Here is a 121,835-nt window from a genome sequence, read left to right on the forward strand (position 1 = left end):
TGTGTTGCAAAACTGGTCTTTGGCATGAACCGTGATATGGTGCTTTTGTCTTTGTCTGAAAATCGAACTAGTTTTTTCCTTGTCTGTACCAAGAAAGCACACTTGATCCTTTGTGTTCATACAAATCAATGTCTCTGCCAATTGAAGCAAATTCATTAAAATACTTCAGGAAAAAGAAGGCTAATGGTACATCATGAAGAAATAAAAGAGATGCAGAAGCAAGCAGTTTTGAACGAATAAACAAGAACACAGCCTGGGAAAGCAAGAACAATGCAGCCTCTGCCACTGCACAGGCAGGGCTGGTCATCAAAAATCATTGTTTCTTCAGTAACAAATTTTGCATTTATATGTGTAACTTTTTAATTTTTTTGTCACACGTTTTCATCAATATTATAAAAAATATATACTGTTAGTGTTATTGGTCTATTATAATATTACTAATTGTTATTCTATTATTACTGTAGAACACACAAGTCTTCATACATTTACATTTACATTTATTCATTTAGCAGACGCTTTTGTCCGAAGTGACATATATCTCAGCACAAGTACAATTAGTGCATTATGTTAAGAGAAAGAGACATGGCTGCAGACATGAAAGTCTCAAGCAAACCTAGTTTGTTCCCTACCACTTGCTGCACCGAGGTTCATCGTTCAAGTAGGTGCATAAAACAGACAAATCCCGACAGCGTGTGACCATATAACTCACACGCCTTTGCATTTTTACTGTAGACACTTTTAAACAAAATTACTGACGCTAATACAACAGTCTATGGCCGTTTAGACCGGCAGGTAGCGCGGCAGTTAAGGGACACGGATTTGGGACTTGACCTTGTGCACGGTTGTTGGTTCAGACTCCGCTGCTGTGGTACCTTGATCTAGAGTCTTACCTTGAAATACCACAGTAAAAACAGGCACCTGTTTAAATGGGGCAAATATTATTAGCCACTGCGGATGAGCAGCAAAATGCTAGCAAAATGATCATCTCTAAATTAAACTTGGAAGTGTGTGCTTTGCAGGGGGTGCGGTGGTGCAGTGGGTTGGACCGAGTCCTGCTCTCTAGTGGGTCTGGGGTTTGAGTCCTGCCTGGGGTGCCTTGCGACGGACTGGCGTCCCGTCCTGGGTGTGTCCCCTCCGGCCTTACGCCTTGTGTTGCCGGGTAGGCTCCGGTTCCCCGCGACCCCGTATGGGACAAGCTGTTCAGAAAGTGTGTGTGTGTGTGTGTGTGTGTGTGTGTTTGCTTGCTTTGTCACATTTTTAGGGCCCTTCTCGGGCTCGGCGTCTCCAAGGGGTTCCTGCTTTGCGCTTTTAGACCGCAGCGCTGCCGCATCCCAGCGGATCGGCGGATGCTGGAGCTCCAGAGCACAGCGGCGCCCCCCCCACCCCGCAACCCCCAACCCCCACCCCCCATCGAGGCCGAACGCGGGGCTAGAAGGCGAGCAGAAGGCGGCGATACGTCGATCACAGACAGTGCGTGAGCGCAGGTAAATGTAACAATGTAACGCAATGTTGTTGTTAATGCGGGCAGCGGTATGAATGAGCAGCAACGAGAACGCGCGCGCGAGTCTGTGTAGCTTCGACGCCGCGTGCGGCTGGAAGGCGGAGGACGGAGCGCAGAACCTCCATTGATCACCTGCGTCCCGTCCGCTGTCCGCGCTGTGCACGTCATGATTATAATGTAATAATTTAAGATGTGCTGAAGAAGGAACGGCCGGAGCGGAGGCGGTGGGTGGGGGGGGGGTGTCGGCAGTGAGTGGAGTGGCTGGCGGGCGATGATGTTATGCTGCTGGATAATTAACTGTGCGTGTTTATTTTAGGGAGTGGGGGTGCGTGTAGGCGGGGGGCGGGGGGGGGCGACTCGCCGCGCCGTCACTGCGGAGGGACACACACTCCGGGACAGGCCGCTGCAGGCCGCCGCCACGATCATCATGCAGGAGCAGCCTCCTCCTCGGGACGACATGATGATGATGGAGAGGCTGCTGGAGGAGAACGAGGAGCTCAAGGTGTGTCGTCGCTCTCGCTCTCCGCATATTCGCAGCACACAAAACAGAGCCACGCGGCCCAGTGGGACGATCGGTACCCTGGCTCATGATGATGTTGCACATTTTTAAGGCGTGTTTATTCATCGATTCTATTTATTTTTCTGTTGTGCAGCGAAAGCGACCTGCGCTTACGCGTCTAGCCGGTAGTGGGCAGCAAAACGCACTGGAACTCTCTTTGTGTGTGTGTGTATGTGGTCACACACACATTTTCAGAACCGCTTGTCCCATACGGGGTCACGGGAAACCGGAGCCTACCCGGCAACACAGGGCGTAAGGCCGGAGAGAGGGAGGGGACACACCCAGGACGGGATGCCAGTCCGTCGCAAGGCACCCCAAGCGGGACTTGAACCCCAGACCCACCGGAGAGCAGGACTGCGGTCCAACCCACTGCGCCACCGCGCCCCTCGTGTGTGTGGTCAATAACAAGATTATTATGAGCTCCTGATACAGCTGGTAGTATAGTGGTTAGAGGTGCTGGCCCCAAAGGTTATGGATTCAGATCTCACCTTTTGCTGTAGTACCCTTGAGCAAGGTACTTACCCAATCATTGCTCTCCTTAAGTTATAAAGCTGTATAAAGGAGTAAACAGTAGTAAATTGATTAACAATATTAATCAAATTGAGAAAAGCATAACCTAAATGAAAAAAAATTTAAACGGTGAGTAGTGGGTGTGGGACAATCTGGTCAAAAGTGGAGATTAAAGGGAGTTGCTGGAGGTGGTGTTTCCATTTTAATGTTGCTCAGTCAACCTCAATAAAATATAATGAAAACTCTCACACTGATTTTATTTGCTGGAGCTGTGAAGATTTTTATTTGTCTGTATCAGAGACTTTCATAGAGCCTAACCCATACAGAATCATCTCTGTTCCAACACTTCTACAAATTGTGACCTGGAGGTTAAAGTGACCTCATTTTTGAACAACTCAGGTTACAAACAGACTGCTGTCATCAAATGCGACTTAGTGTGTAAACCGTTGTTTCTCTGACACCTTTGTCCAAATCCATGTTAAAGGTTATCAGAGCAAGAGTGGGACTGAAACCAACAGTCTCTGTATTGTAAAGTAACACCCCTAACCAGGACACTCCCTACTGCTTCATACATACCACTGAACTGGCAGATATTCATCTGTGAATTTCTTTCTTCAGCCCAGATTAAATGCTTTGACATAAAGGGAATTGTACTATTATATACTCACCCGTGACACGTACATAATAAAAATTCAAGAGGAACTAAGGGACTTTCAGAAGGAAATGGGACAGCTGTAACCAGTATACACCACTTACCGCCACAGATATGTTTATTCATTCAGCTGATGCTTTTCTCAAAAGCAACTTACAATATTCAGGTTGCAGTTACTATAAGTTGACAATTATTTGCCCATGTATACCACTGGGTAGTTTTTTTTTACTGGAGTAATTTTGGGTAAGTATCTCACTCACAGATACTACAGCCACAGGTGGGGATTGAACCTGCCATCTTTTGGATGCAGAAGCAGTAGCTCTAACCACTATTCTACCAGCTGTCCCTCTCAATAGTATGTTCATGAGTAACATGCAAAACTATCATTGTGTTACAAGGTCACAAAAAATTGTTTGCTTTGCTGTTGCTGTGTCTCCCATGAAATTTGAAAGTTTTCTAGTAATCGTAGACCTAGCCTGTCCTTGGCAGTCATAGATAAGGTAGCGTTCATAATTAAATTATCCCCATAATTCACATTGTATCAGTACCTTCTACCAGTCACAGTAATTGTGAAATATTTGTACAAACATAAACTATCACTAAGGGGTGTGGTGTGGTGTGGTGTGGTGTGGTGTGGTGTGGTGTGGTGTGGTGGGTTTGACCAGGTCCTGCTTTCCAGTGGGTCTGGGGTTCAAGCCCTGCTTGGGGTGCCTTGCAATGGACTGGCATCCCATCCTGGGTGTGTCCCTTCCCCCTCCAGCCTTACAACCTGTGTTGCTGGGTTGGGCTCTGGTTCACCGCGACCCTGCTTGGGACAAGCGGTTCCAGACTGTGTGTGTGTGTAAACTATCACTGTTTTGTTTAAAAATATAACTTTTGCATAAACTAATTCTGATGTACTGTACACCAGCCATCAGTTTATTGTCAATAATTGTTTATTTAATACAACTTGCAGTTCCGCTCCGGAGTAGACTGTTGCACGGCAGCCTCCTGCTGCACGTTGACTTCGCCTGCTACGCTTTCTCGTTTTTTAAATTGCTCAGGAGGAACTTGAAGAGATGCGGATGGAAATGGACGAAATGCGGGACATGTTCTTCGAGGAGGACACCTGCCAACTGCAGAAACTGCGCCGTGAACTGGAGCGGGCCGGCAAAAACTGCCGCATCCTGCAGTACCGCCTGCGCAAGGCGGAGAGGAAGAGGCTGCCCTCCCCCCGCACCGCTGAAGCTGATGAGGAGCTGCTGCGAAGCCTGGAGCAGGACCTGAAGGTACACTGGCTCATTCTCACGTTCTCTGCTGACAAGGCCCGGGCATCATGGGCGCAGCGAGTGCTGTCTGGCTAATGTTCATTCATGCTGGCAGATTCATTCGTGTGGCATCATTGCTCACTTTTTTTTTTGTACGTGCATTGGAATTTTCGTATCGGTTTGGAGAACTTTTTCTCGCATCGCACTGTGTGGAATTCTAAGTAGAAGTGGTGCGTGAGATTGATTATCGTTCCAGCCTATTGATCTTGCGCAGTGCTTTGCTGTGTGGATCAAATTACTGCCTGTTACAGTGCACCTGAGTACTGCAGTGTATGATGAGCGCTGTATGGTGTGTAACTGCTGTTTGATCACCTGGTCCTAACCTCTGCGTGGGACTCCCAGGTGACCAAAGACGTGTCGGCGAGGTTGCACAACGAGCTGGAAAATGTGGAGGAGAAACAGACCAAGTCAGAGGAGGAGAACGAGGAACTACGGCAAAAGCTGATCGAGCTGGAGGTGACAAAGCAGGCTCTGCAGAACGAGATAGAAAAAGCCAAGGAGGTAAGAGCGTGTGCACATACACAAACTGTAGCGCCCGGTTATAGATACGCTGGAGTCATCGGGAAGCGAGGTGCACGTTTCAACCTGTACTCAGTTGCGGAGTCCTCTCCTTAGCCATGTTTGTTCTGTGGCTTAATTCAGATGAAGGTACGTCACTGCTAGCGTGAAAGAGCGAGGATGAGAAAGACAAAGAAAGAAATGTGGCCCATTATGCAGTGAAAAAAAACAAGGTAAAAATTAAAGTTATGTCTTTTCTTGGATTATGCCTCCAGTATTATCTCACTTTCAGTGATCAATCTATAACAGAACATGGTATGGTAAGTGCTGAGTCGAAGCCAACCCATAGTGACCACTTGCGTGGTTTTCAAGGCAAGCCAAGGGAGGAAACAGAGGTGGTGTAATTATGACATATTATGGAATCCACATGAGGATCTGGGCTAACTTATTAGCCAGATCGTTACAGTGGGTTGCCAGGTCCTTCTTCTGCATGGCAGGGGAGGCAAACACAGGGCCACCACACCCCAAGCAGGACTTGAACCCCAGACCTACCACACAGCAAGGCACCAGCCAAACACACTGTGCCACCGCGCACCCCCATAACTGAATGTAAGGGCCATGTTTATGGAGAAACTAACACATAGGAAACAGAAACGTACGTTTCTGCTGACGCCCAGAACTGACATACAAAACACACGTGCCAACACATACAGTGTAAGGGACGCTGTCGGTCATTAGGGAAGAACATCAGTGTGAAATAGTCCGTTGCTTAAATTCATATGTTTGTGAAGAGAAGCTGTTTTTCAACATGCATTGCTTTATGGCACAGCGGCACAGTGAGTAGCGCTGAGGATGTGGGTTTGATACCTGCTCAGTCTGTGTGGAGTTGGCATGTTGTCTGTGTGGGTTTCCTCTGGGTGCTCTGGTTTCTTCCCACAGTCCAAAGACATGCTGTTCAGGTCCCCCCATAGTGTGTGAGTGACAGAGAGAGTGTGTTCCACTGATGAATGGATGAGTGACCCATTGTAAGTAATGTATCTAGCAGTGTAAGTCACCACGGTGAATAAGGTGTGTGTGCTGGTAACACTGCAGAAAGTTCATTGGAAGTTGCTTTGGAGAAAAGCATCTACTAAGTGAATAAATGTAAATGTACTGATGTGTTGGGATGGTACGGTGCTGCAATAGACAGCCCTCCTGAGCTGGATGGGGTCTGGGCTCCTGAGATGGGGTTTGGGCATGGGTTTGAATCCGGCCATGTCTTCGCAGTGTTTGTACGACCTCCCGCAGTCCGGAGACGTGTGTTTCAGTTGATCACTTCAAAATGCCTTTAGTGCGTGTAGGTGTAAGTCAATGTATGTGCTTCTCCTCTTACCCTGTGCTTCCAGCATAATCTCTGGGCCACAACTAGATGAGCAGTTATTAGTAATGGATTTCTCACTTGTTACTCTGAAGGTTTGAATGAAAGTTTTCTTGTTTATTGATGAGTTTAAAATATCTTCACTTTCATGGTGCTCAGAAAGGTGAACAATATTTCCTTCATGTGAATGTTTTCCAGCTGTCGCTGAAACGCAGAGGAAGCAAAGACTTACAGAGGCCTGACAAAAAGGCCACGAAGACCCCAACAGAGGTTAGCATGGATTCGCAAAAGGTGGTAAATAACACATGAAGTGAACGCAGTGCTTTTAGGAGCGGCTGAAATAATTAATATAAGAGAATCGAAGAGGTTGTTTGGCGTCCACATTCCGTGTGACTTTTTAGTTCTCTTTTAAGCTAATTGCAAAACAAAAAATGTAAAATTTATGTCTCCGCAGGAAGATAATGAGGACCTAAAATGTCAGTTGTCATTTATTAAAGAAGAGGTAGCTTTGATGAGCAAGAAGATGGCAAAGACTGACAAGGATAAAGACCGACTGGGGGCTGAGCTGCAGAAATATCACTCTCTCTATGGTGCTCTAGACTGCCCCTTGTCCAAGGGCAGGGCAAGGGGGCCTCCTAGCACCCGCGAGGCGGAGCTGAAACTGAGACTGCGCATGGTAGATGAGGAGGCCAACATCCTGGGCCGGAGGATCGTGGAGCTGGAGGTGGAGAACCGCGGTTTGAAGGCGGAGCTGGATGACGTGCGGGGCGAGGACCTGGCGGGTGCGTCCGACTTGGGCGGCCGTCACGAGCGCACCGAGCTCATCTCGGAGCTCCAGCAGCAGCTACAGCTGGCAGAAGATGAGACGGAGACTCTGCGCAGGAGCCTGGCTGACACGGAGGAGCGGAATGAAAGGGTCTCCGGGGAGCTCGGCAAGTTGAAGCTCCGGACGATGTGTCACGAGGGACCTCGGCACGCAGTTGGCGGAGTCGGCGAAAAGGCCGATGCGCTCCGGGAGGAGCTGAGGGCGGCGCGGCTCCACATCGATGAGCTCGGCGCGAAGGTGGCGCGCCTCCAGTACGAGAACCGCGCCCTCGCCTCCAACATGCAGCGTTACGACCTGGCCGCCCGCATTGGGCTCCGGTCCAGCCCCCGTGACAGCGACACCGAGAGCAACAGCGGGCGAAGGGAAAGCGAAGAGGAAGCACATACCCCACATCGCATGCGCGAGGGCCCGGTTGGGGGCGAGAGCGACTCCGAGGAGGTGCGTAGTGTCTGCTGCCTGACCCCGGCATGCCCTCTCTACTCCCCCGATGGGCGCTTCCTGTCCAGAAGCCTTAAAGATCGACAGCAGATGATCGACATCCGCACGGAGGCCGAGCGACTGCGCCGAACAATAGATCGGGTGATCGCCGACACTAGTACCATTATTGCCGAGGCTCGAATTTTCATGGCCAGCGGGGACCTGTTTGGGATGGATGAGCTGGAGGACGGTTCCCGCATCCGGGAGCATGAGCTACTTTTCCGGATCAACGCCCAGATGAAGGCCTTCAGGATGGAGCTGCAGACCTTCATTGACCGCCTGGAGATCCCCGCATCAGAAGACAAGAACAAAGATGAGCCTCTGTCTGTAAGTCAGGTGTGTGTACGTTTCTGTGTCTGTAACCGTGCTCTGATGTGTGTGTTTCTTGCTGGGATCCAAAATGTGTCAATTAAGGTTAATCTTCTCCAAGACATTATTTCTGCAATGACCACCAAGGGGCTGCTGTTGCTTTTGGATCTGAACATTGCTGGTTCAAATCTCACCTCCAGTTGTTGTGCCCTTGAGCAAGGTACTTGCCCTAAATCATTCATTTACATTGCATCTATTCATTTCATTGATGCTTTTCTCCAAAGTGACACTTACAGTGTTAATCTACCAACAGTTATTTACCCATTTCTAGAGCTGGGTAATTTTATAGGAGCAATTTAAGGTAAGAACCTTGCTTAAGAGTACTACAGCTGAAGGTGGGATTTGAACCTGCAACTTTTAGGTCCAAAAGGCAGCAGCGCTAAGCACCACACTACCAGCTGTACCACGGTAATCCCCCTGCATTTAAGTAAGGAACTACCCAGCTATATAAATGACAGAATAATGCTAAGTATCTTACCATTGTATGTCACTTTGGAGAAAGTCATCAGCTTAATGTAAAATAAATAGCCCATTTCACACACCTCTCAGAACCTGTGTGAACAACATTTTCTGAATCATTTGAGCTCTCGCCAAAGTGCCTGCACCAAGTGTTGAAATCGCTCGTGTCTTCGTCGCAAATGAAAAACAAACACAAGTAGATTGACGGAGTGCGCAAGGAACCGCACGTAGGAACGCCGAATGGTAATGAACGACGAGCGCCGGCCTTACTGCTGTGTGCTGTAACACAACGCAAAAAAGGAAAGTGCACATAGCTTGAAACCAGATCTTATAGCAGTTTCATACCACCTCTCATGTTTCTCCATTATTCAGCATCGGGTTTAGATTGAACTTGTTCCCTCACATTTGAAAACGCAAAAATAAAAAACAAGACTATGTTATGTCCAAAATCTGACACGGTCATTTAATGAATAATCTCTTCTCCTCTTTGCTTCCTTTGCAGATGTTTCAGCCTATTATTCTGTTCATTCTCATCCTTGTATTATTCTCCTCGCTTTCATATCCCACTATTTTTAAGTTGATCTTTCTTTTTACGCTTTTCTTTGTCCTCTAATGTCACCGTATTGTAGAACACCCCATCTTTCATTTGTGAGTTTTAATTGATTTGAACATGTTATCAAAGTGTCAAAAAAAAAAAGTGTGGGAATATTTTTATGCTTTTTCTGCAATCAAACATGTCATGCTTTCTTCATCTGGGATCAGACCTTTGAGCTTTTTTAAATGGTAAGTGAATGTCCTCAGATTCATTCAAATGTTACAGCAGAAATGTGTCTGAATGTGGGCGGGACCCTGGAACAGTTTTATTTGAGGTGAAGTGCTCTGCACAAAACTTAGGAAACACTCAAGTTTTTGTATAGTTCTTCATTTGCATAATGCAGCCTATAATGATGACTGTAGTAACAGTGATTGTTCATGAATGAAAGCAGAATTAACAAATAATACCATTTTACCAGTGTATTATAAGTGTAATAGGTGGGTGATGACCCCTCCCCGTAGCGTTTAGGCAAGGCGAATGTGTCCTCCCAGTATATGTGGGACTCTGCAGGAGTCCATTTGCTCAGATTTTTGGACCTCCCGCAACATCTGCCAAGTAATCATGGCACTCTGTTTTATCAAATACCTATTGATTAATACACTGTATAGCCATTAACATGTGTAACAAGTTATAGTTTCGTATTAAGAACACTGTTCTATTTATATACAATTTTAGAAGAGTATGGGGCAGCTAGGGGGGTGTAGTGGTTAGATCTGTTGCCTTTGGACCCAAAGGTCACAGATATGAATCTCCCCTCCGACTGTAGTACCCTTGAGCAAGGTACTTACCTCTAGTAATTGCTCCACTAATTACCCAGATGTGTAAATAATTGTAAGCAGCTAAACATAATAAGTTGCTTTTGAGAAAAATGCCATTTAAAGGTAATAAACCAAAATTTTATAGCTCTTATTTTCAGGTTACAGTCAGATCATCATTAATTACTATTGCATTGTTATAACGGGGGGGTGTGGTGGTGCAGTTGGTTGGACCGGGTCCTGCTGTCCAGTGGGTCTAGGGTTCAAGTCCTGCTTGGGGTGCCTTGCAATGGACTGGTGTCCTGTCCTGGGTGTGTCCCCCTTCCCTCCAGCCCCACGCCCTGCATTGCTGGGCTAGGCTCCAGCTCCCCACAACCCTGTATGTGACGAGTGGTTCAGACAGTGTGCATGCTGCGTGCATTGTTATATTGGTATTCTTTATTGAAGTGTAAATGTGAATGAAGGCCCGAATATCTTAGAACTAGGCTGTGATTTGTTCTAGGTTGGGTTATGCATGCAGTATTTCATCTTTGTTCCTTGAACAGCTTTGTAAAGCATGCCTCCACCCTGCATTTTCCGTGCTGCATTACAGAAAGGTAAGGACAGACAGACTTGTCTCTCTGGCGATGCCGATATATGCATTGTTCTCCTGTGCATTATAACTGCTTTTTTAAAATGCCTTTTGGTCAATACAAACTTTAGTAAATTTTAGTAAAGTAGTATATTAGTAAAAAGTGGTTAAAGAACATGGTATTTTATGTGAGATATGTCTTGAAAGTTTACTGGTTCCTTGTTCTGTGAAGATTTGAAATTCCACTATTTAAAGATAAATTATCTATCTGTCTATCTATCTATCTATTGTTAAAAAAGTCTTACCTGAGGGTTTTACAGAATCTGACCTGTGGATTAAACAAGGGAACTCTAAATCATTTGGCTGATTGTGCATTAGGCGTAAAATTAATTTTGGATTTACGAAAAAAAATCAAGTCACAAAGAAAATTCCGGTCCAAACTGTGTTCATCACTTGAGGGGCCAGTGGATGTTATTTGTGTTTACATCTGAGTAGACCTTAGAAGTACACAACCTATCGTCAGCGAAGGTCCCTCTATTTAAGTCATTGACCTCTAACTGGCAGTTGTGACGCAGGGCTGAGAAGGGGTCCTTGAGCAATCTTAACGCAAATGGATGAGTTAAAATAAGTGAAATGTAACATGTGTGCGTCATTAAGAAATTAAACATTTTCCTAGCATGCAGGAGGATATTTTGAGCTAAGAAGCTAAGGAACTTGTATACCCGTTGACACTATGGAGTGCATTCTGTTGACACTATGAGTATCGTGAGATCACAGCTGCATAGTCTTAAAACAGGCTAGCAACACAAGTTCTTTTATCTCTGCCAGTGTAAACTTTCTTTTTCTGGACAGATAAATAGGCCATAAGTCGCACAGTGAAGGTCTCCTGATGAATGAACTGACATGATGACACATGATCCTGGCTCCTTGGCCGGCGCCACTTGTTACTATGAAGACTATAAGCGCCCTGGAATTAGAGCTGCCAACCAAAAAAAAAAAGGCGGTCTAGAATGATCTAGGGGGTCAATCCCCCCCTCCGAGACCTAACATCACTTAGAAACCATCTACGGGAAATGTGACCCACAGTGTTTTGCAAGACATGTGAGCTGTCAAAGTCTCAGCACTGTGGAAGAGTCCCAAAAGTGAGAGCAGCAAGCTGGAGTTGTGCAAAAGGTCCTGTGACCAGCCTGGACAGACCAGTTATCAACTTTGAACAAAATTAATGGATAAGCAGTGAAAGGCTTCTCCGAGTACAGCATAAAAGAATCTGGTAAGATCTTTTTTAGATGTTTTTAGCAATGTAGTATAAGAATATGAAAGTATCATCATCATCTGCCTTGTTTTTCATTGCTTTTCTGAAAAACGAATAAAATAAATCATAAACTAGCAAAAGAGGCTTAAGTTAAAAAAATGCACATTTGTAACAGGCATTTTTTTCTATTATATATCAGTGGGATTTTTTTTTTTTTTTAAATCCTGTTAATTTAGACCTCATACAAAATCACCAACCTCAGCTCCCTCAGTGTACCTTAACAAGATGCAGTGGAATAGTAGAAAGATACTGATAAAAATAAAAAGAAGAAATACAAAGAACAGTAGAATGCAACTTAAGTCACGTGGAAAATGGAAAGTATTCATGTTTGTAACGGGAGGCTTGAAAAAAATGAATAGATATAGTTAGTCCTTTTTCAGAATGTGAATATACCACTTTGTAATATATATGTGTGTGTATCTAAACATAAATATGTGTATATAGTCTATATAATAACAGGAATGATCAGAGGTGTTGTTTTGCCAGTACCCCTGGTGTATAAATGGTAAATAATGTATTTTTATCCTAAAAATTAAATAATTAACAGCTCTTGTCATAAGACTAACTCGGCAGATTTACAAAGTTGAGGGTGTGAATTATCAACGCTATAAGAGTGTAAACACTGATGAGCCATGCGATACACTTTGGCTGTTAACAGAGGTCTATAATAAAATGTTACGGCGCCCCCCCTTCCCAGTGTGTTGTTTGCAAGTGGGGTGAGGAGTTGGGGGTGCTGGAAGACTGGAGGCTTAGTGACAAGCCCTAAAAATAACCCACCAGTTCTTACATCATTGCATGTATTTTTGGGTACTTGGGGAAGGAAGTACAAACTGGGTCTCACCTCCCGTGGAAATGGAGCCAAACACAGTTGCCATATCTTCTTGGGTTTTCTTTTTTTTTTGAGGTTTTTAAGGTTTTTTTGAGTGAAGAGACATCATAGATGCCAGGTAAATTTATCAGTGGAATGTTTCAGCAGGAAAATCAGCAGGAAAGCACTGTTTCTCCAGATTTATGATTTACTGGTCAGCATCATAAGTTTGTTTCAAGTTGCTGAATGTATGACTACAGATTTAAGTGAAGGTTGTTGGTTTCAATCCCATTTCTCTCACTGCTACACTTGAGCAAGGTACTAGCCCTAAAAGGTTCCAATAAAATACCCTGCTGTATAAATGCTTCACATCCCTGGATGAAAATGACAGTTAATCAGTTAACTCATAATAATAATAATAATAATAATAATAATTCCAGTATCTGTTTTCTATCAGCAATACAAGTGGGAAAGCTGTGTGTTGGTGAAAACGGAGAACGCAGCACGTTGTCATCGAGCAGACGGTCATGAACCTGCGATATGAGCGAGGATGGGTGCAGAATGAGCCCAGCCTACTTGGGCGTCTTGATGCCGGGTGCAAGGAGTGGGAGAGGCAGCTCAGAGACATGCAGAGGAACATAGAGGAGGTAGGGCTTTGAACATAACACATTTATAGAGTCAGTTAAGGCAACTCTATACAGCAACCAGCTATTCGGCAATATGATGAAAGTAATAGTAGGTGCTAGAATGCCCATGTTGGGTTATGATGACAGTGCCACCTTCCTCACACTCTAACTGTCCAGTTAACACTAATAAAAGAAGAATCTACTTAACCAAAAACAACTAGCATACCCGCATACACTCATACGTCTCTCTAAGCAGATATCACATCATAACTCAATGTTAAAGACTCCTCAGAATACTAAAAGTATATAACATGCAAATCGTAAGCAGAATGTATTCCGAAGGTCACTATAGAACAGGCTTATAATTTTGAGTGTTTTATAATGAGTTTTTGTGTTGCCACTTTTTTAGCTTTATCAGGAAGTGAAGGCTCGTCGAGAGGAAACTGAGGCTGGATTGGACGGGAAGACAGACCCCTGGCTTCCTACATCTAGCCAACGTTCCAAAGGCTCATCTAAGCACTTCAGTCATCGCAGTAGTGACCACTGTTACTCTCCCCATCACCAGAGCTATGGAAATGGTGACTCATTTCGTCACTATAGTAATGGCCACTGTGACTCAGCCAACCACCTTACTAACGGCAGCAGGGACCATCCAGTTTGCCAAGGCCACAGTGCTAATAAGCTGTTGAGTCAGCGTAGAAATGGCTGGAACAGTAGTCATGGTTATGGTAACCCAATGAAATACAACAGCAATGGCTCCAGTTCCCACGCTGATCACAGCAGAGATGCTGGACAGGACTCGGCCATGAGGGAATTGGAAGACATCCTTAATTTCTGTCTGGGACAGGCTGTTGAGTACATGAATTCCCCGGCCACGCTGCAGACCCCCGACAGTTCCGTTGCCAACCTCCATGGCAACCAATCCACCACCACGTCTGAGCAAAAGAAAAACACCCCACTCAACACTGTGAGTGTCCACTCGTCCGTGTTTTTGTTTCTCGCTCGCAGTCTCTTGAGGATTAATTCGGTCTCTTCCTCTTTTTGTCAGACACTGGATGGACGCACCCAAATGAGTGAGCAGTTTAATAGATGCCCCGATACAATGTGGAAAAAGTCTGGCGACAAAAGGTAACAAAATGGAATGTCACTTACCCAATATCTGCTTTAAGTTCTAGGCTAGGGGGGGTGTGTTGGCACAGCGGGTTTGGCCTGTGCCTGCTCTCCGGTGGGTCTAGGTTCGAGTCCCATTTGGGGTGCCTTGTGATGGACTGGCATCTTGTTCTGGGTGTGTCCCCTCCCTATCCAACCTTACGCCCTGTGTTGCCGAGTTAGGCTCCGGCTCGCCGTGACCCTGCTTAGGACAAGTGGCTTCAACCACTGTGTGTGTATTTAGCCTACATAGATATAATGCCTCATCCATGTGCATGTAATATTTGCCAAAAATGTCTCTTATTGTTATTCATCAGTCGATTTTTCCCTTCTTCAGAGATGCCATACATTTTTAGAATACAGTTGTATAGTGTGATCAACGCAGTCTTCATAAAAGTGGTGTTTTCAGACACTTTCCTCCCGAGGACGTATGTCTCGAGGAGCAATGCGGAAAAGGGAGTTACATCACGTCACATTACATTACATAATTGACATTTCACTTGATAATACATGCTAGAATGATTAGTCGCTCTATTTTTGGTGATGGAAATTGTCTGTGTGTGTTTTCTACCTTCAGGGATAAAACGTTTTCAGTGAAAGCCAGCGAAGGATGCGAAGAAGCAGAGAACAGGAAGAACAAAGTGTTTTACTCAGGATATGAGTGGTACAACAACTCCAGCGATCCCACCAAGGTGGATCAAAGGTTCAGAGCTTCTCCAACGAATGCAGATGCCCCACCCATTCCTCCTCGTACCACTTCGTGGCACCGCAATAGCTTGACAACGGCAGATCCAGAATTTCCAGCTTCCACCCCTGAGCGGAAGTGCGTCAGCCCCTCTGTGCTCCGGAAATTCGGAGCAATGCTTAAAGAAAATGAGGGCAAGACGCTGATGGACTCTGGCCTGGTGGTCACCACAGTGGCGTCTGCCAGCGCAAAACGAATGAGCTCAACTCCTGGCAAGTTTAATATCAATAAGTTGCCTTCGCTTTTGCCAGTGTCGAAATGCACTTCACATAACAGGGCTGAAAGGGAGCAGTTGCACCCAGCTGAAAGAGACTTTGTGGGGAAGATCTGCTTGGGTTCCACGCTTGGCACAGCGCCTTCTTCCTGCTCTGACCGGGAAAGCCCTCTGACGCGGAGTTCATCCCAGTGCCCGGCTCCGAACGTGCAGTGTCATGATGACATCATCACGCTCATAAACACGTTAGAGCTTGAGCAGCAGTCATCGACCCCTCCGAAAGTTTGGAGTTCGAACCGAGCTCAGGTTGTGCTGCAGGTCAGTACTGACAGAACACCGACACAAACGCTGCCTGTGCTCCTCAAGATCCCCACCTCCGTGTGCCATACACTTAGACACATGGACGTACACAAGCAAGAGTCCAAGACTAAGGCAGGGGTCTAATAAATTCTAAGACTTGTTTGTTATTTCAAATTATTACATTTTTTTCTGCCAAAAATTCTTGACTAGAGATAGAGATCGAGATTCTTGAATAGACGCTCTCGACCATTTTCGTACTGCTCTTAGCAGGAAAGAAGCATTTATGTGACACCTCCATACTATATCGTACCTTCGATACCTGCGCGCTGTCCCAACCTCGTCCTCGGTGACTCTTTCTGTTACGAAAAGTCAAGATGAAGATGAAAGGAAGGATATTTGAATAAGTTCCAAGCATCCACAATAATGTGAAGGCAGGACTTAGTCAAATCACAATTGGAGACTTCCGGCATTTTGCATGTGAAAGTGGCAGGAATGCTGGGAAAAACGTTTCGCTACGTGAAATTACTTTGGAGGGAGACGACGGCACATAAAAACGACATACGGACGCTATTCTTTGAAATAAACGATAAGTCTTAGACTCTTCTGATCATCCTTGTTCACGTTCTCTTCACCTCTAGAACAGGGATATATTCTAAGAGAATTACACCGGTAATATTCATGTTTAATGAGCGGAGTCCTTGCTAGACTTTCCATTGTTTGGTATCAGATCACTAAAACTACACAAAAGTACAATTACAGCTGTCCGGTGTTCTGCAGTGACACCCACGTTATCTTTTTACTGTTCATTGTTAGAGTAATCCTCTTTTGCAGGATTAAAGTAATATTGCACGTCAAAAATGAATGTCTTGGCTCAAAATATGGACAAAGAAATATAAACCAAATATGAGCAAAGAAGAATGCTTTAGCTCGATGAAGATGACTCGTTCTGAATATTTTCATAGGAGACCAGCTTGCCATCCTCCATGTCCACCACAAGGCCTTTCTCCCGCCCTGCCCGTCCGGCGAAGCGACGCCCACCGTCCCGCTGGGCCGCCCGCATCCCCAGCATCACTGCCACCGGCACTCCTGCAGAGATCCAGACGTCTTGCTCATTCTCCAGCCAAATGGAGACAGTCATCATGTGACAGGACTGCATGGGACACCCTCCGTTTGTCCCCTCTGTAAATAAGTGAGACGAGTATTTCGGGCCAGCTGGATAGCGCTTTAGGAATGTACTAAGAATGTACCCGGCGTATTTTAAGAGTGCAGTGCATTACGTAGAAGAGATAGTACGCACCTCCCTGTCGTTGCCTGCGTTTCCGTACTTTTAACTCTATGCTTGACTCCTAAAATTGCCACATTTTCTGAGTGCTGTATTATATGCTGTGATGGTTCCCCTCATGACATCATCTTAGTGGAGTAGGAAGCATGTTGGTTATTTCTTCTTACAAAGGCTTATTTCACTTTTATTTTAAACCTTCAATTAAAGTTTGTGATGCCCTTAAATTTCGTGAAGTGAAATGTTAGTGAAATGCAGTAATGTACAGAAGAAACTGTTGAAGAATTCTGTTTCTTTAAACGTATTTATGTGATTCGAAACCATTTCAAAGTACATTTATTAATTTAGTTCATGCTTTCCTTCAAGGCAACTTACAATTATTTACCTACTTATAGAGCTAGGCAATTTTACTAGAGCAATTTAGGGCAAGTAACTTGCCTAAGGATACTACAGCTAGACTGGGGATCAAACCTGCAACCTTTAGGGCTAAAGGCATCAGCTAACCACTACACTACCTTCCCTAACTTATTTTACATGGTTGTACCTAACCGTAGTTATACTTTATGCAGAGTTTGCTTGCAGAGTTGACTTGTATTTCTGCAGTTGGCATACTAAAGGCATATACCACTAAAGACTTGACCTTAAAGTTGCAAAATTTCCTAGAGTACAGTAATTACAGGTGGTAAAACTTTGAAATTAGTTCTGATTGAGCACATTGTCTTCTAACACATGTGCAATTACACCTTCAGCATGTGGCAGCTGAGTAAATAATCACTCAGCCAAGATGTCTGAAGATGAGCTTTTCATCTGCTCTTCCACCTCCCCGTCAAACATCCGCCAGGGCAACCAAAATAGCAGCCGGGTGCCAGAAATCTTACCCTGCTCGTCCTTTTGACCCTGAAGTCCTTGGCCCATGTTTATTTTTTGTTGTTGTTGCTAGATATTTACGTTTGTGTATCTGCAATGAATTGAAGGAAATGCACTCGGGCTCCCCCTCAAGGCTGGACAGTCTTCTGCTTCATAAACCATTTTTATACTTGACCTCTGGAAGAACATGGCTAACCAGCTGAAGTGGTAGTATTAAAAGAAATCCTAATAACTCTCCTTGAGTTAAAATAATTCCTGCTGACTGCTGACCAGTGGCACTCCAATCTGAGGGATGCATTCCTGCTTGGAGACTACAGTTACCCGATAACATCATCCCAGAAGCACAGATGGAGTTTTTCAAGATTTACACAAAATGTTCATGGAATAAAATACACTAAAATCTGTTTGGTCCCCTTTTTAAAGCGATTCCGTAAATTACCCCAAAGGCGTGCCAAACATAAATCAATAAAAAAACAGGTTTGGGGTCTCAAATTCATCTTCCGAAAGAATATTCTGACAGTGTCCTACACACAAAAAGTCTTAGTCCAAAGTCTACTGAAGATGAGAAACTGACAAATACTTTATTTTTAAGATTACAAATCATTTAACAAAATATTACAATAAAACTAGTACAGAACTTTTAAATCTTTTTCTGAAAGACAGAGCAAAAATGGAAGGAACAAATGAAAATGTTGTTAGTAATGTTATATGTTCTTAAAAACCTCAAAATTCCTAACAGTTTTAACAATGTCAAAATTACAGGTTAAGACTCCAAAACTGGGGAAGGGGGGGGAAAAAAAAAAAAAAAAAAAAAAGACTCTCCTGCCAGTAGTGTTCAGTACCCTTTTCTGACGACAACACATGCACAAGTTATGATAAATACTAGTACATTAAGATGGAATATGGATTCAACACCCAAAGATCATGCTTTGCTTATGTAGCACACTAATTCAGAGAGTTCAGTTTGGGCATTAAGTGATGGAAGGGAAGCGCATAATACAATTTCAGACAAACTGAGTCCATTACAACAAAAACACTGAGGGGGGGGAAAAAAAAAAAAAAAAAAAAAAAAAATCAGCCCTAAAACTGTTACGTAAATTTGCTCAGAGAAGATTCCTTGCTCCCATAAAATGGTTGGTCTCCACCAGACATCTGGTCTAATGAGTCTTTTTTACTGTTTGATTTGGGTTTTGTACTTGGGAGCATCTAATCATTCAGGTAACAGTAGTGTTTTGAGTAGCGGTGGGTGAGACTGTTCAGTGCAATAACCATGTTCCCGTGGTATGGGAAGGGTTGACACGATTGAGGTCAGAGTTCACACTTCAGTCACGGTGCACTGACCATCAGGCCTTCTCGACCTCTCACTGCTGCTGGAGGACTCTGCTCCAGGGGACAATAACTCTCCCTGGTCCTCCCTTAAATGACCCTGTCTGCTCGGTGCAGCATCTTCATCTGCTTCCTCCTCCTGCCCATACTCCTCTTCACTGCTGGCTGACTCAGACTCATCTACAGAGGTGTTTGGGGCAGCATCTCCAACATCATCTTCGTCTTCCTCTTGCCCACTCTCCCCATTCCTGCTTCGATCTCGCCTAGTTGGGAGTGTGATGTGGAGCTGTGCGAGGGAGTTCTCCAGAGAGCTACTGTCAGGTGAGGGGGAGGCGGGGCTGGCAGGGGGCTGGACAGGCCCGCTCTGTGGTCCCACAGTGTCTGCTCCATCAGCAGAGCTGTCCCGGCCCAGCGCGGCGGGCGCCCCTCCCACAGGGTCAGTGTCCAGTCGCAGTCCTGCTACCCCCTTCTTAGGGATGTCAACAATGTCCCGCTTTATCCTGCGGCGGCGCCCGTGTTCGTTGCGCCGGTACTGGACCATGTTCTCCAGGTCAGCCACATACAAGAAGCCGGCGATCAGCATTTCAGTACTCTTCTTGCCCTTGGTGAAGGCATCCTCCAGCTCCCTGCTGGTACGCTCATCATACTGCCACCACCCATTGCGGCCCTCATAGTACCAGGCATAGTCCCCATGGCCACGCCCTGCTGCCCTCAGCTCTTCTGGGGACAGCAAGGTGGGCCGCTCCAGGAAGTCCTCCGGGACCTCCTGCCTGCAGAGAGCACACCTCTTACTCTGCCAGGATGCACCCTTCACACACAGAAAGCAGAAGATGTGTCTGCAGGGCAATCGCACTGGATGAACACAAGTCTGCAAGCAGATGGCACACTCTGGGACCGAAAGGGCAGGAGAGGAGCCACCTGGACACGCCTCTCCTGTCCCCTTCCTGCCTGAAGGAAGCATATTCACAGAATGGTCAACTTCACCACAGCCAGCCATCCTAGAAGGGACACAAAAAAAACACCAAGAAAAATCTGAGTACTCTTTCAGGATGGGAAAAAACACACACATTACCTCTAACCTCACAGTTTTCCAATAACTTTGGAATAGTCTGCCAGTTATTGGCAGGAATCCTCCGTCAATTTTACCCTTTAAATCCAGGCTTAAGATTTACATATTCATCCCGATGCATCCATGACAGATGTGATTAAGGTTTGCTGTGCTATTTTTTTCAGTATAAAACTCTCTAATCTCATTATTTTGACAGTTACTAACCCTGTCTTTGTTGCTGAGCAGTGTTTCCCCATGAGAAGACCTCAAGAGGCTGCCGTAATACCAGCACTCCATGCTGACAGAGGCTGATGACTGCATGCCATGGTGGATGAGACCTGCTTATGTGGACCGGGACATCAACTTATTGGCGTCTAACAATGATATTATAAATAGCCATTTAAGTTGACTTAAAAGTCTTTGTTTCTATCTACAACGGCAAGTACGGCTGGGCAGCCACTGGCACTTGAACCCCCCGAGGTTTTTTCTTTTGTTTAATTCCCTTGCCTTTCACCTGGAAGTTTTTTGTTCCTTTACTGTGTGTCCAGCTGGTTTACTTATAGCTCTAATAATTAACATAGTTATTGTAGTGATTTAATGTATAGCCAACCTTTTACTTGTGTTTTGTCTCTGATCCTTTGTTCAGCACTCTGTCACTGTGAAAAAGCTCTCTATAAAAATAAACTGAATAGAAATTTCTATTTACAGTTACTCTGGAACTTTCAATAAAGGTTTTGTTGTACAAAGCAATGTTCACTGGCTCATAGTACAAACACAGCTAGCACAAGCATTCTGTTTGTAACTCCAAAGTCACCAAGCCACAATCAATAAAAGGATGATACAGATGTCTCTCGACTTATGTCGTTGGGTTGTGCATAAATGAAGCTGTAGCTTTAATAAAAAAAAATATTCAGTATGACTTTCATCTTTAATACTGGACAACAGGGAAGATAGTGGTTAAAGCCACTGCCTTACAATCAAAGCACTGGGTCAAATCCCTTCTCATGCTGCAGACAGCCATGATCAATGATCTTACCCCGAACTGTCCCAGTATGAGGACCAGACTCTTCTTACAAGAGGAAGGATGCAAGAAGCTTAGTACAGAAACACAGAAAGCATACCTTAAATGAATTCATAGTAACTTTGAGCTACATTTGTGATGGAAAATAAAAATTCCATTTACATAAATTCTGATTCAGGGCTGCTGACTGATCCCACAAACATGTGAAACATCCATCATCTTGTTACTGACAAGCAAAACACATGAACAGCAGACTCCAGCCATAAACACTGTGTGAATGAATGAGTTCAACTAATCTGGTCCCACATCCCTGTTCTGTTTGGATGCCACACATATTTGTTCACCCAGCCAACTAAAACACGTGGTGTTCCCTACAAAAAAATGTTTCTGAAAATATCAAAGTGAAGAAAATACAAATGAAATGTTATGTAAGTGAGCATCGTTCCTATAAACGAAGAGCCAGCGTAACGCGTCCGGTACCAGTCCATCACTGCGAGTTGCTCTTCTTCAGTTGAACGCAAGATCAGCCAAATAAATGCAAACAGAAAAACCAGAATTCCTAGTATGTTTCTTGATCACAACACACAAAAAAAAAAAAATCCAATGAAAATAAACAAACAGGTGGCAGAAACGCCACGTCCTGGTTAGGGCGATCAGGGTCGGGTTCCACTGCCAGCCCCACTGCTCTGCCTTAGTCAACCTGGATCGATACAGTAACAATGTCGAGATGTAAGGGACAAATCACTAAATAAAGTTGTCTCTGTCTGACTGTGAGACTAATGAATGAACAGCAACAGTCCGGACACGTCCGAGCGCTCGCGCTCAGCACTGACCGACCCCGGCAGTGGCGCAACTCGCAGAAAAAAAAAGGGAAGGAAGTAGACGAACGCGAGCCGCGTTAGTTAGTAAACCTCGGCGCTCGTTTCTTCTCACACGACACGGGGACTGGAACGTCAGGGGATTCATTACGATCACATACACAGATACACACTCACTCAGCGTCTTTGTCTCCAGTGTGAGTCAGTGAACCAGAGAGAGACAGACTCGGCTCTTTTCACACGGACCGGACGGGCACTGGCCAAACCAAACGCAATTACAAACCCCGACAACAAACAAACAAAAAAACAAACAAACAAACAAAATTGCCCTGCGGTGACAGACCGAGAGGGGTATCGGAAACCCGTCTTTTTACACAAGCCGCGTGACAATAAACCTGTTGTTGTTGTGTGTAAGCAGCTCGGCCATTACAGCTGGGCCCGCAGCCTGAGCCTCGCACCAGGATTTTCCGTTCTCCGAAGGCCCGGACTCACCTGTCCCGCGTCCTTCAGCAACCCGTCGCTCTCTTCATTTTTAACGTAAAGAATCGTCCTAGCTTACCAAATTGTAACCCGAATAAATTCTTCACCAGCCCTGTTTTCCTTCGTTCCTCAAAAAAACACACACAAGCATCATACGCAGCGCAGTGACGAAGAGCGTCATGACGTAGGCACGTTAAAGGAACGCCGCATTTCGATACCAGGGGGGCGTTCGGAATGCGTCATCACGTACTAGAGGAGCGACTTCCGTTGAATTTGAAATATGGTTGTTTTTTCCTGGGGAAAAAAAAAGCCGAAGCAAAAAATAAAATCCACGGTGCGGCGACAGAGTGAAAAAGAACTCTTTTATATATGTTGTTTTACCTGTAAAAGTGGGAGTAATTGTTTGCAGGGTCCAAAATATCTCCGGCAAATTGACTGTTAGATGGGCTACTACTAGTACAAGAAACTACAGTATTCACTCTCTTATATATATACATTTTTCACATGTTATGTGGAAGTAATATGATGTATCATGTCACTTCTGAATCTTAAGATTTCAAACATAAAAAGACTACATTTACAGTTACATTCAGGTTTGCTGTAGATTGGTCTTTTTTCACAATTTAGATACATTTTTTGTTCTGTACAATGACATTGATGCAATGTTTTAAAAACCCACACAATGACTAGACAATACTATATGTAGGCTCAGTGTAAATGATAAAAAGCCAACAAAAACTATAAAGACATTGACACAGTATCTTGTTACAATGCCTCATACACAGTTATGTGCAAGCAGTCAATATGTTTTACTGCAGCATTTCTGCAAGTAGTGCTTCTTGCTGATGCTTTTGCAGGTTATCTGTCAAGTGTTCCTTGCTGGCCTCTGATTTCTGTTTTGGCCCCTTTGCTACCAAGATTTTGTGATGTTCCTGTTCACAGCATCTGCCCAGTCTCTCATCTGCTTCCCGTTCTCCCTCTCACTCCCCTCTTGTCGGCTGCTCCGAATCTTTCTGTCTGTCTTGTTCTTCCTGTCCCTCTGCTTTCCTCCAGATTGTCCTGCACGGAAGAGCACAAAAGTAGTGCTGGTCAGTCTGGTGAATCCTGTATCATAATGATGAAAGAGTGGATGTCCAGGTTAGAAGATTTAGAGGTGGCTGGATTAAGTCCCAGAAGAGCTCCAGAATCAGTACTCTGAAGCTATGTACTGAATTACTCCAGTAAAATACAGATAAATGGTACAGATCTAAGGTACCTTTTGATATGTGCCAGCGGAGCATTGATAATTGTGTTACTAATTACATTATTGGGGATTTGTGGTCTCTATCAAATACACACTTAGTCTGAAGCTACATTCACGTCCACATTTATGAGTCTAAGGCTAAAATACAACACATAAAACATTTTTAACCATTAGAGGTTGCTGTTGGGTTGCATATCTGTCTGGCTATATTTAAGTCTTTCTGGCTCATGCTACTATTCCTATGTTCATCGTCACATTGAGATACAGAGATATCACAGAGGTATAACAAATTATTAAAAGCAATGTGTTCACTCTCAGTGTTTTATCTGACATTTCAGTATTCAAGCTGTGTAATTTGTAATCAGAGAGAAGAATTGTGAGTATACATTTGTTTAGAAGACTTGTAAAGGGTGGTTGCTTGGCTTGATGCGTTTGTTGCTTACATAATGGGTCTGCGTACAGATTTTGTAGAATTATTTAACAAGATGAAGTCTTCACTTCCTTCTTTTTGCTTTTTATTTTTTTTTATTCAACTCCTTGATTTGAACAGATTCAAACCACCATGGATACCCTGTACTAGGATAAAATCAGTTAAGCTCATTCTCATGCCAGTTAAATGTAGTACTATGCATAAGTGATGTTATTCAAAGTCCTGTGTGCTTTTGTAAAAGTGCTTATTGTAAATAAGGCAGTTCTGGATGCACCTGGGCATTTCTTCTTCTTGGAAATACAATCCCTCTTCTCTGAGACAGCAGGGCAAGGATGGCTGTTAGATGGGGTCACCAGGAGAACATCCCGGGTCCTTATCTGTTCCCCTAACTTGAATCCACAAGTGCTCCCTCCGCGAAAGCAAGGACTCCAGCTACCCCACTCACCTACTTCACAATGGACTAGGAGAGCACACATCAGAGAGAGAGAGAGAGAGAGAGAGAGAGAGATGGGGACAGAAAGACAGGGTTACGTGCATGAATTTTTAACTTGAAGACTATAAGCTGCAGTTCCAGGAGAGTTCTTGCTGTAATACCCTTGACTGATTTACTTCTCCTGTTTGCTCTATATTGCTTTTAGATATCCACCTCTATGAAATCTTAAAAACTGAAAAGTGATGACAATGGAATGAAATTTCAACAAATAACTATGTACAGTTAAAGAGCAGGCAGAGACGACGATGGGACACTATGCAGTAACCAAAAAGGTACTGTTGTCTTTGCTGGAAATGTGATATAAAGCAGAGAAAATGAAGCTACACAATACTTACACAGGGGAGGGTGAAGCTAATGCTGTCACAGAATATCCTCTCATACCTGTGTTTTTTTTTTTAACCTACCTTGAGGTTTGCACTCCATGAGCTGTTCATTTGCGAAGAATTCCTCTGGACAAGCGGAATGACACTTCCCTTGCAGGAGGTATAGACCCTGTCTGCATCTTGTGCAGGTATCCTCATCCAGGCAAGTGTCACAGTCTGCAGCACAGTCTGTGAGAGACACAGCCTGTCACAAATCAGCATGTTATATTGTTGTATATGTTATAGATGTTATGTATGTTTCCCAACAATAACACTGCGTAGCAACTCAATTCACATCTGTTAGAAATATCTCATTAAATGTCATTCAATAGTCCATCTTCATAAGGTGTTGTCACAGCCCATATCACGATGAGATGTTCAACCTCCCCTCACATATATAACATCAACTATGACAGCATTGGTCATTCTCAGCTAAAGTCAAGTCACGTGACAGAAGAACTCCAGTAAGTATTCAGTTTTTGGATTACTGCAGGTACAGGCATCAACCTCAACAGAGTGCAAGGCCAGTTTCCATCCTGTACTGCTCCCAGGACTGGCCATCCCACACACTCACCAAACACGCACTCCCTCAGCCTGTCGTTTGGCTTCAGCCCCTCTGGGCAGCTCTCCTGACACTTCCCTCGGTATAAATAATGTCCAGCTCTGCACCGTGTGCAGAAGTTCCCGGTGAAGTCACAGTCACAATCCAGCTGGCACTCTGGGACACAGCGAGAAACCAAACTTGGCTGGTGGTGGAGGCAGTAGACACCCCAGAACAATACGAATCTCTTTGAGGACACAAAAAAGTTTCTAATGCATGTAATGTGTTAAAATGAAGTGTCTTCAAATCGTAGTATTAGAGGAAACTAAGCTGCAATTATATCAACCACCTTGCGATGGATTGGCATCCCATCCTGGGTGTGTCCCCTCTCCCTCCAGCCTTGCGCCCTGCGTTGCTGGGTTAGGCTCCGGCTCGCCGTGATCCTGCTTGGGGCAAGCGGTTTCTGACAGTGTGTGTGTGTGTGTGTGTGTGTGTGTGTGTGTGTGTGTGTGTGTGTGTGTGTGTGTATCAACCACTGTAGGGATATCCCCACAAAAATATGTTTTTTTTAAACATACTTTTCAAAATTGCAAACTTTTCCCCCCAAACACCTGATGTATTCAAACAAGTAGCTGAGCAAGTGAGCTGTCACAGTCATTTAACGGTGAATATCATCATATAAATGTCACAGATTCATTTTATATTTCAGCGGAGCACTGGTGAACTTGCACTGTACGTTCAGTTCTGCTTTGGACCATACTCCCTATGTAAAGCAGGCCCAGTCATGGATCGGGCTTTGCTGGGTAGCTGTGTGCAGTGGTACTTACTTGAGCACTTGTTTATATCTCGAGAGCGGATGTGGTAGTATCCACTAGGGCAGGAGAGGAGGCACATTCCAACCTGTCTCATCCCAAGACGGTCCAGGAGAAAAAAGTACCGGGGTTTGCATGATAGGCAGCCATTGGAGTCAGAACAGGTGAGACACCCACCATAACAGCTGGTCCTGGGGGTCCCAGGTATGGATTCTGAGAAAAAAAAAAAAAGCTTATCAGAAAGCTCATGGCTGCACGTGCATAATTGTATGACCAATTTGCGTTGTGTGTGTGTGCGTCATGTTCATGCTCCTTGCAGTTTTCGAGGAACACGCATCATAGTAGTGGACTTTCATTCTATCGCTCGTGCAGTACTTCCTCGAGTGTGTCATAAGGTCATTTCGAGGTTGCACGTTCAAGCTCTCTACTGCAATCTGCAGTCACAAAACAGGTGTAACGTTGTTGTTAGTGTAAATGACCATTGGCTATAATCCTTATTGTCCACTCAATAATTCAGTGTACGCTGACTCCTATTAAACTGCCAAACAGCCAGATGGAAGTAAAGTGTACCAAAACAGACTAGGAGTGTGTTACTGCCTTAATCCAACAGGTTTTCACAATTGTTTCCAACTCTTGTGTGGTTTTCCTGAGTGTTAACATTTACCAATAATGTAACAACTATTGGAACTGAATTGGAATTTGGGGAGAACACATTTTTTTTAATCCATTATGTATTAGCTTTCTTCTGAATGCAGCTGTAAGTTAATACCGACAGCATGTGGCACAGCGGATAGTGCTGGTCTGTCCGCTGCTGAGCTGTGTGTTCTGACTTGGGTTTGAATCTAGCTCAGCCTGTGTGGAGTTTGCCTTTTCTCTCCTCACTCCACAAAGATGTGTGATTGAGGTGGATTAGTCACTTTAAATTGGTTGTAGTGTGTATAATTGTGATTGCCATGCAATGGACTGGCATCCCGTCTAGCGTGTACCATGCCCGCACTTCTGGGATAGGCTCAAGATGTGGCCTTTTTTTAAAATTTATTTTATGTATCTATTTTTTAAAATGTATATATATATATATGTATAAGTACAGCGGGCTTGGCTGGATCCTGCTCTCTGGCAGGTCTGGGATTTGAGTCCTGCTTGGGGTGCCTTGCAACAGACTGGCATCCCATCCTGGGTGTGTCCCCTCTCCCTCCAGCCTTGCATCTGGTTTGCCGTGATCCCGCTCGGGACAAGCGACTTCAGACAGAGTGTGTGTATATATATATATGTATATATATAGATAGGCATGAGGTGTAACATCTTGTCCTGTGTATCTTGATTATATATATTTATATATTTTATATTATACAGTGTGTGTGTAACCAAACCTACGAATTAAATGAGGGATGTTTGTATTGTTCAACTTTTACTTGTGTGACTTAAAGCATAAAAGTGACCTTGTCGGCTGTTATGAACCAAACGAGTTACGAACAGACTTCCACTCTCGGCTATTTTCGCAAACCGAGGTACGATTGCCTCTGTTTCTCATCACCTCAGCTTTTTTTTTTTTTTTTTTCCCATTTTTATTTCTGATCAATTATTTCTAGTGCATTTGTCTACTACTGCGCTTCTCACCAAACTGCAGACTTACTAACTCTGTGCCACCTGTGTCGTCCAGTATTAGCTGTCAGTTTCCGGATCATTTCAGGAGCGTCGCTTTGCTTTGCAGAACGGAGCCCAGTTCCGCGGCGTCGCTCCCTCCGCGCACCGGAGCCCCGCGCTGCAGCTGTGAGCGCGCGACTCTTGCAGCGCGCGGGCCCGGGGCGCGTGTGAGTGTGCGCGCGCGCGTCTCCGCGCCCTACTCACGTTTGTCGAGAGGCTGTTGGTGGGCGCGCGGCGTCCGGGGCGCGTGTTCCGCCAGGGACCAGACGAAAAGGAGGGAGAGCAGCTGCAGCCGCATGGCGAGCCGGAGGCGTCAGTGTCCGCCGGAGCGGCGCGGGTGAAGGCGAAGGCGAAGCGCTACGCGGGCAGTCGCTGCAGCAGGAGTGCGCCGAAAAGCTACCTGGGAGAACCATGTCCATTTGTACAGAAACATACCGTGCGAAGCGCACATTTGCGACTGTGCACTGGAAGAAGAAGTCCTAGTGAGTCAGTGGGGGGAAAAAGCAGGTTCATTCGGTCATTGGCCACCCACCGAAAGGCCGTGGTGTGGCACCGAGGCAGCGCTGAGCTCCATCATCATGTCCGGAACTGTGAGGAGAGCAGAGCCGGCGCGGCCCGGGGATGGAGACCCACTTCAGCTCGGGCGGCGGGTCTCCCAAAAGTGTGAGCGGCAACCGGAGTCACTGAGACGGAGCGGAACAACCGAGCGCCGGAGCTGTGCTCTTAAATATACAGTCTGTGTCACAAGCACCTCAAGTTCCTCTCTCAGGCTTTATTTCTTTTTTCGTTTTTAGCCCGGCCAGGTGGCACATCCTGTGGTCGCGCTTCACATGGTCGTTGTAACTGCACCAGCATTAGGTGTTCGCAGCACCCCAGCAGCTCTCTTTTTATTTCTCTCACTCTCTCTCTTTCTCTCTCTCTATTTCTCTCTCCCTCCCTGTCTCTTTCTCTCTCTCTCTCTCACTCTCTGTCTTCCTCTCTCTATTTCTTTCTCTTTCTGTCTTCCTCTCTATTCCCCCCTCTCTCTCTCTCCATATAATGCCAGTATCTGACAAAATCACGGGTTTCAGTATAGTTTAAAATGAGAAAAAAAAAAAAAAACAGACACATTACATTATTTCCCATTACTGCAGGTGCTGTTCTTCCACACACCGAACCACATGCAAGAACTTCTGCAAATATGTCGCAGAAGCCAAATTCGGCTACAGGAACTTCAACAACTAGTGCATTTTTTTCCCTGTTGCATTAAGTCCAGGAAAACCATTTCTCAAATGAGGGTTATCACTGCTACAAGCTGAGCCTTGCAGATAAAGTCATCTTGCATCTTGAAAAAAAATCAGCGCGATACTATTTTTTTATTATGTTTTTCATTTGTAGTGAGGTTTAGGATGAATCAATAAGGTACTGGTCCATTTATACAGTATGTATGAAGCTTTACAGCACAGTTACACATTCTAACCCATCACGCACATCTACATTACATTTATTTATTCAGCTGACACTTTTCTCCAAGCAACTTACAATTATTTACCCTTTTATGCAGCTGTGCAATTTCTACTGGAGCAATTCAAGGTCCATACGTTGCTCAAAGGTACTACAGCTGGAGGTGAGATTCAAGCCTGTGACCTTTGGGTCCAAAGACAGTAACTCTAACAACTACACTGGCAGCTGTCCCCCGCACATTGCCTGGACTCTGTTAGAGGAACTTTTTTTAATGGTGTTTCTTCGGGTGGCTGTGTGTGTGCTTATGACATAATGCACATAAAAAAGTTAAATAATAAACACGACCACATCACTGTACTGTAGGTGCTGAAGTGGCGAATGAACCAATGAGCATCTGCTGGTTTGCAGTTTTTTGGCAATGCCTGGCCACATCTATTGGTGGAACCACATGTGCGTATGCACGTGTGACAAAGTCCCATCTCACCGTGATGAAATAAAAGCTCGTTTCCTCACAAGGAAACAACCCGACACACAAGTAACCCTCTGGAATAAACAGTGAAGTATGAAAGGCGGTGATTCTTTGCAGGACTAACACTTTAGGACAAGGTTCGTCTCCAAAAAAGGAGGCAGACTTGGTTTTTTCAGATCCTAACTTACTGGAATTGTATAATCACAAACAGGCCGTGAAAAGAATCTTGTCAGAGTTTAAAAACAAAGACTCAGACTTAAAATATACAAAAGTATGGTAACACTTATTTGCTAATGGGCAGACATTCCTAATGACTGCATGTTTAAATACCACAGAGGGCCCCAGTTGGAAACACAGTGTATCTCCTCAGTTAACTCCAGTCTCTCGATTCACAGTAGCTCTAGTATTATGTAACAAGCATCTCTAAAAGCTCCCCTCTCTCCTTGATTCATGACTCTTTCTCTTATTGATCTGATGTTACTTTCATCCCAGTTCTGCTTTAGCTGCAATCCTGGATCTATAAAACGTCATTTGTCTTCGATAGTTTCACTTGTGTCTATTTTTTAAAGCAATATTTGTCCTCCTCCGCTAATGTACAGTTTCATGCATTGGCGAACCACTACATGCCGTATTTCCCATGCGGTGCACTAAATGGGAGATCAGTCTTTTACCTTGTTTCTATTAAGACCATATCGATTTACTTTGAGCAGAATCTGTGTGGTCACCAATAACAGATGCCACTAACCTAAAATTAACCTTTAATATCTGAAGGTCGTCATGCAACCGACTTAAACGCATAGTAAATAATATGCAGGGAGTCAATAAAGTAAGTTTTAGTGAAGGAGCCCTCATGTTCTTGACAAACACATCCCAACAGTTCATGCAACAAGAAACACCAGACAGATCGTTGTGACCGAATGCTTAACTAAAGCCCTTATTAAAAATAAATAAAAAGTTTTCTCTCTAGACTCTCTTTAGAAAGAATCTCTTAATTTATAACCTGGCTACACCTGATGCTTGTTTTACCTTAGTGTGCTGCCTCCATGTGTTTTTCAGCCCAGGTGATGGAGCATGGTCTGGATCTACTCTGCCAGACTCACCATATTTGACTTTAAGTGCATAAATTCTGCACTGATTGTATGTACATTAACTGTAGAAATTTATAATAATATTCAATGATGACAACGGTACTACGGCGTCTTGCACTATCAACAGCTATCTGCTCCTCCATTTGCTCACAGAGCCCCTGGAATAATTAAACATTACAGGTTAATCATTCTTCTCCAAGACCTCTACAACCCAGAATCTATGTTACTTGTAACTGTAAAATACATACTTGTAGTTGTAATTGTTGGAAGCAGAGACAACAGCACAGGTCTTCATAACATTATGAGTGAGGGTGAAGGATCAGCGCAGTGGAACCAACAAGCGTGCTGGTGTTTGCAGAAGGTGAAGTTCCCCTTCACTGGTAACTATGATGATCAGGGCTCAGCTTCTCCTTGTTTTTTATTACTATCTGAGAAATGGAGTGTGGATCCTCAAAGCTCCTTATCTTTAGGGGAAGGAAGGAGTCTGTGGGTTTTATCTACCCCAGTAACATATTCAGAATAACACACTTCAGCGTAAATCCAGCGCTGTGTCCAGTAGAATCCACGTACCCATTTATGATTAATACATTAGTGTCACAGAACTTTTTTTTTTTTCTCATCACCCCTTTGGGATGCATTTTGGCTACCGAATGAGTCGACAGGAAGGCAAAAATGCAGACAAACACAGTTATTAGTGTTACATTGCACATCTGTGGAATGTGGATAAATCGCAAGACACACAATGTGGTCACTGGAAGGACATGTGTATCTCATGTCTGATCGACCTATCTGCGACTGACTGAATGTTTCAGAAGGTTACTCACAACGCACTCACTCTAGGACTGATAGCGAAGAGTGGCGAGTACCTTGGTTTATTTACCAACACTGCTGGATAGAGGAAGGACTATATCTACAAATGCAATCATCGGGAAGAAGTGCAATCTTTTATTTTGTCAGCTTTGGTTCCAGGAGAAGCTTCTTATCTTCATTCCTGGAGCAGAGTTGCATCACATTGAATGTGTTGCCAAGAAAAGTTATTGATAGGCCCATTCATTCAGTTACATGCACATACACACTTAGCGATTTTATTTCTATGACTTCAAAATAACATTTAGTGTGTGAATGTTTGTAGCTAGATTAACCATGCAGAAGACACTACAGAATCCACAGTTTATTTCTAAGTGTGAATAACACAGAATCTTCTATATACAGGGTAAAAAGATTTTTACTAGTATAAACAATATTATTTGTAGCCCTTCCCTCTTTTTCTTCCTCTATTTCTGAAATGCAAGGCCAGCTGTGTACAAGATACACAGGTCAGCTTTACCATAGAAAGGTGTTGATCAACTGCTCTGTTATCTTATTCATGTGTATTTATAGATGATAAATGTGCTATAATGTTTTGGGCCGAGACACACTGCGAAGGTATTAATTCATTTTTTTGTATTTATTTAATTTTTTGAATACAGTGCATGGTAAGGCAGAGAGAAATGTTTAATGATCAGTCATCAAAATTGTTCTTCTGCTTTAGATTGTATTACCTGGTTATAAAGTTTGCCAAGTAACGTTGTGTATAACTTTACATATAGTAAAGAGTGTGATAATCCGTGCTCTTTACGGCGCACTGTACGGCAGTGTTTACAAGGTGAATCCGATGTGTTTAATGGACCTTTCACCTTGCATTTAGATCAGAAGTTGTGGACGTGCACTGTGTTTATTAAAGGAGACTATTTTTATAGAACTTAAGTCTCATTAATAAAGAAAATGAACACATTAAGCACATAATTTAACAAACAAGGCTACAGTGCAAGAATTTATATGGCAAAGTCTTTTTTTTTTTATAAGATGATGAAACAAACTGTTTTAGTGACCTGTGTGTGACTTTTCCTTACTTTGCTGTAGTTAAGGTGAAGAATGAATTGTATTTAATTATTTGTTTTAATGTAACGAAATGTGAGCAGGATGGCCACCTGAGGTACAGATATAATGAAATTCCTCATATTCATGTATTTGTTTTGCATTGAGTTTTATGGGGGTATGAAATCATTTTTATGCCTGGACTTCCTCTGTTAGTTCTGTTAAGTATTGTTCTTTATTAAAAGGGCTTGGATGTACTTTTCATATTTTTTGCACAAGGACCACAAATGATTTCATCTGGTTTTGGCTCTGCAATGTTGATTAAGAAATAGTTTCCATCTACAGTGCATCTTGGCTGTCTGCATGTAAAACAATTAAGCTGGATTTCCAGACAGAGATTCAAGAGTTTCCGTGTCTAAATTGCAAGAAGGTGTTCAGTCGGCCTTAAAAGTGTTTTTGTGTGGCTGTTGAAAAGGAAAAGAATGAGTATAAGATTTCGTCTATGTGGATATTGGAAATTAATGTGGTATACGGTGAAACCTGAGCATGTTTCCGCCCATCTAAATGGCAGTACGTGTGATGGCGTTTCTGTAATTAGTAGTACTTTCTTACCAAAGATGGCTTTGCCTGTCTAACGTTCCAGGGTTTTAGCCCAACGCCAGATGTTAAATCATCCTCTGGATGGGAACCAGTTAAACTGGCATTTTTCCCCTTCCCTTAATTTAGACCTCTCATCACACCACGATGCCTTGAGTTTAAACAAACTCACCTGCAAGTTGTTGAGTGAATCTTCCTCCTTCCCACTAGACCACAGAGGAATAAATAAATGCTCTGCTGTGAATTTGGAAAGGGTGGATGTTTCTCTGGGCAACAGCAGTACATCTCTATGTAGTGTTATGAGCCCACACACCTTATTCACCATGGTGACTTACACTGCTAGATACACTACTTACACTCGGTCACTCATCCAAACACCAGTGGAACACTGTCACTCACACATTATGATGGAACCTGAATTGCATGTCTTTGGACTGTGGGAGGAAACCAGAGCACCTGGAGAAAACCCACACAGACAGAGAGAGAATATGCAAAATCTACACAGACTGAATGAGGATCGAACCCACATCCTCTCACACTACCCAGGTGTTGCGACTCAGCAGTGCTGCTTGTTGTGCCACAGTGGGAGAAAGTTAACCATGCAATGGGTTAACAGTGAAATATTTACCATGATTTAACAGAGATGATCAATGTTGATTTTCATTTATACAGCATATATTGTAAAATAATGAAATGCATTTGAAATATTCTATGCATTTTTCACTTTGCATCTCCAAGTACCAGCAGGTGTTCAGTGCAGTTGCAATAAGTATCAGGGTTTATATTTGTATTTTTTTAGCAGTATGTGTAGACAAAATCAGCGAAAGTCATGGCCCAAAGGCCCACGCAGTGCTGGCACTTAATCCAAACCTTAAAAGTCCTTATTAGTGTCCTTTTGACTGGATGATAGCACCCAAGCCAAGCACCAGGGGTGTACCTCATTTCTTCATTTCACATGATAAAATCTCTCATTTAAATGATGCCAAGAGAGCCGCTTGAAAGGAAGTCTACGAAGTATAATTTGTAAATTCCATCCAAATGGATATAAATACTCAGAAAAAGACTTGTAGAGAATTCTAGAAGTAAGATTCTGAAAACTGGATCTCGGCGGTGTGCCTTACGTGTCGAACATCAAGTGAACGAAGGGTTTTTTTCAGGTAAAATGAGCAACTCTTCCTAGTATTTGAAGATAGGACGCTCCGGTGAGCTTGCTGAACGCACCGTCTGAGCATCTGTCTGCACAAGGAACCGTCTCAGTGTCCCTCCACCAACATGCCCTCACCTCCCGCCCCTATCGAACCTCTGCTTGTAGCCACGTCGAGCCGCAGGGGTTATCAGAAGCGGAGGCGCTGGCCCTCGTATCTCGTATGATATCTGCACTCCAAGTTCCCTGAGTCACCCCGGGCGTGTCGAGATCTCTGGAACAACGGCCGTCTTGTACGTATCGGACGGGTCAGGCCTTGCCCCCCGATTTTGGGATTGCAGCCACGTGTGAAGCGAGCAGAACTGAACTTGTGCAACGAACTGCGTGCTGCTTCGCTCGTGACAGAATGCCAGACATTCCTCAAGCGTGGCAGAAGGAGAAGGGGCGGGACAGGCGAGGAGACGTTCCTCCTGGCGTCGATGAGATGTGGAGCACGCAAGCAAGCGCTGCTCTCCGCACCTTAGCAGGGGCCGCGGAGGAGCTCAGCGGAAGTAACGGCCGCTTGGAAAACGACGCCTGCCTTCGGAGCCGTAAAGTTTAGCTATGGAGGGACAGGGAATGCGCGCACACACCCGCTTAGGTGAAACACTCGTGTGTGTCCATGTACAGGTTTATCCCTTGCTGTCCACTATTCTCTTCTACTTATCACAATGACCACAATGAAAAACGTTTGTCATTACAAATGATGTATCCACTGCTCTTCATCTCAAGCAGTGATGAATGAGTGATGATGATGATGATGATGATTATTATTATTATTATTGTTGTTGTTGTTGTTAATGTGGAGGGGGTGTGGTGGTGCAGCGGGGTTGGCCGGGGCCCGCTCTCTGGCAGGTCTGGGGTTCGAGTCCCGCTTGGGGTACCTTGCAATAGACTGGTGTCCTGTCCTGGGTGTGTCCCCTTGTGCCCTGCGTTCTCGGGTTAGGCTCCGGTTCGCTGCGACCCTACTCGGGACAAGCGGTTTCGGTCAATGTATGTGTGTGTGTTGTGTTAATGTGCCAGGAATATGGGCAGTGCAGCGCTGCTCTCTTTTTAAGGGCAATATTACACCTTCACACGAAATATTTGGAGGTTTCTTATTTGGAATTAAGGCCTGGACCATTTTTTTTTATTCCGAAAATGACGATCTTCTTGAGGGGAGAAGCTTTTTAATCAGATTTTAACATTTAATAATAAATCCTGAATGGAGATTTACTAGAATAAATACTATCGCCTTTACTACCCGAAGGTTTGCCTTTGATTAAGGCTTTAAAACAAACTTATTTGGAAGCAGGAATCTTTGGCTAGTACCCAGGGTTTATACATTTGGGTTTGCTGGTTCTCCAGAAAAGTGTGTGTCCAGAGTAATGGCGCAGCCTGCAATATAATGCCATTGTGTGACATCTAAACTCCTGTGACGTTTTCATTTGATTTTGGGAAACACAACTCCCTCTCCTTCCACTCGCAGGGCTTTTCACAGGATCATGGTCTTTGGAAACCCTCAAAAGAATTTAAACCACCGTCCACATTTCATTCTGAGCAGATGTGATCATAGTGGCTGAGGAATCACAGTTCCTGTCTCTCGGCTGTAATAACTTTCGATGCGCTTGTCTGTGTCTGTTTCTCATGTGCAACTGTAAAGAGAACAAAACTGAAGGTAAAGGCAACAAAATTTTTCAGTGGTTTGTGTAAATAATTTCTATCCTAATTTGGATTTGACAACTTCCTTCTATTTTTTCACACGTGGCAATAAAGCGAATGATTTTAATGTGACATGAATTACGAAATAAAACAGACAAACGTGAACCCTTGTTGCTCTTAAAGTGCATATCAGACATGTCAATAAATTTGTTTTCCTTTGAAAAACAGTGTTTTAAACTTATCTTGTTTTTATAACTATTGTTTGGAGGTTTGCAAAAATGTGTATGCAACAGAGGTTTTCATGAAGCATTATACAGATCAATTTTAATTAAATAAAATACACAAGTAGAGTGCCTCCAGAATCCTCTGTCCCTAGCGCGTCCATTATCGCTTCGATCGAGTCCCTCCGTCTGGTCGCCAGTCCTGCTCTTCTTTTTCCCTTAGCTATCGCAGAAGATTGGCTTTCTAGTTGAGAAAATCTGTTCTTCACATGATGTGTCCAAAGTACGATAACCGCAGTCCCATCATTTGTGCACCTTTTTTTTAAAGCATTTTTGGGACAGTTTTTTTTTTTTTTTTTTTTAAATCCTTGGTTTTCATTTTCCAATATTACATTTCAAAAAACGAAAGTTTTACTTGAAAATATGGCTGGATTAGCAGAAGGGAAGGCCAGTAAGTATACACAGATGATTCAGACACACAGAGTTTTGCCCTCGCTCATTTCTTTTTGAGTAAATGATTGGTACCTGTGTAGGACAAGACAGAAACATTATTATTAATCCTTACTTAGCTGACACTGTCATATGAGATAGTGGCATAGCAGCACTGCTGTGACTTTGAATCTGAGGTTTGATTCCCCACTCACTTTGCATGCAGCCCAGACACGTGTGGAAGAAGGCCATGACCACGGCACACCTCCTACATGAGTGCCTCCCATGAGCTGAAATAAAGATGATGGCACTTATCCTACTTACCCATTGTCCAAGCTGCCTTAAAATGTTGAATGGTTATTAATCTGAATCATTATTGTTGGAACATACTCTCTCTGAATATTTATATATATATATATATATATATATATATATAAGGGGGGTGCAGCGGTGCAGCAGCAGTGGGTTTGGCCTGGTCCTGCTCTCTGGCGAGCCTGGGGTTCGAGTTCTGCTCGGGGTGCCTTGTGACGGACTGGCATCCCATCCAGGGTGTGTCCCCCCCCCCCCAGCCTTGCGCCCTGTGTTGTCGGGTTAGGCTCCGGATCAGGCTCTGGCTTGCCGCGGCCCCACTCGGGATGAGCGGCTTCAGACAGTGTGTCTTATTTATATTTAGCTGTCACTTTTCTTCAAAGCGACTCACGGTGTTAAGGGCACAAGTATCAATTCAGGGTTAGTGCCTTGATTGAGGGCACGACAGCAAGAGCAGAGAGTTTATCTAAGATGACATCCGCTTTCCATTCAGCGTTCAAGAAATTAACATTAAAATCTTTGGTCCTAGTCTAGGTGTGAAATAAGCGTTTTAAACCAGACAGGGAAAAGGCAGTTAAGTGAACAATAAAAATGTTAAAAGATGTCTGATTACATCTGATATAGAATCAGTTGGAGAATTAAATCAATTCCAAAATCCCAACCAGCCACACCAGGGCACACCCTGTTATTTTGTCACTTGTGACACATGTGGCAACCTTTAGCTTGTAAATGTATGTTCTTAACCGCTTTTCACCTTTCTCTTCCAGCAGTGACTGTGTTCAAGTTGAAAACTTCAGGGACCTGCGCACTTTGTCGGAAGGGGAACTCCTACTTCTCTGAAAGGCAGCCGGGTACAGTAAACGCTTCCACTGCGGAGGAGGGACACAAGGCAGATTACGAGTCCTGAAAATCGCCGAAGTAGAGAGGTGGGGCAGACAAACAAAATCGTTGCAAGGTTTGTCAACGGCAAGCAAAGCGTTAATCAAAACGAAAGAAAAGACAAAAAATGCCCCGTCTATATTGTAAGGAACCAAAGTAAAAACCGTGATTTGAATTTGTAAAAGCACAAATGCGGTAAATGTTACACCGAGCCTACACGTGCTCACCTGCCGATCACGTACGTATAAAGGCCGATTAACCTCCGCGGTCCCGCGTGCACTTTTCTCAGCACCCCATCGCCACCTTATTTCTGTCCAAAGTTGCCACCAAAAGGGGTCTCGAGAACGTCACTCACGAGCTGGTGCCATCCGTCCAGTGGGAACCAAGCCAGAGAAGAAAGCACACAAAGCATTCAGCCAAACACACCATCACACTTCTTACTGCCGCACATGTACTGACAGTGAGAACTTATCAAATTCTAACAGTCTGAGTAATTCTTTACATTGAATTTTATGGCTAATTACGTAGGTGTTGGGTATTGCCTCTAACGTGCTTCAACAAATACTGGGAACGGATGCTGCTGTCGCTGTGTAGAATCACTGCCAAAAGCATTGAAAACACACACCTGACATCATAAGCGGGAAGCATTTCTGAGTAGTTGTTCGAGGCGGTCGGTGCATCTATTCTGCAGGCGAACTCATAAATGTTGGCTAACACAGCTACGCGTACAGGCCTCAGGTCTGCAGTCAAAAGGTCACTAAATCCTGAGGAGCACGGTTTCAAAAGAAATCCATGTAAAAATGTTTTATGCTTTTAAGGCATTTTTAGAAAGCAACATCTTGCGCATTGAGGACAACATGTAAGCATCCTCTTCCCATCCTCCAAAGTGCTTTTTGTGTTTGTGCACCCTGACCTTGGCATATTTCTATTAAAAAAAAAAAAAAAAAACCAAATAAATTACAGGGGAAGTAATAAATGTGGATAAATGTGGCTGTCGACGGAACTCCAAGACTTTGGCTAGTTCCTTGAAAGGTCCTGGTGATGCATCGAAACCGTCTCCAGGCTGTGAGGGACAGCACTGACAAGGAAGGCGACACGGACCCTCCTGATAAGGATCATTCATCATCACATTTATTTGCTGGTCTTGGCAGAACATGCTGCTGTAAGGCTCTGTGGCAACATCCCTGCCCTTCACAGAACGCTCGCTCCATCTTGACGTACTGCATGATGAAATCAGTGGCAGACAGTAAAGGAGAATAAATACATTTGGGAATAAGAGGCATAAATCTGTGCAAAAAATAACTTTGGTCATACATTGTAAAATGTTTATCATAATACAAACATAGGATCCCAGTTTCATACGCTCACATCTCCCTCCAGCGGGGGCACCTCCGCCTTTCACAGGTTTCATATGCAGTGCTAAATGTCATCTTTGCATTTCTGTAGCATAATTTGTTTGTTCTCTTAGAACCCCGCATAGGAAGACCTAGAGTGCCACAGGTATTTGTCTGCTTTATTGTTAATATCTCTACATCTGATTATTCAGGAAGCCTTTAACTTTAAGCGTCACTCGATTTACAATAGATAAATCAGAGAAATTAAGATTACAAAGTGATCAAGTTAAAACCTAACAATGACAGGTGCTTAAATAGTAAGCTTTGTTATACAAGCTCAGTTAAGCACTTGTTGAAAAATATTGATAACATTCTTGTAATGTCTAGTTTCTGTAATAGTATTCTGCAGAAAAAAAGCCTAAGGCATATTAATTTCATGCCTCTTTATGCCTTGTACCATACATTTTCCCAATGCATGGTAAAATACCTTGTCTGTTGAGTTGCAAATACAAGTGCATACATAGATAACATGTAATGCTAATACAAATTTAAGAAAATAGTCGAGCTAATGCAAAATGCACTCTTACTGAAGACACTGTTCAGTTCCAAAATAAAGGATTTGCCTCCCTCGTCTGGTCACAAATTGAACTGCATCACCATGGTTACCTAAACGCCACCGCGAGGAGATGCGCGTGGAGGATACAGCCCAGTGCACGCGTATAGAAACCCCCCCCCCGCAAACTGCGATGACAGCAGCTGTGCACTGGGGCTCAGCAGTCAGCAATATTAATGATGAAAAACAATATGACGTGGTGTCACATCCTCAGCGACAAAGCTTTGTCAATGACAGCAGGTTCCAAAATAGTGAGTAATCGACTACAGATCATAAAATCAGAGAAGTAGTTCATTTGTATTGCTGTGGGCTTCTACATAACTCCCGTGGTAATAATGACAACTGCCACGGTAGCTCAGCCTTGTGCCCTTTGCGCTGCTGCAGGGAAGGGAACGCGTGGTTCTTAGAGGACGAAGAAGTGCACAAAAACAAGATGGATTCTCTCTTGTACATCTGTAGTGTTTTATTTTAAACATAGCAAAAGCACAATAAATATAATCTCAGCAATACCACAGATTACAGAACTGTTTTGGCTCACAAAGAGGAATACTTCACAAGTGCATTTTACTCGCAGAACAGAACACAAAGGACACGGCTTCCGTAATACAAGACGACAAGGTTCTGCTAAGCGCTCGCCTTAGTTTGTGAATAGCTGAGTGAGAGAGGTCGCGTCCGACATTACGTGAAGAAAACTGCAGTAAAGATGCATCACACATGCTGTAAATACTTAATGAAACACATGAACTGGTCAACAGCACATTATTAAAATATGGATGGGAGAAAAGCTTTTACTGTATTTCTAGTGCTGTGGCAAGTCATCCCAGCAGCACACACTAACAAACAAAACACGTGTCTTTATTGGAAATTAACCATTACTAGATATTCCAGCTATAAGCACAGACATTTTTGTGTTTTATTAATGAGAACAAATACAGGTATGCTTTCCCTTTAGAGATGTACACAGTGAGAAACATAACGTTCAGGAATATGCTGTGATGCGACTGGGTAAAATAGTGCACTTTCGTCTACTAGCAAAAATCGAGAGCAAAGCCATTCGATCCTCCTGCTTTCAAGACGTGAGAACCCTTGTCTGCGCCGGCGAGTCTGGAAGACAGCAGTCTCTGAGTAGCGGCAGGTGTGGCAGTTCTGCGAGGACTGGCAGTGATCAGAAGCAGAATGAGACCATTGCTTTTATTCCATTAATGTCAGGAGAAGTTGTGATATCGCCATGGGTACGGATGGTCGGCTTTACAGCAAACCTACTCCACTGATGGCCAACACCCAACCTACGAGCCTGCTGCTGTGAAAGGCATGGCGGCAGGTTCAAGAGGACTACAAGAGATTTGCATGGTTAACGAGAGGACACGGGAGGCCAGGGAGTTGGTCACTGTTAAACTGGAATGATACAAAATACACTACTTAAAGTAACACTTTTTTCCTCCACTTTCATGTCAAACAGAGGAAAAACTCAAAAATTCATACACTTGGCCAAATGAATAAAAAGTAACCTGGTGGCATTGCTTACAAAAATACTTGCAAAGTGCTTATTTAAATTCTGTAAATGTAACAAAAAGGAAAAATAAAATTAAAAAAAAACTAGAACTAAACTGAATTACAACTGTAGTATTTGGTCAAATACAGGCCTCAGTCCTGATTCTCTTTTAAACACAATGTTTGGATTTGCTAAGACACACATCTTGAACATCAACAATCAAAACAGTTTTCCCACTAATGGCAATTATACTGTCACATTCAACCACTCCTAACATGAAATTAAGACAGCCCCTCAGAAAGGGTGGCATCTTTACTGTAAACAATTCCTCCGCATATCCTCGCGTGGGGTTCACTTTTGGTCTGGACGTGACATTAGTGGTCTCCTTTTTTCTATGTGCGTGCAGTGGTTTGGTTCTGGTTCTGACAAGTGTCTGCACTAAGCCGCAAGCTGGGGAACTGAGTCTGAGGCGCAGGGCAGTTGACAGCTGAGAGAGCAACGACGACATGCCTTCTGTGCTCGCCAACGCCTGTCAAGTACAGTCAGGTAGAACCTGGTAAAACCCACTTCCATCACTTGCACACTAAAAACAGATGCAAAGTCACAGGTTTTACTCTCAGTGGAAGGGTAGATTTTACAGGAAAGTCCAGACCTCCAGGTCTTGTATGGTGAAGTCCTGCTTCGAGGATAGTGGCTGATTCCTGAAGGTGGAGCAAGTGGAGCTGGACCCATGATACAGGTCAGCGTCTAACCACAGGCCAAAGTGTCCCCTGAGCAAGGTAGGACAGAGTCAGAGATGCATGCATAGCAACAGGGATACGCAAGGCCAGCACTGGGGTTAAGGACATGGGCTTTGTATTCAGAACATTTACATTTATTCATTCAGCTGACGCTTTTCTCCAAGGCGACTTACAAGGTTAAGGCACTCACAACTATTACCCCTTTATACGGCTGGGTAATTTTACTGGAGCAATTTAGAGTAAGTAACTTGATCAAGGGTACTACAGCTGGAAGTGGGATTTGAACCTGCAATCTTTGGCTGCAAGGGCAGCAGCTCTAACGACTATACTAGCAGCTGTCCCAATTCGTAAGTTCTTCCATTCACAATAACCTCCTTCCCTAATACAGGGTTGTGGTGGTTTGGTGCCTATCCTGGAAGCACAGGGTATGTGACTGAATGCACCACAGATAGGATGCCAGTCCATCACAAAGTCATCATGCACTTGCTTTTGTAAAACAACAAGATGTATAAAAAGCTAAACAACTAAGTAAACGTGTATGTACACACATGCATGAACAAAAAGGAATATGTAAGAGACAAAAGACTCACGTTCCCCCTCCCATCTGCAGAGAATCCGTGCTACCTTTCACAAAGTACGAGTTCTCACCGCTCCACTGATACACCTGTGCAGGAGAAAAGGTGTAGAGTAACACAGAACGTCTGCAGGACACAGATTTGTAGCCATGTGAGCCATGCTGTGCTGCAGGAAATTAACTGCTGTACCCGAACATCAGGACAGAAGCTGTAGAGAAAGGTCTCCCCGGTCCCATAGCAGTGTTCACTAATCCTGAAAGGGTGTGTCGAGAAGGCTCCAAACACCTGAAATAGAAAACACAAGAATGCCAAAGCTGTGGCCTACCACCCCGGAGACACGTCACAGAGCAAGTACCCACTGCCCACGCGCATATGTTTGTACCTGGTTGTCCATGTCTTTGATAACCAGCAGCACAGGGCTGTCTATGTCAGTAAGGTTCCTGTACAGGGTCTTCAGGCTCGTTCCGTGGACCGCCGTACTGTAGGCAAGCCGCCACGGATATCCTTGGATCCGTGCCGGCAGATAACTGGCCAGCTACGGAAACAGGAAAACGGGTTTGTACGAGTTTGTTCTGACTTGGAGGAAGGGAATTCAGAGTTTTCCTGTCCTCGATTGAATGATTTTCAAAACTTTTTTTTTTGCCAAAACTGAGTGAAGAGCATTGGAAGGGCAGATGACAGATAGGCAGAAAGGTAACAGCTCACTTTCAGCAAGTGACTCTCTTCGAGCAGCAGGCTGTTATCACTCAACACGGGCAGAAGGTCGAGCAATTCGTTGTCATCAAAACTGCCCACGCTCTGGCGTCGCTTTGCCTCATTCACAGTGATGATCTGTGGAGAAGCACCGTAACATCTGGGACACAACTCAATTATACAGCAACCGTGTATTTCTGAACCCTAAGGCACTGTGAAAACAATTAAGATACACTGGAAATGCAGAGAAGGACAAGAAGTATTTTGGCACTCAAACATTCTGGTAAAGCATTGCCTGAGGAAGGCAGGATTCTCACCTCCCAGCTTTTGGGGGTTGGGCTACTGAAGAAGTTGTCGACCATGTCGAGCTCATCCTTTTCCACTACGATAAAGCCTTGATCCTTAGCATCCTTCCCATACACGTCTGGGGACCATTGAACAAAAAAGGCATAGAGGTGGTCCACTCTGAAGGGAAAGTGAAGAGATTGTCACTGAGGCAAACTTTCTATGGAAAACATGCAGAGTGTTGGGGGTGTATTTAGAGCAGCAAGTAAAGGAGAGAAGGTTAGTGGTTAAGGACACACACTTCTGACTGCTGGTTCTCCAGTATACATGACATAAGCTGCTGCCTATAGAACTGAGTCTGAATTAACACAGAAAGGTGATCATGACAGACTGTGTGACAGCGCAAGCTGTCAGGAGATTAGAAGAGAAGTGCATCTGAAAGAGAGTCATTTGAGACCCTTCCTGAAAGCCAAAAGGGATTCCACAGTTCTGATGGAGAGAATGAGCTCCTTCCATTACTGTGGAGTCAAAACAGAACTTGTGGACTTTCCATTTTGGACCATTTTTGAGTGGGACCATCAAGTGGCCAAATGTGGAGGAACATAGTGCTTTTGCTGGGATTAGAGAGTGATCAGTTCTCATAGGTACTGTGGTGCAGTGGTCTGCAGGCCACAACCACAGTCTAGAACTTGGTACAGGCAACTACACAAAACTAATGGAGGGGAGACACATGGGAACACTTTGGCAAGTCAAACAACTCATGCTGTAGTATTCTGTATTAGCTGGAGTGGTAAGATAGCAGAGGCCTTAAGACCAGACAGTAGAGAATTGCAGTGGACCTGGCAAGATATAACTATGGCCTGGATGAGAAGCGGCGTAGAGTGTGCTGAGAGATATGAGCGGATCCTGCAGACGTCATGTAGTACGCATCTGCAAGACTGGGTTGTAACACTTTAGCTCTTCTCTGCAGAGGGAAGCATGTCATAGCAGGACACATTTTAAATCTGAATTCAAAGTAACAAAAAACAAAAATAAGTTTTTCTTTTATCATTTGATAAAACATGGATTTTGTTGCCTCTTGTTACTACTGTACTGAATTCAAGGTATTACCATAATGCAAGTACAGCATCCTAAATATTTTCACTATAAAAATTGTTTTAAATAACCATTTAATTAAATCCGTATTAGCAGTGTAGAGTGTAGACCCTTCACATCCAATCCACAAGAACATCATACTGAAACAAGAGAAATCATAACAACAGTTCCTCCTGCACTCACAGGACACTCGCTTTAGGTGAAGTGGTGATGCTCAGTTGCCTTTAATAGATGCGTGACTGTGTGTGGCCACCCTGCAATACCATGGAGTTCCATTTGGGGTATACTCTCACTAGCCTAGTGTCCTATGCTTCCAGTATCAGCTGCAGACCTCCTATATTTTCTTACCTTTCCTGGGGGACGGCAAACCAGTATTCTGGCTGATGGTCCTTCCTCCGGTACTGGTGGGCTGGGCTTGATGTCTGACCAATGGCAAAGGACTTTCTCATGGGTTTTCCCACTTTGAAGCACAGGAACATGGGTGGGTTCTTGCTCTTCTCTTCTTTTGACAGCAGCATGTCTGCAGAAGCAGGTACTGTGTAAATAATTCAGGTTAAATGGCAGGCTGTTACATCCCATCACCATCTAATTAGGGATACCAGAGCTAATCTCAGAGGGCACAGGAAGGAAGGCTAACACATGGGACCAGAGGTCAGTCTCCTTGCGTGCACACACACCAAAGCCAAGTCCAAGTGTGAAAGTTATTAGTTCACCTGATGACTGAAAGATCACCTGAAGTTAAGCAAACTCACTTAAACTTTTCTTTTTCAGAATATGGAAAAACTTCTCAGAGAAAACTGATAGGGAGGTTGGGAAAACAAGCCAAGCACAAAAGACAAGTGTAAAAGCTGAATTCGTATCTGTATCTTGAGAAATTAAAAGCAAAAGCATTATCCAGAGACACTGAGGTCACCCCCCCCAAAAAAGGTTTTTAAAGGTAAAATTTCAATATTACACACTGTAGTAAACATTCTTACACATCCAACCTGACATTAAATAGACATGTTGATACAATAAAGGGTGTAATGTCCATCAAAATAAAGCAAACATCTAAAACAGGTTCCACTGTTTGATCAGAGGATAAGATCTGTAGCTTTTGCTTTGTAAGCTCTCTGACTGTTCTGGAAACTTTCAACATGACCATTTTAAAAAAAAAATTTACATTCCCCCCGACAAAGCAGCTGTAAATATATTTGCTAGCTTCTTACAAAAAAAACACATAACCTCACCCTTTGTGTCCCTCACAGTGATAGTCTCAGTACTATCAAATAGCTGAAAAATCAAATCCCTAAAGACAAACAACAACAATGCACTCCATCATTCATATACAGTAAATTTTCAGCTTTTTTCCCCAATGGTGGAACATGTAGAGGATTGTTATATATGTTATAAACTGTATACCAATTAAAGTGGCTACATTTAAAATGAAATCACTTATTTATACATTACCAATCTGAATCTCACTACCATAGGCAGTTACCCGAGTAATGTATTCCACCATAATGGCAGTATCAAATAAATAAGCTGTTCTTGTTTATGTGTCTATCCACAACTCCTCATCTGTTATGAAACACATTTTTGTGTATCATGAATTGTACATCAAAAAAAGCATGTGCTAAATGAGAAAACAAATTAAGTAGCTACTGGAGTGTTCTCAGGTACTCACCCTCTATTGGTCCCTGCATCCGCTGTAGTAGCCAAGCCTTCATCTCCACCTCGCTGTTGCGCTTTCGCTCCTCTTCTTCAGAGAGCCGTGCTGGCTCTGCCCCCTCAGAGTCCACAACATTTACTTTTGTTTCATTCATTGCCTCATCACTGGAACGTGGCATACCATCCTTACCGGAAGGCTCAACACTCTCCTGTTGGTCCTCTGTCAATTCGTTGCTGCTAGTGAAGCTAAGGTCTTTGGGTTTGATTTCAAGCGTGTCAGCAAGTGTCCCCTCACTGCCACTGCTCACCTTGCGCGGCTCATTTTCTCCCAAAGCTTTCTCTGCAGGAATATCCGTGGGAGCAGGAACACTGTTCCGCACAGGTCCTCCTTCTGGCTGCTTATCCAGCTCTGCCGAAATGCCACTGTGGGCTTCCAATGGGGACCACTCTGCAGGAGAGTCCTGCCTAGGAGCGACAAGCTCCTCCAGGCCTTCAATGTCGCCCTGAGACTCGTCTGTGTTCCCTGTTGACGGCAGCTCCAGTTCTGTGAACCCTTCGTCTGAAGGCGATTTCTCCATGGCCTCAGACTTAGTTGTGTCTGTGTCAGTGACCACAGCCTCAATGTCGTCAAGGAGGATGGGCCTCTTGTCCCGATCCAGGGCCTCAAAGCGGCTGAAGGGGTTGAGCTCATGCTCAGATGGAAGGTCTTCCCACTCTCCTGGCCTGTACAAAGGACATAGATCCTGGGGTAGGTCGCTGTGAGAAGATGGTTGGTGCAAGGTAGGGATGAAGGAATGAGGGGGGAGAGAGACATAACACAAAAACAAAAGATGAAAATGAAAATATGGGAAAACAAAACTAACACAAAACACCGAAATTAAATAACCTGAAGAAATAATAAAAAGGCTACATATGAATGAACAAATAGGAAACACAGAAAATGAATAAATAAAAAAAAATGTGCTGTAGAAAAAAAAAAATGTATGAGACATCCATCGTGTGTGTCCATACATCAGGTTAACATACTGATTTACTCTGAAGAAGTGGGAGAAAGTTAGAAACCACAAGACTAAAGAAAGGAGATAAGAAGAGAAAGAAAAATAGGGGACTCTGAATAGCAGAGAAGATAAGATAACATAGAATGGACTCTAGTGTGCCCTCCTACTAGCTCCTTACGATGGCAGCGCATCTTTCAGCTTCATATGGGAAATGTCATCGTAGAGTGCAATGGACACCACCTCCTCCATGGGGCAGATGAGGCCGTACTCTTCGCAGCCATTCTCGATGACCAGAGGGTCTGACTTGTGTGGGTCAAACATGATGTTGTTGGGTGTCACAATCATCACTCCTCCAACCACACCCTGAAACAGAAACAATCTGGTTACTGACCCTTACAAGGTCCAGTGGAAAGAAAGCAAAACTCAGAACAACAGGACATGGGAAGAGACCCTACAGTACAGCAATCTGGGCTATTGCATTGCAATTTGAAGGCTCCTCTCACCTCCTCCTAGAGTAGCATTTGCTGGACTGTACTCCCTTTATTATTTACTCTTACCTATTAGTCTTCATTTATGTTTTTGTATTCTTTTCTATTTACTTATTACTGTGAAGAGAGTAGAGAATTCTACAATACAGAGTGCCTGTGTAACTTGGTAATTTTCTACAAACCAAGAATAGGAGGCTAAAAGGCCTTGAGTAGCTTTTGTTTTAAGAACATCTGATAAGTAAGTTTCAGTCTATTGGAATAACAACAGACATGTGGGCGAGCACACAAAGCACGCAGGCCCATTAACATGAGCGCAGTCATGCTTCCTTTGGAAAGTTTGTGCACAGACGGACAACAATTGGTGACCTTCTATAGAGCAGTAACACAGCTTTTTAAATTTTATTGTGCCTCATACCAAATAACCTGAAACAGTCTGAAAAAACATCAATTCCAACACCTTAATGAATGTACTTACACCAAATTGATACAATAACAATATCCCATATATCAATACGTAAATATATAGGTCACTTCTACAAACAGTGAAAGCTGCCTAACACCAGTTTATAGGCATCAGCTAAATACAGAATAATATGCAATACAACAGAAAGAATGGTATTTATTATTGCTGAGAGTTCTCCGCAAGCTTCAGAGTTCTTAAAAAAAAAAAAAACACTGTATAACCTCAGAGCACTACAAACCATGCCATCGGTGAAGTATTTGCAGCTCATTTTGAGAAACTTGACAGTTGCTGGCTCCTCATCCTCGGAGCCGGGTGACAGAACCCGTCTGAGAGGCTTTGCCTCCTTTTTGCTTGAATTAGTATCCTGCTGAGATGGAGGAGATGACAAAAACCATAACAACCCGCACAACACTAAGGATCCTTATTGGTGGAAAAGCTGAAGGCAAGCTTACACATGCCTGAAAGATGAACAATCTCTGTTGTGCAAAGTGATAAACTCCACTGAGTCTTTCCCCTGAGGTAAGGCTGGCTGAACATTGAGGAAGTGGTTTCAGATTAGCCATGCTAGTTGTGCAGTCAGGGAGGCAGCAGAAGTTGACAGCTTGTCACAGGACATTTTAACAGGTTAAGGAGTGTTTGTGTGATCAATGATATAAAACCTTATAGGTTTATCTGTATATTGTACTGAAGGCATTTGTTATGAAGCAGAACCACATCAGAGGTAATGTGAGAAGGGCATCCAACATTGACCATATGACGCACGTAGCACTATGGAATTATGATGCAGTAATTCACTTACCGACACTTTGTCAGAGTGGAGATTACAAGAGGAGACAGCAGAGTCAGGGACTGCAGAGCTGCTCTCCGACTGGCCCGTATCTGGGACAAACAGTGTCTGAGGACAAGTACAGGTGAAATATTAACAGAAGATTGTGCTGGAGACACCAACAAACAGCTGTTCAAAACCAGAAGCAGCAGTGTCTCACCTGACCCGGAACCACATAGCGGGAGAACAGACTGTTCAGCTGCACCAGTTTATTGGGGGTGATGTTGAATGTGAGAGCAATTTTGTTCAGTGTGTCCTGAGGACCCACCTACAGGAAGCAAAGGAACAGCCTTGACTTACCGGGACTTGCTATCAGAGCTCTCTGAATGAGTCTCATGCTGTCTCGGAAGTGCACCACAGCGAATAAGGGCATGGGTTCAGAGCTCATGAAACCATGTGTGTGCCAAGGTGTGGTTATTCTCACCGTGTATTCCACTGTACCAGGAGGCTGCTTCTTCTTCATCCCACTCCTGGTGTCCTGACTGTTACCTGCAAAGATCACAGTACAGTTCAGAGACACAACAATCAAGCTTTTTCACAAATTAATACTATCTAAATGGACCTAAAGACAGACAGTGTCTCACACACGGGGGATTCTGAACCCTGGCCTTGGTAGGCCACCATGTGACATGTCTGCAGATTTTCCAGGTCTCTGTCAATCACTGAAACAGCTCCAGACTATATCAATTAGGCTAACAATTACTTGATCGCAGAATTAAAGCGTTCAAGTTGACTGGAAACCTGTACCACAGACTTGACAGATTACTTTCACTGCCACATTTGTAAAGACAACTCAGCGCTTTCCAGAGGGTGGTAGTCTGATTGCTACCATGTTTACGCTAAGACAAAGTCCAGCCAAGATCAGTCACCATTTTAATCATAACCCCTGTCCCTGAGAGAGTTTACATAGCCGGCTCTGTCATGACTGTACAATTACAGCGGCCCGAGTGTATATTTAATTTAGGCCAGGCCAAATGAGTTGCCTGCAAATAAAACAGACAGGACAGTGGAAGGAAATCTTACTGATCTGGGTAAGGGTTTGATTGCTACATTAACACTAAGTCAGAGGCAAAGCCACAGAGGGGTTGGACTGCTACCCATTAAGCTGTGATCTAAACACAATTACTTGCCTGGCTACAGCTGTTTGCTCAGCTAACAGATAAGAAAACTTAAAACTGCATATAACGTTCCCATTTGTTGCCCTTTGTAAACAATTCATCTAATGAGGTCACTGGGTCATTTGTTAAAACAGACAGCTGTTAATGGTGCCAAAGATGATATACTTGTTCTCTAGCGCACCATGTGGAAATGTTCCTGAAATCAGCACTTTTTCACCCAGCAGTAGCGGTAACGGACAGTTTATAATTCGCTGTACTACACATTCTTTATTAAGAATACGAAAAATTCAAAAAAGCCTTTGTGCCATAATCATTAAACCTATGAAGTACAACACTGCTTTTCTAAGTATTTTACCTTTCACTTGGTGACTGCCTTACAGTGCCTGGGCTGCACAGGTGGGCACAAGTTCAATCCCGCTTCAGTCACTATGGAATTTGCATGCTCTATCCATGTTCACGTGGGTTTCAGATGAAATGGTGACTCTAAACTGCCCTTAGTGTTTGTATGTGTTCATGATTTCCCCACGGTAAACTGGAATCTTGTCAATGCTGTACTGTCTTGTGCACTATGCTTCCAGGATGGGCTCCAAGCCCTGCATTAGACAAGAAATTACTGATAATGGACGGTTTTCCTTATGTAATTAGTACTTTAAAGTAAACATTTCAATGGTGATATTTGCACTCAATTTTCCATCTAACATTTCATCGCCCCGTGTGTCATTGCCTCATTCCTCACATATGACAAGGAAGTGCAATGCCCATCAGTCCTGAATCTGCTGAATGATTTAGATTTAAGTGCTGCTCAAGCAGAATCTGCTTGGATACACAAGCTCTGGCAAGCCTGTACTCAGCCCAAGAGCTCTGTAAACAGCAAGTCATTGGTCGTTGTGCGTCCAACACTGCGTGACATACAAGTGAATATCAGGGCTCTGACACTTCCTGCAGAATGAAGCGTGTTATTAGCTGTTTCCTGGCCTCCTCTTCTTCCTAGACCTCCTCCATACTGCTATGGATGATTGTGATGGCTAGGAGGTCATCTACCCAAAGACTCAACAGGCTGACCACACGTTCCTTTAGAGGCCTGTGCTGACTTGCCTGATATCTTCACATTCCTGACTGCACAAATCCTGAGAGGAAAACAGCAATAACACCATTTCACAGGAAGGGGCATGTGTGCTGCTTGCAATGTACTGCAGTTATATTTTTCCATTTAGCTAATTCATTTCTCCAAAAAAATTTACAACATTAAGTCTGTATACTAAACTATGTACAATTATTTCCCCACTTATACAGCCGAGTACCTTTTCTGCCTTTGCAATTCATGGTAAATACCTTTAGTAATGATTCGAACCTCGGTCCCTCCGAGTACAACAACTACGTTCTTGTTCTCTTGCAGCAGGGCAGATTAAACTACAACAACTTAAACTCCACACAAGTGTGTACAGTGCCATGCATTTCACAAAAAAACACCCAGCACAATGGAAGATACCAAGCAACTGCTTTACCATGGCTTTCATCCTGGCTTTCCCTTTCTTTGCCTATGCCGGTCGCCAAGGAGACAGAAGACGGGTCCAAGCATGTTGGTGCTTGGACTACTTTTCCCTTTCCTGCTGGGGTCTCTCTGCAGAGATCTGCCATGGGCGGCTCCGGTTGGCTCTTACTGGCCGCTGCAGGTTCTGACTGTTCCTGCCCAGTCACCAACGGCTCTGACTGACTCTGCTTGATCTGCTTCCTCCTCTTCAGCCTGAGAGAGAGAGAGAGAGACAAATATTCATCCAAAACAGCATTTTTTGTTGCACTGGGTACTTACTGAATGGATGCTGACAAATAGCAAGAAGGACAACCAACCATTCATAAGGAATGTGCCCAGTAGGCAAATTATTCACTGCATACTGCCACATGGTCAGAGACTTGTTGATTCTAATGATGTACAAATAAGAATGTGCCGGTTTGCACTGATGCTTTAAACAAACATCCATCTGTCCATCCACCATCAATAACTGCTTGTCCAGTGGAGGGTTATGGTGATCCAGTCTATCCTGGAAGCACAGGATAGGAGCGAAATGTATTCACCAATTCACCTGAAACATGTCATTGGACTGTGGGAGGAAACTAGTGCGCCCAGAAGTAACCAACTGAAGCACATATAAGAGGACAGCAAGTGACAAATTGTAAATTTCTTCAAAATTACAATGTGCAAGTTGTCATTCTTTTTGTATTACTTTAATTACTGTCCACTGTAACAGAACAATGTGTTTGCAGAATTCTGCCAGATGAATAACTGGTTTTCATTTTTTTGCAATTATATCCACTTTCTACTGATGTTGTGTGAACACTGAATTACATATTTTACCACACAGAGAAGAGGAAACCCTGTTTGAGTCCAGGCTGCGTTATCCGGAAGACCACACACTCAAAACCATAACGTATGCCAACTCCACACAGGATGAAGTGGATTCAAACCCACATCTAAACCAACGACTAAGAGCTATGAGACACCAGCACTACCTGCTGCACCACCATGCTGCTCAGTGTAAATATCATTAACACAAAAAGAACAAGCTTACATATCAAACACATTTGATCTCAAACCATCTTGAAATTTGTACTAGACACACTGATAAATGGTAGCAGTGGAGCAACAGTGAGATGCAGGAATGTACAAGGGTCACTGCTGCTCTGGACACAAACGGGTTACAGTCACTGCCCTCTGCTGAGCTGTCGTTTCCTCTGGGAACATGAACATGGCTGGAATGTGGATGTTTGACTCCCTGAAGGAAGCTCTGGCATCTCTGCCTGAGGCAGGCACTCCCGAAGCAGCCGCAGGAAAGGGCAAAGCTGGGCTACGGCTCAAACAAAAGTCCAGGCACGCTGACCGACTGTCCAAAAGCGTGACAACGAGGACTGATACTGAAAGGGAAGACATTTGGCAGGCCCTCCCCTTCTCAAAGCCAAGAAAACAGTAAACCAGCATATATAAATGACAAAATGGAGCAACATTATGCTGTTCTGTGAAATTGGCCAAATGAGCCACTCCAGACCCTCTCTGGCTGCTTAGAGAGGACACTGGCCTCAGCCTGCTGCAAGGGCACAGATAACAGGCTACTTGTTCCCACCCCTGTTTATCTCCACACCAACTAAATACACTGTGCCTTTGTCTCAGCAGGCCAGTTTAATTACCTGTGTGCTCCACCATATTAACCAGGCAAGACAGAAACAAAACAAAAAACCTAAGATGACATCATGAACAAAGCCACTGTACAATCCATCCCAATATCCTGCCTACTTTGAGCGGCCAGGGAACAACTCAAAAACCCAGTGACTGAAACTAACACTCTCACAAGGAGCAGCACTGTAAAATGTTCACTCTGCACTGAAGGAGCCATTGTGTGGCTGACTGTGAACAAAGCACTTTAAAATTCAGTTGTTCCTGCATACGATGCCTGTTTACCGCAAAGTGAAAAAAATACCAATATTAAGAAAGCATAGTGGTGTACTGGGTAATGCTGGTGCCTCTTGGCCACAGGGCTGTTGGATTGGACATGGGTTCACAGCCAGCTCAGTCTGTTTGGATTTGCATGTTCTACCCATGTTTGTGGGGAGTTTACTCTGGGTTCTTCCCACAGTTGAAAGATGTGTTTCAGATTAACTGGTGACTCAAGTGTGTATGAATGTGTGAATGCCCTGCGATACAGTGGCATCTCATCCAGGGTGTACCTGGTGTCATACCTTACACTTCCTCTGCAGGCTCAGAACCAAGGCAATCCTGTGCTGGACAAGCAGTTGTTGAGAATGGAAGGACGGATTCTTAAGGTGCAATGATTTAAATACTAGAATGGTGGCACAACTAGCATTACAACTGATCCATTTCAGTGGTGAACTCCACTGTCCCTGCAAATGGCGGAAATTCTACCAGGTGGTAGAACTCCTTTCTGCAAGTCACTGCACAAATGTTACGGGCAAAACCAATAAATAATGTATAAAGTGTAAGCATTTTCCTCCCCTTGACAGCATGTCTTATGAAAAGAGGAAACACTTTGAGGAAGAGGGACAAATTTCTTTTTTTTGCTAAAATTAGAAGAAGTGGTGGTGTATTGTGACTGATTTTTGCATGTTCTGTTCTCACACCTGACAAACAAAGGTGCTCATATCAGGTGGAGCACTGATGCATCCAGCAAATGCTGTCAGTATACAGACAAGCACAGCTTTATGACTGGAGACACAGACTGGTTTCCATATCGACAGGCGCAAGATCAAAAGCAGCAACATGGGTAGCTCCCAGGGGCCTCCCATATGGCTACGCCCACAAAGGTACTGAGACATGGCACAGAACGAAGGTCACAACAATAGCCGACTGGGCTGGAGGAAGGAAGCCAAGATGTCCTGGCTAACTGGTCAAGTCAATTCAAACTTTCTGGTTTTACAGCAGAGGGATGTGATAGGGAGGGGCCAGATCAGAATGATTTTTTGGGAATAAAAGACACGTCACTATTTCAATGTGTCGGGACGAGTGACACAGCACACGAACACAACAGCAAGCAGTGAAACTATGAATGTGGAGAGTGACAGGCAGTGACACTGACACCCAGGAGAAGTTACCAACACCTACTGAGTAAGTGCACACCGATGCAAACCTCACATTGTCAGCACTGACAGGACGCCGACGCTTTGACAGTTGAGATCTAACAACACTCGTGCATTAGCAGCTGCAGTGCTGGTGGCGTCACACGGCTGCACAGCAGCTGCCAGGCAGCACTGCAGCAACAACTGGCACACGGAGCTGACCGCATCCCTGCGCCTAGCAAAACTCCCAGCTCGTCCGCCAGTCTGACCCAAAACAAAACCCATCATCACCCTGCCAGGACCTCAAAGGCCTGTGCTGAAAGGATAAATATTTCACTGCCTTTTTTTTATGCGAGCTCTCCGCAACACCCAAGAGGGATGCAAAAATCGCTCTGAATCACCTCCCCGCTCCACCTTAGGGAGCATATGCTGAACTGGCTCTCGGAAGGAGCGGGTGGACTCACCAGGGGAGCGTGCTGCTCTCTGCGTATCTCTGGGCCTTGTCACAGAGGCGGGAGAGAGCAGACAGGCTGGGCATGCTAAGGCTGATGATGCTGCTGCTGCTGCCCACAGACATGGCGTCGCTCCCAAGTAGCAGGGAGGTGAGGCGAGGCTGCCGTGGAGAGCGGGACGTCGGCACACGGAGGCTGGCCACTTAGCTGACTAATTCCCTTCTGCTTGACTTCATCTGTAGCCCCTCCTCCCCTAGTCTTTCCTCCCGCATAAGGTCATTCTGCACACATCAGCAGAACTTGCACTATATGCTCACTAAGAAGTATGCTATGTAATGCTACTTACCAAAAGCAACCTTTATGAAAGTCAAAATGCACTAATAAGTATTAACTGATGCCACTGTGTAAATGGGAGAATAACATTCTTTAGCTGAGGACTTCCGTCCAAGGCAAATCGCAGCGTTTCGTTATTTACGTTACAATGACTTACCATTTATAAAGCAGATTATTCTTAATGTAGCCAACCAGGGTAAGTATCGTGATCAGAGATACTACAGCAGAAATGGGATTCAAACCAACAGACTGCAGTGCAACGCCCTAATCATAATACCTCCCGCTGCTGCAAGTAACAGCCCAATTCACTACCTGAAGTGGATATTTCAGTGCATTATTTCAATCCAATTAATTCTACTCTATTTAATGGGACAAGCGGTTCAGAAAATGTGTGTGCGTGTATTTAAATCTGAGTCAACAACTAAAGAAAGGTATACAAAAAGGAAACTTTAATAGGTGGATACCGTAGATATTAACCTTGCTCTGACAGCAAAGTGTAGGCAAATCAGCAACTGAAACGCCATACTCATATCTCAAGCATCACACTGTGCCTCCGTAGGAGAACTCGGTCACGAAGCAGGTAACACAGAAACCACAACATGACATGACAAAAACCTTTGTGCGGTTACTGCCTCACCTGGCGAAGTAACCTGGCTTCTTTTCCTTCTCCATCGCACGGCGGTCAGCAGTCAGCGCTCTCAGCTGGATGGTGTGTTCCTTCTGGGAAAGACAAACCAGGGGAGACGCACCATCAACTTGAGCACAAGCACCACCAGTCAGCGGTAAGGCTTCATGTTAAGATTTATACTTCCGGTCACGATACATTTCTTTCACAATATACAGTCATTACGAATACGCAACTAACTATGAAGTGCACCACAATGAATAACAAAAGGCCACCAGAATACCACGCAATCCCCTATCTTTCAGTAGGCGTATTAGTCTATTCTTCCTCATGTAGCTGCAGCTCTACTTGATGGCTTCTAGGGTAAACAGTAGGGGCCACGGTCCTGAGGTAACACCGCTTGGCTTTTCCGTCTCGACAGAGACACAGGAGCAGCCATACCTGCATTTTTATCGCCAAGTTCACCATTTAAAGGTTTAAAGAGAAACAGATTTTTCCACCAACAAGAGCAACTTGTCAAATAGTTGGAAAACAGTTATCTTGGGCAGCAGTGGTGCCGGTGAACTTTGTAGCTTCCAGGTGTCTCTCAGAAGAGAGTTGTTTTCAAGCACACACCGCTATGAAGAGATACCAAAGAGATACTTACTACTACTAATAATGAACAGATTTATCACCACACTCTGACTCTCCAGGATTACAAGCAAGAATTTGAATGTTGTGAAATGAGCATCGCTGTTGTTGTAAACAGCCAGTTACACGTTAAACACCACGTAAATTCAGAAAAACTGAGTGAAGTGACACGTCCACATCGTGCTGCCCCGGCCTGAAATTCATACTCCGCTACTGTGTCCACCGCCTCAGGCTCAAGTCAAGACATTCTTTTCGCCGCGCTCAGCGTTTCGTCACACACGGAGCGCCATCTGCTCCTCTCTGCTGCATCCTCCGTCTCCCCGCGTGCGCTGTGTCGGCGAAGAGACCTACACAGTCAGTCATCCGGGCGCTCACGGAGACCGCACGCGATGGATGAAGATGAGCGCGCGTGCACCTCCAGCCGCCGCTCACGAGCTCCACCCCAAAGCACTGCCGCTCCTCCCGCTGCGCTCTGCGCTCCGCATCCTCTGCGATGAGTCCCCCGGCTTTGAAGGCGGAACAGACTCCGACCGCCAGATGAGGAAAATAAAAAAAATAAAAAACCAACCGAGGCAGGGGGGGAAAAGAAAAAAAAAAAACAGCCGCACGCGATAGGGACAAGGTCCGCTCTCGCGCTGCGCTTGCTTGTTCGTCAGCCACCGAGCGGCTAGCTGGATTAGCTCTGCGTGTACTAATGAGCGCGACGTCCGCTGCAGACTGTAAACATATAAAATAAACAGAACCATACACATATAAGTATGTATATTTCGTCCGACTTCGGTGGCCTCCAACGACACGGACACCTGGTCACACACCGACTTCCATCGCGCTTCCACTCGAGACGCTTCTTCAGGGCAGCGGGCGACCACCGCCGGTCCGCCTCCTCCGCTGTGACGTCAGACGGGACGTGAAAGTGTATAGCGTGTGTAAACATACGACTCGAGCGTTAAGTCTACGGAACAGAAAATGAACGAAAACAGAAAGCGGTGTACTACTTGGCTATGTAAGAAAAGCATTGTGAAACAAAAACAAATTATAAACAATTTAGTTTCTCTTTAATTGACGTGCCATATGTAATATTATATAGCAATGGCAGTAGGTGTTTTTAAGCATCCCTGGTGGTCTAGTGGTTAGGATTCGGCGCTCTCACCGCCGCGGCCCGGGTTCGATTCCCGGTCAGGGAATTCAAGTTTTCTTTAAGAAATTATATTCTTATCAAAATGAATATTATTGAACCGTCCTACTGCACATTTCACTCTTCGGGATATCACAGGTTGCTTTTATTCTGATAACAAAATCGGACGGACTTCATAAAAATTATCTGTACATAATTAAAACAAAAATACAGTTTTGCTGTTTTCCTGCAATAGTCCACTAGGTGGCAGTATCGGCCTCTACATTCATTAACCACTTATCCATCCATCTATCATCGTTGGCCAGTAGGCGGCGTAGTGCTTAGGGTTATCGTTGCCATACAATCTGAAGGTTGTTGGTTGCTGGCTGCTTTTCAAATTACTCCAGTGAGGCTAACCTCCCGTATAAACAAAAGAATCACTGTGAGATGTACAGCTTTACTGCGTACACATGCCCATAAACATGACTTGAGATGCGTTGGAGAGATTCGACATTTAATGAGAATAACCTGACTTCTTCCTTAAAATTCCAAACTCTGTGGAAATTGCAGAGTACGTGTGAAAATCATTGGGAACAAAACCTCTGACAGAATCCTCCTGTCTGCAGTTCCCATGATGACCTTCTTCAATAGTATCGCTATTACAGTTCCCTCTGTAATAGTGAGTCACGATGCACATTTGTATTACCTCTAATACCCCAGTACACCCTACAGTCCAACCCCAAGGGTGATGTAGAGAATTATTCATTCGGCTATTTTAGCACGACTCCTCCCACTGCAGTTTTCAGGGTTTTCCTCATCATCATGTACCACCCTGGAGCCTCGCAGAGCTCCTTCGCTCAGGACCATTCCCACATGGATCATTGAGAACCTCGTGAAAAGTGTCGTAGCTTCTCTCCACTGAGCGCAGACCACATCTGGTCTCGTCTCTGGGTTGTATAGTATTGATCCTTGTTTGGGATGAAAGCTCAAGCATGTTACATGGTCACTTGTGCTACGGTGTGCCCTGGTGCCGAGTGTGGCACGGCTTCTAAGGGCGAGGGAGTGAAAGTTTGCTCTGTTCGCCTCATTTTGCCCTGCACAAACCGTAACTCTTTTAAGTTTCCATGAAGCTGAGCATTCTCACATTTACGCCACAAACCTCAGATTCTTCTCTGCTTTCACTCAGTCTCACTGTTGGACTTTCAGATCTATCACATTGTGCTTCAAGTTAATCTGTTTCAGTGACTCCCACCATGTGTCACTTTGTCTCAAGGTTAAGTTTTTTTTATTTATCATTTCAACGTTTCATCTCTGGAATACGTGGCAGGATGTTTCTAAAACTAGCGGATGGATTTGACTTTTAGCTGTTACAAAGAATACGCTGAAAGCACTTCTTTTAGTTTGTTATTATAATAAGTAAAGTTGATGATAATAAGTAAAGAGTTATTACAATAAGTTAAGTTGAAAGCTGGAGTTTGCATGCTTCCTCTGGGTGCTCTGGTTTCCTCTCACAGTCCAAAGACATGCTGTTCAGGTTCCCCCATGCTGTGTGAATGACAGAGAGAGTTTGTGTGTTCCACTGATGTATGGATGAATGACCCATTGTGAGTAGTGTATCTAGCAGTGTAAGTCACCTTGGTGAATAAGGTGTGTTGGCTGATGACACTACATAGTATCCATTGGAAGTCGCTTTGGAGAAAAGCATCTGCTAAATAAATGTAAATGTAAACGTAAATGTAAACATTGTATTGCCAGTCAGTGCCAATAAATGTGTGTATGTGACACCTGCAGGTTTACAGCGTCGCCGTGTAACTCTTTCCACGGACTCTGATAGCCTTGGTGGTACTTGCTGTGTTTCCTGTTAATTCCATTTTTTTGTGACTGGTGGCGCGTGGAGGGGATTGTTCTTGAAAATTGTACTGCAAATACGTGTTATAACTGAATTAGAAAGTGCATTTGGGATTTTAAAAATGTATTTAATTGAAAAAAAAATTCTCCCATCGCTCAGTATTGTGCCCAATTTGTCAAGAAAGGGATTTGATTTCTTTCGCATTTGCTTCTCCTTATGTCGTTTTAGTTTGAAACTGGAGGGGAAAGTGTCTAAAAGGATCATCTCACCCAAAAAATGCACTTCCTGCAATATCTTTTTTCATTTGCGCCACTTCATTTGACATCCAAATAAGTGGAATTAAAAGACTGGAAACAGTGAAACCTTCCACCCAGTCAGTGCACCACCGCTTTGCCTTCATTAGAGCAGCACTTTTTGTTACTAAAGAAAAACTTTTAATCCAAGTCTTTTGTACAAATTAAAAACAAAGCACTCTTTGCATATACCAGCATTTGATGCAGGCCTCCTTTCAAAAGTTAGAATACTGTATATTTTCTGTCTTATTAAAATCAAGTAAGATTTTAAATTGTCGTTTTCCGCTTCTTATTTTATTGTTTTCATTTAGATTGTTTGAGTACAAAATTTATGAATATTTCATATGAGTACCACTTTTATTCATGCAGTACTTCATTATGTATCTGACAACCTGTGAAATGAATCAGGCAGAAGTGTGACTCTTGCTGGTAGTGAGAGGTGATGAAATTCTTTTTTCTCATTTATTGGCCCAGTTACTGGAGTCAAGTGGCACGGCACCAAACAGGAGCAAAAACCGTACGGATCTGTTCCAAAGGTCTAAGTTCATTTTTTGAAAAGAAACACTTCTTTAATTGTTGTCTCCTTCCTTTGCTTAGGCCTGCTGTGTTTCACAACATGTTTCCTGCTGATGAGCTGATGAATTTCTGGTAAGTCAGACACACCCACTAACTGCCCAGGCTTGTGTTTCATGTGGTGTATGAGGTGGAGTGTCAAGTGGTTATTTGAGTGCTCGCAGTGGTGTCTCGTGCTGATTTTCTTCTTGCACTCGACAGCCAGCCTGCTTGTATGGACTGCAGGTATGGACCGCAGGCCTCCAAACTGATTCGTGGTCTATTATTCCATCCATTCACTATCAATGATTGACTCTACTAATGCAGGATCATGGTGGTGTGGAACCTATCCTGGAAGCATGGGGAATGAGGCACGACACATCTTGGATGGGACACCAGTCCATCCCAGGGAAATCACACACACTCATTCAGTCACACATGCACGCGGGCAATTTCGAGTCACCTGGAACACATATCTTTGGATTTTGGGAGGAAACCAGAGCACCTGGAGGAAACCAATGCAAACTCCACACAGACGGAGACACCCGCATCCAAACCCATAGCTCAGGCACTGAGAGACACCGGTGCTACCCGCTGTACCACGGTGCTGCCTTCCATAGTTGCCTTGATCTAAAATGGAAATTAATGGTACCCAAAAGGTTTGTCTGAAAAGGTTGTCAGACTATTACCAAATATACACCCTTTGATAACTTATATAATCTGTTTCATTTGCAATTACTACAGTGATAATATAATATAATATAATATAATATAATATAATCAGCTTTATTTGAAAAGTGTATAGTTAGAGAAACCGTAAAACTGTTGACAAACCCATTATTTTTTTCTCCTGCCATGCTCATAAGGGCTGAACTTTAAAAAAAGAATAATGTTTAATAGTTTGAGAGGAAATGTTACGTGACATTTAAACCACGTGAAGACCAATTAAATTGTTTCTGCTTTTCATTTTGACTGAATACACGTATAAATTCAATACATACATGTGTTTTCCAGAACCAGAAATCAATGTCAAGGGTTTCTGTCGGGATATTATTCCGATGTTTCGTTTTTAATGTGAGATAATATTGACAGTAATCTTTGTTAACAATGGTTAACTGGATACTTATAATGAGATAGTTTTTGTTGTTGTTTTGTGACAGAAAATTCCCCGCCGTGTCATTGTGAGAGTGCCGGCAGGGGACGGGACGCCCCCAGATCTGAAGTCGTGGGTGGAGTGGGAGGGGGGAGATGGAAGGGTTCGAGGAATGTATAGCAAGGCCCGGCCCTCTGACCATTTACAGGATTATGAGAGGAAACGGTTAAAGGTCCCGGGTGTCTGTTTCTTTGTTCCAGTTTCCATGAGTGCAGTCAGTCACATGACCTTTTCTATTTATGCTGGTAGTTATTGTCTATGCATATTTTCAGCCTGAGCTCTCGAGCACCGCCTCTCGGTCTGAAAAGTTCATCAGCAGTAATCCTTACGTAGTTATTAAAAAGAAACTCTGCCCCTGCGATCGCTAGTGTACGGGGCCGACGGCGAGAACGCATGCGCCAGGAGCTGTGTCATCACCGGTGCGTACAGAAACCTGGAGTAACGCCGCGTGTAACGGTAAAAGGACGTGTCACTCCAACTGCACTGTCGAAAGTGAGAATGAAGGCAGGTCTTGGGTTTGATTTGTGGGGGCGTGGCTTGTGAACGCAGTCCTTATCTGTGCGGACGGGATGGCGCGATATGAATCATACAGCTGCCTTCCCGTATCACGGAGCTCACCTGATACTGAAAACGAGATTCTGAAAGTCGTGCGCACGTTTTCCAGGACACCGTCCTTCTCTCTGTCCGTGTCAGAAATGTGGACGGGCGGACTGTGGCGCCTCGCCGGTCCGGTCCGGTCCGGTCCTGGGCCTCTCGCGGGCTTCTCCTGGGCGTGAGACGTGTCTAAAGCAGAAACTCACGATGAGGTGACCGGCAGGGCGGTCCACTGTTGCGGAGGCAATAATGTGTCAGTGCCTGTACGTTTCTGCAAGAAGGTGTGCGGTTCTGACTCACTTCTAGTTTCGCCGTGGTCAGGGTGTGTATACAGCTCTGTGTGTGTGTGTTTGTCATTCAGCTCTCCTGGATTTGCAAAGGTTGTGTTTTGTCGTATCGTGCCGAAAAAGCCCATGAAGTTAAGTGCTTCATCTGATTTCCGGGCAACGTATCTTCGCATTTCTACCTTTCCTCCACCACCGCAATTTATTAGAAAAGTCTGGCTTTGCATCTGTTCAATACACACCCGAATGAGCTCAGACCAGCTCCCTGAGGCAAACAGGAAATGCTGGGTGTCACCCCACTACTTTCTCTTCTACGTGCACAATTTTGGGCCTCTCTGACCTTTTTCGCCCTTTCTCTTTTCCCTTCCCTGCTCTGGTTCTGAAAATATTATTCCCTGAGAAAGAAGAGAGGTGTCGCACAAGGGAACGTGTTAACGGGGGTATTTCCTCAGGAATGCTGCTGAGAGTCACACGCACGCGCACAGGCCCTACGAGGGTGGGCAGCGGGCTCGTTCGGCCCAGGCCTCACTTCAACCGAGGGCGTATCGCGGTAAAATATACTGCGTGGAGCCGGAGTACCTTCAGCTAACACGCACGCATACACTAGCGAAGCTTGCGGGGAGCCAGAGCCTAACCCGGCAACGCAGGGCGTGAAGCTGGAAAGGGAGGGGACGCACCCAGGACGGGACGCCAGTCCATCGCAAGGCACCTCATGCGGGACTCAAACCCCAGACCCACCGGAGAGCAGGACCCAGTCAAGCTCACTGCGCCACTGCAACCACCCCCTTCAGCTAAAGTTAAAAAAAAAAAAAAATTAAACCGTCATGCATTCTTCACAAAAAGAAAAAAAAAAAAAAAGACATTCTTTGTAGTAAAATCTTTTTTTTTACCCATCTTCCCAAACAGTGCGGGGGGCCTCAAATGTGACACGGCCATCCGAGGTCTCGGAGGGTCTGTACAAGGGCGAGTGGTAGAAGGGACTACTGTCCTCCTCACAGAAGTCACTGAAGAACCTTTCGCATCCTGTTGTTCACCGGTTCTACTTACCCTTCGACTGAACTTTCACAGGAATGTCCTTTTTGCGCTTTGTGTATACGTGCTCAAGTCCCCTTTGTCCCGCACATCATAGCTTTAAATCTGACCGCACGTGCGTGTGTGTTTACAGTGTCGTGTATTGAGGGGTGAGGGTCTTTTTCGGCAGGGACGATATCAAGTGTTCAACGTTATTTTTGACTGTGTTTTTGAAAGGGTGAATTTAGTTGAGGATTACTCTGAATAGCACGTTCACTTGCAGAGCTTCCACTAGACATCGTGCCAGAATCCGTTGCATGTTATCCGTAACGGAGCTGATACAGATTCAGATACAAAACATCTTGGAATATCGGTTTTTGACACTCCACGAGGGAAACACAGATGCCAGCGGAACGGTCTCGGTTCCTGATATTTGCTTTCCTCCTACTTGAGTACCTGTATTATCGTGATCTGTGTTTATGAGCAATAGAATAATTTTTATTACGTTTCTAGTTTCGTGATCGATAGCCACTTATCCAGTCCAGGGTCATGGTAGTCGGGAGCCTGTTCTGGAAACGGAGCACAAGGCAGGGTATACCCTAGACAGGAAGCCCGTTCATCACATGATAAAAACATACTCATTCACTCTGACATACACGCGCTACAGGAAATTTAGAGTCACCAGTTAGTGTAACACGTTTCTTTGGACTGTGGGAGGCAACATGAGCATCCCTGCAGCTGTGAGGCACCACCCATTGCGCCACCCTACCGTCCTTCCTGGTTTCATAGCTCTTGAAAACACATGGAAGCCTAATGAGAAGATGCTGTGTAACTTTACACAGATATCAACAATGATGTGAACTTTATGCAAAGGTTATATGAATATTACTTTTCTCAGAAACGTATGTGTTGCCATTTAAATGGGATATTATCTTTACCGTATCTTTTATCCTTATATCTCCGGCACCTATTGAGTATTGACTTATTTCATATTTTTTGTGCTGGTAAATATCAATTCTTTGTTTTGATACTGGGGGTTGCGGTGGCGCAGTGGGTCGGACCGGGTCCTGCTCTCCGGTAGGTCTGGGGTTCGAACCCTGCTTGGGGTGCTTTGCGACAGAGTGGCGTCCCGTCCTGGGTGTGTCCCCTCCCCCTCCAGCCTTACGCCCTGTGTTGCCAGGTTAGGCTCTGGCTCCCTGTGACCCCAAATGGGACAAGCGGTTCAGAAAATGTGTGTGTTTCGATACTCTAAAGTAGTTTCTGAAATATTTTGGGAGGTCTAACTGTGCCGTCTAAAGTTTAGGAGCAACCCTCTCTCATTCGCGCTCACGTTGCATTGCGTCCCGTTACCGGATCCTGACCTGCCGAAATGCCCGATGTTGTGGATGGAGCCCAAAGTGCAGAGTTTGAAGGCCTGGGGGCAGATGGAGTTGAACGCAGGCTCATGAAGGCACTCGCTCTGCTTGGATGAAGCGAAATGGGCACGATGCAAAACCACCGCTGAACACAACACCCCAACTGGAGGAAGTCCACCCCCTCCGGCTACAGGGTAAACATTCTGCTATTCTAACCAGTGTGGTCCCACATGTGCCCACCGCACCGCAACTATGATACACAGACACACGCGTGCACACACAGACTATACCGCACCAGTCTCTGCTGTAGATTTTTTCATGTTGCAAAGCATATCCTTCAACATAAACATTGCGATCTGACATGGGAAGCATACATTCCGTATTTAATGATCTCCGGCCGTGTTCTAGAGAGCCAAAGTGAGAGAGAAAGGGAAATTTTGCATGTGACAATTACAAGTGAGAGAGTGCTCGGCCAGCAGTGGACTCTGTGCGGCACGATGTATAGGAGCCATAGAGGTATTATAACATAATGAGTCATGCATGTATGAGAATCCTCAGATTGATTCAGTTTTTATCATGTTTACCCTTTGCACTTTGCTGTGGTCAAGACCTTTACATATGAAACCTTGTTTTTCTTCATTAAAATTCTTTTTATGAGAATCAAACTGTCTATGTGTACCTGATTTTACTCTTGTGCTGTTTTTTTTTTTTTTCCAGACAGTGTATCTGTGAAGTTTTACTGTATGTGTGAATGCTCATCGCATTTTTTTACCATATATGACTGTACTACATGCTGTGTCATCAATATCAAGTAGACAGTTTCAGGGTTATATTTTAGCCATTGGTTAGACAGTGGAAAGCAGTTTTTCAGCTATGGATATACTTCTCACACACACACACACACACACACACACACACACACACACACACTTTCTGAACCGCTTGTCCCATACGGGGTCGCGGGGAGCCAGAGCCTACCCGGCAACACAGGGCGTAAGGCCGGAGGGAAGACACCCAGGACGGGACGCCAGTCCGTCGCAAGGCACCCCAAGCGGGACTCGAACCCCAGATCCACCAGAGAGCAGGACCCGGTCCAACCCACTGCACCACCGCACCCCCCCTTGGATATACTTCATTTGCATTAAATTTATACTGATGGCTATCGGTGTTTTTATTTGCTGAGGTTTTGATCACTTATTCAACTCCAAGTGAACCAGCTCAAACATTTACATCGGTTTATTTGCGAACGCTTTTCTCTAAAGCGATGTTCAAGTCAGAGTGAACAAAGTACACTGTACAGCAAAGAGCTTTATATAACGACGCACAGTTTGTTAGTCTGACATCACAGATTTTTTTACTGACGTGCATTACATGAGTAGCTGCCTATAGAATTAAGAGTCAGATAGGAAGTACAAAGATGTAACTTTGTAACTGCGTGATGCAAACATGTAGAGCTGTTAGGAAATCAGGAGAGAAGTGGGCCCAAAAGAAAGGAATCTTGAGATCCTTCTTGGACCCTGGCAGGGATTCAGCAGTTCTGAAGGACAGAGGGAGCTTATTGTGCCAAATTGGAGCTAAACTGACTAACGAACCTTTGATCTTAGACGCTTTGTGAGCGGGACCACCAAGTAGCCAGGTATGGAGGAGTGCAGTGTTCTTGCTGGGATGTAAGGAGCGATAGGGTCCTGCAGCTACTGTGTTGATGAACATTTCACCGTCTTGTGGGTCATGTCCAGAGTCTTGAAGTCCATTTCTGAAGACCAAACTGTGACTAGTTTATAGAAACATATTACTTTGCTGTTCAAAGTACTCATGCATTCTTTCTGCTCTGTGGGATCCTTTTGACTCATGACTACCGTTATGGTCATTTTTGTCTCTGTCTGCAGCGTTAAAGCCAAAAAGGGCCTCGTTATATGTTAATATAGTCATACATGTATTTCATAATGCCTGAAAGTTAATCTTTCCCCGTTCTTGCAAGAGATTTCTCCGTCTTGTTCGAGCGCTGACGTGATTGATCATCGCAAGCCAATACCGTGTCGGTGCGGATATTGGTATGGCGAATCGAAGCAGTCTGATTCCAAGGTTCAAATATGTTATAACGTTGCATGTTTACAGTACAAGCGTCTCTTGTTACACAGCTGCTAATTAACAAACAGCAAAAAGGAGCTCCCACAGCGCGGTGCTGTAACGGTATAGCGGCTCCTGTGGTGGGTGGGGGTTTCGCTCATCCTGCGGCCCACCCATAGGTTTCCTGCTTTGCGAGGACTAAGCACTACTTGACTGATCAGTGAAAAATCAACCTCTTCCTCAGCGTTTAAGCAAAAAAGAAACTTTATTCTCTCTCGTACCACGATAACCTGGTTTCCACCAAGCAACCCAGGAAGTAATGAAATTCTGATTAGGTCTGAGAGCCTCCTCTTCTGAAGGTCAGTTTCAACACCCCCTCTCTCAGGGCTGCTCAAAAACAAGCATGTAAAAGGCATAGAAGGAAAAAAGGCTGAAAAAAAAAAAAAAAAAAACGCTTTTATATTGAAAGCATAACGCGTGGGCTTGGCACTGAAAGAGGGTGTCAGTAAAGCACACAGAATGAAAAAGTAGAAGAAATAAAATCCAAACCACAGCTTGTTTTGCTTTTCTACTTCATTTCTTTTTTCAAAAAAAGATCAGACGGGGTTTTCTCTGTTGATTTGTTGCTTTCAGGCCCAACCAGGGGTGCACTGTTAAATTTCCCTCTTGGGGTGGTGAACATCTGCAGGGGCACCTACTGTATTTCAATATTTGCCTTTATTAACATGAGCTACATTACAATAGGCAGTATAATTCCTTAGGGAGGGGAATATCGCACTGCCGTGTCCTGTCCCGCCAAATGCCTCAGACGTGCTTTCGGTGCGCAGCCAATAATCATCAAGTGCAGTTAAAGCAGAGTTTGATAACGGCATAACTATTTGTACATGAATACTACAGCGAAGGGGATGCAGTGGCGCAGTGGGTTGGACCACAGTCCTGCTCTCCTGTGGGTCTGGGGTTCGAGTCCCGCTTGGGGTACCTTGTGACGGACTGGCGTCCCGTCCTGGGTGTGTCCCTTACGCCCTGTGTTGCCGGGTAGGCTCCGGTTCCCCGCGACCCTGTATGGGACAAGCGGTTCTGAAACTGTGTGTGTGTGTGTGTGTGTGTACTACGGAGAATAAATATTCTGTCAAAACAGATGCTTATTGTGCCACTACATTTACATTATTTATTTAGCAGACACTTTTCTCCAAAGCCACTTCCAATGAACTCTATGTAGTATCTAAGGGAAAAGGCTTTTAAGAAGCTCATTGCACAAACATGGTAATTTACTTTGAAGAATTAAAATGAACTAACGTTTTATATCACACATTTTATAGTGCGTCTGGTTACAGGTAAGTAATCCGGTGCCAAACACCCCTAATCAGATGACCTGACCAGGCCTGATCAAACCCCAGCCGACAGGCAGATAGCACTACCTTGAACCCATGGCTCACCTCTCCTGGCCCACAACCATGTAGATGCCCTCTTCACAGTCTCAGAAACAGCTTTGATGGCCTTCTTCCTACAACTAAATGTGGGTGGCATGGTGGCACAGCAAGCAGTGCTGCTGTCTCACAGCACCTGGGTGGTATGTGAGGACATGGGTGTGGTCCCTGCTCAGTCTCTATGGAGTTTCAATCTTCTCCCTGCGTCTGCGTGGGTTTCCTCTGGGTGCTCTGGTTTCCTCCCACAGTCCAAACACATGCTGTTCAGGTTCTCCCATAGTGTGTGAGAGAGAGAGAGTGTGTGTGTGTTCCACTGATGTATGGATGAGTGACCCGGTGTAAGTAGTGTATCCAGCAGTGCAAGTCACCTTGGTGAATAAGGTATGTGGGCTCCCAACACAACACAGAGTTCATTGGAAATTGCTTTGGAGAAAAACATCTGCTAAATAAGTAAATGTAAATGTGATAGTCCCTACACAGCAAATTTCCCTCAATACACATTCTCTCATTAGCCTCTTCCATTCCAGGTTTGAATCCCACCACCTGCTGTAGTACTCTTGATCAAGGTATTTAACCTAAATTGCGCCAGTAAAATTGACCTAGGTGCATCTATGTAAGCAACTTAATGTAGTAAGTCACCTCACAGAAAAAAATCAGCTAAATGAATGAACAAATTTAAAAAAAACTGCTGCATTGAAAATGAGATGCTATAAAAACAATGACAGTTTATTTTCAACTTCACTCAGATGTTGAAAGATCAATACTCAGATCAATACAGCTTCTTTTAGAAAAAAACACTGAGGTATATATTGTTTTAGAATGCACAAAATATCCTTTAAAGATATACAGTGATTGCACAATAACATGTAACAAAATTTCCCTGGTATTAGATTATACAACATATATTATATATTTCCAATATATAATATAATAATAATTAGAGTTGCATAATTGTACAAGAGTAATGTTATGAATGGGTACAAAATGAACGCAAAACACAAATCTCTTAGCCCTGAGAATGTGAGTCCCTGGCATAAAAGCCCAGGGTTTATTGCAGACAATAAAAGATCATCTGTGCATCCATAGCAGCAGGCACTCTGGTGGCACTAATAATAATAATAATACTACTGCTAATAATAATAATAATAATGGTAGTAGTAGTAGTAGTAGTAGTAGTAATAGTAGTAGTAGTTTTAAAAACTAGGAAACATTTCTTTGTTCCTTTAATTAGGGGCAAGTGAGGGATTCCATGGATTAAAGGGTTTCCTTTTTGACTTTGACTGGTATAGAGTTGCTTTGGTTCAGTTTGCTTGAAGAGATCTTTCCAGCAGTTTCGCAGAGGTTCTCACCAAGACCCATCTCTTTCCAAATGTGGCTGAGGATTTCCTTCTCCACCACACCTTCTGCGTACATGCTACTCATCTCCTCCAGGTGGTCGGCATCCTCGCTGAGGTCGAAGCGCTCAATGGCCTCGTTGATGCGGCCGAGCTCATCGGCGGACCGCTGGGGAGGAGTTGGCGCGGCTGGGCAGTAACCTTGCAGGTGAGCCTTGAGGCTGCACAGGTGGGTATAGGTGCGATGGCAGTACGGACACACCTTGGACCGATCGCGGGTGTGCAGCCGCTTGTGGAGTCTCAGGTGCACAAACTGAGTGAACCTGGCCGGGCACAGCTTGCACTGATAGGGCTTCTCTCCTGAATGTAGGCGCTGATGAGTCTTCAAGTTGCTAGTGCTGCTGAAGCGTTTTTGACACACCTGTGCATCACAGTGTTTTGGGGAGCAGATCAAAGATGAACGATTCTGCAACTGCTACAGATGACAATGACATACTGGCCCACTTACAAACAGTTCCGCAACCTTTTCGGACCTCGTTCGCGGTCACCGTGTATGGCTGAGTCAGCAACAGAAGCAAATGTTGCCATGAAGTTATTTAACATCACAACAACCAACTCATCGCTGCACTCACCTGGCATTTATGTGGTTTCTCGCCAGTGTGAACCAGGTAGTGTTTCTGCAGGTGGGCCAGCTGTGTGAAGCCTTTACTACAAGTCACACACTGGAAGGGCCGCTCTCCGCTGTGGACCCGCAGGTGTACCTGTTCGTGGGAGGAGGAGGGAACGATGGAGCTGAGGTCCACTTTTAAGAGGCACCGACCATGTCATCTTCAGCATTTCAAATGCCATGTTGATTCAGTCTCGCACATAATCTTAATGATCCGCTTTGTATGTCTGTGTGTTGAAAGTGAAATACAGATAAAAGAGAGTAAAGCCATACCTTTAAGTTGGAGAGTTGACCAAATGTCTTGTGGCAGTTGTTGCACTCATACTTTATTTTTCCATTCTGCTTTTGCAAAGGGTAGGGCAGCGTCTTGTGGCCCGTGGCATCGCTCTTTTTCTTGCTGTGGTCCACTGTGTTCTCACCGGCAGTGGCGGGAGGCGCCAGATCTGACGTGGACTCGGCAGGTGCAGATTGAACAGAGGTGGCTGCGCTCACTGTCGCGGAGGCACCGCTGGGAGCACTGGGGGCTGGTTTTTTCAGAGAGGAGAAGGCACTGGTAGGTGCTGGGAGCAAAATGTTCTTGCGACCGTTCGCAGGAGGGAGGGGGACAGACGGTAGCTGTAGGTTGCACGGCATGGGGTAAATGTAGGGTAAGATGCTGTTCAGCCCCACAAGGTAGTGATGTGTAAAGTGAGAGAAGTGCAGGTTGGAGTGCATGTGATTGGGCGGGGAACATGGGTTTGGTCGTACATTGCTGACATAGTGCTCCGATGACAGAGATGAGTCTGCACTGTGTTCCTGAAACGGAGAGGTGGAAGACAGGGAGAGACTTGGGCTGCTTTCAGGGCTACTAGCTGGGCTGAGACTGCCCATGGACTGACCAGAGGAGAGGGTCATGTGACTGGAGCAGTCCAGACCAAAGGCAGGCACGATCCTCAGGGGCTCCTGGTTGGGATTAGGGTGCAGGGGGTAGACTATGCGTGGGTAGAAGGGGTTGTTCAGATGCATCGAGAGGTTATCAAAGTACCAGGGGCTTATGGGGGGTCTACCAAGGTCCCGGTGGAGTCTTAAGGCATTGTACTCATTTTCTGCAGAAGTGGCACCGAACATGGGTTCCATAGACAGCTGCTTAGCTTCTCTCAGGCTTTGCTCTGCGGGAAATGCAAACAGCAAATTGGTCATTTCCGTGCTATTTGGAGCACTGTGGGTGTGTAGGAATACCACGCTGTTAATCAACCCCACAAAGCAATGCAGCACCAGCATGTCTTACTGCCCATGTGTGATGATTCAATCAGGAGCGGGATGCTCTGCCTGAATATACTTCCACAGCAGAGTCACAACTTACCTGAGGACTGGGAGACTCAAGTGGCACAGAAAACCAGAGAGGCCACATAAATGATGTTCCATAATGCTTATGGGATACATTACCGAAAGCTTGTGTTTATACAAAATGTTTAGGTGTGGGGGCTGATACAACTGCATAGGTTTCAATGGAAGGCGCTTTGGAGAAAAGTGTCTGCTAACTGAAGTAAAGTAAACGTAAATGTAAAATAATAGCACAAGCAGTATCAAAAGTGTGAGTACTTTCTGGAAACCAGTGTTTTTCACAAGGCATTTTGTTAACAAGTTTGATCACCTGTCATGTTCTCCCATCTCTTTGGCACCGGTTCCCAGAGATGTAGGACACCTGCGTGCTGGTTGTGTTGTGTTCCCTGTTCTGCCAAGTGTCCCCCATACAAGCATTGCCCAGGTTGCCCAAGCATACTCGCTTTTGAATGGCAAACGAGTGTGAAGAATGCATGGTAATGACTGTTAAATTTTTTTTTTTTTTAACTGTGCAAAAAGCACCAATATACACAATGCAGTTGTGGACAGACTGACAAGTGACAAAGCTTGCTTTTTCCAATCTTACACTCTCTATCACTAAGATGTGCGAGGGGGCATCTGGGGGCATCATAAGTCACCATGAGAAGGTATGCGTAAAATGAGTAAAAAGTAGTAAAGTAACTTAACGTGTTTAATTACGTTTAATAACTTTGTGATTAGCAGTTGTTGAAATATTGATAAACCTTTATGCAGCAACTTGATGTAAAGATGTAAAAATTTTAATGTTGAATAATTCTGTGTTTAGAACTGTAGAATAATGAAAAAAACTTTACACAGCTACTCATGCGATGTATACTGGTTCATATGGTGGAATGTGAAATTGACAGTACTTTCGAATCACGTGCCGCACCCAAATCTGTCCTTCTGTTGATGTAATGCAGTCATTGTATTTTTCTCTGAGATGTACGTCACATTGGAGAAAAGCATCTGCTGAATGAATAAATGTAACGTAAAGATGTCGACCGAGTAGCTCAGTTGCGATGTGCGTTCAGAAGCATTATTTACATGTGGAAATCCATTTTTACATCCCCCCCGCAAAAAAGGTGACCGTGCAGATAACTTGTTGGTCTAGTCCAGTCGAGTTAAATTGAGTCTGAACTTACTGAGCACATCAGGTTCTCCAGAGGATGGGTAATGCATGCGGTGGGCAAACTCTGAGCAGTACTGTACCAACAGCTCCTCCCGGGCTTGGATTGGCTTTATTGTGTAGAAATAGATGTTCATGCCATTTTGACAGGCTGCTAGGTTTTGCTTCTCCTGAGAAAAAGCTGGATTCACATAACGCATCCAGTTACTCCTGGTTACATCGAGCCCATCGACAAAATGGTGGAACTTTCCCTCTGAGTAAATCTGTAGTGAGAAAAAAAAACGCTAGAGCATTTATAAAACCATTCAAACAGACACACATACCAAATAAATAATGACAGAGACAGAAATAATAACTCTCATGGACCCACTGAACCACATGTAGGAAAAACAGCGAACATATTGACTTCAAGAATCAAGGATACCAATGTTCACACAGCAATGAAGACCAAACAATTAAACATTTAAAAATGAATAAACCTGAAGGAAACTTGAAGGTTTACAGTAAAAAAATGACTTTGGGCAAAAGAGGTTCTATTCTGGAGCTGCACTAAAGATTTTCACTCTTCTCTACATGTTATGTTGACGATGATGTGACAATAAAGCTTGATTTGATTTGATTTTGATTTGATTTCATAATCCATCCATACATAAATTGTCAACAACCGCATGTAATGAAAATTATATTTATTTAATTATATATTGTATAAGAATTACATGTTTAATATATTGGAATAAAACACCAAATGCAAATCTAATGTATAAATGAAAGCATGGAATAATACTATGATAATACAGTGATTTTAGTTGATTGGATGTTGAACCCTGTCTTGGGTAAAGACCATACGGAAAAGTTGCAATTTTTGTTTTCACTAGGAAAAAAAAAACTATTTTTTAATCAATTTTGATACACAACTTCCTGTAATAGGGGGAAGAGGGAAATGACTGCGGTGTCCTTAGAGAGACGGAAGACAGATAGGCATCTCTGCGGTGGCTTAGCAATGAGCATTTGAATGGAACAAAAGCATGGAAAGCTGTACAGGGTGTCAAGGGGCTTGCGGGCTGAGGCCACGGGGGTGTTTACTATAAAAACTGTCACTTCCAGGCATCACGCCACCAGAACTCGAGTGCGCACAGTCTACAATCTAACGTTACCTCGAAAGCCTTTTCCACCTTTACGTCTCACAAGACGAACTGCTCATTCTGCCTCTTAGGCTCAACCAGAAGCAATATTTCTTACACAAAAATGCTGAGAGCCCACTGAATTTACATAAATGTATTAAAACCGCAAGCAACTTTGAAAATTTGTGTCAGAATTTAAATCGAAAACCGGGAGCGAAGACCCTGTTGCTCGATGAATCGCGTTTGATTTCTTTCCGTATCTACATTTTGTTTCAGCAGACTAATATTCGTTGATGTTTCATTATTAATGCTATGTAGAACTGATAAAAATATGTATTTTAAATGGAATCGCTTCTTGCACGGAATTTTTAAAAATAGAAAATTGGAATGCCTGGCAGAACAATGTTTCAGCATCAAACAAATGGTGACCCACACAACGGCCTCTTTAGATAACAGTAAATTTCTCAATTTTGGTTGCACTTTCTGCACTGTTTTTGCACCTCAAAGCCACTTCCTCATTGAGTCAGTGCAAAACGTAGAGTCGAGCCTCTTTACTGGCACAGAGGACCGGTCTCCGCTGGCGCACCGGCTCTGTCGTCGCGTCGGTCCGCTGGCAGAGCTCGGAGTGCAGCTTTTTTTCCATTGATATCATTGCTTATTTAGCCACATTTGTCAAATGACTACTGCTTTGGAACAAAATCGCTTCCCTTTTCCTCCTTCCTGTGTTCTTTCATGAAAAACACACCTCTCGGACAGGAGCGCCTGCCGCACCCGTGCCGTTCACCGCTGACTCCAAAACCAAAAAGCAGAGGCTCGGCGATCCGGCCGCGCTCGCGCTCGTGCTCTCACTCAGTCACCCAGTCACTCAGTCACTCACAGGGGGAGCATTTACTCAGCAAATTCATGGCTCTCCTCCGACGGCAGAGCACGCCGGCTGCTTCTCTAGAACTGGCCTGTGGTGACATCACACAGGAAGACAAACCTTGGTGCAGCCCACTCACTACATCAATGGAACAGGACTTGTTTTTCACGCAAGAAAGAGAGCAGAAAGTACCCAAGCGGCCCATCGTTACTCACCCTCCAGAAGTATTTTGTGTTGGCGTCTTCGGGGACACTGTCTGTAGTATAGCTCTCACCCACCAGCGGGCCAAAGCGAGTGCCCTTTGGGATGTACTCCTTGCTTATCACCCCTATAATCTTAACGGAAAAGAAATGAATAGAAAAAAAATGTTCCGCAAAACACATCTTATTGCATGCGAAGACTGTTATACAAACTTTTTATTCAGACAAACCTCAAATCCCTATTATGCCCAGAAGGTGTGGGCAGCCAGCTGGCCTGGGACACCCAGGGATTTTTTTTTCTCCTTTTCCAGTCTTAGAAGTTGTTTCCTCTGCTGCCTTCTGGCTTATTTCCGATGTTTGTTTTGAACTGTGTGTCATTATTACTAATCGTATTTGTGGCATGCAATTGTCTATTTTTGCTATTTTATGCACACTGTGGCAAACATACCAGGAAAGAAGCTTTGCAAAAAATAAACACTTTGCTTATGCGCTCTACGTTTAACTGATCATTAGATTACTTCATTTAGCTGACGCTTTTCTCCAAAGCAACTTACAGCATTAAACTACTTACAATTATTTGCTCATTTATACAGCTGGGTTGGTTTTTTTTTTTTTTTTTTTTTTACTGGAGCAAATTAAGGCAAGTACCTTGCTCAAGGGTATTACAGCTGGAGGTGAGATGTAAACCTGCAACCTTTGGGTCCAAAGTCAGGAGCTCTAACCACTCTGACCCTTATAAATATTCAAAAAATTCAAAAAATTTTTAGCAGTGGTTAGTTGTAGTTGGTGGGCTGATGGTGAACTGCTCCTTTATCTGCTCTCCCAGTGGAAGAAAAGGAGGTCCTTCAAATTAATAAGAGACACTGGTGAAACAAGAGGCAGGCAGTACCTACTAACTGGTCCTAATTTAATACATTTCTAGGAAAAAATATTAAAAAATAAATATTGTAAATATAGCAGATATGCATTTAATCAGAGGACTAAAACAGTACTAAAATCAGTTCAAGAAAAGTTAAAGTGTGTAAGCAGAAATTATTCTTAATTATGACAGAGAGGAATAGAGAACTTTGAAACTTTATATGAATGCAAAAATCAAATACTAATTACATTGCATAAATGTAATGCAATGTCAGAACAAAGAAGCTCCTATTTTTTTCCTCAAGTCCAGAAAGGCCTCAGGCTATGTTTATGTTCATCTTGTTCTTCAACTACATTTTTATGTATACACACTGTGTGTTAAAACTCAGCCACTGTCACACGCTATACCGGTGGCAATATTTTTTCTCATAATGTTTACGCCAGGTTTCTACTTGTCAAGACTATTGCAAATCACTCATTTTAACGGGAAAGTTTTATTCTTGTCCCGCTGAGAGAAGTCGAGACGCAGCATTTTTAAAAATTGAGTGCAAAGAGAAAAACTTTTTGAATTAAAGGTCAGTTTGACAAGTACTACCTGCCTCTCATCTCACAAAGTGTCTCTTATTAACTTGAAGGACCTCCTTTTCTTCCTTTGGGAGGGCAAATAAAGGAGCAGTTTACCATCAACCCAACAGCTACAACTAACCACTCCTAACTTCCAGGAAGGCAAAACCACAGCGATGTTTTGGACCATTATGAAAAAACACACTGCATGCTCAGTAATTTAAACCCGTTTCAGGGGATAAATCGACATTTTTTGTTTCTTTGAGACAAAAGGCTTCCAGGTATGTGGGAGTGCTTTCCCGAGCGTCTGCCTGGGGATTAGGTCATTTTACCTAATCTCCTGAAAGCCACATTAGAGTGGATGTGTTCTAGGCCTGGCAAAGCACCATCTTTCTCATGTGTTCAAACACGCTGCAGTCGGCTGAGGAAGTCCCCCTAATTTGCTCAAATATCGGCAGGCATCTTAAAATTTGTTTTTGTATTTCAGCATCACTTTTTACTTGTAAGAACATAAACAAAGGTTTACGATGACTTCAAAATAATCCACAGGATTGCTTTCATTAGCAGTGCTGAAGTTGCTCCAGCTGACGTTTCTCCCGTTTTCATGACATTAAAATGTATAGATGCAATTTTCTCCAATACTCAAGCAGCAACTGCGATAACCGAGCTTATCAAACAGGAACAAAACTTCCAGTTGTTTCCGGTGTCAAACTTTAATACGTGTGACACCAAGCCATTTTCATAATTGATATTCTTTTCTCTTTTCTTTTCTTTTTTTTTCATGTGGCAGTCAACTGGGGTAACATTTAAATTAGAAGAACATGTTCTAACCATTTCCTCCAGCTTGGAGTGAGAGTTGCGGAGACAAAAGCGAACTGAGCGACACAGATGTGGATGCACAACAACTAGAAGCAGACGCAGACATGCACAAAGAGGCACGCCGATACAGACATGGAAACACGAAGAGGACTCGTACATAGACACAGACGCACCGACGGAATAAATGCTAAGAGACGTGCTGTAGTTTCATCATCTGGTTAAACAATGACAGCATAGATCAAACAGATTGATTCTGAACCCTTTGAAGGCAGTGAGGATCGTGTAAATGTTATCAGCGCTCTGATCACATTCTTCACACCCCAAGACCGCTTGGTATTATTGTCAGTGCATTCACTCAAATTCAACATATTATTGAATCATTTGTCTACCCTCCCACTGACAAACTGATGACTAAGGAGCGATGGATGACTGGTTCAGCGTAGCGCTCGAGCACGGCCTTTTCATGTTCAGTTTCTACCGCAGTTGTTCCCAAGTTGGCATTCGTGGCCTACCTCTGTGGAGTTTGAACGGTGCTTGAAGAGTAGGTTTCGTGGCAAGGAGGCCTCTGCCAGGGTCAAGTCTGCATTTTCTGCATTCCTATTCGATGACTGGTCCTTAACAATGTAGATACACTTCTGCTCAAACTCGGACTCGCTCCATTTGGTCATGTCTTCATCCTGGAGGTCCATCGCTGCTGTGTTGTGTTTAGGTGTACCAGGGTTGCGCTCAGACGTTAACATGGCTGAGAGGCAATCTGGGACAAAAAAAAAAAAAATGTGTGAGAAGGTGTTTCCTCTGAGGAAAAAAATGGTCAAATTCATATCACTGGAACTAAGAAGAAGGTACGGGGGCATACGTTCACACTTGCACATCTACAAAAGATCCACAAATGTGTTGACGTATACACAAGAATAAATACTAGTATTGCTTGAGCACTGGTATTTCCTATGCTATACAGATGTGAAAGTTGGACTTTAAAAGACAACAGCAAAACACCTCCTTGCAGCTGTGATTCTTGAATAAATTTAAGGATACCATGGACAACCAGGAAAACTAACAGATGGATAATGGATAAAATCAAGTCAAAACTGTCATCAGAAGCACAAATGATGAGACTGAGGTTATCATACTTTGAACAGGTAAGGTGAAGATTGGATTCTCTTAGATTCTCTCAGAAAGACTAGGGAAGGTGCTCAGGAAAGGTGAAGGAAAAAGAAGAGGAGAAAGAGCAATGAGATTAATGGATTCTATAACAGCAACAATGTGGACACATCCATCTCGTTTCAACACTAATAACACAAGTCGAAAGACAGAAGTGTGTGGAAGGGCACCATTCATGTGGTTCAGGTCATTAATTAATGTACCTGAATGGTTACATACGGTAATTTGCATTAGAATCACCTTTAACTAATAGTACCTTGAAGTATGATTCTCAAGCACAAAAACACCATCACAACTGAGATTTGCAGCCAGCTCAGAACTATTTCTTAAATGTTCTTAAGGGCATAAAAGTTGAACAAGCACGCATCTGAAATATACAGAAATGCGAGGGAATATTTCAATAAAAAGCAAAGGAACTAAAGTGAATGAGAAAACTAGTGTCTGATTTCAATCTCCTTGTTCCTGTCTGTGGTGGAGGGCTAAAACATTTGATCCTTGATCCAAAAACTTCTATATAGACTTCCTTGCTAATAGGCAGCATTTACTCTCTCATGGCCCTTTTACTATGTGGAATGGGAGCCAAACAGGAGAAGGAAAAGGAAGGAAGACGTCTCCATGAAGCTAAAACAGAGGCGGCAAGATGAGGGAGGGGGCTTAGTGAGGTGACTGTCCCACGGAGGGGTGAACGGGGATAGACTAGGGTGTGGAACTTTCCCACCTTCTGCCAGGGTATAAACAAGCAACAAACAAGTGCCTACATCCCGATCCCACCCCGAAACGGGACCCGGGGTTGCAGCAGAGGCTCCAGTCAGGAGGGACCACCAGCTTTCTCAAGGAAGTCTGAACTGCCAAGGACCCAAAGATACTTCCTCCACAGCAGACTCAGACTTGGTACCCATCCTGAACCCGGCCCACTGGGGCATAATGCACAGCATCGAGGAACAGACAAACATCTCACACTGCTCTGAGGTCCAGCAGAAGTAGAGTACTTTCTTCAGCGCTCCATACCTCATTCTCTCCCATCTCCCACAGATAAGAAGCCCTCTGCTAAAGAGATCATAACCAGCTGACAAAGGCAGGTTACTGTTTCTCAGGCTGCACTGCCACTGGCAATACATTTGTGAGGTTGAATTAAAAAGCCCAGTATTCTCCCAGTAAATACAGCATATCTGCTATAATAAACTCGGTGCAATGTAACAATACAGACACTCTTGTAAATTAAAAGAATTCAGATGATTTTAATATATTAATATTTACATATTTTGGTTTTTCTACATATATACATATATAAAGACCAAAACATTTAAATATTAATATATTAAAATCATTTTTATATGTGTACATATATATTTTTATATATATGTACATATATAAAAACAGCTATATATATAGCTGTTTTTATAAAATACTCCTGCATCTGCCTAAATGCCAAACACTTTTGAAAGCTGGGCCACAGCTGTCCGAGAGTGTGAAACTAATAATGAAACTCTGCTAGACGGTCAAGACGAGAGAGGGACAGAGTCATTGCAAAAAAAGGAAAACAAAAAGCCACACATGTGGGTTTTAAATGGCAAGCAGAAGTCCCTTAAAAGCCCATTCAAAACTCTCAAAACATAAAATGTAATAAAAGCATGGTGAAGAAAAACAACAACTTGAACCATGTGAAATGCAATCATGGGGAACACAAAGCAACAAGTAATCCATTGATCCAGGACGTGGAAGTAAAAGTCAATGAGCTTCTCTCAGACAGTAATGAAGATGGAAGTGTGGTACTTACTGGGAGACCCTGGGATGGATCTCACATCCAGCTCCAAGGGGGTTAGATGTGTTATCTCTCCTTCTCCTATCTACCTCTGTTGCGCTGTCTATTTCTCACCTCTCGATGCCAGTGTGCGCGTGAATCTAGCAAACCGAGTGACTAATTACGTGAAAGTACACCCTCATCATGAGGCCGCGCCCCCTCTCCTCCCTCCGCCCACCTGTGCCTCCCACTTCACTGACTCCTCCTTCACTGTACCCCTGTGTGTCTCCCACATGAGAACAGCACTATCACACACAGCTCTGACTAACTCATGCTCCTCTCCGGGACATACTCTCAACAAAAAAAAAAAAAAAACCATTGACTGCTGGGGGTGATGAGTGAGAAAGCTTTCTTCTACCCAATCCCATACATTTCTTCATCGAGCTGAAACTTTTTTCTAAAGTGACTTACAATGTTAATCTACTTACAATTATTTACCCCTTCGCAGAGCTGGGTAATTTTCCTGGATCAATTTAGGGTAAGTACCTTGGTCAAGGGTGCTAGAGCTGGAATATGAACCTGTGACCTTTGGGTCGAGAGGCTGCAACACTAACCACTACACAACCAGCTGTCCCTGTAGATTTGTATTTATGCATTTATCAGGTGCTTTTCTCCAAAGGAACATACAACTCAGAGTAAAATATAGTTTAATTTTTACTAGTGAGAGTGGTATTAATTCTGTGTGAGTGCGGCAGATAATCTACAAATACATGAATAGTCAACACGTATGAATGGATAACTATCAAATTACTACACACAGTTACAGACATGGTATTAACAGGGATTTAACAATGTAGTATATACGGGGGGACCAAAATTTGACACTAGGCACCAAGGGACCAAAATGTTGGCAGTAGTATTAAATACACACACACACACACACACACACACACACACACATTGCCTGAAGCCGCTTGTCCCAAGCAGGGCCACGGCAAGCCAGAGTCTAACCCGGCAATGCAGGGCGCAGGGCTGGGGGGGGTCACCCAGGGCGGGACGCCAGTCCATCACAGGGCACCCCGAACAGCACTCGAACCCCAGGCCCTCTGGAGAGCAGGACCTGGTCAAGCCCGCTGTGCTTCCCCCCCCCCCCCCCCCCACATATGGATAGTAATAAATATTTTAATTCTATTATTGAAGTATTTTTTACTTTGTAATTTCTGTCATCTGCTAGCTATTCTTCCTCTTTGATGGTTTCAAGTTGCTGAGGATGATTATAAAAAAAACAATCACTGTAAGGGAGCGAAGACATGGGGGGGGGGGGGGGGGAGCTGGGGGCAATGAGTGAGAAAGCTTTCTTCTACCCACTCTCCACTCATCCCTGACAGATCTGTGACCACATCACTCAGAGCACAGCCTCTCAGCCCTCAAGGCCACTTCCTGGAAGCATGCAGAGATCCCAGAAGGTGTGCTCATCCAAATCTCTCATTCTGTTGATGTAATGCACTTTCCCTATTTTTCTCTGAATTGCACGTCGCTTTGGACAAAAAAGGTGCCTGCTAAGTGAAAACATGCAAATGTAAATGACTGGGATGCAGTCCTTATGTAGAGCTCAGACTCATTATTAGATTTTTGTTTAAGAAAACTGAGCAAATACTCAATATACAAAAACAGGTCTGTGCTATATTCATAGTATATCACATGCATGTATTCTAGCACACTAAGTCACAGCGCCTTGGTAATGTGGAAGGATGTGGGTTCGATCCCTGCTCAGACTATGTGGAGTTTGCATGTTCTCTTCATGTCCGAGTGAATTTCCTCCGGGTGCTCCGGTTTCCTCCCACAGTTCAAAGACATGCTGTTCAGGTGGATTGGTGACAGCTAAAATCACCCATAGTGTGTGATTAACAGCGAGAGAGTGCGTTTCACACATATATGGATGAGCGACCCATTGCAAGTAGTGTATCTAGCAGTGTAAGTCACCTTGAATGAATAAAGTGTATGAGCTCATAACACTACATAGTGTTCACTGGAAGTTGCTTTGGGGCAAAGTGTCTGCTAAATGAAGTAACTGAAACATAAAACATAAGACTCAAAGCAAAACACACTAACCATCTGCAGTGTTTTCTGAGAATGTGTATTGTGGGTTTCGTAGTTAAGTAGCTGCGACTACTTGTGACCAGAGGGATACAAGCTTGAAGTTCTAATAATGTTTTGCTTCAGTGAAAATCCTGCCCAGCATCTTTAGAAATGCAAAAGCCGTTTTTGATTCCATTCCCTCCGGAAAGCATACCAATTGGCAATGAAGTTGCAGCCAAAGATTATATTGCTTATTTCATTGTTTGTTTTTAATTACTGGGGAAGCAGGTAGCATAGCTGCATTCAAAGACTTAGGTCTGAACTTCTCATCTGTTGCAATACACTTGAGCATTGAACCTTAAACTGCCCCACAACTGCAAAAATGTACCCAGCTGTATAAATGAGTAAATCACTTTAAGCAGCTCAGTATTGTGAGAAATGTGCCAGTTAAATAAATGTAAAGATGTTATTTTGCAGGTAAGCTGTAAACTTTACTCCAGGCCTCTAAACATTTTTACAAGTTAAATAAGTAGCTGGGATCTTTAATGAAGCAAATATGGGTGAGTGGTGACCTTTCCTTCTTTTCTTAATGGTACAGTACCAGTAATGGAAGTGTGCCCAGGTACCCAAGTATTGGATTTACTGCAAATTAGAAAGACCTTTGCAGTAAAACAGTGATTAGAAAACTTAACTGCATTTAACACTTTTCATCTTGTATTGTTGTCTCCGAGATAGCGGGAGGCTGTTCCACTGTGAGTATAGTTTATCTGTTTAAAATGTTCTGATTGAATTATTTGCGTTTGCATTACATTCACACTCACAGCGAGACACACAAAACGAAAATGCTGGCTTCAGGTCATGAAAACATCTGCCCTTGGGTTTGTGCTTTCCATTACCACCTATCTAACAAACATCACATTTTTTGCCCTGTACCATCAAAACTTCCATGATGTTGAAGTCTTTCGTTTTCGGTTACCTTCTATATTTACCAAAAAAAAAGGTTGCGAGATATGAAAAAGCTGCAAATAATGAGATAATGGAATACACACTTTCCTTTTGCAGTCGCTTGACAACAGCAACCTGTGGAGCTCACACATGCATGAGATGAAGAGTGAAGATGTGGAGGAACAAAAAGATCAGATGTGCTGAAGCCCATCTTAGTGACACAGTTATGAAATGATTGCAAAGGTGATGTAACTTAAATAGCTTTACACTTAATAATAATAATAATAATAATAATAATAATAATAGCGGTAAGTGAAAGGACACAGTTACCAGTTAAAGGTCAGACTCTTTTTTCTACTTTCTAAAACAGTTTCTTATCCTTTTCTAGACCAAAGTCTTCCCAAGGAGAGCTCCAAGAAAAATGTTTCAGTTAAGTGTTGTTTTTTTGCACTAAAACCTGATGTTCTTAGTGCAAAAATGTGTTATTAAAAGAAATAGCGTAGTCATTTTTTAGTTGTGATTTTTTTTTTTAGATCTTCACTATTCTTTAGTTAGTGTTGTTTTCGGAGCGAGCCCTAACGGAACCCCGGGGGGTCCACGGACTCCAGGTAAAAAACCCAACTCCGGGGCCGTTTTACACGCGTGACGAAAAGGAGTGATTTGTTTCTTCCAGCCTGAGAATCTGAACGAATGAAGAAGTTTAATCCCTTCCTTGCTAAAATGATTATTAAGGGAAATACCTACTTACGGCACATCAACTTGATGATCAAGCCAGGACTCCTTGAGAACTCCGTCCCTCCGCCAATTTCAAACGATCACATAAAAATATGTCCACACACACAGACGGCGTTGGCATCGAGACTTTTTTTCCAGCTCTCAGCGCTTTCCATATAAAACAACTGCAACCGAAGAAAAAATATATGCCGACATGCATAGTAAAAAAGGCGGTAAGACAGAAACGTACCTAGTTGGGTGTGTTTTTGGGATCTTCATGTGCCGCCGAGTTTGCGGACAACATGAAACGTGAGACATGAAACACGCACGAGATTCACTGAAACAAACATCAAGTGGCGAAATGCAGTTCGTTCGTGTGAACTCAACTTCCTCGGGAGCGACGCCGACCGCAGCCGCGAAGCGCTGTCCCGGCCGGCGGGGCACGTGAGACCCCGGCCCGGCGCTCCTACCTCACCTGTCCGCTGCCGTGCGCTCCAGCGGCGCTCCCGTCCCGCGCTCTGTCTCGCGCTCTCTCTCTCTCGCTCTCTCGTCTGTGTCTCGCGCTGCGTGCGTCCCGCGCTGTGCTCTATCTCGCGCTGTGTCCCCCTCGGAGTCCCCCGCCGCGGTCGGGCTCTGCGCTCCTCTGCGCTCCTGTCGCCGGGCTCTATTCACTTAGAGCAGTTTCACACGTGCCTTTACAATACAGACCGCCCGCCCCTCTCGAACCCCGTCCCTCCAACCGCCCAGGCCGAGCACACAGAAAACAGTAATCACGACTCTGTGTACTTTATTAGTGTTATCACCTGACTTTGATTTAAGCAATTCACAAAGCTAAAATCATTATGATAATCAAATCATATCACAGCATTCACGTTACAAAGAAACATGGCACAAAAAAACAGCGCTAGAATTAATAAACAGCGTTAAACTTAATTTTCATACTTACACCAGACTACTCTACTGTGGTTCTCTACTCAGTCTGTTTGAGAGATTTGCGGTGTTTTAGAACGTGACGGGGGGGGTGGCAAAACTGAATATAATCTTAAATAAGTAAATTCGCCTGGAGGATTAATTTTCTTATTATGTTATTTCAAATTATTTTCCCTGATGAGGAATACAGAAAATATGGAATTCGGATTAATAAACTTATTTAAATGAAATAAAAAACGAACTATCAAAAACTAATAATATAACTGAAATAATGCCTTCAAAGTTTCATGTCTTTAATGTTGTTACCGATTTGCACGCGAATTTGTGTCAGCGCTGACATTTGGATTTGTTTTGTTGAAGAAACAATAAGCGTTAAAAATGTGAGGATTGTCACGTTCAATACGAATTTTAATGAATATATTTTATGCATTGGCTCGCACACGCACACACGCACACACGCACGCGCGCGTCACCTCATTAATATAAATCAAGATGTATCTAAGTTTCACGGTTCGTCTCAGGGACTTTTACAATGAAATGACTTGCACTGTAGTGTAATGAAGTAGTTAAACCGCTCGAAAATGAAATAAATCTGATAATGAAACACTGCATATTCTTAGTACTTAGCGCTTAAACTATTTCTCTCTTTTATTATGAATTTTGTCCCAAAGAATTTAAACTAAAATGGAGACAATAAGAGGGCCTCATGTCCTGTCCCTATTTCCTTTACATTCGTGACTGATTTAGAACTTTGTTTATCTCACACTATTATGATAAGATGCTATAACCAAATCTTTATATGATGAGGAAAGAATTATGTCACTCTTGTCTTAGCTGACTGCCAGGGTGTTTGGCCCAGACAGGATAGTCCTCTCTGTGTGTGTGTGTGTGTGTGTGTGTGTGTGTGTGTGTGTGTGTGTGTGTGTGTGTGTGTGTGTGTGTGTGTGTGTGTGTGTGTGTTGAGGAAGGGTTAGAGTCCCTGCGTAGAACACGCACCACTGAGTTCATGGAGGGTTCAAACATGCTTCTCTCTGAAGAACCAGGGGGGATGTGTTGGTGTGAGGGAGTAGTCCTGAGGTTTTTTTTTTTATTTAAAGGATATGTTAATTAGTATAAAGTCAAACGTGAGATTGACAGGTATCTACCTCTGGCTGAATGTAACAAGCACATACAAGTGTGACTTTGTGCACTTAGGACAGAACTTGGTATTGTTGAGGCCTGTCAATTTACCACTATTCCCAATCTTTAAAAACATATCACATGACTTTTTTGTTTGGGGTTGGGGGTGGAGGGTGGGAGGTGGTGGTGTTGTGGGGGGGTCAGTCACACCCCTGAGTAAGAATAAGAATGGAAAGAAACCAAGAGTGTTGTGCTTCTCTATCTCTGGCTGCTTACTTCATTTTCCAAGGGTCCTAAATTGAAAGACCACTGTTTTTTTGATTTTGGCTGTGGCGTGGTGGAATTAATTCCCCCGTGCCCCTCAGAACTGCTGAAATCATCCCAGCATTCAACAAGGGCATCAAAACCCATCTCTTTCTAACCCACTTTGCCTCCGATCTCTGGACATTCGTATCGATCTGTCCCACACCATGCACTATGATTAGATAAGTACTTGCTATCTGACTCTCACTCTCTCCATAGGCAGCTTTTTGAATAAAGTGTAGCAATATCACACAAAGGGGGTGTGGTGGCGCAGTGGGTTGGACCGCAGTCCTGCTCTCCGGTGGGTCTGGGGTTCGAGTCCCGCTTGGGGTGCCTTGTGACAGACTGGCGTCCCGTCCTGGGTGTGTCCCCTCCCCCTCCGGCCTTACGCCCTGTGTTGCCGGGTAGGCTCCGGTTCCCCGTGACCCTGTACAGGACAAGCGGTTCTGGAGAAAAAAAAAAAAAAAAAAAAAAATATCACACAAACTGTGCTTTAATTATCATGTTTGTGTCTAAAGTCATTTTTCATCGGTTGCTGAATGGATTTCTGTTTGCTTTGAGTTGTACGTCGCTCCGGAGAAAAGCACGTGCTCGGTGAATAAATGTAAATGTCAATGTGAGCATGAGGCCCTCACACCCAGCAGGGGAAGAAGCCTTCTCCTACTCAAGGGCTTCGCCTCTCTTTTCATATGGAATACTTTGCATGGAGGGCTCTTTTGTGTTGTGTATTTTAACAACACATTTTGAAAGAACTGATTAGTAATAAGGTTGCTAATTATCTTGTGTGAAATTACACAGCTTCCTATGCTTGTCTTTGAAAAGCCCTTCATCTTCTGTGAAACAGTGATGGTGTTACTACCTGGTTGCAGACCTGTACTGATGGGACTCACTGACTTTACTATGGCCTCAGAAGCTACAGCATAGTCAGCTAAAAAAGATTCCAGTTCAGTTAATCTGTAAAATTTTCAAATGGTATTTCATGAAATAATCAACACAAAAATGAAACAGTTATTGAATATTCACATTATAGAATAATCACTGAAAAATAAACACTGGTACATTTCTTATATTACTGTTTTTCAGAGCAACATTTGCATAAATTGTCCCGTTTTCCTACTACTAGAGACAAGGGCTGTGAAAGGCCACCAAATTCTTTGATATTTTCAAAAAAATATTTTTAAAACAAGCATTATATTTCTCAGTGAAGTTGCAGTGTTTGAGAGACTTTTTTTTCTGCCACTCTACATGACACTATAGCTTCCAGTAGAGGGGTCTCTGATAGGAAATACAAACAGATATGCAATGTGACAGATTATAACAGATGGTGTAATGAAGATTTATGTAAATTTAAGTTTTTGTTAGATCAGGGAATAGTTGGTCTGAAAGAGATGTGTCTTGAATGCTGGAAGGGGTTCAGTAGTTTGGAGGGACAGAGGGACCTCATTCCAGCAAATGTGTAAAAGAGGGGGTTATGTTCCACTTTGTGTTTCAAAAGAGTGGGTTTTTTCTCCTAGGGGTGTTTTGTCTGGACCCCCTTTCCACTACATCATAGCAAAAACCAATACTATAGTCTACAAACTTTCAAATGTGAAACTCTCATGAGTGGAACGACCAAGCAGCCTAAGGTAGAAGAGCAAAGAGCTCTTGTTAGTGTTGAGAAAGTGATGAAGTCCTGAAGGATGGTGCAGATCATTTGACTCATCATGTAGGCTGAGAGAGTTGTCAGAATTGCCATACAGGGTACACATGGGACAGTCTGGTGTTTTATTGTCTTGAGGATCCAGTGGCCGGGAAAAATTGCTCTACGTCCAAAAACATTAATATGTAGGAAAACTATTAACAATATACACATAATTTACATATATTTTTTTCTCTCTGCCTTTCTCATTTCTCTTGCTCCCCCTCTTTCTTTACATGTAGAGTACGTAAAGCAGTACTGAGCATTTCCTTAAACATTTTAAATAAGCTGTAGCATTAGAATTCTTTACTAACCAATGTAACAAAATGGATAAGTTTTACAGTTAATGGCTAAATTCGGAGTATTAAAATGAAATACAACCAAGACATCCATTTTTGTGGTTACATCTCATATTTCTCAAGAGCTGAGCAGGAAAACAACACTCTTTGTTTTCCGCCTTTGCATGTCTATAAGGGGTATTCCCCTGGGGAAATAAACTCATCTGAGAGGATTAAGCACTGGCCGACATTGTCTTATGCTGGGGCTGACACAAGCTCACACATTCAAATAACAGACACATGCAGATGCAAACATGCGCTATAGAGCTGAGGACAAGGGGAAACAAAAGCTGACCTCAGGCTTTCATCTTCAGCCTTTAACCAAGTGCTGCCTTGTCTTGCCTACCTATTTCACCACACCTTTAACTATCTGTCCCCAGTCCCTGCATGCTTTATCTTTTCCTCTCTTTCCTGTCAATGACAGGCGAGTTATATTCTCCCTGTGTTCAAATGGAACGTCTCTGGGTGCTCTGGTTTCCTCCCACAGTCCAAAAACAAGTGTTTCAACTGAACTGATGTCTCTAAACTGCCTATAGTGTAGGAATGTGTGAGAAAATGTTCAGGTGTGTGATTGCCCTCAGATGGACCGGTGTCTTGCCCATACTGCACCCTGCCTCATACCCTGTGCTTACAGGATAGGCTCTTTATCACTGCAGCCTATACTGCACATGCAGTTATTGATAATGAATGGATGGATGATTGAAAACAGCTGAGGTTGAAAAGTTTTAAGTCTCCAGAAATTAACACTTTTTTTAAATGCCAAAGCTGCTATAGAGCAGAAAGGTCAGGGGTTGTGTATATTCATATATATATATATATCTCAAAAGGATCAGGCATGCTGATACATATAATGCAGTGATTGGTTTGGGGAAATAACCTTCTATGAACCATTTGTTCAAAAGGGACAAGTGAGAATGCTGTTTGTGGATTACAGCTCAGCATTCAATACCATTGTGCCCTCCAAGCTTGACTTGAAACTCCGGGCTCTGGGCCTGAACAGCTCCATTTGCAGCTGGATCCTGGACTTCCTGTCAGGCAGATGTCAGGTGGACAGAATTGGCAGCTGCATCTCATCCCCACTGACCCTCAACGCTGGAGCCCTGCAGGGCTGTGTTCTCAGCCCTCTCCTGTACTGCTCAGACACTTCTGACTGCATGACCACACACAGTTTCAGTGTCATCGTCAAATTTGTGGATGACACAACAGTGGTAGGTCTGATCACCGACAACGATGAGACGACCTACGGAGAAGAGGTGCACACTCTGACACACTGGTGCCAGGAAAACAACCTCTTACTCAGCATCAAAAAGACCAAGGAGCGTGTAGTGGACTTTAGGAGATAGGAGAGGGAGCACACCCCCTTTACCATCAACAGCTTCAAGTTCCTCTGTGTTCATATCGCTGAGGACCTCACGCGATCCACTCACACTGAGGCAGTGGTGAAGAAAGCTCACCAGCGCCTCTTCTTCCTCAGACAGCTGAGCAAGTTCGTTGTGAGCCACCATATCCTCAAATCATTCTACACCTGCACCGTGGAAAGCGTCCTGACTGGCTGCATCACCACCAAGTACGGGAACAGCACCGCCCTCAACCGTAAAGTTCTGCGGCGAGTGGTGCTCAAAGCCCAGCACATCGTCGGAGGTGAACTTCCCTCTCTCCAGGACATTTAATGAGTTGATTTGATTTGTAAAATACATGGGGTGGAGGAGAAATGAGTGGAAGGGAAGAGGGAAAAACAGAAGACGAGCTAACAGGTGAGTTGAAACCAGTAACAAGGGCAAAGGACATGCAACGGTTCTTTCTATTTAACCATGACAGTAATATCTCCCCTTCAAATATGTAAAAAAACTACACACAGGCCCACTCACACATACACATCTGGTCGTCTTTGACTGAATTGTCCATATACAATAATGCTGTTGGATTAGCCATGATTTGATCAGTTGAGAGCTCACAAGCCTAAACCATTTTCAGAACTTTTTGCACGTCAGTAAATGTAAAAGTCCTCAAAACAGCAAAACAGACTGACAGAATTCATTCAGTGCCAGAACTTGTTATGGGTATCTGTAGTATCCTAAGTGAAGGGTCTAACAGCACCCAGGGCAAGTGTTAACCTCATTTTACTTAAAATATGGTTCTTTCCTGGAATCAAACAATTACGAAACACAATAAAGTGTCTCATTTTAACTGGAAAGAGATGGGGGAGTGGGTTTGAATCAGTCTCAAGACTCCACATACAGAAAACTGCTGCTGAGGAAATCTTCAAACGTCAGGGAAGTGCAATGACCTCATAATCTGTGCGTGGAATACACACACACACACACATTTTCAGAACCGCTTGTCCCATACGGGGTCACAGGGAACCGGAGCCCACCCGGCAACACAGGGCGTAAGGCCGGAGGGGGAGGGGACACACCCAGGACGGGACACCAGTCCGTCACAAGGCACTCTAAGCAGGACTCGAACCCCAGACCCACTGGACAGCAGGACTGTGGTCCAACCCACCGCGCCACCCTCCACTGTGCGTGGAATAATGTTTTTATATTTACATTTATTCACTTAGCAGCTGCTTTTCTCCAAAGCAACTTACAATGGATACTATGTAGTGTTATTAGCCCACACACAACTTATTCACCGCGGTGACTTACACTGCTAGATACACTACTTACAATGGGTGACTCATCTACTACCATGTCTACTTCAACATTTAATCACATATGATTTGCAAAACCCAGAATGTCAGTTATTCTATATTCTTAGTGCATCCTGGATCTTTCTGTTCAGCAGCTCATATGTTGTCTCATCCCCGTGATGGTATTCAGATACAGACGTCTCGGTCGTGAGGGTTCGGAGCAGAGTTGAGGTAAAAGAACAGCCTGTTTTTGCATGAAAAAAATGTTACAAAAAGACCTACTACTAAAAATAGCCTTTTGGTATAAATACTTGTATCATGCCAAGACATTGCTCGGAAAGGGCCACGGCTACTGAGAAGCTGAACAGTGTGTCCACGTAGCTCCTAATACATGAAGGTAATCCGACTCCTGATTATCAGACCAGAGTTACAATAATTAGATTCAAAGACTTTGTTTAACCGTACTGCAGAACCGAGGGGGTCAGACAAGAAAAGAATCTTCACACGATGTGTTTTTGTAGAAAACACACCAACATAGACGTTTTAGAGTTTACTGGAGGCCTGAATGTTCCCTAGGGTCATGGATTTCTATGTAATACTGGACTGTCATTCCTCCCAGGGCTGTGCACTTTGACCGTAGAGAAGGATCTTAACTGTCACGTAGTCCAGCTCGGGGTGAGTTACTCTCAGCACTGTGCAGGATTCTCTTCCACCCCGCAATTCGCACACGTTATCTGCCGCCCCCCAATTTGAGGGTAAACACAAGGCTGATGGAATCACAGTCTGTGGAAGGGCCACTGCAGATAGACAAGGGTTGAAAGTGGTTAGGGGGGTTGTGCTTTCCTTCACGCCAAAGAGTACTATAGTGGCCTCCTACCTGCCTGCGATTTTTTTTAGCACTTATTTAGCAGCTTGACATTCTCCTGATATTCATGACAACTCCACAGTCACACACACAGGAAACACTGAGAAAACAGCAGTGAGGTTCACCTGATGAAACAGTGAGTGATTTCCCAATTTTTATTGATGAATCACGGCTCATCCGACAGTTTGAACCCGCAGCGTGATTTGAGCTGTGTAAATCATTGACGCTGCCTGTTTATCATTTTTTCCCCCAGTCATCGCCATTTCGCATCTCGTTTTCCTGCGCATCAAGTCTTCTTTCTTCTGAACTTTAAAAAAAAGAACAATCCTTATCAGAGCATCTAAATTTATTTGGCAGATGCCCTTTTCCAAAGTGACACGCGACAGTGTACAGAAATGTACGTTGAACAAGTTGCTTTTCAAAGTTCGAAAGGAAGGCAACTTTTAACATTTAGGAAGAGGTATAATGCCAGTTCATCTTCAAACAGTCAGAAATTTCTTTTGAATTCAGTAATTTTTCATCAAGATGCACTTTTTCAGTTAATCTGAAGGTTACCGATTTGAATCACACCTACTGCAGTGGTACCCTTGAGCAAGGTACTTTCCCTAAATTGCTCCAGTAAAAAGTTACCTAGCTGTATAAATGGGTAAATAACTGAAAGAAACGTAACATATTTAATTATGTTGAATAACTTCTTGATTGGGGGTGTGGTGGCACAGCGGGTTTGGCCAGATCCTGCTCTCTGGTGGGTCTGGGGTTTGAGTCCTGCTTAGGGTGTCTGGCGATGGACTGGCATCCCGTCCTGGGTGTGTCCCCTCCCCCTTCACCCCTGCGCCCTGTGTTGCCGGGTTAGGGTCTGGCTCACCATGACCCCGCGTGGGACAAGCAGTTTCAGACAGTGTGTGATTTCTTGACTACAAATTGTTGAACTATGAAAAAACCTAAAATAGCTAAACATTGTAAGCCACTTTTGTCAGTGCCTTCGGACAAATATTTCAGGCAAATGATGGTTAATTGATTTAAATAATAATAATAATTTTTTAAAAATTTCCAAAAGCACGTGGCTGGGGTTTAGCTTAGATCGCCTTTGAGCAAACTACCCTGCTGGGGGGTAAAAAAAAGGAAGTGCTGGGATGGGGTTCCTTTGAGACCCTAAGTATTATTGTCATCTGGAACACCAAGGCATTTTTGCCACTTTAAAACTTCAGCATACCTTTCAGAGCAGTGATTCTTGAATGTTTACAGGCACTGAGGTGCTACATGTTCTTTATTATTTTATAATTTACACCAGATCCCTTGGTGGCCTACTTGAAGATTGTTGAGGAAAGACTTTGAGAATGGCTGCCTACAGGGAAAAGTCCTTGTTGTTGCTTCTAACAAACAAGCAGATCTGTGTAAGAGTGGGCTGGCGGGATGTGGCTTTCCATCTGGGGATGGCATGTCGGCCCCACCAACGATGCCTGAGCACTGAATCCAGATGTGCCCCTCAACTGCCTGCCCTAACATTCCAGCCAAGGACATCCTACTGTTACTGCCTTCTTCTGTAACACAGCTTTGACTTCCCCGCCATTTAGACTACAACAAATTATGTTTACACACAAGAATTACATTCTCACCCACTGATGCATTTTCTTGGGATTGCATATTATCTACTGCTGTCAAAAAGACCATCCATATACAGTCAAATGGACATTTAAATAATGTAAATAACACATTGTACCCCTTGCTGACATTACTGTATTATTTTATAGTGCCTTACAATGGTATTATTTTTTGCTACTCTTTACTGTGGATCTTCATACTAGACATGCATTGACTGGAGTTACATTTTAAACAGGCTTTTTTTTTTTTTTTTAAACCCCAGATTCCATCTGGTACAGTTTGGAAAGAATTAAATGTAATTCATTTAAGAGTAATTTATGATAAAGTGCTTGGACTAAAGTGAAAGTCAGGAAATGTGAACATATGGTGTGCTTGTTTCTCTGTTCTGTTAATAAATTTTCAGTGTTGCAGCACTGAAAGTCTGTAAATCAAATTAATTGTAAACAATCCCAAAGCGCACTTACAAAGACAATAGAAAATATTGTTATTTAAACCTTATTGTAAATAAATCAATAACAGTTGTGTGCATTTCTGTGGTCTTGTTTCCACATGACGTTTTGTCTAAAATGTATTTCTAATCTGTTTTAATACACTTGAAAAGGATAACATCATAAGTTTGGCAACAATATGTCTCTGAACTTCTTTATACTTTTTCAAGTGAATGGAGGAATCACCCCTGAAGACACACTTTCACTGCACAGCACCACACGGGAAGTGTGTACCCCCCCCCCACCCCCCCCCCCCAGAGTAGCAAATGGTCACAGTGTTGTTTAATTCCAAACTGGTCTTTGATACTTTGATACATATTTATCATATATATTTCAAAAGTACATTTTATATAAGTATATAACGATTTTTGTATTTGGGTTATGTAATTTCCCCTTGATTTTACTTTAACCTGGAGGATGTGTGACATGTAATTCATAAAGGAACAATGGGAAGGGATGCAAAGCTTAGCTGGGCGGTATCTGTGTCAGCATCCCATGTGGCTGTCTCATGCAGGATAGAGGAAGCCTTCTGAAGATGGATTTATATATACGCACGTACACACACACAGACAGAGAGTGAGAGAACACATCTAGGACATCTTGTGTGTGGGTTAGCTTTATGGACTTGGAAAGGGCTTTGCAGGAAGCCTCAATGAGCAAAGACCTCAGAACACTTAAACTAGGAAGTAGTGGACCACCCAGAAGACACACACACACACAGGCCCAGTTCAGGACATGCACACGCAAAGACTGTTCCAAAAAAAGTCCAACGACAGAAAACATCCAAATATTTCTTCTGTTACATATATATGTAAACAGCAGGAAATAGATTTACTTGTCTCTGCATTTTTATAGTATAAATATCTTTTTGGGAATCCTGTTGTCATGCATATATTCGGACGCCTACGAAATGAGAAATGGTTGCTTTAAATGAGCTTTAATTTTCCGGCGTAACACAGTAACGTGAGTCCATAATATATAATGAGAAACCGTCTGAAAGGTGATGTCAGCTCGGGAAAAGAATCAAAGTACAAGACTGGTATTAAGTATAAAATCTCAAAGAGCAGTGCTGGAAAACCCCTTGCCCCAGAAGTTAAAGGGTACTTGTGCCTCTGTGTCTTTGGAGGGTGGTCAGGTTCACCCCATTCCTATATTTGTATAGTACCCCATTTATACTGTGCAAACTGTAGCCTGAGCTCACATGTTTCTAAAATGAGCAGCACTCTCAGCAGGTGATGGGTGTGATTGTAACTTCTCAGCAGCCACCTAATTAAGCAAATATAGGAGATTATGGTGCCTTGTAGATTATTCAGTTCCTTTAAGACCTAATGTTTTGTAGTCAAATATAAACTGTCAACTGCATCTTGAAAAGATAAAGAAATAAAATGCCTGCAAGCTGTTAAAGAAACACTCAAAAGACCGCAATAAGAAACCAAAATTATGCAAATTACCATGAAAGCTAAAATTTTATTCAAATCAACTACTAATCTTGATTGTGTCAATACTATCTCAGATTACAGAAAGCCAGAAACCCAGATCCGGAAGAAAAGAAAAAAACAGTCCGGTCAGTCAGCCTCAAGCTTACCGAAAGTCTTAGTGTTTTCTATTCTACAGTCATTACATGTGGTATTTCAGTATGCATAATACCTGGCTCTAACTCCAGCACTGGGTCTTGTAATTCATCAAAGACAGTAATGCTTTCTTACTAAACGAAGAGAAACAACTTGATACTGACATACCAAAGGACCCCCCTCCTTTATTCTGTCATTTCAACACTAACATTACACTTACTTCTTTCTGAGCCCCATAAAATGCCAAAAAGTGTTCCTGACCTTCTGCTTATAAGTGAAGGTCCCCCTCTCTTATGATCTACCAAGGTGGTGCGCTGACATTGCTGCCTGGCCCTGAAACATGAAGCAGGGGTATGATGAGGTAGAGTCAATTGCTGAACCCCCTCCCCAAAGCCCCACACCCTCTAAATAAAAGCATTAGTGAAAAGCATTATCAGGAATATGTAACCTCGCCATCCTTACAGAAATAAAGGCTAAACTGTAACCATTAACTCATTAAACCATTCTCTTCTTTCCGGGATGGACTCATGGTGCATGTGAAACTGAAGGCCTGGGTGAGTCAACTCTTTCTCCAAAGATGACAAACCCGCCTAGGAGAGAGCTGGAAGATGAAATGAGACAGGGAATTGACACATTCCTGACATGATATGCTTCACACGTAGTTGTACAATGACACAGACCACGCCGGCAGCGATGATCACCACCTTACTGTTTCAAACACAGCGCTTGCTCTTAGCCTTAGGCATTCACGTAAACATCTGCAGCACTAAACTCAAAAATGCGAAGGAGCTCAATGCAATTATCATGCTGAGTTTCTATAAATGAATGCAAGCATGGTTACGGAACACAAGTGACTCATCGAGTTTTGACTTCCTTTATGGAATCCATCCAGAAAAGGATTGTTTCCAGGAAAGTGACGTTTTGGCTTTCCTTTCCCATTCATGTAAAAGAGTCAAAGGGGCATTCTGTTCAGTCATAAAAGAATTCTCAAGGTTGCAGCTGGAAGCGAATTTACAGTTTCCATACATTTTTACACAGACGATCTAGTCACAATACGTGTACCTATTAGGGAAGATGGGCGTTTCAAGGCAGCCACACAACAATGGGAAAACTGTCACTGTGATCTCTACAGCCCCATAAACATCTCTATATAAAACATTTAGGCTTCGAGAACAGGAAGAAACCAGTTTTTGGCGGCTTTTTCGCAGTTGTGTCACATGACGATCCGGCTGACACAACATTCAGACTAAAGAACGTAAAGAAAACCAAGGAGCAGGAGCAGCAAAACATTCATTAAGTGTGTGTGCAGAGCAGTTTGGGTTGAAGAAATACTGTGTCTGCAGTTTTAAGTATATGAGTCGCCCAGATGTGCAGGACGTTGTTTCACAAGCAAAATGTTTTGACTAAGACACAGTGTTATTCTGTGACCTCTGGAAGTAGTCAGTTTACTTTAAGACCATTTTTACACTGGTGACCTCTACATGTAAAATCAGAAACCAAAAATTTAGAGCACATGCATGTGAAATATGTAGTTACAACAGCTGTCTTCATATTTGATTTACTACATATTTACATTTACTTTTATTTATTTAGCAGATGCTTTTCTCCAAAGTCACTTCCGATTAACTCTGTGCAGTGCTCTCGGCTCACACACCTTAGTCACCAAGGTGACTTACACTGCTAGTTACACTACTTACATTGGGTCACTCATCCATAGTGAGACACACTCTCTCAGTAATACACTCTGCGTACATATAGCTGGGATATTTGATGTACTGATATCCATATTCTCTGGTGTAAGAATAACAAAATGCTCATGGTTATACATAATATCCACTAATAATGTAAAAATGCCCATTCAAAAATTATGCATGCCATTTGTTAAATTGCCTTTCTTTAAATGTCTGACTAGGGCACATGGATATACTTTTCTTGAATTCATTCCACAAATCTAGCAAAGATAAAACACCAACGTACCATCTTAATTTTTTTGTTTATGGTACAGGTAGCTTTTACAGTAAGACAGCTGATACCACAGTGGTCAGAGCCGCTGCCTTTAGATCCAAAGGTTGCTGATTTGAATGTCATATACTGCTGTCGTTCTGTTGAACAAGGTACTTACCCTGAATTACTCCAGTAAAATTACCCAGGTGTATAAATGGGTAAATAATTGTAGGTAGCTTATCGTAAGCTGCTTTGCAGAAAAGCATTAGATAACTGAATACATGTAAATATCAACATGGTTTTAATAGTGATTAGTCAGATTATTAGTATATGTACAACAGCCACAAAACCAACTTTGAGCAGTTCAGCTATGAGCACATTTACTAATCTTACATCACTAGGAAAAATACGATAATGAATATCAGTACATGTATTAGTGTGTCTGAGTATATGTGTGATTCTGGGTTTTAGACCTTCTGCACAGCCTTACCTTCTGTCCTGAAGCATGAGACAATGACAGATGAGATGGTTCATATAAATTCATACAATGTAATTTCAGTGTCTCACTGTGCCCAAAGGCACTCTATGGGAGAGTAAATTTCCTGCTGAATTTCTAACAGAGGTAACATTTTTCATGTCATCAAGGGGACATGATGTGACAGCTGGCATCTTGCACATGTCTTTAGCAGATGCTCTCTCACGTTCCCACGTTGTGTCATGTGTGACTATGTCCCGCATTACTGCCCGTCTCCCACCATTTCCCCATCCCTCAGTTAAACATGGGAGCAAAGGAAATGAATCATTACACCCAGGACACTTCCAATGCTGACTTGGGCAAATGGTTTGCTGTATAATTTGTTGTCCACCGTAGTTAGTAGTCTGAGAAACACACTTGTAGTCACTCTCATTACTCTTTGTAAAACGTTTTTTATTGTTTGACACACTGCTAGTCCTTATGACGTTAATTTGTGCTCAAGTTTTCTCATGAGCGGAAATGCTGTCTGGGGGTTTGTCTGTAAAAGCTAAAAGACTTTCAACTAAAGAATGTTTAATTCAGCATCTCATCACACAGTCCACGGGGGATATGTGCAAGTTTGGGCAAAAAGGCAAAATGACCTTGCAGCTGTTGGATTAAATTACAGTGGTGCTTGAAAGTTTGTGAACCCCTTAGAATTTTCTCGATTTCTGCATAAATATGACCTAAAACGTGATCAGATTTTCACGCAAATCCTAAAACTAGATTAAGAGAGCCTAATTAAATAAATAAACAAATACAATAAAACAAAAGCACAAAACATTATGCTTGCTCACTTATTCATTGAGGAAAATGATCTCATGTTACATATGTGTGTAGTAAAAGTATGGGAACCTCTAGGATTATCCGGTAATTTGAAGGGGAAATTGGAGTCAGGTGTTTCAATCAATGGGATGACCAGCAGGTATGAATGGAGACAGCCTGCCTTATTTAAAGAACAGAAATATGGGGTTTTACTATCAAAGGCTGACCTTCACATCACAGGTTTGTGGAAAAGCGTCATGGCTCGAACAAAGACGATTTCTGAGGACCTCAGAAAAAGACTTACTGACCAGGCTGGAAATTCCTCCAAGCCGATGTGCAGGACTGCTCAAGTTGCCGGAAACGTTATTGCTGCACAAGGGTGTCACACCAGTTATTGAAAGCAAAGTTTCACTCACAGTTTAGGTCACATTTATGCAGAAATAGAGAAAACTCTAAAGGGTTCACAAACTTTCAAGCATCGCTTTTTTTTTCTCGGTTGGCATATACAGTGCTGCTTGAAAGTATGTGAACCCCTTGTATCCTTCAGTTTTTACCACAAAATATTGAAATACTTGGCCAGATAAATTGGATTCTGATTAATGAGAAGCAGTCTCATTTGACTTAATAGCTGTGTAATTACCACTTCAAAATAAGTGAAGCCCAAGTTTCACTGGTTAAACCAAGTAGGTAAGAAGAATCAGGTGTGTAAATCAGTCAGATTCATTTTAAGATTGACTTTATAAGCTTAATATTTCATAAAGAATGATGACCATCCTTACAGGGTTCACATACTTTCAAACAGCACTGTACTTTGTAAGGTTTTATAAAAAGTACTCCAGAGACCTGACCCTGTATTAAAATTAAAAAAAAAAAAATCTCCTTGTATTAAACTACAGTTGCTTTCACTCGTATTGATGGTATCTTCAGTTTAACACTTCTCTCCTCGAATGACCTGGGTCCAGGTTCTGCTTCTGCCGGAGTAGCCTTGAGCAAGGCCTTATTTGCTCTAGTAAAAATTACCCAGCTGTGTAAACAATTCTAAGTGGCTTAGTATGCAAACAGAATTTAAAAAAGTAACAGCTAAATGAATGAGTGTGAATGTGTTTGCGAAGCAAATTAAGTACTGATATCACTACTACAACTACTAGCGATGTTAATTTGTAGCTATGTGCTTACTGACAATGTATACAGGGTGGTCTATATATGCGTATGTCTAGTAAAATTGCAAAAGTTCTCTCCTCCTGAGCTGACAAGTGAATCATTTCGTGTCCGCTTTTCTATTTGAAGTGTGTTCTCATGTTTCCTAGAATCAACGACAGCCTTTCACTTGCACGTAGATTATGCAACATTCGAGCAAAAGCACCAATAACTGGGAATTTCAATGTGATTTTTAACAGGCAATTAAACTTTAGGTAGACTATGATGGTGCATAAGTACCTCTTTCATATCTTGTGTCCTTTGCATACATATGTAGTATTCCAGATCATTTATCCCCCACCCGATGAGCATATTTTGCACTCAGTAATGACCAGGTGAGACCCCCATGTTCACAGCTAGTATAAACAATCTCACTGACAACTTCTACCCACAAACCATAAGGTGACTCAGCACCGCCCACTGACAGTAACACACGGCACCAAAAGAACTCTCCTCATGTGTGTTTCTGTATAATCTCTTGATGTTGTACATAATGTTTCAGTGTTTTATTTGTTGCCTGCGTATTGGTGCTGTGTTTACTGTTCATGTGTTTATTGCCTGGTTTGTATTTGTTGCGGCCGCACTTGACGCTGCAGGTATGCCAGAGTGATGGTCTCAATCAACTGCGGTTTCAGTATCACCGTGTAGAGACTTTTGTGAAACATGGTCTTCGGATTCCATATCAGAACCTTGACGTCGTCATACTTCACTTTTGCACTACATGTCCTTCAGGGCTTCTGCAGCACATAAAACTAAAGGCGCCAGCTCCCTTTACCATAGTGTTTACAGGTTAGAGAGCAGCACCAGAGTTACTTAGTTATTACACTAAATGATAACCTCCCATAAATTGTCATACGGCATCTGCTGGGACCCCAGCAGCTTAAAAAGTTTAAAAAATGAATCTGTACCAAAATGCTTACTGCTCACACTGTTCTGTTGAACAACATCAAGTCTATAAGTTGGTAGTAACACTCACTCACTCACTTTCTGAACCGCTTGTCCCATACGGGGTCGCGGGGAACCGGAGCCTACCCGGCAACACAGGGCGTAAGGCCGGAGGGGGAGGGGACACACCCAGGACGGGACGCCAGTCCGTCGCAAGGCACCCCAAGCGGAACTCGGACCCCAGACCCACCGGAGAGCAGGACCCGCTCCAACCCACTGTGCCACCGCACCTCCCCTTGGTAATAACAAAATACGATAATTTAGTACAGCACAAAAATACTGCAATATAATAATTGGCCGGAGAGGGTTTAAAAAAAGTATAACTTTACTGGGTTGTATTTATAGGAAACACAAAAGGTTTTTTCCGCTCAAAGGATCTTGGCAACAGTATTGAACAAGTGCTAAAGAAAGTAATACAACTGGTATAAAAAAGGGAAATATCATTTGGCCAAAGCAATCACATATCGTCCTCTAGTGGTGAGAATTCTAAAAGAAAACTTACATTTACTCTTTCGAGCAAATCCTTTTCTCCAGAGCGACACACAATAGGACAGTGGGAAACAATTGAAAAAGTGTATTGTATCTACAGAAAGGACTTGAATTCAGACTCACAAATTCTACTTCTTGGGTAAAGACATTATTTGTCATGCATAAATAGAGTCTTGGAGACGTTAACCACCTTTTGGTCCCTCGCAGTACCCTCTGCGGTTGCACAACTATTTTACACTTCCCAGCAGCTTTTGCTCACAACACTTTGCATACAATGAGACATCGGTTCCCACGCGAAGTCGTTACAATACACGCTACACGAGTAGCTGCACATAGGCCTCTTTTTTGAATTATTAAACCAATGACAAAGTATACATTTATGGAGCACACTGGAGAAGTGAGTTTTGAGACCCTGTTACGATAGCTCTTCAACTTAACCTTTGAGGTCCCGGGTGCGAATCCGCTGTAGTATCCTTGTAATCCAGGTGTACTTTCTGTACTTAACCTGAATTATTCCAGTAAAAAGTCACCACTTGTATAGAAGGGTAGGTAACTGTAAGTAGCTGAGTATGGAACCCAAATGTTCTTAGTTGCTTTGAAAAAGTGTCAACGTAATAAGTAAATAATAAACAGTAATAAAGAGGTGCATTAAGGCAGTTCCATACAGCGGTTGCTTCAATTGGCTTCATTTGGCGAATTCCTGATTGGAGGGGAGTTCATTAACATTATTTCTTAAGGAAGAAATATCTCCCTAGATGATTTACAATCAAACAAAAGGCATTCTATGCGTGACAATTACAAAAAACCTTCTTTATAGTATTTGTAACAAAACCTATTATTTCTGCTTTGTCTTTTAACGTCATTCATTCATTCATTCATTCATTGTCTATAACCGCTTGTGCAACCTGATATGTGCTCCCCCCAGAGTCTGCTTTGGAAACATATCATGTGAGAGACTGTACACTGGACGGAGACATTCTGCTCATTTAATTCATGAACATGTATGACATAAAATGAATTTCCCAAGAGCGCTATGTCCCTTTTTAAAGCACCCTGTCACGCCAAGAACATCGTGCTGGACCACACCTGCTTTGAATCAAGGAGACAGGGTATAAAGAGGCTGCCCCGGCGCACCTGTTTGCACTTTGAACCTCACTCAGAGAAACCACAGCTCAAGTGGTAGCGATCCACAACTGCTTCTCCTCACCTTCCCTGATCTCCCTCCGTACCTTCCATGTACTCTTGTATCCATGTTCTGTCTTTTTCGACCCTTGGCTCCGTTTACTCGACCATGTCTTTTGTCTTGTCCCACAAACAAAGTGTGCACAATCACCGAACCTTGCCTACCGCTGACTACGCCTTGGTCTGCTTCTTGTTGGATCTGAAAATAAAAGCACCTGCAATTGGATCCATTGCATCTGTCTCCTGTCTTCAGCCATGACACACCCAAACAGCCATGCAGCCTTCCTAACTCATGTTTGACTCATGTTTATCTTCATTTGATCACAAGAATAAGGCCTTGGTTACGATATTGTAAGGATTTTGGTGTTAGTAAAGCTGTTTATATGATCGTTGCACACATGGCCATGCGCTCCTTACTATATATTTGAATCTTTCAGTGGCAGTAGAGCGGCTCCTTGTCTGACAGAAGCTGCTTGCAAACCCACACAATTTAGCATTTTTACCCTTTGCAATTTATTTAAAGGAAATAAGATAAAATACTTTGCTCAAGGGTGTGTTCCATCTGAAAATAAACCTCTCCTGATTTTCAAGTGTCACAGCAACAGCTCTCGTATTTGCACACTTTATGACATTATGTTTAAAAACATAGACTGGTGAAATAGCACACCAGTTTGTCCTCAAAAATAACCCCTGCTTTCCTGTGGCTTTGGGTTTAATTCCATGTCACGCACTAACCCCCACCATTTACATATCTTCCTACTATCTATTTAATTTATTGCAGCTGGTGCAAAGCTTGATTTTGTATAATTTTTAAATGGTTGCTGTATTCTTACATTTCTTACATTTCTAAAACTAGCCATGAGCTGAAGCACTTCATCAACAATTTAAATGATTTCTTTTTCTTCAGGACATGTTTTAATGCATCCGTTTTGATTAACACTGGCTCAGAACCATCATTTTCAATTGACACTCATGTGGCAAAGCACTTATTTTGACCTCTATAAAAAGGTTAAGAAGTTGTATAAATGTTTTAAAAAGACAGTCAAAGGGTCTGCACCCCATTACCTGGATTCCACACAGGACTTGATCATCCTCCACACAACACAAGTGCTGCGGTCCTCCATCTCTGGCTGCTTGCTGGTCCCAGGCATAAGGAATTCTAAATGAAAAGCTCATTGGTTCTTGGTCTTGGCCACAGAATAGCATAACTAATTCCTTCTGTCCCTCAGAACTGCTGAAGCACTTCCAGCACTAAAGAAGGGTCTCTAAAGAAATCTTTTTCCTACTAATTTTCCTCCCAAGTGCCTGACTGCTTCAGAATGTAGTCCTTCACCCTCTGTTATAAATGTATTTATATGTCATTATTTCGGGTAGCTATTTCAATAATGTGTGTGAAGTTGATAGTAACAATCAACTTTGGCTTCAGTGATCATATATCATGGAATGGCATGAGGAAGATAAATGTCACATTTAAATGAATGAGTGCTTATAAAAAAAAAAAAACAGGATGTAAACACAAACACCTGAGTGCACCAGCAAGACGACAGAGTTCCAGAACACAGCTGAGAGTGTGGGTGCAAAGTTCCCACAATGCAGTGATTCTTAGAGTCTCAGTATATCAAATATGGACTCAGTTCGTCACGCCAGACGGAATGTCGCATGCCCAGACCAAAGGTCAGAAACTGGATAAATGAAAGTCTGCACCGATGAACAATTAGTGGTATTAATAATCAAAGACTGGGAAAGTGAAAAACCACTGGGAGACTGTTTAGTGGAGGCTGAGTGTACTTTGAATAAGATATACTGTATGGTGAACATGTGCATTTCAATGTGTGTTCATCATTAGCCCACTATAAATGCACCCAGACGTACAAACACATTAATAATTTAATACTCATACTGTATGAACTATCTTCCATCTCCTAACGGTATTTCGTAGTGATGGAGATACTTTGTGAGATGACTTTCTCTAGTCCTTCCACCTTAGGTGTTACTTGCATACACAGCAGAGGGCAGTGTAGCACCAGACAACCCCTGCATGTCTGTGGCAGCCGGGCGTCTTCACCAAACCGCTGACAGATGTCCCTGTTGCCGTGGGTGATCAGAATTTGTGACTGCGTGTATCTGTGAGTGGAAGGCTGGCCAGAGGATGCTGGTGTCTGGCTCGCCGTTGAGGGAGCGCTGAGCCAACACCCACGTGTGTGTCCCTGGCGTGAAGGCCGCTGGGCCTGTAGACTACACTAAATGACCCAGCAGCGCTGGCGCGGGACGAACACAAATCCGCCTGGTGGGGTGCTGGCCCGGCCTTGGGGATGCATCTGTACACAGCATATGTCACCACGGCGACATACGCAAACATAAAGTGGGGGGAGAGAGAGAGACAGAGAGAGGGGGAGGGAGGAGGGGACATGGGAAAGTGTCTTACAATTGCAAAGGCTTAGAAAAGTACCGAGTTGCCCTTCTACAAAGTCAGCATGACAACATTAGCAGGGACCTATCAGTGCAATAATGAAGTACTAGAATAAAGGGCATAGCTGTCCAGTAAATTATGTAATGTTCATGCTGACAGTCAAGCCACCTTTCTGCCTTGTACTCCTCAAATGTACCCAAGTATTTTCGTAACTGATTGGCTTTTCCAAATGAGGTAGTGCACTGGGTTTGGCTGGGACCTGCCGTGTAGCGGGTGTGGGGTTCGAGTCCTGGTTGTGATGGATTGGTGTCCTGTCCAGAGTGTGTCCCCTCCAGCCTCGTGCCCTCTGTTGCTGGGTTAGGCTCCGGTTCGCCTCAATCCTGCTCCGGACAAGTGGCTGTAGACGTTGTGTGTGCGAATATTACACTGAAGCTGAATTTATTAAGTAATGCCTAATGTTCTGCATAAGTTTTAAAATACTCTGAAATCGTGTAGTCTTTCCACCACCTTATAAAGGTAGTTTGTTCCTTTGGAAGGAGAATTCTCATAAATTATAGACATAATTACTTCAGTCTCAGTTTTACGTTTTTCCTGTGTTCCTGAGCCCCAAAACCAACACCAATTCATGCTAAAATATCACTACATTCAAAAGGAAACAGCCATTTCAGTTGTTAACACTAGTTCCTGTAACACAACACCATAAGGCAGTTTCACTTCATCAATTACTGTAGTGTAGTAATGGCTGTTTCTCTGCTCGCTCAGCTCTTTCGTTGATATTATCTATATTAACAAATGCTAATGAACAAAACATAAATGTCATGAGAAATACTGTATAAACATGTAGTGTTTATGTTTAAAGTCAAACCTTAATGCAGTCACTCACTTTCCTTAACCGCTTGTCCTTCACCATCCCAAAATCACTGTGTGTTAGGCTAAGCTAGGCTAGGCTAGGCTAAGCTAGGCTAGGTTAGCTAGGCTAACCCTGGATGGGATTCTAGTCCATCACAGGTTAGCCACACACACACACACACACACACATACACTGTGGGCAACTTAGAGTGAACAATCAACCTGAAATACATGCAGACTCCACACGGACGAAACCGAATTCAAACCCACGCCTCAACAGTCCTGGCAATGTGAGGATGAAGTGCCGCCCACTGTGGCACTGCGCACGAAAAGACCAGTAAAAAACAAAATAAATTAATCAAAACAATGGAAATGAATTCACCCTCACAGAACAAGCTGGTATGTTTTGGACAGTCCAACCGGGTCCATGATTACTGAAATTATAACAGGTGAAATTAGCAAACAAGGGGCTAATGGAGGTTGAGAACTTAATGCGCCATGAGTCAAGCTGAAAATGTGAAGAAAACCTCATCGTGTCTTGGCTCAGCTGTTCGGAGGAGCGCAAAATTAAAATTCAGTCCTTGTAAATGAAAAGAAATGCCCCATAAGCTCAAGCAGCGGCATTAAATGAAACTCCTCATAAAGCCCAATTCTCGTAACCCCAACCGGCCAACGGCTGCATGTCAGGCTCTGACTGCACTTTACGTTCAGTATTTATACCACAGAACGCAGTAGAGGCACCTCTGTTAACTCATCCTCAGAGAGAGCATGATTTCTTTTTTTTTTTTTTTTTCAGAAATCATCTTATCACACACACACACACATTTTCAGAACCGCTTGTCCCTTACGGGGTCACGGGGAACCGGAGCCTACCCGGCAACACAGGGCGTAAGGCCGGAGGGGGAAGGGACACACCCAGGACGGGACGCCAGTCCGCCACAAGGCACCCCAAGCGGGACTTGAACCCCAGACCCACCGGAGAGCAGGACTGCGGTCCAACCCACCGCGCCACCGCACCCCCTATCATCTTATCAATTCAATTCAAATATTCCTGTAACCGAGCAAAAGAACAGAGTTTCTCGGCCACGTTGAGCGTCCGTGTCTGCGATGAGTGCTGCTTTCCATCCAGAGTGCGCTCTTCACATTTTCTGGAAAGTCGCGGTGCGTCCTGAACAAGGCACAGAGGACCGAGAAGACGACGGAGAAGAGGGAATGCGATGGAGCACGAAAGGTTACGGTTTACAGCCGATGCTCTTCAGCCAGTTTCTATATAAATTGGTACAATATGCAGCGGCTGTAAAGCAGAATATTTCGGCGAGGTCGTGTGATAATGAGCGAACGCGTCGTGACAAGTTTGCACAGCTATCGGCCTTTAGATGCGTCAAAACTCAGAAAAACTTGACAGCGTCTCACTTCCCACTGGACCACACACACATGCACACACACACATTGACAGACGCAGACCTCAGCAGGAGCTGTCCTCTGCTGAACTAGGAAGACAGGTCTCCCGGAGAGCCCAGTGGGATCTGTCCAGTGCTGGATGTGGAAAACATTTCCAGGCTCGTTCAGCTTTCTGAAAGCTCAGCTCTCGCACCCTTTGACAAAAAAAAAAAAAGAAGAAAAAAAAAATGCTCGGAACTTCAGGGGTGAGAACATGCTGAACAGATGACAGAGGATAAAACTATAAGTGAAATGTGAACTAATGCTCCCCTGAAGGACATCTATACTTCTCAAGTGTTTGCTATTAAAAAAAAGGTGGCAGACCAGTTGGAAACATTCGGTGTCTGATTTAAAAAAAAAAAAAAAACTTGCAGTAATGGAAATGTCGAGTTTTCAAAGTTTCATGTATTTTAGAATATATACAACATATTCAAAAATATATTTTATACATTTTAAGGACTCCACATGGAGTGTTTCCTGACACTTGCCTTCTTATTGGCAACCTGTGCGCCACCAGTTGCTAGCTGAAGACACCCCCATATAAAGGCTAAATATATCTGCTTTTTCTGTATTACAGTGGTAAAATAGTGAAAAAATTACTGCAACCACCACATTACAGATTCCAGTCTGCATTACTCCACAAGGACGTGACGTGCAGAATGTATTCTGAAAAATAAAGCAAGAAAAAATACTTCAGATTCTGTACTTGAATCAGCGCAGCGCACAATTGCTGACTTTTGTCTTAAGTTGACTTGTTCTTGTAACACTTATGAGAAAACGTGCAATGTGGTCGGAAGAAGGGTACAAGATGATCAAGGAGCGCACCTTTCAACACGCACTGCTTCATCTCTGCAGGGGTCAATTTTGTGTCAGAGATGAGCAATGGAGTACTTGCCATGCAGGACTGTACTGGGGACTGAGTGCGTGGGAGCGCTCACAGGCTGATTCACAGTTTATCTCTACAAGCGAGGTCACTGGGGTTCACGATCAGCAGGAGTGGTGACGTGGAGGCCGATTAAATTATCTATACGTTCGTTCTCAGATTCATCCACATTCTTTCTATGTGGCGTTTTGGTGAAGAAAAATTGGACGCCTCTTAATTCACACCGGTCGGTTTATTAAGCTGTGGGTTTGAACAACAGCTAATGATTGATGAGAGAAGCAATCAATACAAGTAACCTTACTTTTAACATTTCTACACCTGGAAAAGCCAGAAGATTTAGATATTGATGTAATCATAATCCCCAAACTATTTTTTGGGGGTTAGGAAGTGTAATTGACCTATGTAAACATATATTCAGAGCTTTTCATTATTAGCCAGGCCTGTATGTCTCTTCCTCAAAACAATGTGTGTGTGTCAGTAAATACCATACCAACTAGAGTGTTGATCTCTGAAACGTAACTGATTCAATAAAATCCATTTTTTTCAATAACTCCTCATCTTTGAGGGACATCATTTTATCTCACAGTGGAAATCAAAGACAACAGTGGCAATAAGTTGCCTTCTTTGACCATTCCCGATTTTAGATATTTAAAAAACATTTGAAATTGTTATGGAATTTTTTATTTTCAAGATGGAAAAAACAGTATGATTTATATGATATTGGTATCATTTACTACAATATGTCTGAATTTGTGGCGCCTATAGAATATTTCCCGAACCAAAGACCTTAGATCAGTTTTCTTACTCATTCACTTTTGTTAACCACTCTGATTTTTTTTTTTAAAAATCTAATAATAATTTTACCAGTGACAACCTCCAGCTGTGATATATTATTATTCCTCATCCATTAAAAACAATCTTCAGAATAAAAATGGGACCCAGCTTTGAGACACATTAAAATAAAATGGAATTATCAAAATCCTTCTTATGTTCATACTGCTTTTGTTCTCTGCTCTTAAAATAAACCCTGAACCTGGTGTTCCTCTGCTTTGCCTGTGGCAAAAAGTACTGCTGTACACAATAAGCTCGGCATAGTCAAAATGCTTTTAGATTTTTTCAAGGAGTTTATTTTTTGTGACCTGTCACCTCTTCAGAGGAGAGAGCTGGAATAAGAGGCCCTCGTTCTCAACACCTGCAGAGACGCCGCTTGAGAAAGAGGACGCTTCTGTCACCGCCACTAATATGCGGTACTGCAAACACTCAGTAATTGTAATGTTTTGGAACCCAACCTTGTCGACTGTAATTGTCATTAAATGTCGCGCGAGCATGTACGGATTTCTGAAGTCGGGCTGCACCACATGACAAATGCAGTTGTGTTTTAGTAGAGTAGCTGCTGCTACACCAAACGTAACTTATTATCAGTTTTGTCCAAAACAGCACATGGATGGGTGATTGTCCCCAGTCTGGAAATATGTTGAACCTGCACAGTGATGGGCAGTTAATGAAAACGAAATGAAGCACTTGGTCGATGGTGCTGCCACAGCGCCCAGATGGTCACTCTATTGGCATGGTTTGGGAAGGTCACCAATGCGCTCGCCCAGGCTAACGTCAACACCCGGCAACAAGACTCGGGAACGCTGCAAAAGCAACATTTACATTTACATTTACATTTATTTATTTAGCAGACACTTTTCTCCAGAGCGACCTTCAATGAACTTTATGTAGTGTTAACAGCCCACACACCTTATTCACCAAGGTGACTTACACCGCTAGATACACTACTTACAATGGGTTACTCATCCATGCAACATGTCAACAAATGTAGCCATGGAGACAACATGCCACCATTTACATCCAGCAATCATCTGGACAAGGTGGAGCAAATCTGTATTTCATGTTTCTGATGGGGTAATGAAAAGATGCGTACATTTTTCATCACAAACAGATATTCCACCCTGTGCATATGTTATAAAGGAACACTTTGCATTATTCAAAGTAGACACAAATCACCTTAATAGCTTTGTTTTTAGAATTCGAAAGGTTATGTTCCTCTCGGCACACATATTTAATAGAGCATAAAGAAATGTGGTGAGAGACAATGGAATCAACTGTCGTAGCCATAACTGAGAGCCAAACAAATTAAAACACTCCGCAGACTTTTACTGAGCTTTTAAGATTGTCCTTCAAGACTGACACGCATGTATTTAAATGGTTTGTGCCATATGGATTCCTTTCATCTTCAGACAGATGAGACAGAGAGTGCATTTGATAAATAAAAACCCACTGGCCATAATTTCAAAAGGCTGCAACTTTTCCCGTCCTATCAGAGCTGACCTTGAATAAATGATAAAGATCAACACCACAGAGGTCAACAAAGCTCATTCAGAGAAATGAACCTCATCGTTTTTATTGCAGTTCGGACCTTCACGCACATGTGAAGGTATATCCTCCACCCAGCTTGGATGGCGAACTATAACCTACAACCTCACTGTCTTGCACATCTTTCAGTGGAAGTTCAGTGTTTCTACCCAGCACCATATGGGCAGTGCACCAGGGGGCAGGAGGAGGAAGGAGCACATTAAATATGACTTCAGCTTTCATGCTGCATTTCAGAGCTTGTACGATGGTTCATAACACAGGAAGACCTTTTTTCCAATGTGATCCACTGTTTGCATTGAACAGCAAAGCCACATTTTGCAGCTGATGAATGAGTGACATTAGGCAACAATAAGCACCTGGGAACTGGGGATGTGCAACTTCTCACTCAAAATTTTATCATTAGACAATATGAATATTTTCAAACCTTGAAGACAGCTCTCCATCTAATTTAAATGAAACAACAAAACAGCACTGATGTTTGTCTCTTCTGACAAATGGAAAATAACCGAATTTCTCTAACTAAATTTCCCTTTGTAAAGAGGGTAACAGCACTCGAAAAAACATTTTCCTTGTGGTTTTATTACTGTAACACAAAACACATAGATTTGTTACTATGGAGACCACGAAATGTAAGCTACTAGCAGTAAAATATAATTTATAATAGTGCATATTTTCATTTTTTCTTTACAGAATGAGCTAATGAGCAACAGAGACATTGCATTTGGAACATAAATGGCAAGATGAATATATTAAATGCAGTAGGTTCTAGTAGGCACTTGGCTCCTGTACTGGTTATGGGAAGAAATTGCTCATCTCTTGCAAAGGCCAGATGATGATAAAGGCTCCAGACAGAGCTTCTGTGTACCAGTGACAGAAAGTTTGGCAGGAGCAGAACATAATTAGCACCGTTGTACTGGGGATGAGATAGATGGAGTTAATATGAGTATCTCTGTTCATGCCATAAAGGATGCCTTGAGTGAGAATGTAAAGCTGCCTGTGCAGGAGATGCACTGGGTGTTCACCCCTGAGTGACACCAGCCCTCCTCAGTCCCACTGCATGACTCATGGAGTGACTAAGAACCACTGGCTCACAGGAGAGTACACCGGAGCAGCACACAACACACACCCACAGAAACAGATGTGGGAGAAGTTGTAGAGAGCATGAGATTTTGGAAGTACACAAAGTACACACACACTGTCTGAAGCCGCTTGTCCAAAATGGGCGCAAGGCTGGGGGGGACACACCCAGGACGGGACGCCAGTCCATTGCAAGGCACCCCAAGCAGGACTGGAACCCCAGACCCGTCAGAGAGCGGGACCCGGCCAAGCTGCTGCGCCACCGCGCCCCACTGCACACAAAGTAAGGCCGCACAAACACACACCCCTCATAGAAGATGCACTGTTATGTTAAATCCTCTCTTGCTTTGTGAGCTGTGTAAGAAAGCGGGTGGTGCGGTGGCACCGTGAGCAGTGTTGCTGTCTTGAAGTGCTTGGGTGGTGTGAGAGCATGTGGGTTCGATCCTTGCTCAGTCTGTGGGGAGTTCGCACATTCTTCCCCTGTCTGTGTGGGTTTTCTCCAGGTGCTCTGGTTTCCTACCACAGTCCAAAAACATGCTATTCAGGTTCCCTGTAGTGTGTGAGTGACAGAGAGAGTGTGTTCCACAGATGAGTAAGTAGTGTATCTAGCAGTGTAAGTCACCTTGGTGAATAAGGTGTGTGGGCTGATAACACTACATAGAGTTCATTGGAAGTCACTTTGGTGAAAAGCATCTGCTAAATAAATGTTCACACCTCACCTTTTCGTGAATATGCTCCCTCTCTGTTTTTTCTTCGACCAGTGGTAAGTTGCAAGAAACCTTGTTAGTGCCGAAAGTGTTTACAAAAGTCAACAACAACAGTTCACTTTTGTCATCAGCAGCGCAAATCATATACATCTACACATCTCTCTTGCAAGAGAGCATCAAGAGCCCTTTAAACAGCCTCCTTTACTTGTTATAGGAAGGACTGAACCATTTTTAGTTCCTTTGGCACCTTTGGATCCAAAGGTTGCAGGTTCAATCCCCACCTCCAGCTGTAGTGCCCTTGAGCAAGGTACTTACACTAAATTGCTCCAGTAAAATTACCCAGCTGTGTAAATGGGTAAATAATTGTCAGCTTGTAATTGTAACCTTAATACTGTAAGTTGCGTTGGAGAAAAGCATCAGCTGAATGAATAAATGTAAATGTAATTTTGACCAAAAGGGGGATCAGTAATACAGACATGAACTCAGTAAAACAGTAATCAGTTATATACATATATATCACTTGCACATCAATTGCAATGAACCATGAATACCATCTTTCCTTACACTACAATTCATTATTTTCCCAAAATATAATGATTAATGAAAACAAGTTCATGACAAACTTCTCCAGTAATTTGCCTTCCCCTTCCAACCCCAAGGGGGTGTGATGGTGCAGTGGGTTTAGCCAGTGCCTGCTGGGTGGTAGGACTGGGGTTCAAACCCTCCAGGGGTACCCTGTGAGAGACTGGTGTTCCTACCTGGGTGTATCCCCCCCAGATTTGCACCCTGTGTTGCTGGGTTAGGCTCGTGCTTGGGACAAGTGGCTGTTGATGAGGGATGGGTTTCAATCCCACCAAGCATGGGCCACGGTAGAACAAGCAGTGTTTAAGACCTCTTAAAATCTTGCATGGGGCTTTTGCCAGGCCTAAGAACAATACTGTAATTCATAGTAAGCGATGTACTAGTGAAATGTAAAACATCTGTAATTTAACACAAATGTAACACATGTACGCACATGTATAGGGAGAACTTGTAGTGTAGTGATTAGAGCTACTCCCTTTGCACCCAAAGGCTCCAGGTTTGAGTCTCACCAGCTGTACTACCCTTGAGCAAGGTACTCACCCCAAATTACTCCAGTAAAATTACCCAGCTGTACAAAGGGGTAAATAATTGTAACAACATTGTAAGTGTCAGCTAAAAGAATAAATGTGTAGGAGACAAACAGGGGAGAGCTGAGTATGTGTGTTATCTTAACAGTAGAATGAATGAATGATTTTCCTCCTGACCTTAACTGGGACAGACCGGCGCTGTCACAATCTGGCATTGTGTGTTCAGCTGTTCCTGGACAAAACACTGATCTTGTACCTTTGTTTCCAAGGATTGCTGGCACGCTGAATGTCCCGAGGCCATTTCGGCTCCCAGCTCTCAGCTGTAAACATTTTCCAGTGTTACCCTTTAAACTTTCAATTAAATTTTCTTTTTTTTTTTGTCAAGTACGAGCAATCGCGAGACTTTAAAATACGTGCCATTGATTACAAAATACCGTATTCTGTACGGAATTTGTACTTCTGCTTGTTTGCTTAATTTGATGGTGAACGCAGAGCCGAAAAATCTGTATCTGTTGTTAATCTCATAAAACCTATGCAAGAGCAGGAAGCAGGTTCAAGGTCTTGCAAGGTTAATCGGAACAATTGCAGTGGAAATTAAATAACGTAATATCAGATTACATGAGATATTTTAGAAAGAACTAAGTAAGTAATCACTCCTTATTTTTCAGTTTTAAAGATATTATTCTCCTCCTTTCCCTAAATTGGATGTAAACAATTTCCTTGGAGACTCTCCTGGAAGCGCTTCGTGCAGTTGTTTTCCATATAAAAGAGTTTCTTGTGATGATTATTTTGGTCCAGGGCTGGTGAAATACAGCTCTGCTGGCTGCTGATGAAGTGTCTTCCCTGTCAGCCTCTTCTGAGAAGAAGTTGATGGACGTCTTTAGGGAAACAGCCACAGGACTGGGCAGTCTCTGAGTCCTGCAGCACAGGCCAAGGACAGCACGGAGCGATGTGTCTTCTCCGTATCTCAAAGGCTTTCAAGAGGAAGAAACCTCCTTCGACATTCGAGTTTTTCTCATAATTATTCATTTACTCATTTAATGGTGGCAGCTGTCCTAATGGTTCCCAATGTTGTCACACCTTATGAAGTGGTAAGTAAATAGTAAGCTGGGAATAGTAAAACGGCAATAAGAGACAGGGAAAGAGAGAGGTAAAATAAGTATTTATACTGAAATATACTCCAGCGCTGCTGCAATGGGTGTATCATATGTTTATACATTTACATTTATTCATTTAGCAGATGCTTTTCTCCAAAGCGACGTACATCTCAGCGAAAATACAATTTGTGCATTGCATTAAGAGAAAGAGACGTAACTGCAGACGTGTGATTCTTAAGTAAACCTAGTTTGTTACTTTCCACTTGATGCACTGATGTTCATCGCCCTAGTAGGTGCATAAAACGCAGGATAGATGAATCCTGATAACCTTCCGACAATATATATATATTTTTTATAAGGTACTCAAACATTTACATACAGTACAGGAGTAGCAGCTGTGCGAAGGCTTATCTGGGGATGATCGTAAAGTTACAGTGCATGAACATTTACACCATTATACCCTTTCTCCAGAGAGACTGCAAAGAATAAACCTGAGCTTTCCTCACCCTGCACCTTATTAAAAAATATTTAAGATAGAATAGACTTTAATATGCAGTTGATTCAATTTGCCGCACTTTAAATAATTACATTAATCACCGAACAGTGACATAGCCACGGACACGAAAACAATGAAGTTGTTGGGAAGTACACACCGCTTTGAAAAGCTCTGATACATCACGAAGAACAATGGGAGTGTGTTCTGTGCACAGGCGTGGCAGATGCTGGTCCTGGAGGGGCGCAGGATGTGCCGGTTTTTACTCTACCTCTGCTCTTCATGGCATTGCTGAATTGATTATCGTGTTCATAATTCATATCCGTGATGTTTCAAGTCACAATATTAAATGGATTCTCCAACACTTGTCTTACCGCAACTCTCTCACCACCTCACAAACACAAACAAACAGACGCACTGAGAGTTACGCCTGTTTTTCAACAGACTGTTAAATGGCGGAGTTTAATTAACTGTGAGCGAATTCCTCCCATTTTACTATGCATTTGCATATAGAGAAAACCCAAGCCCAGATGAAGAGACGGGATTTATTTGTGAACATTTCAGGACACTGGTGATGGCATTTTAACTGAAAGCACAATTGGAGCACCGTGAAGCAGAAAAGGGGACGAGTCTTCCAGCCACTGTTTCATAATAATCATCTCAATTAGTATTCAATAACTGTTGCTCTTCCTTGCAACAACAGAAGTAAGCTAATTATGGCATTGCATAAATCCATAATTAATCGCAACAATTCAAGATTCAGGGATGTTATTATGTTCAAAGTCTTTTGCTGAACAATTAATTTTAATTGGAGATTTCTGAGATTCCTGTAGCAGCTGTAAACACTCCAAAAACGAAACGTTTAAACTTAAAATATAAATCCAGAATTGTATTGTTTATGTATATAGGTACATATTTATTTATTAATTTAATTGCTGCAAGTCGAAATGTTCTCTGTTTCAAGCTTTAACAGTCTTATGCCTAATTTAGTATCCAGAGTCTTGATATATTTGGTGCATAGGGTGTACAGGGTACTGAAATAATATGGAATCCCAGTTTTTTTTAAGAATGTTTGCAAAGATCATTTGCAGGTTTACTGCCTCCTTAGTTCAGCAGCATAGTGATAAGATTATCTAAGCAGGCTGGCTGCATCACAATGAGCTGCAGCGATCACAGCAAGGCAGCAGAAGTGCTAACTTAGTGCTGAGAGCGGCGATTAGTAGGTGTTGAAGGAGCCCATCATACACTGTTTAATGAGAGTGCTCGATAACATAACACCTGTGCTCGGACAACATAATTCATTGTCTGGGAATGTTACATTGCGCCCATTGCCAGTCTTTTGGTCCTGACCAAGCAGACAACTGCTTTTTCATTAAGCAAATGCATACAGTGATCACATGGGTCTCTTGGGTGCTCCACTTTCCTAACACTCAAAGTTTCATGTGAACTGCTGACTCTAAATTGCCTGGAGTGTGTGCATGTGTGACTGATGGTTATCCTATGAAGGGTGCAACCTGCCTCATGGCTATGCTTCCAGGATAGGCTCTGGGCCACCACAGCTCTGATAGGGGCAAGCTGTTAGTAAAAATGGCACAGAATGGTACACCTTCTGTATTCATGGCTGTCCTTGGAGAGGAGACGGGCACCAAGAAAGCACTTAGGTACTTCAGTGGACTGAAGAAGAGAAGAGGAGGACTGGAGTGCGTTACCATAGTGGGTTATATGTTGCCTCTGCAAGTTGTATGGTAGTTTTCAAGAACGATTTGTTTTGTAGATGCTTGATCAACTTGCTGTCTCCACCACTTTTTCTTACCAGAAAACTTCCAGATGGTGTTGCTTCATACCCGATAACTTCTAGACAAATTCATAGAGTAGTGTTTTCATGAATAGGGTCTTTAACCGAATGATGCAATTTAAACTCGGAAATTCCTTCTTGGTGCCTGTTCATGGTGAGACTGACGGTGACAACAAACCATGTGAGAGACTGAAAAAATTAGAAGATGAGTCGGGAACGTTGGAGCACAACAAGGCTGTAGCTAAGAGTACAGTGTAAAAACCCTTTGACCAGTTAAGAATCTGAATACGTAGACGTTGAATGTGATTGCTGGATTATTAGATTTATTTTTCAGATTTGAATTAAGAGGTCTTTTAAAATTAAACTGAACCTTGAGTGTAAGGAGGGCGCGGTGGTGCAGTGAGTTTGGCCGGGTCCTATTCTCTGGTGGGTCTGGGGTTTGAGTCCTGCTTGGGGTGCCTTGCGACGGACTGGTGTCCCATCCGGGGTGTGCCTCCTCCCCCTCCAGCCTTGTGTCCTGTGTTGTGTTGTTTGCTGTGACCCTGCTTGTGATGAGTGGTTTCAGACAGTGTGTGTGCCTGTAATCCTTGAGTACAACACTGGAGTGTGATAAATATATTTGTTTAGATTTATAAAATCTAATTAAAATTAAATGGACCAAATACTGGTATTGTGTGCAGCTTCTTGGATGTTGCTTGATTAAGTGCATTGGAAATAACACTGAAATGTCCATTTTGTGCCATGATGTTCAGACCCATGAAGTTAATAGTTACAGCCAATATGATGATTACTTCAATAACAGTTTCAACAAAATTTAAAATGAATGCCGTTGAAAGGGGTTCATGGAGCTGATGGGCCTTGACATATTGTTTAACAGGTTACATCAGACACCGTGCATATGTTCTCATATTTCGCCACCTTCCCAGATCCCCCAGATGATATGATGAAAGCAGTGACTTCTGGGTAGCATTTCGGTGCATATTTCCAGCATAGTTACAGCCCATTTGCAGTTTTCCAAGGATCTGAGAACAGAATTTTGAACACTTCACTAGTTTTTTGCTGGGTAATCAACCCCAATCTGTGGCCACAGATTGTGAAGGCCACAACCCTTTCTCTCAGCCCATTCACAGCCCCATTTCTTTTATTATGCGTTTCTGGAAGAAACTGAAGACTTGCACAATCATTTTCCTACTTCTACAAGACAATGCCAAGATCATAAAGGCAATGTTTATATTCTTTGATTTGTTGTGATGCAGGGTGTTTGGTTTACAGCATCCCTGCTGCCTTAGCTGTGTGCAGGGTCATGCTGTGTTTTGGTAGGGGTTCAGGGTGAATCTTCTCTAAGCAACGATGCAGTGAGCCATGACATTTCATTGTGGTAGGTGGTCAGATGAGAAATAAGTGAGTGCATCACAGAAAGGCAGGGTTTCCACGAACGCAGGAAAGATGTGCTGAGGTGCATTAAGATGCCCATGAGCTAAGGATGGAGCGTGAAAGTGTTTGATGTAACCAGCAGATCAATGATGAGTGACTCAGGGCTGCTAAGTGCAGAGGGAAGAGCAGGTTTCCTGAGCTATAAGCACTGACTACTGACGCACATATGCTGCTGTGAAAGAAAGGATCTGTCTTTGAATTAGTCAAGGCTTCAGCAAGTGTAGTTCCATGTTAGTTAACACAATGTCTTGCATCTCCAGTACACAGTGTAACTCAGAACTGGAACATGGAACCACTTTATTGTCATGTTTGTTTTGTCATTGCTCACCACTTACACTCTATGCTACCCATAAAAGACAAGTTGAGGCTAAATACGTGGGAAGATGAAGTATTTTATTCCTTTCAATAGCAAAACTTGAGCGGGTGGAAGAGTGTAAATAACTGTGCCCCTACTGGTCAACTGGACAACACATATCGATTTAGGGCGAAAGAGAACCACATTGGAAAAAATACTCTGTAACTATGCCTGCAGTTGTGGGTTAACTGAGCATAGTGCCACTGTGAGACATACACTGGTCAGCCAGAATCTTTTACTTACACTCCAATGGGCATAAGTGCTCCATTAGCACTTCTGTGCAGGGGGTGACATCCTAGGTACTGCCAGGCATGCATTTGAAACTCTTCTAATTCCTTGTACAGGGCGACTCCTGGATGCAGGTTCGCTGAACTCAGTAGCAGGCATTATTTTTTTCAAGAGTACAGGACCAGAAAAGGCAAAATAAAGGGCAAACATATAGCAGAGACTCAGATTTCAGAACTGTGGTCTCTCATCACTCTTTTTCTCTTCACATTAGTTAACAACTTTTCACTGTCAAGTCAGGATTTAAATAGGAGAATTGTCAGTGTTGGCTGCTTTGTTTTCAGTTGCTATAACTAGGTATATGTGTTTGGCAAGCATCGTAAACAGATACAAGTGTTGGTTACCCCCTCTTGTGCTGCAATGTGTTTCCAGCGAAAAAGTAAAATATAAAAATCTATTAGTGTTTATTCTGCAACCGCTATACATTTATGTACTATGTAAAATACAAGCAAGGATATCCATTTGAAAACCCAAATATCACCACTATAAATAAGCCCACCAGATATTACTACATTACAGCATATGTACTGTATTTGTATGCTCACTGTATGAAGCTATAAAGTTCAACCTTGTAACTGTTGTTTCAGTTGATGTCAATGACTCCAGTACTTTATGACGGAATGTATCACTTATCATCTTAAAATACTGTATCATCTGAGCCTCTTTGTCCTTGAGCAAGGTACTTTATTTTATTACTGTAGTAAAAACAAGTTGAATGAAAGGGTTTCAGAAAGCATAATGATATTATCCCCGATAAAGGCATGTAATAAGTAGGTAAATAAAGCAATGTCATGTGTGCCACATTTTAGGAAGGACTTTATAGAAGGTGTAAATTAGAAGCCTTGTAAAATGCTACCCGCAATTATTTCATCATTGTTTCTACTGAGTGTGTGTGCTCAACGAAGCTCTACTTAATCAGCTAAAGTAATCTTGTTGGACAAGCAGAGGAAAAGCAAGCAGGAAAAGCACTTGAAATACCACTTGCTTTTTTAAAAACCTCCCTGTTGTAGATTCCAGATTATGTTAAATCTTCCAAAGAACAAATGGCTTTGACAGAGGGAATGTGGCTTTTGAGACATTGCACACAAGCTGTATGCATTTTATACTGAGCAGCAAATAGAAATGTGTGTTTCTCCATGTATGATATTTATTTAACTGACTCCTTAGCACACACCAAATGAGAGTTCTAAGATGTAACCAAAAACCTAAGCCAGCTTTCTCACATACTGTGGTAATAAGGCCAAACACAGGAAGCAAAAAGCTCTATTACAGGTGGAAACATCAGTCAACAGTAAACAATGCATTCGAATAAATATAAAAATGGCTATACAAAATATTTCAGTTAGTCACACAGGGCGACACATAGTGTTGAACAAAGTTCCAAGAAGTGGTACTTTAGAGAAAAGAATGGCACAATACAGATTTTCATGAACCACCTTTTGGTGTCCAATCCAAAGAGATAATACTTTCATCTGGAGATGTGCTGGAAGCAAATCTTTGGAACTGAGTCGATGTAGGGTTTGCAAGACAGCTCTGGGTTGAAGAGAACTCCAGCATTCCTTGCAAATCATGCAATGCTGAACAAGTCCTTGACATTCAACTGAGCGAGTTCGCTGATAGGAATTTTTGGCTTCAGGATTTCTCTTATATTATCTCTTTATCTGGGTTCAAGGTAAGGTAGTGGGCACCCTTCCAGGCCTTAATGTTACGGAGACAATAGGACAGGTGGGTGCTTGGCAGCGAGTGTATCTGAACCTTTGATCGATTGGTAGAGCTGAGTACCATCAGCATAGGACTGGAAATTAATATTGTGTTTTGGATAATATAACCTAATGGTAACGTGTGCAATGATAGAGGAACAGCAGCTGCAAAGAACTGTGAGGTATTTCATATCGGAGTAGAGAAAGCAAGGATAGCAAGGAGCTGTTGGTTAAATATCTGAACTGAAATATTTTTGTGATGTAGGAGTTAAAGCACTTGAGCACAGTACCAGGTGCATCTCCAACCTGTGCAATAGGAGCCTGTGGTGGATGGTTTTGAAGGCTGAAGTGAAATCCAAGAGGATGAGGATTGTTGGGAAGCTTACATCAACTGATAGGAGGTTGTCACTGGTGATTCTTATCAAAGCAGTTTCAGTTCTGTGATACAGTCAAAAATCAGATTGTAAATTTTCACTTTATCTGTGGTTAGATATAAGAGGAACTGATCTATGGAATCCTTTTCTAGGATTTTGGAAATAAAAGGGAGATCAGAAATTAGTTAAAGGTTACTGAAAACAGAAGGGTCTGAGGTTGGTTTCTTGAGGTACAGTTTGAGGATTGCAAATTTAAATGAATTCAAAACCACCCCAGATGACAGAGAGACATTAATTATGCTAAGTATAGGTTTGATAACCAAAGAACATGAAGATTTGAAAAGCTTCGTCGGTATGGAGTCCAAGGGGCTTTCAACGGATTTCGATGATATGATCAGCATGGCCAAGTCCTGCTCACCAGCAGGCTCGAATGATGCAAGACAGCACCCAGGTTGTGATGCTTCACAAAAGGTGGCAGTGAAACTAGGATTGTTCCTTTCTGTCCAAAGCCATGTGTGGTCTAGTTTTGAGTTGAAATAATCCAGGAAGTCAGCGTTGGTGGACCCTGGGGGAGCAGCAGGGGTAGCAGTACTGGTATGTTGAAAGCCA

At 43.3% G+C, this 121,835-nt stretch overlaps 5 protein-coding genes, 1 long non-coding RNA gene and 1 other non-coding gene across 25 annotated transcripts; 2 read left to right on the forward strand and 5 right to left on the reverse strand.

Annotated features, from left to right (window-relative positions):
* Nucleotides 1–1,226: 1,226 nt before the first annotated feature.
* On the forward strand, nt 1,227–17,085 carry LOC108929102 (protein SOGA3-like). 10 transcript variants are annotated; one of them, XM_029257930.1, is made up of 10 exons: nt 1,227–1,484; nt 1,818–2,003; nt 4,266–4,490; nt 4,872–5,030; nt 6,583–6,654; nt 6,839–8,023; nt 9,018–9,298; nt 10,411–10,461; nt 11,289–11,706; nt 13,014–13,083. In XM_029257930.1, the coding sequence occupies exons 2-7, from the start codon at nt 1,929–1,931 to the stop codon at nt 9,126–9,128; spliced, it is 1,827 nt and encodes a 608-aa protein (XP_029113763.1). In that variant the 5' UTR covers nt 1,227–1,484; nt 1,818–1,928; the 3' UTR covers nt 9,129–9,298; nt 10,411–10,461; nt 11,289–11,706; nt 13,014–13,083. The 10 variants fall into 10 exon arrangements, with proteins under 10 accessions (XP_029113763.1, XP_018598955.1, XP_029113780.1 ...); XM_018743439.2 differs by having other exon boundaries at nt 6,839–8,014; XM_029257947.1 differs by lacking the exon at nt 9,018–9,298 and having other exon boundaries at nt 6,839–8,014; nt 10,368–10,461.
* A 1,278-nt stretch (nt 17,086–18,363) lies between these two features.
* rnf146 (ring finger protein 146) lies at nt 18,364–22,847 on the reverse strand. The gene is made up of 2 exons (XM_018743909.2): nt 22,442–22,847; nt 18,364–20,060 (listed from the first exon to the last, which is right to left on the reverse strand). Exon 2 carries the CDS (start codon nt 20,057–20,059, stop codon nt 19,052–19,054), a length of 1,008 nt encoding a protein of 335 aa, XP_018599425.1. The 5' UTR covers nt 20,060; nt 22,442–22,847; the 3' UTR covers nt 18,364–19,051.
* Nucleotides 22,848–22,882: 35 nt separating this feature from the next.
* Nucleotides 22,883–31,287, reverse strand: LOC108929406 (R-spondin-3-like). Of its 3 annotated transcripts, none has more exons than XM_029256764.1 (7): nt 31,203–31,287; nt 28,159–28,354; nt 26,326–26,523; nt 25,532–25,675; nt 25,000–25,146; nt 24,377–24,562; nt 22,883–23,488 (listed from the first exon to the last, which is right to left on the reverse strand). In XM_029256764.1, the coding sequence occupies exons 2-7, from the start codon at nt 28,250–28,252 to the stop codon at nt 23,340–23,342; spliced, it is 918 nt and encodes a 305-aa protein (XP_029112597.1). In that variant the 5' UTR covers nt 28,253–28,354; nt 31,203–31,287; the 3' UTR covers nt 22,883–23,339. The 3 variants fall into 3 exon arrangements, with proteins under 3 accessions (XP_029112597.1, XP_029112589.1, XP_018599426.1); XM_029256756.1 differs by lacking the exon at nt 31,203–31,287 and adding an exon at nt 28,487–28,882; XM_018743910.2 differs by lacking the exons at nt 28,159–28,354; nt 31,203–31,287 and adding an exon at nt 27,944–28,121.
* Nucleotides 31,288–36,592: 5,305 nt separating this feature from the next.
* Nucleotides 36,593–38,510, reverse strand: LOC108929277 (uncharacterized). The gene is made up of 4 exons (XR_001965731.2): nt 38,298–38,510; nt 37,946–38,060; nt 37,098–37,172; nt 36,593–36,978 (listed from the first exon to the last, which is right to left on the reverse strand). It is a non-coding gene; the product is annotated as an uncharacterized LOC108929277 (long non-coding RNA).
* Nucleotides 38,511–40,455: 1,945 nt separating this feature from the next.
* ncoa7b (nuclear receptor coactivator 7b) lies at nt 40,456–57,916 on the reverse strand. Of its 5 annotated transcripts, XM_018743856.2 has the most exons (17): nt 57,792–57,916; nt 57,395–57,574; nt 56,426–56,508; nt 51,946–52,184; nt 49,747–49,811; nt 49,483–49,590; nt 49,296–49,391; nt 48,735–48,863; nt 47,724–47,908; nt 46,564–47,510; nt 45,246–45,417; nt 43,835–43,982; nt 43,530–43,655; nt 43,207–43,359; nt 43,014–43,109; nt 42,840–42,913; nt 40,456–42,279 (listed from the first exon to the last, which is right to left on the reverse strand). In XM_018743856.2, the coding sequence occupies exons 2-17, from the start codon at nt 57,404–57,406 to the stop codon at nt 42,144–42,146; spliced, it is 2,769 nt and encodes a 922-aa protein (XP_018599372.1). In that variant the 5' UTR covers nt 57,407–57,574; nt 57,792–57,916; the 3' UTR covers nt 40,456–42,143. The 5 variants fall into 5 exon arrangements, with proteins under 5 accessions (XP_018599372.1, XP_018599369.1, XP_018599371.1 ...); XM_018743853.2 differs by lacking the exon at nt 57,792–57,916 and having other exon boundaries at nt 48,735–48,860; nt 57,395–57,568; XM_018743855.2 differs by lacking the exon at nt 57,792–57,916 and having other exon boundaries at nt 46,564–47,270; nt 57,395–57,568.
* Nucleotides 57,917–58,155: 239 nt separating this feature from the next.
* On the forward strand, nt 58,156–58,227 carry trnae-cuc (transfer RNA glutamic acid (anticodon CUC)). The gene has a single exon. It is a non-coding gene; the product is annotated as a tRNA-Glu (tRNA).
* An 11,399-nt stretch (nt 58,228–69,626) lies between these two features.
* LOC108929131 (PR domain zinc finger protein 1-like) lies at nt 69,627–84,928 on the reverse strand. 4 transcript variants are annotated; one of them, XM_029258822.1, is made up of 7 exons: nt 84,753–84,928; nt 78,150–78,391; nt 75,412–75,531; nt 73,230–73,476; nt 71,017–71,891; nt 70,709–70,837; nt 69,627–70,497 (listed from the first exon to the last, which is right to left on the reverse strand). In XM_029258822.1, exons 2-7 carry the CDS (start codon nt 78,375–78,377, stop codon nt 69,997–69,999), a joined length of 2,100 nt encoding a protein of 699 aa, XP_029114655.1. In that variant the 5' UTR covers nt 78,378–78,391; nt 84,753–84,928; the 3' UTR covers nt 69,627–69,996. The 4 variants fall into 4 exon arrangements, with proteins under 4 accessions (XP_029114655.1, XP_018599000.1, XP_018598998.1 ...); XM_018743484.2 differs by lacking the exon at nt 84,753–84,928 and adding an exon at nt 84,528–84,621; XM_018743482.2 differs by lacking the exon at nt 84,753–84,928 and adding an exon at nt 84,312–84,402.
* Nucleotides 84,929–121,835: the final 36,907 nt, after the last annotated feature.

Source organism: Scleropages formosus, chromosome 1 (assembly GCF_900964775.1).
Source record: "Scleropages formosus chromosome 1, fSclFor1.1, whole genome shotgun sequence".
NCBI lineage: Eukaryota > Metazoa > Chordata > Actinopteri > Osteoglossiformes > Osteoglossidae > Scleropages > Scleropages formosus.

What these genes read in the sequence shown, in the direction of transcription:
- LOC108929131 (XM_018743482.2), bottom strand. An exon ending in ACCGTTCAAACTCCACAGAG is followed by an intron (nt 75,532 to 78,149) that starts GTAGGCCACGAA and finishes TTTTCCGTTAAG; the next exon opens with ATTATAGGGGTGATAAGCAA. An exon ending in ACACAAAATACTTCTGGAGG is followed by an intron (nt 73,477 to 75,411) that starts GTGAGTAACGAT and finishes TTCTCACTACAG; the next exon opens with ATTTACTCAGAGGGAAAGTT.
- ncoa7b (XM_018743856.2), bottom strand. An exon ending in AAGCCAGGATGAAAGCCATG is followed by an intron (nt 49,812 to 51,945) that starts GTAAAGCAGTTG and finishes TGATCTTTGCAG; the next exon opens with GTAACAGTCAGGACACCAGG. An exon ending in GATGCAGGGACCAATAGAGG is followed by an intron (nt 45,418 to 46,563) that starts GTGAGTACCTGA and finishes CTGCTTCTGCAG; the next exon opens with ACATGCTGCTGTCAAAAGAA.
- rnf146 (XM_018743909.2), bottom strand. Translation starts at nt 20,059, where the DNA reads ATGGCTGGCTGTGGTGAAGTTGACCATTCTGTGAATATGCTTCCTTCA.
- LOC108929102 (XM_029257930.1), top strand. Translation starts at nt 1,929, where the DNA reads ATGCAGGAGCAGCCTCCTCCTCGGGACGACATGATGATGATGGAGAGG. An exon ending in AGGAGAACGAGGAGCTCAAG is followed by an intron (nt 2,004 to 4,265) that starts GTGTGTCGTCGC and finishes TAAATTGCTCAG; the next exon opens with GAGGAACTTGAAGAGATGCG. An exon ending in CCACGAAGACCCCAACAGAG is followed by an intron (nt 6,655 to 6,838) that starts GTTAGCATGGAT and finishes ATGTCTCCGCAG; the next exon opens with GAAGATAATGAGGACCTAAA.
- LOC108929406 (XM_029256764.1), bottom strand. Translation starts at nt 28,252, where the DNA reads ATGCGGCTGCAGCTGCTCTCCCTCCTTTTCGTCTGGTCCCTGGCGGAA. An exon ending in CCAACAGCCTCTCGACAAAC is followed by an intron (nt 26,524 to 28,158) that starts GTGAGTAGGGCG and finishes TTTTTTTCTCAG; the next exon opens with AATCCATACCTGGGACCCCC. An exon ending in AGATATAAACAAGTGCTCAA is followed by an intron (nt 25,676 to 26,325) that starts GTAAGTACCACT and finishes GCTGTGTCCCAG; the next exon opens with AGTGCCAGCTGGATTGTGAC.